Source organism: Mytilus edulis, chromosome 4 (genome assembly GCF_963676685.1).
Source record: "Mytilus edulis chromosome 4, xbMytEdul2.2, whole genome shotgun sequence".
NCBI lineage: Eukaryota > Metazoa > Mollusca > Bivalvia > Mytilida > Mytilidae > Mytilus > Mytilus edulis.
In genome coordinates, this window is record NC_092347.1 from 83,149,059 (window position 1) to 83,293,237 (window position 144,179).

The 144,179-nt window shown below is 31.9% G+C and overlaps 5 protein-coding genes across 9 annotated transcripts in view; 3 read left to right on the forward strand and 2 right to left on the reverse strand.

Annotated features, from left to right (window-relative positions):
* Positions 1–15,182: 15,182 nt before the first annotated feature.
* Positions 15,183–29,359, forward strand: LOC139521572 (uncharacterized). The gene is made up of 6 exons (XM_071315048.1): positions 15,183–15,270; positions 16,408–16,458; positions 17,398–17,732; positions 24,536–24,722; positions 26,680–26,730; positions 28,930–29,359. The coding sequence occupies exons 1-6, from the start codon at positions 15,183–15,185 to the stop codon at positions 29,340–29,342; spliced, it is 1,125 nt and encodes a 374-aa protein (XP_071171149.1). The 3' UTR covers positions 29,343–29,359.
* A 1,677-nt stretch (positions 29,360–31,036) lies between these two features.
* Positions 31,037–48,211, reverse strand: LOC139520771 (uncharacterized). The gene is made up of 14 exons (XM_071313702.1): positions 48,077–48,211; positions 44,566–44,691; positions 44,182–44,259; positions 42,450–42,621; positions 41,612–41,688; positions 39,694–39,844; positions 36,738–36,796; positions 35,264–35,386; positions 34,891–34,962; positions 34,501–34,530; positions 33,847–34,046; positions 33,195–33,434; positions 32,700–32,763; positions 31,037–31,912 (listed from the first exon to the last, which is right to left on the reverse strand). Exons 1-14 carry the CDS (start codon positions 48,122–48,124, stop codon positions 31,079–31,081), a joined length of 2,274 nt encoding a protein of 757 aa, XP_071169803.1. The 5' UTR covers positions 48,125–48,211; the 3' UTR covers positions 31,037–31,078.
* Positions 48,212–48,290: 79 nt separating this feature from the next.
* On the forward strand, positions 48,291–86,669 carry LOC139520770 (helicase POLQ-like). Of its 4 annotated transcripts, none has more exons than XM_071313701.1 (20): positions 48,291–48,401; positions 55,566–56,108; positions 64,519–64,624; positions 64,969–65,292; positions 65,846–66,024; positions 67,868–68,068; positions 68,375–68,450; positions 70,646–70,743; positions 74,397–74,498; positions 74,848–75,002; positions 75,542–75,781; positions 77,295–77,436; positions 79,314–79,418; positions 79,989–80,205; positions 80,916–81,073; positions 83,085–83,183; positions 84,002–84,175; positions 85,129–85,242; positions 85,586–85,720; positions 86,355–86,669. In XM_071313701.1, exons 2-20 carry the CDS (start codon positions 55,623–55,625, stop codon positions 86,514–86,516), a joined length of 3,273 nt encoding a protein of 1,090 aa, XP_071169802.1. In that variant the 5' UTR covers positions 48,291–48,401; positions 55,566–55,622; the 3' UTR covers positions 86,517–86,669. The 4 variants fall into 4 exon arrangements, with proteins under 4 accessions (XP_071169802.1, XP_071169801.1, XP_071169799.1 ...); XM_071313700.1 differs by having other exon boundaries at positions 48,293–48,418; XM_071313698.1 differs by having other exon boundaries at positions 48,297–48,401; positions 55,566–56,120.
* A 4,129-nt stretch (positions 86,670–90,798) lies between these two features.
* LOC139518550 (complement C1q-like protein 3) lies at positions 90,799–94,611 on the reverse strand. Its single transcript, XM_071310042.1, has 3 exons — positions 94,507–94,611; positions 93,769–93,819; positions 90,799–91,244 (listed from the first exon to the last, which is right to left on the reverse strand). Exons 1-3 carry the CDS (start codon positions 94,577–94,579, stop codon positions 90,814–90,816), a joined length of 555 nt encoding a protein of 184 aa, XP_071166143.1. The 5' UTR covers positions 94,580–94,611; the 3' UTR covers positions 90,799–90,813.
* An 8,121-nt stretch (positions 94,612–102,732) lies between these two features.
* LOC139520773 (ankyrin repeat domain-containing protein 55-like) overlaps positions 102,733–144,179 on the forward strand; it is a 42,224-nt gene continuing 777 nt past the window's right edge. The window contains exons 1-12 of one of the 2 annotated variants that reach the window (XM_071313705.1): positions 102,733–102,823; positions 107,732–107,863; positions 112,134–112,264; positions 113,156–113,265; positions 115,484–115,544; positions 118,277–118,405; positions 119,899–120,083; positions 121,493–121,629; positions 123,455–123,759; positions 124,286–124,460; positions 140,106–140,208; positions 143,060–144,179. The exon at positions 143,060–144,179 is cut by the window's right edge and continues 777 nt beyond it. In XM_071313705.1, the coding sequence (XP_071169806.1) occupies positions 102,787–102,823; positions 107,732–107,863; positions 112,134–112,264; positions 113,156–113,265; positions 115,484–115,544; positions 118,277–118,405; positions 119,899–120,083; positions 121,493–121,629; positions 123,455–123,759; positions 124,286–124,460; positions 140,106–140,208; positions 143,060–143,294 (1,740 nt within the window). In that variant the 5' untranslated portion in view covers positions 102,733–102,786 and the 3' untranslated portion in view covers positions 143,295–144,179. Of the gene's footprint in view, positions 102,824–106,722; positions 106,791–107,731; positions 107,864–112,133; positions 112,265–113,155; positions 113,266–115,483; positions 115,545–118,276; positions 118,406–119,898; positions 120,084–121,492; positions 121,630–123,454; positions 123,760–124,285; positions 124,461–140,105; positions 140,209–143,059 lie in introns of those variants that run through there. The other variant, XM_071313706.1, reaches the window with a different exon arrangement.

The window sequence follows — 144,179 nt, forward strand, 5'->3', positions numbered from 1 at the left end:
AACCAAAAGCTAAATAACAAAAATACCGAACTCCGAGGAAAATTCAAAACGTAAAGTCCATAACCAAATTCAAAATAAAAAGCTTAAACACTTCAAATGAAAAGAAAACAATTGTCAGATTCCTCATGTTTTTCGTGTGTGAGGGGTTTTTGTTGTTGTCTTTTTAAGTGTGTTTTAATTTGAAGCACAAGCTCGTCGTCTGACAGTCGTCAAAGGGACCGCAAACTGTCAACAAAGACTATACAAATAGTTATCAAAAGTACCAGGATTATAATTTTATACGCCAGACGCGCGTTTCGTCTACATAAGACTCATCAGTGACGCTCAGATCAAAATAGTTAAAGAGCTAAACAAATACAAAGTTGAAGAGCATTGAGGACCCAAAATTCCTAAAAGTTGTGCCAAATACGGCTAAGGTAATCTACTCCTGGGGTAAGAAAATCCTTAGTTTTTCGAAAACTTCAAAGTTTTGTAAACAGCAAATTTATAAAAATGACCATATAATTGATATTCATGTCAACACCGAAGTGCTGACTACTGGGCTGGTGATACCCTCGGGGACGAAACGTCCACATACAAAGAACGTCGAAAATTCACTGTGATATGTGTCGGGTATTGAGATAGTTTCTAGATAGAAATAGTAGTTAGTTCAAAGAATATTAGATAAACGTTTTGTTTTACTTCAATAGGATGACGCCAGAGTCTATCATTACAAAGTGTAATAGCTATACATACAAAAAAAATAATTATCAAAAATATACTTGAAATTAAATACATGATTCTACAAATTTGTAAATCAATATAGTTTACCATTTACCCGTCAGCTGTCCTGCCACTTGAACAATCATGCACTCTTACAAGAGTGTAAGTATTAAAGATGATCAAACAGCAATAAATCATAAGCTTAAATTAGTGTATACATACAACCTAAACATTGTTGTATTATATATGACCTTGTATTTAAATGATTAAATGTAAAATATGAAACACGCATTATCATTATAGTAGGACATACTTGTAGACAGCAACCCAGCGACAAAGAACACTACCTATATCTAAACAGCAGTGCCAAGGATATTTTTTTAATTCTGGTTTCCAATGAAGATGCTATAGATTTGGGACGTTGACAAGGGAATACAAAGGGACATAATATATAGGTAGTCATGATTTTCATTGTACAAGAAAATATTAATCATATTAAGTCTAGATTGATTCAACGAGATCGATATACTTACTAACGAAAAGAATAAAAAAAATAGGACAAAATGAGAACTTGAATTATTTTAATAACCACTGGCAACTTGGTGACATCTACCGTAAGAAGAAACTAAGAAACTCAGGAAAAGAAAAAAATATAACTTGTAATCAGATGGTTATTAATGAAATTGCTTATAAATTAATGGTTTATAAAAACAACAGACAAAGTGTGGACAGTTCCTGGAACAAGATTCCCCCCTCCCTTAAAATATAAGGTACAGACTGCTGGTAAGGGAAACAAACTGTCAAATCAATTATCAGAAATGTAGATCTACATGTATTTGAATATAAGGAGTTAGAATGTATATCAATGAGACAACTATCTGAGGATAAAAACGAAACCAAATAGATATGATATCAACATACAGTATTCAGCAATATATATATATATAAAATTAATGCCTTTACAATATGCCAAGCTCTAAATATCTACTAGTTTAGAAATGGTAGAAATGGCACGATTAGATTTAACGGAGCCTTCACTTTAGTGCGAGTTATGTAATGAACGCATTGAAACGCACATAAAAAATAAGAAAAGAAATATAAGTCCTTTATCTTACCTCATATACATTTCTAGGAATATGATTGGTTAAAAGCGTCCGCGTGGAGACCGTGTATATTCAATATTAGGTTAGTAGGGAGGCGGGGCTTAATTCAATACACGGTTAGTATGGATTTACGACTTTGGCACTGTTTGATTATTGAAAAGTATTGCAAGTTCTGTTTAATATTGTTATATCAAGGTTGTTGATAATATATAGTTATTGTTTGCATTATTTTTTTTTAGTGCAGACCAATTGAAAAAGGTTCTTAAAATTGAACACTCGAACACTTTAATATAGAAATAAGAAGGTGAGACAACTCTTAGTGTAGTCTAAATTCAACAAATTAAGATAGTCGGTAAGATTAATTCGTTACATAGTGTGCTAGAGACCTAATATGATATATACTGGGTCAGTAAATATCATATTAGGTCACTAACACACTATGTAACTTACAATATCCTAGCCAATGTTGAAAAAAACAAAAACACATCAATACGCACAATAAAACTCAGTAATAAGAAGACCGAGTGCAATGTCAGAATAGGTAACAAAAGAAATTTCAGCAAAATGACAATGATATATAAATTAACAAATGACTACTAGTAGGTCCTGACATGCCAGTTCCAGACCAAACGGATTGAAATATTATGTCTTCATCATAAATACAACCACTAACAAGGTTCATAATTTCAGATGTACACACAAACATTTGACGGTGTTCGACTAGTGTTTAAACCCTCGCCGTTTTATCGTGATCAGTGAAACAACAAAGGTTACACATACAGAAACAAATGTACTTTCATAATCAGTGAAGGTTAAACACTTAGCTATGTATTATTCTTCATAATAACGATGTTTTTGTCCCAGGCGGATAACCCTGGCCTCACAATTTTTTGGAATGTTTGGTCCTCGGCGATCTTCAACTTTGTAGTTGTTATGGCTTTCAAACTTTTTACATCTACAGGGTAGGGGGGAAAAAAATTTGGGCGAGTGTAAAAATTACTTCACAGGCCCAAAATGCATATTGGTAGACCATTTATTTTACTCAATTTTTTTTTACTTGTTGAGCCATACAAAATGACATCAAAAAAGCAATATAAATACGGAAGATGTTCTCAATTCCTCAATCAAACCTTCCTGATACGCACATTTGGCGACCAGGCGACTGACTGTCCAACACTGCATCTATACATAGTGTTGTGTGGACTTTGCCCGCGTCTGGCGTATACAAATGTTTGTTAACCTGTTACCTTTTGATGGCTATTTTTCGTTTGTTTCTCTGTCCTATATTTCCCCCCATTTATCTGTTTATTTATTGTAATTCTTTCGTGTATTGTCATTTTAAAGGGAAACTTCGCAAAAAAATCAAAAATTGATAGTATGTTCATTCTGTATAAAAATGCTCAAATTCATGAATATTAAAGTTTTATTCTGCTTGATAAGAGATCACCATCGATTTTAAATTTAGAGTATCAATTCTCTCCGGTCGGCCATTTTGTTACCTTCTCCGAATTGCTCCCAAGATATGTCTAAGGACCAAAACTACAGTAACCCGATGTAGTCGTAATTGCGTGTTGATATCTTGTCAATCGTACGGTTGTTTTATCCGACTAGTTAACTATAACTAAGTTGATACAGAAAATTTTCTTATCTTTTTTTTTAATAACCATGATCTGTTATTTTTAACAATAATGATAATATTGGAATTAGTTAAAAAGTAAAAGTTTCAAATCATAAATAAATGTTCCGTGAAACTTGAATTGTTTTCGGAAATCTAATTAGTTCATAATTCTTTTATGTAATAAACTTTATTCAAATAAATTAGGATCTTCGCTCCACTGATCACCTGCATGGCTAAAGGTATTACTCCCAAAGGTTTTGCAGGGGGGGGTGACACGTCCAGGTATTCAAGCGATTTCCTGTCGAGCTTGCAAATTCATGCATCGTTTCACTTCTTAGGGTATTGGTCAGTGTACACGGCCGATAACTTATAACTTTCCATTTTGAACTATTAGGTGTGTAATATGCATCTCTATCTTGCGTGTCCGAAAGTGATATTATATACTAGACATTACTAAACTCATACCAAGGATTTGTATAGTTAGTCTAACTATACAAATCCTTGCTCATACGCTTGTTTATGAATAAAATTTCTGATGTAAAGAAAATTATTTATAAAAATATAGATAATAACTAAAAATAAACAACAGATTTGATGAAATAAAAATCTATATACATATTTTTTGTCAATGGTGAAGGACAGATCGGACCATACCAGAAATTTTGATTTAAAAAAATGTACGCACTTGTCGACCATCGTATATACGCCAGGATAAAACGTTACGGAACTACACAGGCAAATTTTGTTCACGTGAAATTAACGTTAAATTAACGTAAATTTCACGTGAATTTCACGTTAATCGAGCTTATACGCGTAATTCACGTGAAATTTTTACGTGAAATTCATGTGAAATAATTTCACATGAAATTCACGTGAAAATTTAATGTGAATTTCACGTGAAATCTCTTCACGTGAAATTAACGTGAAAAGTTAACGTGAATTTCAGGTGAAATCGCTTCACGTGAAATTCATGTGAAATTTACGTGAAATTAACGTGAAATTCACGTGAAATGAGATTCACGTGAAATTCACGTGAGCAAAATTTGGCTGTGTATAGCGCAAATTCAAATATATACATGTATACATTGTACATAAGAAAGAAACATACATTTTGTGTAAATTGTGGTAAAAGTTTTGTTAGTGGACTAGTCCACGTATGCCAACAGTATGTAATCATCAAATGTCGAAAGACTATTGTATACCAAAAGAAGAAGAAGAAGAGATTTAAATACAGGTCGATATATAACTTTCTTTATGGACATTTATATATCAATTAGATTGTTCTCGAATAAAAGAAGAAATTGGTCATCATCACAATTGTTCCGACATGCATGTTATATGTACGCAACTGGACGTACACTAATAATCCCTAAAGGATGTGAATATTTTCCAGGAAAACTATAGAGTATCAAAGTTTCAAATCAATTTCGGGATTTATTTTCTTTCTTGATATTCAATGACAGCAATTTAAAGAACAAACTGCTTGTCCGCTTTATAGGTATTCTTGCCAGTTGAAACAGACTTATAATAACATTAAACAATAGGGAAAGATGACATTAAATTCGTTCTGGTTTTTTTTATACATTGTTGGTCAAATAGCTAAAGTATTATATATAATTGGGCCCGATATAGTTACGGTGTGAGACGAAGACTATTTTGTTAAGGACATTCCCGATTATGTAAAACAAAATGTTTTTGTTTTTCACACTTGAAAAGCATATATGTTCGTAAATTTCGATTCCATTCCAAAAAGATTCTTAAATTTTCTGTCAATTTTTAAAAAAAAATATCAAATATCTGAAGTATTCGTGCTTTGTGAGATTTGAAATATTTTGATGAAAACATTAATTCCTAAATAGGTAATTAAAGATAACTTTGGATGGACTAAATTATATAATTGCAATTGTTAATGATCTGTTTGAAATATTTAAGGCTGCCGATCCTAATCTAAAATAGTACAATTTTTGGTTCATACACTCGTAATTAGAAGGCTATTTTTATTATAAATTTATACTTCAATTAAAATAATAAAGTATTTTATTGTTACTGAATTAATCAAAAGTCATAACTCATTTAAAAGTGATCTTATCATGCTTATGCAAAATATAAAAATATACAACAGCTATCCAGTTATTGTGCGACCTTATTATTCCCGTTAATTAATTAACTTTTTTTTACATTTCTGCAGGGACGTCTATATAAGTCCTTGATTTCTGTGTCTAAAACTTTGACTGACTCCCGTTTTCAATTCATACAAAATGTTGTTCACACCTTCAAGCCAGTAAACCGTGACGCCTAGATTTCACTGAATGAGGATCAAAGGATTAAAATTACATAATGCTAATCCTTTAATTACCTTGAGTTAACCGACGCACTCAACATTCTTTAGGTGTCACAAAACAATACACATTTTATTTCCTCCGTACAAGCAAGTGAAAATGTTTGCTGGAATGAAGCAAAAAGGTCAAAATACAAACGTGTATTTTTATTACACTATTGATCATGTCAATTTCATATGTTTGTTTAAAGTATTTGTAGAAAAAATCATAAAAATGTTCTCTTGTATGAATTAATTTTATTATTAAAATTCGATTTAAAATATCCACACGATCTAATTTTAAAAGTTGCATGGCTATCACTTATTTTTCGTTGGTTAATAGCTACACCAAAAGTCGTCGATGCGCTTTAAATGGCGTTATTAGATGAATAACGAACAAGACTTAAATGAGATATTTTCACTCCCGGCATGCATCAAAGACTTAAACTACGTCACATAAGTCAGGAAGTTTCAAGAAATAAAATTAATAATTCCCAATTTTCTCCTTTATTAGATTTCATATCAAAATAAAACTTGTCGAATATGTTTTTTATGGTATTATGAACAAAATAAGATGAAAAGTGAAAATTCGCGAATTATCCCTTTAATGTTAAAATTAACAATGTCATTACAGTGGACGGTTTGGCATGCCACAAAACCAGATTCAACCCACCATTTTTTCAAAAAATGCCCGGTACCAAGTCAGAAAAATGGCCATTGTTACATTATAGTTCGTTTCTGTGTGTGTTACATTTCGGTGTTGTGTCTCTGTTGTGTCGTGGTTCTCTTATATTTGATACGTTTCCCTCAGTTTTAGTTTGTAACCGGGATTTGTTTTTTCTCTCTCGATTTATAAATTTTGAACAGCGGTATACTACTGTTGCCTTTATTTAGCCCTATAAATATTGCACAAGTAACGAATAAAAAAATATTATTAACACAACATAATAAACCATTATACACCATATTTAAGAATGATCGCAAGCTCTGTTTTGAGCACACAGTATTTAATCTGATAGAATTGAATTGGTCTGTCGACTCTTTAATCAAAGGCGACGGAACCACCTATAGTTAGGACGTTTCATACAAAAACGTTATAAAACGGAAAAACACAGGCAATATTCTGAGTGAATCTGTACAAAGATTCAGTGCAGAAAAAAAAGATATCTATAAAAAAAAATATGCTTTGTTTGCGTGCATCCGATGTATATACTTTACATATATTTAACATGCTGACATAGAAAATAGATACAGCACGATAAAGTATACATCATTTACAAAAATCATTTTATCATTATATTTGACAGACAGTGATTGTTGTAGCAGAGTAGGAGGTCAGCATCAATTGATTATTCTTCTATAACCAATGCTTCATGACAAGTAGAGTACTTTACCTACACAGTTAATTACTTTGTTGATCTATTTCAGTCAAGCATCTTAACAAATGTTACAATTTCTAATCAACTCATGTTGTGGTTGTATCAATAGTGTAATTCATAACCTCCTTTCAAATATAAGATATTCGGGGTCAATGATGCTGCTTTCACGTTTTTGTTTTGTGCACCTCTTTGCAGCACTGTGTTGTATTCTAAGTAACATAGGAGCGAATGGGTTAAAGAAAGATTCAACGAGTCATTTAAAGGAGACAGAATTCTTTAGTTGTGAGCATGGTTTATGAGTCTACACTTTTAAAAATGGTTGCCCGCAATTGCTCCTCATTTTCGATTGGTCGACCCAGGTCGAGCCAGGTAGCTTTGAAAGGAAATGAGAGTGAATTAAGAATAGAAAACCAAACGTATGCAAACAATGAAAAGTAAGATTCGAACAAAGACAATTACATACACATGGCACCAGAACTGTCGCTCCTGAAAAGTAAAAGTTAATTGACGATGAAAAGACTACTAGGTATTCGAATGAAACATATATTTTGTCCTTTGCGAAACAGAATTACAGAATGGCCAATCCTTTTTGTAGTAGGTGCTATGTAAGAGGTGAGTCAGACCCTCTCTTAATGTAATCCTGATAGGAAACATAAGTTCTTGGAAGTCCTATCCGGAAGGCGATATCTACTTCATTTGTGAATGAAGCTTAAAATTATTAAATGAAATTGATTATCTGTTAACAAACATTTGACGCGTTCGTCTAACTGAAGCTATGTTCACATTGCCGATCAGATCAACTCGATGATCCCGATTGTCCAAATTTCTACGACCAAGCTCAACCAAATTCTTGATCGGGCCTGTTAACGACTTCTTCCCGACCGCCATCCGACTTTACACGACCTTAACTCGACCATTCACGACTCCTTAATGACTCCATCCCGACAACAAACAGAATACTTATTCGATAATTCCGATCTATTTACGATCTTTACACGATCTTTATTCGACAGCTAGACCAAATCAACTATTCACGATCTCAGCCTAATCTCAACCAGACCACATCGACCTGATTGTATATGGGTCGTAGGCATTGGTCAAGTATGCACATTTTTAGTATACAAACGTCCGAATTTTTCATTCACTGCCGCTTCGGAGTTGGCATTAAGTGTTACCCTTGTCCGTCCGTACGCACGTACGTCCCAACATTACCCTTTATAATGTTATATATGATAGCTGGGACATTAATGGTGTCCCATGAAGACATTCTCAGTTTATTTGGTTATATTTAGTAGAAGGTCCGAGTAAAATCATACATTTAAAATATCTGCATAGAAATAAAGCAGTTGGATTTGTGGGCAAGGTAGTTAAGGCTCAGAGAGACAGGTTAATAGCTGTGACGAAGCTTGTAGAGTGCATAGAAGACGAAGAAGATGGTGCAGACATCAACAGGCGATGAGAAAGCTAGGTGAGGCAGTGGCTGACACGACGACCACTGTGTGAGTAGTTTGAGAGGCTTGCACTAACCCAATAAAGAGGAACCCAATGCTTATAAAAACTTCCTTATAGTGGACACTGATATGTTTTATTGCTCTTTTTTGGAAATGACATCACAAAATGAGATTTGTCACTGGATTAGTACTTATGTTAGATAGCAATATACATAAACTTTACCATCCCCATTTACTTGCTTTCTTACCAAAAAAAGCGTATTGTTTGTCAAATATATGTGCATAAGTATGTAATCAGAATTTTTCATAGATTTGATATCCAGTAGTTGAATGGTTAAAGATATTTATTTTCTTGTTGCTGTATGGAAACAATCTGTATGTATTTGCCAAAAAAATATTGCAAAAAGAAGGCAAAGATGCTACATATTTCCCCAAAATTTGACCCAAACTAGAATTTCAATCCCCTGGAGTGATACCTTTTCTATATCAATTTACAACTTCACATATATCTATCAAGAGATCAAGAGTGCATTTCTTTCTAACCAAAATTTGGTAAACGTTGTGTGCCGTTTGTTATAGTTTGTTAAACGTAACAGAAGTAGAAATAAATGCATCGTTTGGTTAGAGGGAATTGAAATCTTGAGTAATTTTAGATAATGTTTTGAGTTGGGACAAGCAAGAACACGTTTAAATAATTGATTTAATGATAAAGTTGGAAAGAAATGCATCGTTTGAACTAACAAACGACGAACTGTAAACGCATTTGCAGCGAGTGTATAGTTTGTCAAAGTTTATACAAACTTGAAAAAGTATTTTTGAAACAAATGATCCAAAATTGTGCTCGCTGAACAGTTTGTATCGTTACTGTTAGAAAGAATTCGCACCAAATAAAAAATATGTGTCTTTCGTCTCATTTTTGGTTGAAATTACGTCAAAAGTTCGAATGAATTTTTTTTGTAAGTTGTTATTGATAATTTCTGTGTCATTTGGTGTTCTGTGAAAATCTGTCTCAGTGGCAATTGTACCACATTTCCTTTTTTATGCTACAAACATTTCTGGACAAACTTTTTACTAGTTATTAGATCTGCACACACTTTTAGATAATCGTGTAGCAGTCATGTGTTATCGTTAATGGCCGAGTAGAGATCGAAGAGTGGTCGAATGTGGTCACGAAGGGATCAGGTATTGGTCAAGTTAGTCTGAGATAATATAAATATACAAGTCACAGTGATCTGGAAGTGATCGGGCATTGGCCGAGTTAATCTGGAAATGATCGGACATTAGACGAGCAACGGTCGAAATGATCGAGTACTGATTGGTAAAATTCTTGTATTCTGACCAAACTCAATCTCTACACGATCCTTTCCAGATCAATTTGACCGCTACTCGACGAATTATCGATCTCTTCTCGAGTGACTTGCTCTTCGATCCTTACTCGAATGTTTTTGACATGTCAAAAACTCTCGGGTAGAAAGGCAGATCAATTACGAGCAAAGTAGACTATCCCGAACATTCTTGTCGATTGAGTCAGACCAGTCTCCAGAACACGTAATTTGTCTTTATCGGGCTTGATCGAGTTAATCTGATCGGCAGTGTGAACCTAGCTTAAAATACATTACTCATTGTGTTAAACCGACGGATTGATATAGTGAAGAACAAGACGACCGTACGACGATCTCTCTGAGGACACTTGAAACAGAAAGATTGTGTAGTATGTGCACAACCCTTTCAACAACTGTGTGTACATCCGTAGGTGACCTATTATATTACCATTACTAACGTTCAGCCGATCACTTTGTAATACCTATTTTCTTGGTGTTGTTTAATTTGTTTTTGCACTGAACATGCATAGTTTTATTGTTGATATTCACCCCAACATGTACCAAGTTTTAGAATAGTGTTATTGATAAACAAGAATTGTTTTTGTATTCCTAAACGGAAGATTACATAGAAAGAAGAAGTATACTTAACAACAGAACTATTATCATTTACCTGTGTATAATATGACATATTTTTTTCAAATTTGATGTTTTTTCTGAAATTGTTAAGCATTTTATAGCGGTATAATACTTTTACTTTAAGAATTCATCCCTTATTTTTATAAACTTGTATTTTCATTGTATCATAGATCAAATTTATTCGTTTAGTGTATGTTCATTTGCTTTACTACGTTTTTTAATTGAGATAAGCCATTTGAATTGATATTTTATAGTGTGTCTTTCTATGTTGTGATGTTACACTATTGTTTCAGATAAAGGAGAATGTTTGGTACAATTACAACGTGTAATCCCGCTGCACATGTCTTAAGTCATAATCTGATGTACAGTAGTTGTCGTTTGTTGATGTGGTTCATAAGTGCTTATTGTTTCTCGTTTTTTATATAAAATTGACCTTTGTTTTTCCCGTTTGAATGGTTTTACACTAGTAATGTTTGGGGATCCTTTAATCATAGCTTGCTATTCGGTGTGAGCCAATGCTCCGTGATGAAGTCTGTACCTTGACATAAATGGTTTACTTTTATAAATTAAGACTTGGATGGAGAGTTGTCTCATTGGCACTCATACTACATCTTCCAATATCTACGAAATAATTAAAATTTTGGCAAACGACAATATTTTTACACATGAGCTCAATGTTCATTCAACTTTTAATTGACGAAAAAGGGTAGAGTAAGGACACTGATAATTAATTCCGGAACATAAAACTTTTAAGTATAGGGAAGGTACAAACGTGCAATTATTTTCTATCCGCCTGAACTAGAAGTAGGTACATAATTTCTTTTTATCGGCTTTAATTTAAACTGAAATGAGACTTTCACACTAACATGTCTGAACGTGATCTCTAGTTGCTTATTACTTTTTTTCTTTTTTTTTAACAACATAATTTTATTTATTCATCTAATCTTGCTTGTTACAAATTTCATCAAGAGTCCAAGCTGCTCTTGATTTACCCTGTTACACTCCACTGATTATCCAGGGAAATAAACAGCTGATCAAACTTATTAACTTATAAACAATAATATAAAGGATGAATAATTGTCTATTGCAGAGATTTATCAATGCTCAAAATTCTTTCTAATTGACAATAACATTGGACATCTTAATTTATATGCATATATTCTTTTATTAAATTCATTTGCAAAAATACTATAAAGACATCAACAGTTTTTGTTCTCTGCTCGGATACATAGTATGACTTATAAATAGAAAAACTTAATACTGTTAGTATATAGTTCAAAAAATAACATTTACTATCTGTGATTTTATATCCAAATACCAAATCTTGCAATTTAATATCATAATCTATTTTATTTCTTTTAAAGAGTTCATAGATTTTTTGCCAACATTTATCCAAATATCCACTTCAGAAAATAGTGAGCATAATCTTCTTCTTGCTTACAAAAATTACACTTATCTGTCTAAAGCCTCGGTCACACCTTACCGGATAACTCGAACGGACGCCTAACGGATAACTTTTTTTCAATCCGTTCATGTCCGTTAGACGTCCGTACTTATCCGTTAGACGTACGTCCATATCCGTTGCTTGTCCGGTTTTTTTTTTTGGTTTTTTTTTAAACATATTTATTTATAGTGGATTGGGAAACAAGTTTTTGCAACTTATATTAATCCCTTTCCATTTTGTGGGTGCGAGTGCTGCCTTGTAGCGGCATTAGCCTGCTCTTTTTCGAAATCTACAAGTACGTTTTATCCGTCGACGTCCGTTCTGTCCGGTGGAAAATTTTGAGCATGTTCAAAACTTTGAACGGACGTCCAACGGATAAAATGTCCGTTGAACGTCCGTTAGGCGTCCGTTTTGTACGGTACTCGTCCGTTTCGTTTCCGTTTTGTATCCGTTACGTGTCCGTTATACATCCGTTGGAGGTCTGGAAAAAAAATTCATCAACGGACTTCTACCGGACGTTTAACGGATAAAATGGATGTTGAACGGAAGAGAAACGGACTTCTACCGGACGTATAACGGATAAAACGGATCTGAAACGGATAAATGCGTCAGAAATGCCAATTATTGGTATGTCAGATTTTTTAAGGTTCATGAATTCTTATTATTCATAATCGATCTTAGAGTATAGGAACGTCTTCACAATCCAGCAGTTCTTATTCAGGCCAGACACTGCCCTTTGGTGGAATTTTGAAGAACAAACCAAAACCAGTTACACAGCAACATTTTGAATATTTATGCGATTTACAGGTATTATTATTGTCGCTTTTGATTTTTCCGTTTATCTTGTTCATCCGTTTTATCCGGTACGCTTCCGTTAGGTGTCCGTTTTATGCGGTACTCGTCCGTTGGATGTACGTTCGACATCCGTTCTGTCCGGTACATGTCCGTTTCTCGTACGTTGCATATCCGGTGTGTAACCGTTATGCATCCGTTACACGTCCGTTTTATTCGGTCAGTACATCAACGGACTCCCAACGGATAACAATTTTGTCAACAGACAACTTTTATTTTCATCCGTTAGGCGTCCGTTCGTGCTATCCGGTAAGGTGTGACCGAGGCTTAGTTACTTTCCACTGCAATAACAGTTTTTTATTTGGAACAATGTAATAATTTCCATCTAAACATTTTTAATTTATTTTCAGTCATATATTCAAAAATAAATTTGTACAATGAATTCATATTAAGAGTTTCTTGTATTGGTAGGATTCTAAGCCATCTGTTTATCCCTATTGACAACTCTAGTTTTATACTTATCAAAGAGTTATATAAAAGTTATCAAAGGTACAAGGATTATAATTTAGTACGCCAGACGTGCGTTTCTATCATTTTTTTTGTTAATAATGTAGTCTCGATTAAATTATTTTTCCATATGATTTTATTTCTCTGAATATTAACTGTAGTTTTGACAGAATTGTTGCTTATTACTTATGGTGGAGAGTTGTAGAACTTTTCTCTTTGATAATTATACCATTTCTTCTTATATTAATAATATTCTGAGTTTTCGTATAGTTGCCTCATAACAAACTGCAAAAATAAGTAATTAAGCGTAGAACAAAGTCAAATGTGATAATTCTTTGGTGCAACCTTATACATATTGTAGTCGTTGTCAAAATAGTTTACTGTTTAAATCTGGTGTATAACAAAGTTTGTTTTTTTGTTTTTGATTTTTGATTTGTATGTTAAAATGTAGACTAGTTGCTATTTTGGTGAGAGGAGGTATGATTGTAATACTAAACCATATGATACAGTTCTATGGAAATTTTGTAATGAAACCGATATGTTAATTTACCTCTGAATGTCTTTTTGTTAATTGTTGCTATTGGATTGTTGTCTCTTCTTTATTCTATGTTAGTACATATAGATCTATGCTTAATTCTAAATAAGTAATGCATTTTTTGTACAAATGAAAATCACAAGTTGCTTTTTAAAGTTAAATTGCAGTAAAGGTAAATGAATTAGATTGAATAAAGAAGTAAAATAAATAGATGAGGTTTAAGAATGGGGAGTTGCAATGTCTTAATGGGAACCCTCATCCTACTTTAAATGTATTAAATATAAATCATGGTAGCTGACTTACCTTGCTCAAACCAATGTTCCTTGTCACTGAAATATCATTAATGTGAATGTATCACAGTATCACGCTCCTAATAATAAAATCTATCATTTATCATTATTTATCACAGGCAGATATAACCTTAGCCGTATTTTGCACAACTTTTTGGAATGTGGGGTCCTCGTTGCTCTTCAAATTTGTACTTGTTTGGCTTGATAAATATTTTGATCTGAGCGTCACTAATGAGTCTTATGTAGACGAAACGCGCATTTGGCGTATTAAACTATAATATTCCTGGTACCTTTGATAACTATTTAAACCACTGCCTCTGTTGGTGGACGTTTCGTCCACGAAGTTATCACCAGCCTAGTAGTCAGCACTTCGGTGTTAACATGAGTATCAATTATATGGTCATTTTTCATACATTTCATGCGTACAAAACTATGATATTTTTGAAAAACTAAGGATTTTCTTATCCCAAGCAACGATTACCTTAGCCGTATTTGGCACAACTTTTTGGAATTTTGGGTCCTCATTGCTCTTCAACTTTGTACTTATTTGGCTTAATAAATATTTTGATCTGAGCGTCACTAATGAGTCTTATATAGATGAAACGCGCGTCTGGCGTATTAAATTATAATCCTGGGACCTTTGATAACTATATAATTACAATTTTAATAGTGATTTTGCTTAACAGTTGATATTTTTACATTTAGAGTGGCAGTGAGGATTATCAAATTCTTCTTACTGTATTTCTAGTTTTACATGTTGGTTTTAAAGTCTATCAGATAGAAATAGTGGAAAGCCTTTTGAACCTCCATTATAACAAATCTGCAATTAGTTAAGGGTTTTAGGACCATCTGCATTTGCATACAGGTATACACAGTACACAATTTTGAAAAATTCCAAGAATTGAATTGATTCATTTGTTGTGTGAAATGTTGACATGACAAGGACTCATTAAATATATCAAATGTCAGTCAGTTTTCTATTTCCACTGGCCTTTTAATGTCATATTACAAAGCACAAGTATATAAATGAATGCAGAAAAATAGAAATATCTCAGGTATTCAGAGTTATTTCCCTTTGAATACACCATGAATCTAACAATAATGTACAGTATCTCTGTTCTAACATTGGTGTTATGTGGAGAGATGATAATGGGATCCTGTGATGTTAAACTAGGTAAATAAAAGTGACTTTTGTTAGGAATATATACAACTTTTGAATTAACAAACAAAGTGAAATATCGGTGATACGTTATCTTTTACTGGTTTTTAAGTTAGGAATATGAGAGTTTTTATCCATTCGTTTGATGTGATCTTTTGATTGTGCCATTTGGTTAGGAATTTCCCAATTAAAACTTTTTCTCGGAGTAGGTATTTTTGTCATTCTACTTTTTATCAATATGCCTTAATCTCAATAAGCAAAGCCAACTAGAAAAAAAACATTAATGTGGAAAAATAATGTATCATTTCGGATGTCGAGTGTTCCAACTTGTTACACTTAAATTACCTATTTGTGAATTACACACATACATTTCGACAAAAAAAGATCAGTAGATAAGTAAAGAAAACTTGAATAGTAAACTCACCATATATAATCGTTAAATCCAGTGGATAATATTTATATAATTTAGACGACAAACTATACCCGCTAACGCACATGCGAAAAACAACACGGTGCCCAATACTAATGGAAACACGGATCATACCGATAACGGAGTTGATTCCGGAAAAAAATTACTATGAAAAAGAGAAAAAGAAGCAAAATGTAATGTATGTGTATAATCACAATAATTTATCAAATATATTTTGTGAAATATTTTATGTTATGAATACTAATATTATAAATAAATAATACCTTACCAAATAGTGCTTCCCTTAACTATTAGGTAAGCTAACATGAGGGATACTAAGTTTAAGCTGTAAACTTAGTAAATTGTTACAGCAAATATGCAATAAAGATATTGTTACGTTGGAAAAAAAAAGAAGAAAAAAAACATTTCAAGCATATACGGCAGAGTTCTCAAAAAGTGGTGGTACAAAGATTTTGACCACAAAATTTGCAAATGACTGACACAATTTTGCTATTTTGCAATAGAAATGGAGGATCATCATAAATTCTTCAAGGGTCATTTGAAAAAAAAACCAGTTGGAGAACGTGAAAAAAACGGGAACAAAATATTTGTGTGTGAATGAAAAATAAAAAAAGTTGCTTGCATTCAAATTAACAATACTTGACCAAACTTGAAAACTTGGCGCTGAACTTGTAGATAAAGACTGAAGTATGATACACATTATTACATTTATTTGATTTCAGAGGGTTCACTTCTCAAGGATCTAGTTGAAATGCTCATTAAAAAAGAATCAGGTAAGTTTTAAATATTTAGTTTATCAAACCAGTAAATATATAAGAAGCCTGAATCCTTCAACTGATAGGAAATGCGTAACTGTTATCAATTTACACATTTTAAGTGATTACATCCAATTTTAAACACAAACATTAATGTATTTCTAAATTTATGCTGCTTTTCAAGTGCTATGAGTATGAAGATGACAGAAGATGAGTTTTTCAGTAGATCTATACATTTTGATTTGTGTTGGCCCCGTCAGATCTTCCCTATGGGCTACAGTGTTCAATTTTTTTGACAATCATTTTTGTTCAAGTCTATGGTTTGTGCTGACAGCTACATTGGTAAATAGACTGCTACACAATTTGTAAAATAAGAACGCATAAAGGAATCAAGTATGTTTGTTTGAGCAGTTTCAAATATGAATATCTTTGAAACAAGATTGATATTAAGGAAAAAATGTACTGCCATTAAGGGCAATAACTCCAATAGCTTATTGTGAGTGGCAGTTTCAGTATGTGCCTTTGTAGTTTGTCCTACCTGGATAAAGTTATATTATGAAAATCAGCATTTTCACATTACAAGATTTCCGGTATATATAATGGTTTTCTAGTTATTAGATATACGCTGACATTTTACTCATGACATACATGTATTCAAATGTAATCAGAAGTTACAAATATACTGGTAGACATTTTTTTTTTAAATCTAAGAGTCTCATTTTCAGCTGGAAACTGAAGGAATTCGAATGCTGCGACAACCAAAGTAAAAGTTCTTTGTCACAATATTTTTTGTAAAAACCTACCAATAACCATTTAAACATGCGAAAATACAAATATTTTTTCAATTTTTACTATGACATGTGATCATTCTATATTACATACTTTTACTGTATTTAGAGTTATTGTGTAATTACCCAAATCCAAATTTTACTATTTTATTCTTTATTATTTTTGTAGATAAAGGCTGTAATTTGTTAAATAGGAAGAGAATTCCAGCCTTTTCAGCTGTCTTAACAAAGTCAAAATCCTTTTCAGAAAATGAGATAATAAAATTCGACAAAGTTTATACTAACAACCTAAACGGCTACAATCCAAGCACTGGTATATTTACCGCACCTTTTGCAGGAGTATATCAATTTTTTTCAATGGTTATGAATGAAAAAGGAAAACCCTTGGTTGTCAGTCTTTGGTACAATAACACCAGAGTAACTAGTGTGTCCATGAAAGTATCAGACCATACAACAGGAACACTCAGTATACTATTGGATTTGAACAAAGGAGATCACATAGCTGTAAAGTCTTATTACAATTACATTATTTATAGCAGCAACATGAATTACAGCACATTTTCTGGAAATCTTATTGCTCAATAAATGATAATAAAATTTTCATTGATTTATGGTTTATATAATAAGATTAGGATCTGAAAATCTGATTTTGGTTTCTGTTGTCTTGTCCTTTTTTTGTTTTTGGTTATCTATTAATGATTATTTTGTCATCATAATCATAGATTACATACAATTCCATAAATGAGGGCACAAGTAAGAAATTAAGGTAAAGTCAAAATAACAGATGTTTCCTTAAACAATGTGGCATAGTTATGATACATATTTGTACATATAAAGGAACATCTGAATTTGAAATGATATTAAGGTACTGTGTCCAATATACACAACTACATATGGTTTTACATATATGTATTGCCAATCTTCCTCGGCGTATGCCTCTATATCTTAACATTTGGTTTATTATCTTGGTAATTTTACGTTCTTTTGCATTTTTAGGCAATAGTTTAAAGAGAATAGCTGACACTAGCTTTTGATAAATAATAACTATTAGTAAATAGGCAACTAATGTATATTACCTGAAAGAAAAACTCTAGTTCATTATCAATATCAGATCAACTTTCTAGATAATAATATGCCTGTACCAAGTCAGGAATATGACAGTTTCTTATTCGTTTGATATGTTTGATATTTTGATTTTGCGATTTGATAAGGGACTTTCCTTTTTGCATGCTCCTTGTCGTTCGGTATATTTGTGATTTTACTTTTTATAGTGTGTATTATACATGTTTGTATAATGTAAATGCTTCTTAACCTACCTGATTGCAGATTCTTTTTTTAATAGAAGCTCAAAAAGTTTCTCCATTACAAATGTCTCTTATATAATATCAGTAGCTAAAACCCATTTACGGAATTGTCGAGACTTTTTTCATATTTGAATATTTTTTGTTTGTTTAAATGCATAAATAACACAGTTTTAATGTTCAGACCACAAAAAAATATGATATCGACCCTTTGGAAGAGACATCAGAAAACTGTGTATGATCTATTGAGTTTTCATCCATATATATCCTGTGTGGAAACATAGTGGACAACCAGGAAGCAACAACATAACTTTGAAGAAGTTAATACAATTTCACAAAATAAAAAGTTGTTTCCTGGGTGGTCACATCCTTATCCAATCTAAATTATATGATAAAAAACTTCATCTCCCGGTAAGTTTCAATATAGGATCAATATTTAAGATGATTCATTTCTACTTGAGTTAGATTCATTCATATACGGTCACTTTTACATCTATACTATTAAATTCCTTCCATGTGAAATTAATCATCATGCCTCTGTGTCCTATAGGTATCATGCATAGTCGCATGTGTTATCCGCTCTTATGCTTATTACGTTTCTGATATTTTAGGAGAAAAACGAAAATTAAATTGTGCGGATATTGTTTCCGTCATCGGATGGACTTTTAAGTCAAAGACAACACTTACTTTATATGGTTTAGAAATGTTTAAGATTACACATTATTTTATAATAATAGATAAAGATAAATAAATAAATAAGTTTTATTTAGAGTCGGAAAAGTGTAGAAACAATGACATAGCATATGCTTTAATGAACATTTAACCGATATGGGTACTTGGGGAAAGGACAATTATTTTCGCGTTTTTCTTTATCCTATGAACATACATACCTATACTATAAATAAAGTGTATTTTATTATATACATTACTTTTTTACTATTTTCTCAATTGCAAGTTTACTATCCACGGTGGTCAATGATCAGTGGAGGATCCAGAAATTTTCATAAACGGATTTTTTTTGGTATACATTTTTGTTCGGTTATCACTGTGACAATAGTTCAAAAGAAGGACGCAATGTATATATATACAACTGTAATGTTGTCGTGTGCTGCTGTTTATTATATCAATGTTTCGGTTATTGTTTGTTCATAAATCAGGCCGGTATATATATCGCTTGAATTATCGTGAATTAAATTAAGTGCTATGTCGGAGCTTGTTTTCACGTGCTATGCGTTACAAAGTTGTTCATTGTTGAAGGCCTCTGGCTGATCTACAATAGTTGTTTACTATGCTACAGTAGTTTAGTTTTTTTAGTAAATGTTGATGAGCCAAATTATATTCTGTTTCACTGTTTTATTTTTAGATATTTTTGACAGAACTCGAGATATATATAAACATATTAGTATCAGCTTCTGATTTCTCTCTCTCCAAAATTGATTTCTACATTTGTGTTTTAAGATTTCTATTTAAATGTAAAGAATTCAGGCTAAAACTCACATATACTGCTTACTATATAAATTTTCTCTACATATAAATAAGTAAATTTATAAATATAACTATATCAATGACAATTCATATCAGCATAAAAAATGCTGACTACTGGGCTGGTAATACCCTCGGGGAAATATATCTCCACCAGCAGTGGCATCGACCCAGTGGTTGTAAATAAACTCATCATAGATACCAGGACTAAATTTAGTATATACGCCAGAAGCGCGTTTCGTCTACAAAAGACTCATCAGTGACGCTCAAATCCAAAAAAGTTAAAAAGGTCAAATAAAGTACGAAGAGCAATGAGGACCAAAATTCCTAAAAGTTTTGCCAAATACAGCTAAGGTAATCTATGCCTGAGGTAGAAAAGCCTTAGATTTTCAAAAAATTCACAAATTTATTAACAGTAAATTTATAAATATAACCATATCAATGACAATTCATGTCAGCACAAAAAGTGCTGACTACTGGGATTGTGATACCCTCGGGGAAATAAATCTCCACCAGCAGTGGCATCGACCCAGTGGTTGTAAATAAACTCATCATAGATACCAGGACTACATTTAGTATATACGCCAGACGCGCGTTTCGTCTACAAAAGATTCATCAGTGACGCTCGAATTCAAAAAAGTTAAAAAGGCCAAATAAAGTACGAAGTTGAACAGCATTGAGGACCAAAATTCCTAAAAGTTTGGCCAAATACAGCTAAGGTAATCTATGCCTGAGGTAGAAAAGCGTTAGATTTTCAAAAAATTCACAAATTTATTAACAGTAAATTTATAAATATAACCATATCAATGACAATTCATGTCAGCACAAAAAGTGCTGACTACTGGGCTTGTGATACCCTCGGGGAAATAAATCTCCACCAGCAGTGGCATCGACCCAGTGGTTGTAAATAAACTCATCATAGATACCAGGACTACATTTAGTATATACGCCAGACGCGCGTTTCGTCTACAAAAGATTCATCAGTGACGCTCGAATTCAAAAAAGTTAAAAAGGCCAAATAAAGTACGAAGTTGAACAGCATTGAGAACCAAAATTCCTAAACATTTTGCCAAATACAGCTAAGGTTTTCTATGTCTGAGGTAGATAATGTTCGATCATTTCACTGCAATCTGCTATAAATAGATATAAGAATATGTGGTATGAGTGCCAATGAGACAACTCTTCATCCAAATTGCAATTTAAACTATGTTACTATAGATACGTATATGTCTCTAGTTACTTAAATCTACTTAGCAGATTGACACTGTATAAAATTCTTTGTCTCATTTTAACGCCATACAGCTGTATATATATTTTTAGTTTTATTTTCTTTCCGTTTCAATTTAATTTAACCTAATAATTCTTCTACTTCTGATTTTCAATAATTTATTACTCATATTTTTTATCTTATAATTTCTGTCTAAATGGAAAACTGTACCCTGGTTGCAAAATTTGTTGCATCAATTTCCGAATACTAAAAGTACGATGTGGTATGATTACCAATGAGGTATATCTCAACCAGAGACCAAATGACGTAGATGTTGTCGACAACTACAGGTCATCGTTCGCCCGTCAACAGAAGGCAAAATCCATGCCGTATAGAAAACTATAAAAAAAAAAGACCACACAATTGTAAAACAACTCAAACCAGATAACTAATTTATGTACATAACAATTAAAACCAAAAACGAAGTATTAATTGCAGAAACAAACGATAACCACTGAACTACAGGCTCATGACTTGGAACAGGCACTGGTGGGATTAAACATGAAAGCTGGTGCTTAGTACCTGGGACGGTGTTAACAGCAAACCATATAATCAAACTTCTAGTATAAAGATCTATAAAAGAAGTTGAAAACGGGTTGACTCATAAGATTGCTACACAGATCTTTGCCAACGTACAAATACACTAGACACTTATGGCCATCGCAAATATTTCATGCAATTGAGAATTGAGATGGATTAGTCATGTAGTACATAGAGCATTTGAGGACATGACCAGAAGTGGCCTAAAATGGACACCCAAGGGAAAAGGGAAATAGGATTCCCAAAAAAACTTGACAAAGAAGGTAACATATAAATAAGAAAGGAGTAAATTCAGTAAGACCTTTTTTGGCCCAAAAATATAGGAGTTTTAGAAAATTGTGAAAATGTAATCTTTAAGCTATATTTTGAAAAGTTAAATGCTTCTGCTACATAAATATGATCTGTTTTTGACAATACAATGCACAAATATCGCGTTCAAGCATAATTAAGTCATGCTAAATTACTGAAATCTTCAAAATTTTAGCATTTTGGTTAATTTTTAGACGGTTTCCGTCTAAAATGACAGTGGCCGCATTCGTGTTTATTCATAATATTGAAATGTAAGTTGTATTTGATGATAATACAAAACATATATAAAGGTTGATGATGAACACGGATGCGGCCACTTTCATTTTTGACAAAAACCATTTGAAAAGTGACGTTTTTTGGCATATTTGATAGATTTTTAATATTTAAGCTTGAATCAGAGCATTTTTAATGTCTAAATCAGTTAAAATCTTTCACATAAACTAATCGAATCAATTGAAATAGAGAGTTAAGGATGTTTGCTCCTCTACTTTTTGAATTTCTGCCAGATTTTTGGAATCCTCTGGTTTTATCAATGTATTTACATTAAAAAAAAATTGCCCTCTAACCCCTACTTTTCTTTTCATATTTTTATTACATTTTATTTAAAAAGCCATATTTCAAAATCTTATGAAATCCTTATTATTTTTTTATAGTTTTTGAAACAAAAAAGGTGTCAATGTTAAGTGAAAGAAAAATCTAGAGAGAATTATTTCCCGCCAAATTTTCAACGGCTTATATTTCGAAAGCAAACACACGGACCCTCCATTTTTTTCTGCTTTTTTGGTTTCTTTATTTATATACTTTCAATTTATAACAGTCTTTGAAAAAGCTTGTTATTTTTAAACAGAGAAGCGAACATCCTTAAGTGTTTAAAAAGTGTCCAAAAACTTTCGTTAGATGAACCTGAAATTTGAGGCCAAAATCGGCCCTTACCGGCCCTACTCCTTTGTATTCTTGTATATGCGAAAATGCAACACAATTGTATCTTCATTATTGATTTCACATCACATGGGACAGTTGAGATAAAAAGGAATAGCTTAAAGATCAATAGAATCAAGTTATGATATATTAAACTTGATGTATTGCCTTTTTCGAAATAGTTCTATTGTAGTGTAGTTAAATTTCTAATAAGTGTTAGAGAAACCTTCTCTTTTTTTTTATTCTAATCTAATAGCAGACTTAGTAATCAACCACAAACCTGAAAGGGGAGTAAAGGTATATGCGTTTGTTTTCGATGCACTTCAGTGTTCCTGTTGTTTCCATAGGTTTTAATTTGTAACCCGAATGGATAAATAACCTGACTTACAATATACGTAGCCCCTATTTTTCCGGGATCCATGTTTCTTGTATATTTTAAGTTTTTAGTGCTATTTGTCTAGTCGTTTTGAGCTTTCAATTACCTGTTGCCAGGTTTGTCTTTTGTTCATTGATGGCACTCCTGTATATTTCGTAATATAGTAATTTTGTTTTAAACTCAATCTTTTTATAAGACTGTTAAGCTTATTTTACAACTTAACTACTTTAAATTGTATCCCAGTTAGGAGCCACATCAAGTTGTAATTGAAATGTGTTATAAAAAAAAACTTACAGTGACATAGTTATATCACTGATAATTAGCCCCCTCTTAACTTAATTAGCAAAAATCCCAAATAATTTACAGGTATAAAGATTAAAAAGGTCTGCAATCCGAAACACCACAAAAACAAACACAAAAACAAAAAATAAAAAAAAAACGGCAGCCACATAATATGTGAATTATATTTTTGCTTTATCCTACATATTGGTCTTTTGATGTTGTCCATAAAAACTAAAGTCTTACATTGAATCTATAAAGTTTTCTTCTTTGAGACCAAAATATTGCGTTTTTTAAAATTAAGAAAGGGTCTGGGAAACGCTGAGAAAGCACGATTTTGCATCTTTTGTTCTAAAGCTTCTTTGGACCTTCAGCGGCTCCCAAACACTTCGTTATTTTTTAAGCCTCTCTCCGCTCGGCGAAAATGTTTTGCAATACTTTTAAAAGAGGCTAGTAACGACCCAACTATAATACCGTATGTATGAAATACATGTATAAACAGGTTAGAATTCAGATAAAAAAAATAACCGATCCAAAATAAATCCTGCTGTCCATTCAAACCCCCTCCCCTGCCCCTTATATCAATTGGTCGTCCCCTTAAAGTTGCAAAATCTATAATACTGATATTGGAGGAAAACATTTTAAGCTTCCATTTTAAAACAAAATCTGAAATCAGCTTAAAGTGCCCGGGACCATTTACAATGGCATATATATATATACGGGTATACACTGAGGGAATTCCGAGAATTGAATCGATTTCTTTATACTCAGAAAAGTTGGCATGACGAAAACTCATTAAACATATCGAATTTCATTTAGTTTCCTATTTCAACAGGACTTGAAATGTTATATTATAAAACACAAGTATATAAAAGAATACAGAAAAATTGAAGTATTACACAAGAATTCAGAGTTACTTCTCTTTGCATACATCATAAATCTAACAACAATGTACAGCATATCTGTTCTGACGATAGTTTTGTGCGGAGAGATGATAATGGGATCCTGTGATGTTAAACTAGGTAAATGATGTTATGACTTTTGTTAAGATGATATACAAGTTTTGAAATAACAAGCAAAGTAAAACTTGTTGATAAATATTCCGTATAAATTTCACATATAATAGACGATGATCTCGAATTAGGCAGCAACCATTTGATTTTCTGGGGGGGGGGGGGGGGGGGGGGGGGGGGGGGGGTTTGGAGAACAAAATAATTTGTTTTTGATTCTGAGAAAAAAAATTGTTTGTTTCACCCTCAGCTGCCACTATATGTAATGCTAAAATTGAAAGAAAAAAATTGCTTTCGACTTGTCGCGAAAAAAATAGATTGTTTTTCGGCGCAGGCGAAAAAAAAAATTTGTCTAGAAAAAAAACCCATGTGAATTTTTAAAAAATTGTTTGTATGTACATTGAACGATAAATATATGTGACGTATAAAATTTTCTGACGTCAGACACGCGAATTAATGAATGTGTTTGTAGATAGATGTTTTTGTGTTCTGTTAAATTGTCCCTTTTAAAATTGTTACACGATGATGACTGCTGTATCCATATTTTGACTATTTTATTTATTGTGTCTATTTAGTTCACGCATCATTGTAAATATATCGGAATTTGATGAGACTGTCATCAAAGTGAGAGGGTTAGCGCTTTAAAACCAGGTTTAATCCACCATTTTCTACATTTTAAAATGCCTATACCAAGTCAAGAATGTGACAGTTCTTGTCCAATCGTTTTTTATGTGTTTTGTTATTTGATTTTGCCATGTGATTATGGAATTTTCGAATTGATTTTAATTCAGTATTTTTGTGATTTTACTTTTTTATATAGGTACTGCCGTTGTTTATCATTTTAATACCGTATCATAGTATTCTTTTATTTGTGTTATTTCTACTGTTTAGTCTATTTAAATATGTTTTTTGTAATACCGGTATGCAATGGACGTGGCTCTGTACTAATTCATCCCGTCATTGTGTTGTCGTGCTATGGTCTCGAGGCTATGGTAAAAAAAAATGTATTCTTGTTTTTCATTTTTGCTAATGTGCTTGGTCAGTATATGCCTTTTTGTGTTTTTTTTTTTGCTACACATTACTCAACTCTGTACTTATACATCCCATCATTGTGTTATTGTGCTATGGTAAATTATTGTATTCTTGTCTTTGTCTATATACCTTTTTTGTGTTTCTATGTTACATATTGTTTTGTTTATATAGTGATTAAGATTATTTCACATACTGACTGCTGTACCCCAATTTTTTTACCTTTTTACCTCTTATGTCTGTGTTTTGTTCACACATTGTTGTCAATATAATAGAATTTGATGCGGCTTTCATACAAGTGAGAGGTTTAGCTAGCTGTATAACCAGGTTTAATCCACTATTTTCTACATACTAAAATGCCTGTACCAAATCAGGAATAAGACAGTTGTTGTCAATTCGTTTGATTTTGCCATTTGATTAGGGACTTTCCGTTTTCAATTTCAGTTATATTTTATCTTTCATTGTTTTCATCAATATGTCATAATATAAATTAGCAAAACAAACTAGTTAAAAAAAAACATTTAAATTTACAATTTCTAACGACAATAACACATCTAATCCAAGGCTAAAGATTTATCTTTTTTTGTTTCATGTTTCCAATTTTAACATAAGTACAAATGTAATGAAGGATCATAAGGCAATGTAAGCTCAAAAAGATTTCGACACCCCAAAATTTTACAAAGGTCTGGTACAATTTTTGTATTGTGCAACAGAAGTGGAGGACCATCATATTTTCTTTAAGGTTCACTAGGCTCAAAAGATTTGGAGAACAATCATAAATAGTTTAAACAATGTTTTTGTGTATGAAAATATGAAAGTTGCTTGCATTAAAATCTATAAGCATTAGTGTTCAATGCTTTTCAAAACTTTAATATATAATGCTTAACTTGTAGACATAGACTGATTAATAATACACATAGTTACATCTGCTTTATTTCAGAAAGTTCCCTCATCACAGATCTAGTTGAAAAAAAATTAAAGAAAGATCTAGGTACGTTTCAAATATGTGTTTCTGTTTCAGTGTTAAATTTATTATATAATTAATTTCATTTACACCAAAATTTTATGTTTAGTTATGACAGCAACTCTGGTTAAAAGACTGCTCAATAATATCTTGTAAGCTAAAATAAGAATTTACCAAAGAACATTCAAATCAAGTTTGATTTAAATTGGTTGAGCAGTTTCAGAAATGTAGATCTTAGAAAAAAAACCTACAACTAATGAATAAAGTCGACAACAGTTCCTAATAACAGTCTAGTGGCAGTTTCAGTTATGTATCTTACCTTGATGACCATCGTGTTTTACGCCATTATAAACCATATGTACAAAGACCATAACGTCATCGGGATTTTTACTCAAACTTTAACTTGATACCGGATGGACAGATGAACAGAATGACACACACGACTAAATTACGTAATACATCGTACTATCATGTCAAAAAAATTACTGCCCAACCTTATCCCAGGCACATATTACCTTACCTTAAACGTGCATCTGTCGTATCATATTATAAGCCTGGTACCTTTGATACCTATTCCACTTCTGTGATTGTCAAAATTTGCCTTGCATTTTGCAACACATACTTACATTAAAATTGAATCCAATAAGTTTAAAATCTGATAGTCCTTTTCAAGAAATGTAAATTCTATCTTGTAAAAAATCTAACATTTAGCTTAAACCGAAGGAATACTAATGCAACAGAAAACCAAATATCGCTGTTCAAGTAAAAGTTCTTTGTCACAACTACCAGTAAACATTAAAACATACAAACATAGCCTGTTCAAAGATGTTCATAACCCGCAACAAAACGTCGAAGGGACATATCAATTTACCCCTGTACGTCCGTCCATTCAGCTATCTCCAAAGTAGTTAGCTTGGTCATTTTTGGGTACAAGCTGTATACAGAGATCAAATTTCCCTACAGTTTTGGAGATACAGATTTAATTTGTTGTAGGATGTTCATACACATAATGGAGGTGTACATTGCCGGATTTTGATTTCTTTTAAATATTCTTAAATATAGTTTAGTTTGGCTTAGTCGGGGTTATTTTTTACTGGCTGCATAAAGAGATAATTGTTTATCCGGTTATTTCCTCCTACAGTTTTGGAGCTACACCATTAATGTAGGATAATCACACAAATAATGGAGGTGTGCTTTCCTATGGTCAGGCGGGGCATTATGTGTGTCTTACAGACAACATAACAATTTCAAGTTGTACGCCCACATCAATGTTTCTCAAATCTAAATGTGTGGAACTATACTGATGCATATGGCAGAGAAGAAAACTAGAGGCTCTAAAGAGCCTGTGTCGCTCACCTTGGTCTATGTGAATATTAAACAATGGACACAGATGGATTCATGACAAAATTGTGTTTTGATGATTGGTATGTGTTTGTAGATCTTACTTTACTAAACATTTTTGCTGCTTACAATTATCTCTATCTATAACAGTTCTTTCTGTGGAAAATGTTATTGAAAATCTTCAAATTTTAAGAAAATTGTTAAAAATTGACTACGAAGGGCAATAACTTCTTAGGGGTCAATTGACTATTTTGGTCATAGTGACTTATTTTTAGTTCTTACTTTGCTGTACATTATTGCTGTTTACAGTTTATCTCTATCTATAATAATATTCAAGATAACAAAAAAAACAGCAAAATTTCCTCAAAATTACCAATTCAGGGGCAGCAACCTAACAACCGATTATCCGATTCATCTGAAAATTCCAGGGCAGATAGATCGTGACCTGATCAACAATGTTACTTCCTGTCAGATTTCCTCTTAATGCTTTGGTTTTTGAGTTATAAGCCAAAAACTGCATTTTACCCCCATGTTCTATTTTTAGCCATGGCAGCCATCTTGGTTTGTTGGCCGAGTTACCGGACACATTTTTTTAACTAGATACCCCAATGATGATTATGGCTATGTTTGGTTAAATTTGGCCCAGCAGTTTCAGAGAAGATTTTTGTAAAAGTTAACGCAGGACGACGACGACGGACGACGACGGACGCCGGACGCCAAGTGATGAGAAAAGTGAGTTAAAAAGGGGTGCATTGCTCATATCTAGATATCAATTACTGTAAAATGTGATAAGTTTAGATAACATATTTGTATTGGATTTTGAGTTAGTGTGTACGTATTACTCGAACTAATATTTAATGTATATAATATGTATTGTTTTTGTAGATAAAGGCTGTTCACCGTTCAATATGAAGAAGATTCCTGCCTTTTCAGCTGCATTAACAAAGTGGAAATTCCTTTCCACAAATGAAATAATAAAGTTCGACCAAGTTTTAACTAACAAACTAAACGGTTATAACCCCAGCACTGGTATATTTACTGCCCCTATTGCAGGAGTATATCAATTTTCTTCATTACTTATGAATGATAGGGGAAAAACATTGGTTGCCAGTCTTTGGCACAATAATAACCGAGTATCCAGTGTGTACATACAAGGTTCGGCGCACCAGACAGGAACACTCAGTCTAATATTGGATTTGCAGAAAGGTGATCAAATAGCTGTAAAGTCTGTAAACAATTACACTATTTATAGCAATAAAATGAATTACTGCACATTTTCGGGTAATCTTATTGCTTAATAAATGATAATAAAATGTTCATTGTGTTATCATTATTATCAGATTAATATCTGATTCATGTTGTGTTCTCTTGTTTTTCCTGGTTATTGAGTCATCAATTTTCACATAATTTTATAAATGAGTGCTCAATTTAACAATAAAGGTCAGTCAGAGTAACAGAAGTTTCGTTAGAAATTCTATGTTTTGGCATAATCATGTAACAGAAGTTTCGTTAGAAATTCTATGTTTTGGCATAATCATGGTACACACAGCAAACCAACAACCAGATGTCCAATACATCTGAAAATTTCAGGGCAGATAGATATTTACTAGATAAACAAGTTAACCCCTGTAAGATTTGCTTTAAATGCTTTGGTTTCAGAGTTATATGCCAAAATCTACATTTTACCCCTATGTTCTATTTTTAGCTATGGCGGCCATCTTGGTTGTTTGGCGAGGTCACCGCACACAATTTAAAAACTAGATACCATAATAATGATTGTTGCTCAGTTTGGTTATATTTGGCCCAGTAGTTTCAGAGGAGAAGATTTTTGTAATAGTTAACGACGACGGACGACAACGACGAATGCCAACGGACGCCAAGTGAGGAGAAAAGCTCACTTGGCCCTTTGGGCCAGGTGAGCTAAAAAGGTTATTCTCAATTTGAAACTATATTTAGGTACTATTATATTATTATATATATGAATTACTGGTACCCATGTTGTTCAGCTTTTGTCAACATAAATTAACATTAGGTTTAATTTAATGTTCTTCTGCATTTTAAAGGGGACATAACAGTTTTAAAGAAAAAAGCTGGCTTGCTTTGATAGAGGTCAATTACTTTTTGTCAATAGACAACTAATATTCATTACCTGGGGAGAGAACAGTGACTCTATGTAGCCTTTGATAGAAACAAATGTATCTTATATAGTATCAGTAGCTAACAAACATTGAAGAAAGGAGTAAGGGCATTTAGGCCAATTTTCGGGCATTGAATCACAACTCCACACTTTCTTGGAAAATGTATTAGGTCAAGAAATATAAATAAAGTATGCAAGAGTTTTTATGTTTGGACAACAAAATTAGGTATGATATAGTCCCTTTTGAAGAAAAAGAAGAAAATTGCAGCATTTATGAGTATTGCATCCTTATATATCCTGTAAGAATGCAATGTGTGCAGCCAGGAGACAGCAAAGTAACTTTACAGACGTTATACGATAGCTATGTATATCTCACCAAATATAAAGTTATTTTTTAGATGGCACATACTTTTAAAATCTAAATTTTACTTGAAAAATTATTAAAACATGGAAAATTAAAATTCTTTTACAAAATATACATATTGCATCATGGATTGTTGCCATTAAGCTAGATAAATAGTTTAAACATATTTATTTATAGTGGATTGGGAAACAAGTTTTGCAACTTATATTAATCTCTTTCCTCTTGCAGGTGTGAGTGCTGCATTGTAGCCGATGTAGCGGCATTAGCCTGCTCTTTTTGAAATCTACAAAGGTGTCTTTTAGGTACAAGAGATAAAGCTCGCTCTCTTAACACAAGTCAGCCATTTATCGTCCCCTTTCAACGGACTATCATCGTTTTCTCAAGACCATACTCGCAAATGGTGTCAAGGGACAGATGAAAATTCAGTCCCTGCATTTAAGTATGGTTAAAAATAAATGTAAGCAAATAACAAGTAATAAAAAAAATCATGATTGTATCTTATTATTTATTAACAAATACTTAATGAAAGTATTTTATCCAAATATATCATCTAAGAAAGACAAATCAGGTTTCTTTGGTTTAGCACTGGCAATGGCAGACTTAACATTATTGTTGTTATGATTATCATTTAGCTGGTGATCATGATGTGTTTCTACAGTCTTTAGTTTCTTCCTTGGTTTAAATGTTACACTCTGTCTTTGTGAATCGTCTTCTGGTAAGTTTTGAAACAATTCAGTAGGGTCAATATTTAAAGAGTTTTCATCTCTACTTGAGTTAGATTCATTTATATGGTCACTATTACATTTATTTTTTGTTAGTTTAGTAAACAGGTAACTATTTGAAGTTTTAGTTGAGTCTTGATTATTTTCTTCCCTTAAAATGCAAGTGTCATCACTAATCCTTTTCTTTGATTTCATCACAACGTCCTTCTCCTCTTCACAAATGGGAACTGTGTCAAATAAATCACTAGAGAAATTTGTTTTTGACTGTCGACTCTGATTAATTTCCATAATTTTCAAATGTTGAGGGACAATATTGTCTTTTTTAACAGATGCACAACCTGAATTTTCCACATTTATTTCATCTTTTATATCTTCTGAGTCCATAAAATCTAAATCCAGTATGTCCTTTGTTTTGTTACCAGTAGAAGTAGTTTTCTTTTTTGATAATGTTTTTCTCTTTTTACTGGAGGCACTTATACATGAGGGATCCACTCCATTTTCTTCAACTACTTCCACCATGGCTGTTGAATTAGATTCTGTTTTAGGTTTTATAATTCTTGTTTCCTTGTTGTCTTCTTTTTTTGAACTAGTGATTATTGGTAGTTCTCTTTCTTGAATTCTATGAAGAATGTCTTCTCTTCCTGCCTTAAATTTTAAGATAAAATTGATAGTAAAAGATGACATTCGTATTAATCAACAAAAGCTTCAAATAGGCCAACTTGCTTTGAATGAGTAAATAAATAGTAGCCACAAGTTAAGCAGAACTAGTTACCTGAGACTAACCCTGTTTTGGTGGTATTCATGTTGCTCTAACAGCTTCTTTTGTCTTTTGTATACTGTTGTTTGCATTTTGGGTTTTTCTTGCTTTTAGCCATTGTCATTTGTTTTCAACTTATGAGTTTGAGTATTTCTTTGGTATCTTTTGCCTCTCTTTTAAAAACTTTAATTAAACAATGAAATTCACTATTTCTTATATTTCTTATATCTTTCAAATCTAACATGAGAAACTCTGATTATGACTGTGACTGAAAAATAAATCTACCTGTACATTTAGTCACTGATGGTATCTTTTAATTATGTTTAAGTATTTGTTTAAATCATTATCTAAAATTCAGACTTATATGTTCATGTGAGGTTTTGAAACTTATCCAATTAAGCTATAAACAATGATAAAGCCATTTATCTATTATTATTTTTTTTAAATTGGTCATATAGCTGTTGTACTAGTCAACTTTGAAGAGCAATCTCATAATTAATAGAAAAAGATTAAATTTCTTATTTCTTTGAAAAAAAAATAAAAATTGAAAATCGATGTCAGACATAAATTTACCACACGGTTAACAAATCCACCAAACAAACTCCTATAATTTATCAAATAATAAATTGTGTTATTTATTCTGATTGGTCAACTCTAGTACTAATTAATATATACCTGTTTGAGGATTTCTGTAGCTACCTCTACAAGTTCCTTCTCTGACATCACATAAACTGTAGATCTGGGAAAATATTTATAACTACTTACAGCTTTGAAAATATAAACATTTTAGACAACATTAGCATATTTTGCATGAAGGACAAGAAATTTGAAAACATTTTATTGTCAGGTTAATTTTGGTCACTACAAAAGAAATAATTGGTTTATTTTCAGTAATATCAACATATTCTAATTTTTTTGTAATAAACTGCTAGGTGTTATATGTTTCATTTCACAAATTTGATTACAAATTACAATATGTATACAATTTTTCTCTTTTAAAAAGAGCACAACTATCAAGAAAAGAAAGCAATAATAATTTAACTTCAAACTAGATGTATATCCGTATAACTGTCAATACTACTACAATTCAACTTGCTAAATGTCCATAACTTTAAAAATAACATTTTCAAGATTTAACTTAAACATTTTTTCATGAAATTTTTCTCTTACCTTGCTTTCTTCTGATCTGCTGAAGCAGTACTATTGACACTGTCAGAACGATGACTTGACAGGGATGAAGATGAAGCAGATTTACTGGTACCCAACATCCACTTAGGTAGCTCTCTTGTGAAAGATTTGTTTTGAGTTATGACTTCATCCTCACTAGATACATGTGTACTGTCATCAGGATTTAACTGGGTAGAGGGATCTTCTTTTTTCATAAGATAGGCTTCAAAACTTTTCTGGAACCTGAGATGAATGAAAATATTCACTGGATAAGCTATAAATCTAAATTTATGCATATTATCAAATCAAGCCAATTTGTGTTTGTGAGCAAGAATTTAAAGGTATTCTGCCTGTTTTGTATACTGGCACATGTACTTATATTTTTGCTTATCAATACTTTAATAAATCACAATAATGTTATTTTAATTACATTACTGGAATACTTGATATATCAGATTTTGTAAAATACTTGTAACATATCAAGATGGTAATGGTGAGGTTTCATTATTAGTTCATATGCACTTCAAGTAAGTCTTAGATTGGAAATTGAATAAACTGAATAAATTAAATAGAATCTGATTTCAAACAAACACTGAGAAAGTTTAATAAACGATTTATATAAAGCAATTAAAAAATGTACCAAAAAATAGCTTACTTTTCAATGGAATGCATATTTGATCCATACAGGGATGCTTTAATTCCCTGGCTTACTTCCCCTGATAAAGAATTTCCATGGAAACTATCTTTGAGGTTATATAAAGGTAAATAAGGTGATTGGTCCTCTTCAACTCTAAACTCCATATCTTGAAGAAAATTTGGCTGACGTGGTGATGTGAAAATCAGTTTATTCAAAATCTGGAATATTACGGTATAAGTGATGAATTTTTCAATATATGTAATGTGTATGGTTGTATTATTTATTCAAAATTGTGAAGAATTGGATATCAGTTAAAAGAGAAACTGGGTGAAGGTGACATAAGATAGCTATTGAATGTGATACAAAATAACCAATAGCTCAAAGTAATTCCAGTAATGTTTTATTACTATTCTTAATCTTAAAAAGTTCTGAAATATTATAACAAAGAAGTTAAAAGGAAATTATCTGATGAATATGACATACAACAATTCTCAAACATTTCTCAATTTAAAAAAAAATATAATATTTCCAACAAATCCAAGAACAGGCAATCTTTAAATCAATCAAGCTTTTGCAGCATTTTTATAACTATTAATCTTAATAAATGGACATCTCTTATTAAGGTATATCGGAAGAGAATGAAATAAACAGATTAAAAGATATAACACTTACTAATGTAGGCTTCTGTAACACTTTTGAAGCCTAAAAAAATCAAATCATCAGCATTAACTCAGATTTTATTAACAAATTTGGATATTTTCTCTCAAGTCATGTATAGCAGTAATATTGCAGTAATGAATGGACAGATGTAATATCACCAGATTAAGTACTATCTGAGCATGCTTTCAATAAAGAAGTATTCTTTAATAGTGTTTAGTGTAGCATTGTGTTGCTTGTGTATATCACTAAAACTTTAGTAAATAGTGGGTATTTCATGTTATTTTTGTTTTTCCAATCCATAATGAAACTGGGGTGGGTGGGGGGTCTTCTTTATTCTTTACTAGAGTATACTATTCTTGTGTGGATAAAACTAATTTTATATTTAATGCTTCGGATACTCACATTTACATGTTTAACACCTGCCAAATCTGCCATTTTAGAAAATGTATGATCTTGAAACAGCATGAAAGAGTTCTAAAGGAAAAAAAAAGATTACCCATTATATCATAATATTTATATAAAGTGGCCAGTTACATTAACGATTACAATTCTTCTTTCTATGGAACATGAATGATCAGAATTAGTGAGATTCTGGATTTTTTTAGGAACAAAATTATGAAACAATAGTTACCTTCATGGACAAATGACTTGATCATATTTTTATCATTATTCATTACTCATGTAAAAAAAAACAATGATTTTTGGTCGGGGTGTTGTCTTTTTGAAATATTCCCCATATCCATTCTCAATTTTTTTATTTTTGCAGTATCTTTACCTTATTAAACAAATCAATACCATGTGACCCTTGAATTGTTGCCAGTAACCCAGGATCAGGTGGCAATGTATATTTTACTGCTTCTTTATCAACACTGTATAAATACACAGGAACAACTTCTAGCTACAATGACATTATAAATATCAATAGTGACTGTATTTAAATATATAAGCAATGCATTAATTTTGCCAAAATGTCATAGTCTTACATACCTTAAATGTAAGGCACAAATGTGATTGAAATAATAAACCCTTTCTTGGCTGCATGAAGCCATAAAATATAAGTACTGGAAAGCATATTTGATATTTTTATTTTCGTGAAAAATTAGCCCCTTCCCATTTTTACTCCTTTACAAAAGTCTATTGTTAACTCCACTGTTTTTTAATTTAATCATTTTTAAAAGTAAACACAACTCATATGTCATGGGTCTCTGGAGTAGAGTTGTCACTTTTGCAATCATACCACATCTTCCTCTTCTTATATCAGCATGAATTATTTCCTACTTGCCCAATTTGGATAATTCTTTGGAAGGTTCTGTATTAGTTTAAACAGTATTTATTAATGAAAAAATACAAGACAATATATTACAATGTTACATAAAGTTCAAATATGTGTTGATATGATGAGGAAAAATTATTACAATGTTACATAAAGTTCAAATATGTGTTGATATGATGAGGAAAAATTATTACAATGTTACATAAAGTTCAAATATGTGTTGATATGATGAGGAAAAATTATTACAATGTTACATAAAGTTCAAATATGTGTTGATATGATGAGAAAAAATTATTTGTATTGTTGAACATATACTTGATAATTACTGTCACTGGAATGAAAATAAAGTTATAAAGAAAATAATGTGAAAATTAAAGGTTTGATGGAAAGGCAATTTTTTATGATAATTCAATAGACCACTTTCGAGTTCATCCGTCACCGGAAAAAAATGGTCAATTATACACGCCTTTATGACGTCATTTACCAGATAGAGGGGGTCGCCTGTATACCTGCACTATTTACGTTCATCAAGCGTCTTAGTGGTCGTCATTGTGCAGGATAAACTAGAAATAATGGTTGTTCTGTAGGTACTTAATGACAATTCCCTAATGGCAGCAATGCTGATTGTCAATTTTGAGAATTCAATTTGCCGATTAATTCTTACAATATAGAATTATAGTTTTCCAACCACTCGCTCAACATTGGAATGGAAGTGACGACGCCCCTAAACACACAAATGACGTTCACTAAAACCAGAGTTTTTGACAGAAATGCATCGAACTCGAAAGTTGTCTATTCATACAGATATTGGGTTTTTTTCAAAGTCAGAGAATAACAAGATTATATTTGATTGTATGTAATTAAATTAAATCAATTTGAAACCACAGAAATAGAAATTTTGACCACCTTGAAGCCTATCTCTTTGTTTGTTCTCTTTATTACAGATGTAAAAACCTGTTAACAGTGTTGCAATTACCTTTTTGACAAGTCCTTTCATACAATTCTTTACCTCTTCTTGAAAACTGGAATCCATATCTTAAAAAAATAATTGAAATTATGAACAAAACAAAGCAATCTCTGATGTACCTTGCAAAACCTAAATCTGGATAGATATAAATTAACTGAAAAGTGACTAATGGTAGTACTTTAAGAGACAATTTTGAACTTTCTAAGGGGTCTAGGTGTCTTCACAGAAGACATTGCTGTTGTTTTTGGATGATTATTATTTCTCATGCACTTTCATTTTCAATTTATAAAAACTTCATTTAAGAGAAGTCTCCTAAGCATCTAATCAATTCAAATCTTATTATTACATATATAGCATGAACTCAGCCAATAACAATTAGGTATGACTTAAAAAAATTATTAAGAATGCATTAGTTTCCCTTATAAAATCAAAGAGCTGATAGCTCTGAAGTGGAAGAAGGTGAATAAACGGTAACTTGAATTACCATAAAAGCAGCCCCACTTACCGAGGCTGCTTTGTTCCATTATCGTTAAAATGTATTTTTTTTCTTCAAACAAGAAAAGGTCATAAGTACATGGATTTCCCATCCGTACAATCATTTTCTATGTTCAGTTGACTATGAAAATTAGGTAAAATCTTTAATTTGGCAGTAATTAAGAAGATCATATCAAGAGGAACACATGTGTACTAAGTTTCAAGTTGATTGGATTTCAACTTCATCAAAAACTACCTCGACCATAAACTTTATAACCAGAAGCAGGACGGACGGACAGACTAGAAAACATATTGCCCATAAATGGAGCATAAAAATAGTAAGACTTGTTACATACCTGCCAACTTTTGAAAGTTCCCATATGGGTTTTTACTGCACAACAATTTTAAAGGTTACAATTTTTAGCGACGTATTTTGCAAGATCTGGATTGTCTAGAAAAAGTGTCATATTTGTATAATGAACTTACATGCCTTTTCCTTAAGTCTGTTTGCATGATTCTAGTTATATATTAAATCGGTAGAAAAAATATACATGAAGCTAGCAGACCAGGGTTTATTTTCCAGATTAAGAATATTAGATGCTTGTTGAAATTTCCAATTTTGAATTATGCACAAAGATGGACCTTTAACAGGTTGGGAACAACACTCCAAATGAGGGTAACCTAACTGGAAGATCATCACAACCCACTGTAAAAATGAACACAAAATAGAATTTTTCAATAAAATGCTGAAAATAGGCTTTAAAGTATTAAAATGCATTGCAAAAAACAAATATTTCATTAAATAAATTTAAGTAGAATATTCCTATGATATTCCTTTTCATATTGGAAACAAATTTTATTGAGTCTACTGCAGACACTTTGTAGTCAAAGTGTTTCAACTGAGGTACTACACAGGCGTCAAAAGGCGTCATTATGGAGTAAAGGGGGTGGCGTCAAAAAGCGTCATTATGGAGGAAAGGGTTAAGTACTGAATGGTCAAAACATCATGTTTTTTTATCGACATAAATTTTGTCATAAATGTAACCAAATGATGTAGAAATTGTGTTTTTTCTTCAAATTTCCATCAAATTGTAATGTTTATAGTTCCATTATTGCCTCTCTATTTGAATAAAATAAAATAATAAGAAGAATCTGTTTCTTGTTTTGTTTTGGTTTGTTTTTGACAAATGATTGTTCACTGCTAGCAAATGAATCATTATATTTATATATCTTATCTGTATATATTTTTGTTCATGTCTTCATCACCTTATCGTTTGTAAATGTATAGACAAATAAGAAAGAAATAAGCTCCACATGTATATTTGCAACATCGTAAATTAATTAAAATTAAAAATCTATAGTAAACAAAATTCTGATATAAACTTCAATTTAATCCTTGAAAGGAGGTCTAGATTGCTAAAATAATTTATAAATTTTAATTTTTTTATTTGTCCAAAATCATTTAAATTCATTTAATCAACATCCTTTTATGATTATTTGATTAAAATATTAATCATTTATAGTCTTTTTACAATTTACATTTTTAAAAGCAAAATAACTGAAAACAGGATAAAACAAAGGGAAGTAACAAAAAAGTATTTCAATATTCCCAATACACATCGTTTTGATAACACAACGGCAGTTAGCTCGAGGTAAACATCGTTGATTACCAGTATGTTTGACACACAAGCTGTCAAGTGAAGCCATATAATTATACATCTTCTTTGATGTTCAGGTAAAATTTAACACAGGTGTCAATTACACCCGTACAGAAGTAAGAAATGATCATAAATTTCATACACGGGAGTTTTTTCTCCTAAACGGGAGGTTCACATGTATGTTACGAAGGGCATCTAATTCACATGACAAAGGAAAACCATGAATAAAGACAACACTTTATATATCCTTTTTATTTATATAAAAACAAAATCTTCTTGTCTGCAGGATTGCAAATTCGTAACTTCAAGGGCGAACTTGTAAACAGGGCGAGTTGTACCGATACCAAATTCACGCATGCGTAATACAAATATCTACAGTTAAAACGGCCTGTTACAAGTAAACAAATAACGTTCATGTGGATGAGATGAAATCTAATAATTTACATAAATAAAAGGGTCATATTTACGATAGTGATTGTTTTACAATCATAATTTACAAATTAAATGATTCAGATGCCTAATCATGTGTAAAAATCGGTGTCAGGAATCTAAGTTGTTTTGAAATTGTAATACACGAAATGAATGCGGCATACAGAGACTCAATGCCAATGGTCAGCCCCTTAAGTCTTCAGAAGACTTGACGTCTTCTTCCACTAAAAATAGAAGTTATTACTATAGATAAAATAAAAATTTAAAAATAATTTACAAAAACATATAGTGTGTTTCCATTATAAAAAGTAAAAATATTTTACAATAAATTACTTTCTATAATAAAAGGTTGATTCACTAAAATATCAGACGACATTTAAAGATTATATAGTATATAAACCTACAGCTGGCATGTTTGGTCAGATCTAACAATATAAATATCCTTCCATGCTGGCATTTCTGGAACCATAGCTGACAAGTCTTCACAATCCCTGCTTTTATTGACTCCTCACAGAACACAGCCTCCCATTGGAAAAACAGTCCTGGGATATCTGGCTATAAAATAATAAAGTTACAGTCCTGTGATATCTGGCTATAAAATAATAAAGTTACAGTCCTGGGATATCTGGCTATAAAATAATAAAGTTACAGTCCTGGGATATCTGGCTATAAAATAATAAAGTTACAGTCCTGGGATATCTGGCTATAAAATAATAAAGTTACAGTCCTGGGATATCTGGCTATAAAATAATAAAGTTACAGTCCTGGGATATCTGGCTATAAAATAATAAAGTTACAGTCCTGGGATATCTGGCTATAAAATAATAAAGTTACAGTCCTGTGATATCTGGCTATAAAATAATAAAGTTACAGTCCTGTGATATCTAGCTATAAAATAATAAAGTTACAGTCCTGGGATATCTGGCTATAAAATAATAAAGTTACAGTCCTGGGATATCTGGCTATAAAATAATAAAGTTACAGTCCTGGGATATCTGGCTATAAAATAATAAAGTTACAGTCCTGGGATATCTGGCTATAAAATAATAAAGTTACAGTCCTGGGATATCTGGCTATAAAATAATAAAGTTAACTAATAAGTTTGAATTTTTCTCATTGTTAAAAAACCTAAAACTGAATTTTAGATTTGCACTACCTTTTATCTGCCTAATTTTCCTATATTTTTCTATACATACACATTTCTCAAATTTTTTTTAATCCCAAGTATGGCTAAATTTGTTCTTTTGGAATATACGAAACAAATATAATAAATAGGATACATATCCATGAAACACAGATGATGCCCCACTTGCTTATATATATACAACTCAAAGGTTATGTCATAAACGGACATAGCTCAAAGGTTATTAGAGTGACACTACCCAAATTTGTACTGGATCTGCATTTAGTGGTAATAAATATTGTGTATTAGTTTCATATAGGGTAAAGACAAACTTAAGTTAGAGAACAGAAACGAAAATTCATTTGTAAATGTGCATAACTATAGAAATTGAATCCACCCAATTTCAAACTTGATCTGTTTTTTGTCGAATCAGTATTGTGTATAAGTTACACAACATTTTGCTGAGACAAACAAACAAGCAGAAATCAATTTCAGGACATACAAAGAGACAAGGGTATTACTTACTGCCACCTCCGCTATCATGGGGCATAAAAAAACACATTCAAAATTTATTTAATTGACAAAATCAAAATTTTCAGAACTCCAAATAAATATTAAAATATAAGATAAGATAATGCTGGATGCAAAAATCTCAAAGGGATTCATTTATTAATGCAAAATTACAAGTTATATTTTTAGTAATTTAACTAATAAAAAGTCCAGTTTAAAATATTCAATTAGTGTTATATGGTGTCAACATTTGACACATTTTTGAAAGTTGGTATTTCATTGATTCAATATTTTAAGTGTTTGGATATTTACCCTTGTTATTAATGAGGTTATATCCTAATGATCCAAATATTTTCTCTACCCAAAATAATGCTTTTGCTGAATTAAACTATAAAATGCCATAAACCAAGTTAACAGATATTACATGAATCCTTTATCATATGCTTTTTTATTTTAGTTCATCTGTATTGAAATTATGAGTGGAAAACAAATAGCATTTAAAACATGCATTGTAAAATCCTGTGATGAATATTAAATGGCAATAGATGATAATCTAATATTACCTTTTTACTTTGTATAATAGCGCATTATTTATTCTATTGTACAATATGAACCAGAAACATGCGTATCTGCGTACAGCCTGATAAATTATACTTTTATTTTCACACTTGATAAGTCCTATACATTACCTGAATATGTGTTTGTAGAATGATAGGATGTTCCAGGACAATAACTTTGAGATCTTCAACTGATGTTGGGTCATCAACTGTAAACAACAATAACATTTCAAAAGGAGAACAAGGATAAATAAGGCTAAATATTTGGCCTTTGAACATCAAAATCAAAAATCATCATAAATCCAATCGAATGTATTTATATCATTTGTATATTATATATCTTTTGTGTTTATTGTTTTGTAGAAAGTCCAGATGAGAACATGTTCATGTAATACAAATATAACTCTGCTTTGTATGACACCATCATGCTGAGCTGGATTTTCAATATGATTTGATTTTTGGTGTTATAACGTCACTTTTAAGCACCGCATTTAGGCTTTTTCATGGCTTCCAATTTTTATTGGTGGAGGAAGCCGAAGTGCCCGGGGAAAACCATGACCTTTCGATAGAAAAACTGACATTCCTAGTCGGTCAAGATTGGAGTCAATTGCACCAGCACGAGTGGAGTTCAAACTCACAACCTCAGTGTTGACTGGCTAGTGATTACAGTAGTAACTTCTTAGACCACTCCACAACCAAGGCCCTGATTTTCAATATGATACATGTACATGTAGTTCAGGCAACAGTTTGCAGGAGTGCATTTCTTCTTACTTATTCTGACTCCCAGACTGCCTGCCTGATTTTAAAATGTGTGTACTCAGCAGAAAAGTAAAAAGTACCAGTTTTAAAGTCTTTATTTGACCTGATCTGGGATCAAAACAATGCCTTAACCTCTTTAGGCTGAGCGCTCCACAACAAAACCACCATATCTGTTATGTTTTTCTAAATGCTTAGCATATGTACAACTTACCTACATGATAAGACGGTTCCCCTGTGGAACTATCAAACCATTTAGTTAAATTACTGTCCAGTAATGGTTCCCATCCATCATTATCCAGCATGTAATACTGGCGGGACCAGTACAGTTGTTTCAATCCATGTTTGGGTTTAACTGATACAACAGCTATTGTTTTTGATGGAGTCTATAGTAAAAAAAAAAATATAATTCAAACTTTATAAACAATATCATATGACAAAACTAACACTTAAAATTCTTTAAAATGTTTTATTATAATAGAAAGAAACTTGCACAAAAGAGCTAAGTATTTTCCTACCTGTTTAGCTTTAATTTCCATTATTAGTGTTAAGAATTTAAGCATACCTGATAAAGGATATTTCAGAAACATGTGTTGTGATAGATAGATAGATACTTTATTCTCTAAAAACTAAATACAAGTTTACAGAGAAACATACAATATAATTACAGATACAATAGTTGAGGTAAACAAATACAGAATTACTAAGATATTTTAAAAGTACAAAAATTATGATGGCATACATGTTTAGTAACATGTATAATTAAAGGTTGAACTTAATAGAAAGGGGAAAAAAAGATTAGTAAGATGCTTATGCGATTACATTTACATGGAGAGACAAACCTTTTTATTAACACACTTTATAAATAAACACAGTTTTCTTAAGACAGATTGTTTTTTACTATTAAATAGTGAGCAAAATTAAACTATATTTGGGCTATTTGAAAATTTAGTTTGTAGAAATAATTGTCTTTCGTTCTTCAAATGCAAACAGCAAAACAAATAATGAAATTCGTCCCCTATCTCACCGGAACTACACAACAAAACCACCATATCTTAAAAGCATATAATTTTCAAATTAATGTAGTATGGAAATTTATACACCCTTCATTACCTGGAAAACATGATGCTTTTGACATACATGTGTTTTATTATTATTTAGGATATGACAGGATCAAATAGCATTTCAGCAAAATGAAACAAACATTTGGCACTTTTTTGTTTAAACTCGCATAAGATTGGCCTTACATTTAATTTGTTTGTTTCACAATAATAGATTAAAACTATAGTATTCCTTAACATACCTCTTTTAACAAAGAGCATGTCCTCTCATTTCAGGCTATAATTTGCCATCTTCCCTTTTCTATAGGAAATATTTCTAATCACTGGTAGAAGTGATTTTTAAAAAGTAATGAAACGGAATTAACTCTAGTTTTGTTGAAAAAATCACTTGAGAAAGTGATTAAAACTATAGTATTCCTTAACATACCTATTTTAACAAAGAGCATGTCCTCTCATTTCAGGCTATAATTTGCCATCTTCCCTTTTCTATAGGAAATATTTTTAATCACTGGTAGAAGTGATTTTTAAAAAGTAATGAAAGGGAATTAACTCTAGTTTTGTTGAAAAAATCACTTGAGAAAGTGATTAAAAAAATCACTTGTACAAGTAACTCCCCTGACTGATAGGTAACGTATGGTAACTTGCTCTGAATTTACATAATGTAAACAAACGTTTGTCTTCAAGAATATTCAGGTAGTTCTCAAACTCCAATGTTTTTCACATTAAAATTAGGTATAATGTGCACCTGTGCACATTATACCTAATTTTTTCTTTCAAGCAAATCTGATGTAGGTTATTCTTTAAACATTTACACACATGGAAATCATGTAAATAAGTTTTAAACTATTACTGACTAAGTTCAATGTACAAATGTACAATGAGTACCTTTTTCTTCACCATATTTATATACGACTCCCAGGTTGATTTATTGCAGTTTTCATCATTGACCAAAACTTTTTTGTTCTACAATATAAATTAAAATCATTCAAACAAAAATACACAATATCCAACCAATATACTCTTAAAAGTATATAATTTTCAAATTAATGTAGTATGGAAATTTATACACCCTTCATTACCTGGAAAACATGATGCTTTTGACATACATGTGTTTTATTATTATTTAGGATATGACAGGATCAAATAGCATTTCAGCAAAATGAAACAAACATTTGGCACTTTTTTGTTTAAACTCGCATAAGATTGGCCTTACATTTAATTTGTTTGTTTCACAATAATAGATTAAAACTATAGTATTCCTTAACATACCTCTTTTAACAAAGTAATCACTTCCATAATAATATCCCTCAGTCCAAGAGTGTTATCTGATAAAAACATTTTCTTTGGAACAATTTCACTGTGTGATTTCAAGAGAGAACTGTAAAATCTCCTGCCCTAAAACAGATAAAATAAACTTAATTTATGAGCCTTTCATGCATGTCATATATATTAATCATGAAATTTATTTTCAATGTGATTCACTCAAGAAGAGGCTACACATTTTATTTTTTATTATTTTACTAATTGGTGTATATCATGAAGTGGGTACATATGTATCTATTCTTTACATATTACTTGATCTTGATCATAGCAAATTTACTCCTTTCCATAAATAGGGCGAGTTTGTGGTCCTTCGTTCAGTAAGATTTGACTATTTCTATTAGCATGATAAGTGTGGAGAGTTTGCAGAATTTTTTAGGGTTAACTCCTTTTCATGTAAATGGAGCGAGTTGGTAGTAAAAAAGCAGGATGGCATAATTTGTATTTCCATTACTGAGGAGAGGTACATGTAGCACTACAGGCCTTTATTCACTGAGATTTCACTCTTTTTATTACTGAGCAAGGTGAGTTGGTCACTAAGGACTAAAACTATTCATCAGGATTTTATTGTTTTTCATAAGTGAAGCAAGATGTCAGACCCTAGTTAGTTGGATTTTTATTCTTTAAATAAGTGGGGCTAGTTGGCAGGATCAGAGACATACATATTGTATATCATGTATATCACGCACATGTCTCTGGCAGGACTAAATTCAACAGGTTTTGCCAATTTTCATAAGTTGGTGAGATGGCAGGAATAAAGTCAATGGTATTTCACCATGTTTTATAACTGTGGCGAGTTAGTAAACCAGAGTTTGGCGAGTAAATATAGGTACTATGTACAATGTAGGGTGGTTGGTAAAAAAGTGTGGCAAATCGGCAGTGGGGTAATTTTTCATGGATTTTCTACAACCTTGTAAGGTTCATCATAACAAATGGACAAATATGGCTGTGTTTTCACCTCAAAAACTACTCTGTGTACAGACTTACATTTGTACAGGTCTGTGAAGTTTGGAAAGTTTTAAGGCCAGCTGGCTTCCACTAGATAATTAAAAGTTAAATTTATTTTGCATATCAGAAAGATAAAATTGTTTTTGGATTTTGATTGGCATTTTTTTTCCTTCCTGCAGAAGGTGCAGTAAGTGTAAAAATAAACAAACACCTGAATTGCATTAATGATTTGATACTGTCCATTTAGTTATTACCTTTAACTCACCTATAGATGTGTAGATATCTAATGTCCATGCCAATCAAGGACAATCAATACAATACAAACTAGTCGTTACCTGAGAGGAAACATCGCAAAGTTGTATCTCATCTTAGTGTATTTTTACACCTTCTGCAGGAACGAAAAATATATATATACAAATTAAAAATTAACTTTTATATATCTAGTGGATGCCAGGCCTTAAAACTTTCCAAACTGCACAGGTAAGTCTATACACAAGAGTAGTTTTTGAGGTGAAAATACAGACATGATATATAATTTTGTCCGAATTGGGGTCCGTTCGCCCTTATTCATGTTCGCCCTATAGCTAGTACCTGTTCGCCCAGGGTCCATTCGCCCTGATATTTATTTTTTTCCAATTGTTGTCCAGTCACATTTTTTAAGTATTTGGACAAAATATGTTAAAGTTTGCTGAAAAATTGACAGAATATTTATATTGCCGCAATCAATTTATCATTTTCCCTTTGATTTGCAGAGTTGAATACTGGAATACAATGTATTTATCTTTATTGATTTTTGTTAACAAAATAATTGTATTCAGTCAATCACGAATGCATGCAGTATGACTAGTCTTAGAGTATAAATAAATGAACTTGTAAGTCTGTTTCATAATTTACAGTTCGTACATCATTGTTTTTATTGATTTCAAGCTGAATATTTTATCTAAACAAAACGTTTGTTTTTATTATTAATCCATCAAAAGACAAGTATCACAATAATCAGTGAATTATTTTGTCATTGAAGGTATCCGGTCGTTCCGGCCCCAAACCGATCCGGCCCCAAGTCAATCCGGCCCAAAGTCGATCCGGCCCAAGTTGATCCGGCCCACGTCGATCCTGCCCCAAGTCGATCCGGCCCCATAATAAAATAAGAAATAACTATATTGATCTTGGAGGATTTGTGACACAGTATAAATGGAATTTGCAAAAAGTGTCCGATGATGGATGACAACAACTAAGTGAAGTATTGGAGTACCAGTTAAAGAACTATTTTAAATCGATACGAAAATGATTGTTATTGTGTCGTTGGTTGTATAGCAGCTTCAACATATTTTAAAATATGAAGTTATTTTCCATGATAACTTTAACTTTAACTCATGGCGATTTCATTTTCTTTTTGTTCATACACAGAATATCTAAATAAATATTTACAGTCCCCTGGAACCTATTAAATTTAACTCATCATATCATTAGTCTATAATTGGTTTGTTTATTCAATAATTGTCTGATGATTGTGAACTAAGGTAATGCCACGGCATGAAGGAAGAAGGAGGTGGTAATGGTACCGTATTAAAAACAATCGCATTCTGTCTTCTCTTTTATAGACAGGATTCGGCAAATCAAACAAAATTTGAGAAATTTTAAGAACTTAAAAGAAAAGCAAAGTTTGTGTGTATCAGCTTGGGGATCGGCTTGTACCGTTGTGTATGTAACTATTTGTTATTACACAAGATGAAAGACTTGTTAGGATCACAGTCAATTGAAAGAAAACACTAATTACTGCTGATTAATGTTGATGTCTGAATTGTTTTAATATAATTATACCAAATAATCTTGAAAACTTGTAATAAAAACATAATCAACCTAGTTGTTTTATACTCATCTGAAGAAAATATTTTTTTTTATTTTTTTTTTACCGTACACCTTTAACATTATAATAAAAATCATAAACATTTATGAATTACTTTTATATATATCTTTATTTTTATTCCTTATAAATATATTGTTTTATTGGGGCCGGATCGACTTTACATTTGGGCCGGATCGACGTGGGGCCGGATCGACGTGGGACGGATCGACTTGGGCCGGATAGACGTGGGGCCGGATCGACGCGAAAGCGTCATTGAACAATTAATGATCCTAAACAAGCCATAAACTTTTAAATATTTCAATGTTTCCATAAATTTCAAGAATATACATGATATATATACCATAGAAATATCTGAATAAGTTTATTCAACTTCAATGCCCTGAATATTAATATTTTTATACTAGGGCGAACGGACTCTATGGGCCAACGAACTCAGAGCGAACGGACCTAGGGCGAACAGTCCCGATACCATTTTGTCCATTTGATGATGATGAAGTTCATGATCATGAACCGTAAGTTTTGTGCATCGTTTTGTTGTTTTATACAGAAAATAATCAAAGGGCGTAACAAATGAAGTGTATGATATGATGATGCATTTCATTCAAAGTATCAAATTCACATCTGATTAACATTGATGGTAATTACAGAAAATGATGGGCCATTCATCAACAACAAATCAAACTTTTCCGCCATACTTATCGCTTATATCATCAAATGTAAACAAAAATATAATAATGTTAAATAGCATTATAAATGGTTTTTTTTATACAAATCCCTAATGAAATTTTGATGCATAAAAAATTTAAATAATTTTCTAAATAAATGACAATTTGGAGAAAGTCAAATAGTTTTGTAGAGCGTAAGCGGTTGATTTTTAATTTGGAACTCTTTCTTTGAAATGGCACGAAATTTAAATTGCGTAAGTCTGAAAATACGCAGCTGCATACACAGAAGAAGTCATTTCAAATTGGTAAATATGTACATGATGTATGATCTAAGTGTTGGCAACTTTTTTACTCGGGACACGTTTCAAACCAAAAGTTTAGACTTTTCTGGTTAAAATACTGAAATAGATGAAAATGAATCATGATTTATGTGTATTCATCACATATATTTGTAGAACCCCAAATATGAAATACACATCATCCCATACATATACTAATACTACTGATGAAGTTATATCAAATCAATGATGACAAGGACCTTTTTCGGGACGTCAGAATCAGGTGTTTTTAAGTTCGGGATTTCGGTTTTGACACTTTCGGGATCCAGGAATTCTTTTTTCGGGATGTCAGGATTTTATTTTTTTTTCAAATTCGGGACTTCGGGATTTCATGTTTTTAATTTAAGCCTGGGATTTCGAGATAAGAACCCCTCTACCCCTTTTTGTTGACATCTATTGAATGCTTTTGTATGCGGACACATGGTTGGAACCCCCTTTTGAAAATAGCTGGAACAGCCCTGGTCCAAATAATTATGACGCCTTGAAAGGCTTCTATATCTGTCAGGGATATAACTCTGTGAGGGTCTGGATGCCAGGGGGGGTCTGTTATTCTGTAAACATTTAATTTTCACCCCTTTTTTCTCTAATCTTCAAAAAATAAGTCTATTCTTTAAAAGTGATTTTTTACGCATTATTCTCTAATTTTTTCCCCAGTTTTCTTTAATCTTTAAAAAAAAAAGTAAAAACATTCTTTTAAATAAACATGATAAATGAAAACAGTGATTTCCAAACAACAGCAAGGTTTTCATTTGTTTCTGAACAATGATGTGTTGATGTGTATTGTTCTGCATGATTTAAGTGCTAGTTCGAGCTTGAAGTAACAAGTCCAAGTTCTCATCAGTTTTTTCCAGTGATTTTGACTACATATATACAAAAGAAGATGTGGTGTAATAGACAACTTTCGAGTTTGATGCATTTCCGTCAAAAACTCTGGTTTTAGTGAACGTCATTTCACATTTGTGCGTTTAGGGGCGTCGTCACTTCCATTCCAATGTTGAGCGAGTGGTTGGAAAACTATAATTCTATATTGTATGAATTATACGACAAATTGAATTCTCAAAATTGACAATCAGCATTGATGTCATTAGGGAATTGTCATTAAGTACCTACAGAACAACCATTATTTCTAGTTTATCCTGCACAATGACGATCACCAAGACGCTTGATGAACGTAAATAGTGCAGGGATACAGTCGACCCCCTCTATCTGGTAAATGACGTCATGAAGGCACGTATAATTGACGAGTTTTTTCCTGTGACGGATGAACTCGAAAGTGGTCTATTGCCAATGAGACAACTCTTTGAAAGAGACCAAATGACACAGAAATTACCAACTACATGTATAGGTCACTGTAGAGCATTCAACAATGTTTTAAAACACCGGCTGTCTTCACCTTTACTGCTACGTTAGAAAGTTTCTGTTGTAGGAATATTGTTTTAAACCATGTCACCGTAGAGTGACATTATATTCGGCATATGGGCTTCGCTCACTGTTGAAGGCCGTACGGTGACCTATAGCTATAGCTGTTAAGTTTCTTTGTCGTTTGGTCTCTTGTGAAGAGTTGTCTCATTGGCAATTACACCACATCTTCTTTTTATGCCCCACCTACGATAGTAGAGGGGCATTATGTTTTCTGGTCTGTGCCTCCGTCCGTTCGTTCGTTCGTCTGTTCGTTCGTTTGTCCGACTTCAGGTTAAAGTTTTTGGTCAAGGTAGTTTTTGATGAAGTTGAAGTCCAATCCACTTGAAACTTAGTACACATGTTCCCCATGATATGATCTGTCTAATTTTAATGCCAAATTATAGTTTTGACCCCAATTTCATGGTCAACTGAACATACAAAATGAAAGTGCGAAGTTCAGGTTAAAGTTTTTGGTCAACAATGGTCAAGGTAGTTTTTGATGAAGTTAGAGTCACAACTACTTGAAACTTAGTACACATGTTCCCTATGATATGATCTTTCTAATTTTAATTCCAAATTAAAGTTTTGACCACAATTTCACGGTCCACTGAACATGGAAAATTATAGTGCGAGTGGGGCATCCGTGTACTATGGACACATTCTTGTTTATATATGCAGTTGTCCCATTGGGTCGATTCAACAGACTGTCATGTGCCTATTTGGGTGTCTCAGTAGCGGATCCAGGAGGGGTCCCAGGTTTGAAACCCTCCCTTTTTGTTTGACAACTGATGCTTTTGTATGGGACATATGGTTGGAACCCCCTTTTTAATAATGATTGGATCCGACCCTGTGTCCGCTGGTTATGCTGCCTTGAATGGACCCTAGTGCTTCCATTGATGGATGTTCACGGTTATTGTTATTTGATAACCAAAACTTAACCAAATTCACTTGATACAGTTGTTTCCGCACATTTATTTTTTGTTAGCAATCATCGTGTCTTTTAAAAAAATATGATCAAATATAAGGTATATATGATGTATAACCATGATAACACGCACTGCATATATTGCTGTCTCTTTTAATTATCCTTGTTTTCAAAATTCCAATAGGGAACATACCTTTTATAATTGAAAAAAGAAATGGCAGCCATGTAGTTTAGAGGAATAATAAACAACTAAAGAAGGCCAATGGCCGAAATGTCTTGAACAATTGGATCTTTTAATTATCATATTGACGGCTTGACAACAAGATGATTTAATAAAATAAACTTTTAACAGGTCAAGAGCATTGTTTGATCTTAGCCTACTTGACAGGCCCGTAGAAAAACATGCAATAATCCTTGAATTTGTTTATATTTCAATTTACAATAGCCTTTCATCATCAAGATGTCATAATAATTTGGATTAGAACAGCCCCTGATGAATTAATAGAACATTGTGTCTGAAGACATACCGGTAATTGAAATGGTCATTAGGCAATTACCATGATTACTATTTACTGGATTTTTACTGTTCCCTAATGGGGCTAAAATGTTGGGGTTCAATGAAGAGAAAAAATAGCTGTTCTGTCCAATCCAATGCCAATGGGAGTCAAGTCAGTTAGTTCAACCTGTTGAATCTAACACTAACAGGCATTTAAAAAAGCTCAAAGTTCTCCAATCAGCATGATCACATCTTTTATATTGGAATTGGTTACAAGGTATCAAAAAGTAAAAACTGCTAAAGACAAAATTAAAATAACCTTAAATATGTTAAAGATATATAAAACTTCAATTTAAAAACAATTGTATGCATATTTTTTTTTTTAACAAAATATTTTTATCATAAAACTACCCGGTAATGTACGTATTTTTTTTCTCAAAAAATTCTATAATTTGTCAAAATTTAGAAGAAATTTACTGGTTTTTTATTTGTTTGCTTCCAGTCTGTTTTCCCTATGCAGTGAACTCAGCATTACCTTTCTAATAAAAATCGGGTGATAGCAATACCCATGGATCTGTCATTGAAATAAACTATTATCTTATTATACATGTACATGTTATACTCATGCTCTACATGTATGTATGCATACATTTTTGTTGATTGTTAACTAAGGTGTCAATCCGTAAACTACGGCTTCAAAACACAACAATTTATTAGCTGCCATACTTTTACATCATAACAGACAGACATACATAAAAAATAATTGACAATAATACGATGTGGATGTGTAAACATATGATAAAATGTAGAGAGGACTAAGTTTATGTACATGTATGTGTATATATACATTGTACATTGTACATGCATTGCTTTAAGAATAGGATATATATAATAAACACTATTTTTCATATTCACCTGTTTCATATTACTTCAAGTACTATAAAAAACATATATCATGTACATATACTCAATCATAGGATTTTCAGTACAATGTCAAATAAAATGCTTCGCAGAGCACAGCCTGATACGACTGCAGAGGTTGAACCCTGAATAGTTGGGGCAAATTTGGACAAAATATTCAAGCTTGATACTGTCTGAATTTGGATTGTGATAAAAATTTTGACATAATATAGGTTTCTGACACAACACAATTGTCAAGATCTTACAAATCTATCACGCAATACTGTGCAATTAAAGATTTCTTCTAGAAAATTTTTGAAATTTGGAGAGAGAAAAAAATGGACCCTCCCCCAAAAAAACTTTTTTAATCCCTCCTTGGAGAAATAACCCCAAAACTCAATCACAGCATTTCCATTGTTGTATGGAACTTTGTAGTACAATTTCAGAGAGATCAATGCACTTAAACACAAGTTTTTGTCTGGAAACTAGAAAAATGCTTGTTTTTAGCCCTTTTTGGACCCTAATTCCTGCATGAATGGGACAATAACCCCCTAACTCAATCCCAGCCTTCCTTTTGTGATTTGGAACATTGTGGTAAAATGTCAGATAACTCCATAGACTTACACACAAGTTACTGTCTAGAAACTTCCAAAATGCTTTTGGCCCCTTTTTGGCCCCTATTTCCTAAACAGTTGGGACCATCATCCGCAAAATCAATCCCAACCTTTCCTTTTGTGGTATTGAACCTTCTTATTAAATTTCAAAGAGATCCATTCACGTAAAACCAAATTCGGTCGTATAAAAATTATTAACAAAAAATTATTAAATGAATGGTATTCCATAAACATAATATTTTTTTTGAACTAAAACGGGGGACACTTCTGAAAGCAAAAAAAAAAGAAATTTAAGAGGGCCATATATATCTATATAGGCCAAATACTTACACGAAAAGTGGATTGGATTCTAAAAAATATATTTACCTTGCTAAAATGCCTGAAAAACACAATTTTGTATTAAAAGATAATTCAAAAGCATTTCTGTGCTATTACTTCAAATAATCAAATCATCACAGAAATCAAAATCAAATGGTTGGAACATATCAAAATATACATATAATAATATAAAAATAACATAACTTACAGTATTACATTGCATTTATGAATTATGTTCATAATAACAGCTAGTGTCTTTTTACTCTGTACACTGTTCTTCACAAATGGTTTCCCAATGCATATCTCCTACATTCAAATAGGAACAGAACAAAACTTTTATTTGAGCAAAATTTGTTGGATGCAGAATCTTTCTGTTACCTACATTGTACATTGAATGCATTAAAACTGGACAAATTTGCTTTGTGTTATGTCTAGTTTAGCTTTATACAAAATTCAATTTTTTTTGTGTGTGCCATTAACTGTCATGACTGTACAAATATGTGTACAGTTGAAATAACACAAAATGGCTAAGTATTCAGTAAAGTGCTGTTTCACTGGGTGTCCCAGAAAAATGCATTTTTTTCATATTTTAAATCATTTTGAGTTTTAATGCAGGTAGCTAATCAATTCACTGCATGATGAAGAGATAATATAAACAGTCTCATATGAAAAGTTTATTGTTGAATAAAGTATTTTATAAATGAAGTGTTGAATTCCCTATTTTTTGCATGCTTATTTTGTGACATGGTCGAATGACCCAAAATCAAAATTGTTTTATTAACCTTTTTGTATGAATGGCAACTAGGTAAAAAAGATTTTCAGGTAAAACAATAGGGTTGGCAAGGTTAAGGACACTAAAACATGAAAAATCATCGAAAAATAAGGATTAAAAACAATTTTAAATGGTCATGTTGTTGGACTAACATTTTCTGTCTTCTTCCTATGTGAAAATGAAATATAAGTTATGTAACAATAGAGGGCAATTAAATGCACAAAATATCTTGAGGCTTGAGCTTATTAACTAAAATGTGATAATTCATCATGAAGTTACAGCAGAAAGTTTTATTTTTTTCAGGAATTGTCATTAAAGTTTACTCTTGAAAAATCTGTCCAACCGTTACGGGCGAACGTTTCAATTTTCATTTGCAAGTTGCCAACTCAGTTTAAGTTTTTTTTAAATGTTTATGACAACAAATTTTACTACAATCGCGATGTGCATACGGTATTGCTGTCAACTGTTCCTTTTTACTTGAGGTCAACGACATTGAAGGGGTGAACACTCTTTCTGTCCAACCAAGAGATGGAAGTTACATCCAACATTTGTCCAAAAAAATGTTACGTCCAACATCCAAGATATTCTCTAAAATGGCTACCACAAGTCACAGAATCAATTTCGCTTCTACTTTGACAATTACTTAACCTTAAATACTACATATAAATGAAAAATAAAGAGGTTTTAAACTGTTGACAGTCTAAATTTGACATAATTTTGAAAATTAGGACGTAACAAGAGTCCATTAATTTTCTGTTGGACGAACCGTAGGACAAAATCTTCTAATATCGGACGTAACAGCTTTTTAAAAGTAAAAAGAACCTTGTTAACAACTAACAAGTCCACATAAACTAAAAAATAGTTCTCAGACCCTTCCTAGTCTCTTCTTAAGAGGTGCCCATTTTTAAATTCCCATTAGGATCAGTAAATTAATGAATTCTGTCCTATGTTTGTCCGACAGGGAATATAATCTGTCCTATGTTTGTCCTACAGTTTTTTATGGTTTTGTTTTATCCATTTATTTAATAATGAACCATTTTACCTCTTGCTGAGGAACACCAGCTGTAGATATTAGTATAAACAGCATAGTTTTGATTTTGTTTTTGACTTTCAATGATGCAAATGGAACAAATTCTCATCCAAAAATGTCCCCGTTTGTCCGACATATTTTAAGATTTTTCCAACTTATAAGTTAGTTTTTGAAAAATTTAACAAAATGATATACTTTAATTGAAGATCTTATGAACTGTCAGAGAAAAATTGATATATTTATTAACTAGGCCTTCATATAAAAGGAAAATATTCAATTTTTCAATGTCCTGTTACGTCCAACATAACCTCTGTCCAACATGCTATTTAGGTCTAATTTTATGTTTTCTGACTAAATAACAATCTTTTTACATGTAAAACCCTAAACTAGAATCATTCTCCTTTCAGAAAATCATGTTATTAAGATTGAAACAGCTACTTTTAAAATCATACATGTTGTCGTTTTTACATTATTCAATGTGATGCGTGTATTATTATTAAGAATCCTGTACAGTTTATGCTGGTTAGGACTTAGGAGCAAATATTGAGACACTTGCTTCATTTATTTTTTGCTGTGTTTTTGTGTTAATTTGATGACAAAATAAAGGGTGAGATACATGTATGTCTTTCTGTGTGTAAGAAACAAAGTTTTAATTCTAATATTTCTTTTCAACAGGGAACCTGAAATGTAAAACTTGCCAAATACCTCAATATTGTATATGTATGTACCTTGATGTCAGCTGAGGTGGAAAAGGGACCATGTCGAAGAGTTGGTAAAACCAGACACAAAAGTAGTAGAGACTTGAAAGATGAAAAAAATCGACAGAGTAAATATTTCAAAAGTGAACCAAATGTAAAAAGTAATTATGATATAAATAACTGTCAATTGAATGATACCATATCACCAAATGACAATTCTTCATGGTTTGCAAATTCTTTTAATAATGAGAGAAAGACTCTGGAGTATGATTATGTTAAACAGTCACATGTCAAAGGCAACACAAGATTAAAAAATTCATCAGTTGTAAATCCACATGATGTTACTGATCCTGGTGGTGATGCTAACTCATTAACAATAGGTTGTGATACTAAAATCATTGACCAGAGTCATCATCATATTAAAATCGATACATGTAACAGCATTCCTGAACCAAACTCAGCGATGGGAAAGGTGTTAAGAAATTCAGATACAGCTACAGAGCCTAAAGATTTAAAGCAGGTAACAGTAATGGTTTGTATTATTTGACAGAACACAAATTTTATTTAATTTTTCCAAAGTCATTCTAGTAGTCTTATATCATGTATATACTATGCAAAAGAAGAATTTCTTTGCAATAAATGATATTGGACAAAGTTATTTTTTTTCAATAAAACTATCTTAGCAGTTACTGGGGTTAATCTTTATAGTTCATGTATTTTTTTTATCCCATTTCCAACAATTGAGGAAAAGACCTAAAATTATATACAGATGAACTTGTGAATAACTGTACAACTATAAAACGATTTTGATTGCCAATGGGACAACTCTCAACAAGAGACTAAATGACACAAAAAGTAACAACTATGGGTCATCATGCATATGGTCATAATCATGATGATGGTCATATTTTTTGTTGTTATTTTTAAAATCAGTTTTTGAATGAATAAAAAAACATAGATCTATATACATGATGATATAAGCGTTATTCAATATATATATTTAAATTACAATAGTACACAATGTATTTCTTTATAAAACAGTACCAAAATATAGTTTATTACAATCTTTGTTAAAATCGTGTACTGTGGATTCATTATTATTCGTTGGATACCAATTTTCGTGGCTTTCGTGGGTACTGTTGAACCAGGAAATTAAAAGTTCAACGAATAACAAATTTTCTATAGGCTTGTATACAGACTTCAGCAAAACATCGAAATTTAATATCCACGATCTTGCAAGTTTTCCCTAATCCACGAAAATTGGTACCCACGAAATTAAATGAATCCACAGTAAATAAGATATTTTAATTGAATTAATTTTATACATGTACATCTCATAGAATGCTAATTTGAATGTTATGAAGTCAATAACATGTAATGCATGTAATAATTAGTTATTTATAAAAAAAAAAAGGAAACATTATTTTTTTTTATCATTTACTAGAAGTTATGTATACATTTCCACATTGAGGGAAGAAAGGCCTCTAGGGTTGCTCAATGTAAACAATTGTTACTTCAAAAGTTATATATATATGTTGTGTACATTTTATTATTTTGTACAGGTTATTACTTGTACAAACATTTTATACAAGTAATTACTTGTATGAAGCCATCATACAGGTTATTACTTGTACAAATATAATTGTACAGGTAATTACCTGTACAATTTTTGTGGAGAAAAAGATAATAACTTGTACAACTCACTATTTTTTAGTGATATTTGTTTCTTCTTATTTAAAACTCTTATCTTTGAGTTTGTTAGTCTGGATTTTTTTCAATTGTTTATTAGTATTGATTTTGAAGTGTACAGACGAACGACTGACGCAAAGAAATAACATAAGCTAACATGACACCTTGAGCAAATTTAGCTAAACAGCTTGATGCCACTTACGAACTTCTGGGGAAAGTGACAACGCCGTTAAAAGCAAAAATAAATTTTAACCCTTCTACCATTTATTTTCAAATATAAATCATTACAAAAAGAAGCACAAATAAATTGTAACCCTTCTACCATTTATTTTCAAACATAAACCATTACAAAAAGTTGCATACATAATATCATATATTGGAAACAAAAGTCAAGCCTAGTAGATTATATATCTTATTTGTTTGCACACGACAAGGAAGCATGATATCTGGAGTTACACAACAAGTTCAATCTTTAATCTTTACATTCGCCTGTCTTACAGCCACCACGACAGCTGCAGTAAACATGGCCTTGACCACAACTTAAAGAAAGCAATTGTGCAGCTTTCCTGACGTTAACCTCAGCGTTTGCTCTTTCGACGGATCCCTGACTTTGAGGGTAACGTGCTCTACCATGCACCAATTTTAGCTCTTGCCAAAGAAGTTTAAGTTCTGTAACTACATAAGACGTACATTTACTTTACTTTGCAGAATATGTGGAGCTCCCAATGGTAAAAAAACGTCAGTGAGTTTGTAAGCCACTCCAGCTGCTCTTTTTTGTCTTTTAATTGTGCAGTACACTATATTTGGTGATCCTGGTAGTGCATGATCCACTTTTTTTTCAAAACACACTGTTCACACATCTGAATGAAAAGTCTGATAATTTCTCTGCTGATATTGGATTTTTTTTTAACTCCTTATATAGCCTCGCTCCTTGCTCAACTCCAGAATGTGCAGGTCTAATCAAAGGGTAAAGTTTATCTACTGTACAATAATAAATTATTTCGTCTCCTTTGCGAATAACTTTTTCAAGTCCTGCTACACTTAAAGCATCATACTGCCTTTAGAAATATCTTTGAATTCAGTCTTTTTGAACCTCAAGTTTGCTTCTTTTACATAACTAAAAGTCTCTCTATCTTTCACATGTAAATATTGAATTATTAGAAGAGTTATTATCATCACACAATTAAGTTATTTCATCAGGATATTTCTTTTCTATACTGTTTTCCAATTACACTTTAGTTTTGACTACTAAACTGAGCAGTTTTGCTCATATATTTGATATATAAAAAGTACTCACACATTGAAAGTTTGTACCTTTTTGCTAATTTATAAATTATTTGTTAATAGAAAAACAATGTGTGGTCAATTTGAATTAGACCAAGGTAAAATAACGATTTGTACAAGTTACATGTATTATCTTTTTCTCAGTAAAAATTGTACTAGTAATTACTTAATTGTACAATTTTATTTGTACAAGTAATAACCTGTATGATGGGTCCATACAAGTAATTACTTGTATAAAATGTTTGTACAGGTAATAACCTGTACAAAATAATAACATGTACACGACATATATACAGAACAAGGTATTTGATAATAACTTATTTGTACATTAATTACATTTTATTTTACAGTTGTAAATAATGACATTCATCATGCCAATGCTAATTCTAATTTTGTAAATTTGATTATGTAATAGTACAGAGACTTTAAAAGCAGTTTTATTGTTTAATTCATTTGATTTTTACAATTGTTAATGTGGACCAGGGTTCATTGTATATAAAATAATCACCACTATTGTATACCCACACACTATCATTAGGATGTAACTGTAGTGCTAGAACAACAGTACCAGTATTTATCATAGTAGTACCCTGGTTGTTATATTCAATCTTTGTGTTTGATATAGCATTACCATTGAGGTAAATTTTGTACTGAGCAGCATTAGTATAGGACATGATTGAGGCAGAAATTAGATACAATCCACCACTTTCACAAATAAATTTCCCACTACTTCTATACTCAGACAGATTATTTATGCCAATACTGAATTTGACATTGTCAAACTTAATTAATCCAGCTTTTTCTTTGATAGATACTGGTTGTGCAGTCATGGCCACTGAAAAATAAATTCTTGAAAACTGAAATTTATAATGTTACTTTCATACTTAAAAAAGAAAAAAAGTTTAATTATGTACATGATTATTGAAGTTTGGTTTACTACAGATTTGATTTTAAAATACATGAGGGGGTGGACAGGGTAAAGGGAGACAGGGAGAACGGAGAGAGGGGACGGGAGAAGGGCAGGAGAAAGGGGGTAAAAAAGGAGACAAAAATGTGTATTAAAATCATTAAAATTTAGCAGGAAAACAATTTTTTAATAAATGAGTAAATCAAAAGATTCATGAACACAAAAAACTCCGAGGAAATTAAAAACTCAGGCATTTTCTTATGTAGAAAATGGTTGATTGGACCTGGTTTTATGACTAGCCAAACATCTTACATGTATGACAGTTGCAAAATGTCCAGTGGCAAATATTTCAGGCATGTTCAGGACGTATAATACAATTTGAAATTGTTGTGTCTTAAAGACACATTTTCACATTTAATGCAGCCATTAAAAGAGGTTACTTAGAAAAACATTGCATCAGTTGTAAAAGTGAATGATATAATAATACATGTTTTTAATATAATAGTACATTCTCTGTATGATGTAAACATTTAGGTAGTGTGCATAGTTGCGGACAAACCTTGCAAACTGTATTCAATGTTAGTCCAACATTCTGTCATTCGTGAAAAATGATACAATAAAAAAAATCTGAGAACATACATGCATCCTCTATAAGTAAAACACTTGGTGCATTATAAAATTTCCACCTTGAAATTGTACACTGTAGAAGGAGGAAGTTGGACTATGTGCTCTGCGTGCCTTTATATATTTCCAATATACCATGCAAATTAGCAACCTGTCATTTAAAAAAAAGTCTTTACTGAATATGCGCACTTTTGGTGTATATATTTATACTAAAGTTGACATAAAAAAAAATATAGCACATTGATATAAGTTGTATAAACCCTTAGCTACATCCTATATACCGATCAATTGAGGGACGGGTGGCCAAATGGACACAGGTAAAACAGTATACTAAGCGTTTATGATTTTTGTCGAGCCTGCAACTTTTGTTGCAGAAAGCTCGACATAGGGATAGTGATCCGGCGGCGGCGGCTACGGCGGCAGCGTTAGTGCACTTCTTAAAAGCTTTATATTTTAGAAGGTGGAAGACCTGGATGCTTCATACTTTGTATATAGATGCTTCATGTTACGAAGTTTCCGTCAGTCACATGTCCAATGTCCTTGACCTCATTTTCATGGTTCAGTGACCACTTGAAAAAAAAGTTCAAATTTTTTGTAATGTTGAATTCTCTCTTATTATAAGTACAAATGTAATAGGATATCTATATTTGATATGTGCGTACCTTGCAAGGTCTTCGTGTCTGTCAGACAGTTTTCACTTGACCTCGACCTCATTTCATGGATCAGTGAACAAGGTTAAGTTTTGGTGGTCAAGTCCATATCTCAGATACTATAAGCAATAGGGCTAGTATATTCGGTGTATGGAAGGACTGTAAGGTGTACATGTCCAACTGGCAGGTGTCATCTGACCTTGACCTCATTTTCATGGTTCAGTGGTTATAGTTAAATTTTTGTGTTTTGGTCTGTTTTTCTCATACCATATGCAATAGGTCTACTATATTTGTTGTATGGAATGATTGTTAAGTGTACATGTCTAGCGGGCAGATGTCATGTGACCTTGACCTCATTTTCATGGTTCAGTGGTCAAAGTTAAGTTTTTGAGTTTTGGTCTTTTTATCTAATGCTATATGCCATAGGTCAACTATATTTGGTGTATGGAAATATTATATGATCTTTATGTCAGTCGAGCAGGTTTTATTTATTCGTGACTTCATTTTCACGGTTCATTGCACAGTGTTAAGTTTTTGTGTTTTGGTCTATTTTTCTTAAACTATAAGTAATGTGTCAACTATATATGTTGTATAGAAGCATTGTTAGCTGTACCTGTCTGCCTGGCATGGTTCATCTGACCTGGACCTCTTTTTCAAGATTCATTGGTCTTTGTTTAGTTATCTTGGTTAATGTTAAGTTTATGTGACAGTTGTAATAAAGCTTAGCTTTATACTTAGGACTATCAACATAATATCAATGATTAGTATAGAAGGCGAGACATTTCAGCGTGTGCACTCTTGTGTTCTATTTTACAAAGCATTTGGTGACATCATTTCTTTTTGAATAAGCAGTTCATAGTAGAATACAGTTGGGAAATCTCAATTGTTCATCATGTCCAACTCAACAACAAAACACACCTATCCCTGTACACCCAAGTGTAAATTAACATGAACCAAAATGATATTAAAATGTAAGTTTTTTTCAGTTTGTATCTGTATTTGAAGAAATATAGGCTAAGAAACATAACTCTTTAATTTTTTGGGGGGTTTGGAGCTCTTTTCTGGGTTTACCTTCATCAAAACACCGATTACTCATTTATTGTTGGTCACTGGGTTTTATTTAATGAATTGTGTGATTGTAAATTTCAAGAAATAATTTGTTTTGAAATATGAAATTGAAAGAAAAAGTATGTAACACTGGGTCTGAATGATCTAATTTTATTTCGTCCCAACGGGTGCGCATTAAGTGTTGACATCCCAAAATGACAAGTCTTTGTTAAATTATAACTGATTCCGATGTTGCTGTCCTGTGTAAACTGCTTATACGATAACAGTATTGGGAATCTATATTTTACAAGCTTCTGGAACCATATTTTCTGTACAGTCCAATAATATTCCAAAACTGGTTACACTTGGAACATATAGGGAAAGTTGTGCACCAAAATAACCAAGTTCAAGAACAATTTTGTTATTCTTTGTTTTTTCCATTCCAAAATTCATTTTCTGCCTAATTTTCAACGACTGCTTGTTCTATGTATTTTTGATTAATTATATCTCGTATTATTTTCTAAAAGAATCTTATTTTTCTATTCTTCAAGCTGTGTTTTTTAGCAAACATTTTAAAACGAATTGATTTCTTTACGAAATTGACATTGTACTAATAATGTCACAAAAACTCCCCATATTTTCACACATTATCTTGCGTTTCTGTAGTTTGGATGTAATGTATACTTTTAAAAAAATCATCGGGAAAAGGTGTGCATCAGAGTTACAAATTCAATGCTAACAGACAGCTTAACAGTCAGTGAGAAAGTTATTGTGGTTCTTGGAAGCAGAAGAAACAACACTGCTATCTTGTGAAAGGACTAGACGGGAACAAGCCATAAAAAACAAGATATTTGATCGATTTCTTTTAAAACTAGCATTATATACACTAGTTTTTCATGTTTTCAGGGTGGGAGACAGAGAAAGGGGGAGGGAGAAAGGAGAAGAGGGGTTGGAGAAAGGAGAAGAGGGACGGGAGAAAGGAGAGAAGGGGTGGGAGAAAGGAGAAAGGTGCCCCCTGTCCTATCTTAAAATACAAGAACTAATATAAATACCTAGCTCCATGTTTTTGTCTATCTGTTGCTGTAAATGAGTAAATGTTCGGTTTCCAGTTAAGGTTGCCTCATGCACTTTTGACTCTATATTGGCCAAAGCAGTGGTCATGGTGGTTTGATTACTCTGGACAAATTTCAACTGGGTGACTAAATCTGTGATGGATGTATTATGATTTGTCTGTAATATCATAATCTGTGTACCCAAATCCATAATTGAAGTGTTAGAATTCATCTGTAAAGTCTTCATCTGTGTAGATAAATTTGTGGTTGACCTAGTACTATTCGCTCTTAGTTCCTGTACCTGATTGTATAATGCAAGAACGTCTTGGCTACGCGCTTGTTCCTTCATATTTAATGAACTAGTTTGAACAGAAATTGATTTAACTTCTTGCTGTAAAGTTTTGAGTTCTTGAAGTGGTTTGATACTCCTCAAAGTCTTAAGCTCCTCAATGTTCTGCTCAAGAAAGCTTGATTTATTTTTCAACATTGCTAATTCTTGTCCTTGATGAATCGTTTCGTTACGTAGCAAGAATAGTTCATTTTCCATCTGATCTTTCTTGCTCTGCAACAAATTATTTTCAAGCTGTAAGGAGTGATAATTCTGTTCCAATTTCAAATACTTTTGTTCTAAATTATGAAAATCTGGAGTGGTTTGGTTTTGTCCTTCAATTTCAGCCAATTTCTTATCCAAAAGATCAAATTTCTGTTGCAGTTGAGTAGTAAGCAAGGCAAGCGAGTTATCTGTATCATGGCGGAGTTTTGTTGTATCCCTGTGGACCTCTTCTTGTTGGAATTTTATCTCCTCATAGAACTTTGATAATGTAAGATACTGATTGGTAGTAGAGGCTTCTCCGTTCCCTTGAGAAGTATCTAGCAGGAAACCATTAACTGCAGGCAACAAAAGAAAATACAACATCAACATTTTGAGTAAATTAAATCGTTTAGTTTTGCTTGTTTGTCATGTTTGTGAACCTTGAAACAAAGATAAGATAAGGATGAATGAGGACACAATAGATTATATACATGTTCTGAATGTATCAGTGATATTTAAATGAAGATAACATTATTACTATTATCACTTTGTAAATAATATAATATGCAGACATAAACATTTTGTTGTGAATAAATAAGTTCTACCGAAGATTTTTTAGTTCTTTTGTTGATGTTGCAAAATAGTTTTCTGATTTTGAAATACAAACTCTACTCCCACAAAAATAACCCCTTCCCATATATAGAAAAAAAAAACATATTTAAAAATCAAGAAAACTAAAAAGCTAAGTAAGTTAAACTAATGCTCTTTTTTTTGCATCTCCATTGAAAATTGTATAAATTGGACTACTATATATGTACTATGATACTGCAGCTGTTTGTCCAGATAAGATGTGTTTTTATAATATTGACTTGTCTACAGTTAGATTTATAATAAAGGTTAAGTTTTTTGTATGATTTTAGTTTGTGCTCCGGATCCATCATGGTCACAGTACAGGGGAAAAACAGTGTGGTTATCAGCTACTAGCTAGAAGCTTTGAATTTCACACTTTTACTTACATACATTTAATGAACCTAGTCATCAAAAATAATGTGTATATGTCAATTTATATATTGATATTGCATGTATTAGTAGTTTAGAAATGAATAAATGAGAACAATATCTTTTTTCATATTCTTTTTTAAAAGGAACAAAAACAGAAAGTGCATGAAGATGAAGCAGAAGATAGTATCCTTGACAGCAGTGACTTCCTGTTGGCAGACATGGACATAAACTGGTGTGAAGGTCATGAAGGTATATAATTTTATTTTAGAAGGAAGAATAATCAAATGAAATAGACTTCAATAGAAAACCAGAATACACAGTATACTTTTAAACATAGTATGTGCTCTTATGTAACTTTTATCAAGCATTCAGATGTCAGTCAAAAGCTATTGTTGTGAATACATCAAGGTGTTAAAGCTTTCATGGTTTCATTGTTCATATTGTTTAAAGTGAATTGGTATATATAAATTTTCCGTTGAGTAACAATTTTCAAGATTTTCCAAAACCAGTAATAAAAACAATATTCATGATATAACTAATAGAATTCTTTGACCTCCATGTGTATTATTTATTTTTTTATTTTTATATTTTAGAAAAATCTGAAATGAAATTAAAACCAGACAAGAAAGATATTAACAAAGAGCATGTTAAAACAGAGAAAATGGTTCCTGTTACACCTGTAAACACTCTTAGAGACAGAATCAAACAGAGACTACATAATAATGCAGGCGTAAAAACACCTCAGGGACCAGGATCAGTCATACAACAACAACAAGAGAAACAACTACAGAAAGTCCAGGAAGAAATGGAAAGACTGAAAACTAAAGGAAGTACTTCAGATATTGGTCCATTTTATGGACTTCCTTCTAAAGTTCAACAGCTTCTACAAGCACATAGAGGAATCTCAAAACTTTATGGTTGGTTTACAAATGAATACAGTGTTAGTTCATTTTCATTTAATTATAATCATAGTAATGTGTATACAAAAAAAAATGTTTTATAAACAACTAAGTCATCATTTATTTTTACGTTTTTTCATCCCAGGTATATAAATAATGTTTGAATATTATACAGTTAATGTTGCATCATATAATATACTACGTCACTATAATATGTATTTTTATGCCCCACCTACGATAGTAGAGGGGCATTATGTTTTCTGGTCTGTGTGTCCGTCCATCCGTTCGTTCTTCCGTCCGTCCGTCTGTTCGTTCGTCCGTCCGTCTGTCCCGCCTCAGGTTAAAGTTTTTGGTCAAGGTAGTTTTTGATGAAGTTGAAGTCTAATCGACTTCAAACTTAGTATACATGTTCCCTATGATATGATCTTTTTAATTTTAATGCCAAATTAGAGGGTTTACCCCAACTTCACGGTCCACTGAACATAGAAAATGATAGTGCGAGTGGGGCATTCGTGTACTGGGGACACATTCTTGTTCATGTTTATTTAATAAGCTTCATTTCTTTATGCAGATTGGCAAGATGAATGTTTGAATCTACCAGGTGTGAGAGAAGGAAGAAATCTAATATATTCGTTACCTACAAGTGGTGGGAAAACATTAGTAGCAGAGATACTAATACTTAAACAGATATTGTGTCAACAAAAAGATGCTATTATTATACTACCATTTGTTTCTATAGTACAGGAAAAGGTATGTTCAATTACTTACAGATTCTGCATGTCTGTCAAGATTGTACTACTTAAAAGAAAGAGTAAGACTTTTAATCAGCTCAGAATTTGAATGATACATGCAGATGGGGAGACATCAAAAATGTAGATTTCAATGCAAGCCTGAGCTTATTCTAAGAGTTCTCTTGTAATTACTAAAGATGTGTTTGTTAAAGTAGATAATATTTGACCATTTGTTTCAGGACTACAGGAATGACTCTTCAGACATTGATATCGGTTTAACTAAGTCTTAAATTAATAATAGTATTTTATAAGTAGAGATGTCTAATACAATTTTTTTTTTTCATAGTATATTATGTTTGACAACAGTTGAATTGGACTTTGCAATCAGTGTTAGTTCTACTAATGCTTGAATTTGATAAACGTAAGGCCGTTTTTATTTAATAAGTTGGTTTACGGACATCAGCCCAAAAAACTTCGGGTAGGAGGAGGGGAAAAAAACAAATTTAAACTAGATCTTTCCAGTTTTTGTTTTTTCACTTGGTTTACGGATATCAGCCACAAAAAATAGGGTAGGAGGGAAAAAAAAAAATTAAACTTGATTGAAAAGACTTATTTATAGTTCTGTAAAACTTGAAAAGCCTTTGATAATACCTTTTATTCAGCATCTTTTGTAGGTTTTGTGGAATTAATAAATGCGACAACAAAAACACATCACATAGAACAAGTCAATATTAAAAGACAAAGGCAAATCTAAGAGCATATTGCATGTCAACACCTATAAGGACAGAGCATATCAGACAGTATTTAAAAGTATAAACAGAAATTTACTGTCAGGAGCCTGTAATTCAGTGGTTTAATATTGTTTGTTGGTGTGTTACATATTTGTTAATTTTTTTTAGTACATTTTTTTACATTTAATTAGGCTGTTTGTTTATTAAAGTTGATAAGAACGTCCACCGGTGTAGTTTCAGGTGTAACGGTTCCATTGTCATTTATTTTGCCGTGGTCACTACTGCCGGCCCTTATTTCTTCAATCACAACATTAAAGTTTTCTAATTGTTCATTAATGACTTGACCTATGGTTTCATGACGAAGGCATTTCACAAATTTTTTGTCTGATAATATTGAATTGTTTAGGACGTCCATATCCAGATGGATGTACACTGGTTCATTCATAGTAAACAAACCATGCCCTGATATCGTCTGGTTCCTAAACGGAAGTCAGGATTTAAGGATGCGCAAACACGTGAACAGCTAACCAGTCACGTTTCCGGTGCACTGGTTCACGATTTTTTAATGCATTAATAGGAACCAGAATTACGAAATGTAAACACAAAAATACCGTTTAAAATTTTCTTAGTAAATCGATAAATATGAGGTCGGCAGAAATAATTTTTAAGGGCAAATGTGCGTTTATTTTTATTTGAATTAGCGAAAATTTGGGTCGGCGGATCCGTAAACCAACTTATTTAATAAAAACGGCCTAAAGTAAGAAAGAAAGAAAAGTTCTAAGGACTAACAATATCATTTTACAATTGGGGATGTGTTGTTTACAATGTTATTGGTCAAATTTTTGAGTACCATGAAGACCTACGTATACTGATCAGTCATTTAACAAAACAAAATATTCCTTGTTGAAGGTGTTGGATATTGTACAGTATCCAACATTTTCATAAAATCATAGAATTTTTTTAATGGATTTTGGTTCATCTTCTTAGGTTAAGATATTTATAAGACTAAGACATATTTTCACAAACATTTTCTTAGTTTTCCTTATAAATACATAAAAAGTCTAGATTGAGAGATCAAACATTGCTTTGATAGTTAAATAATTAAAACTGTTTTGTTTTTGTTTGTCTTAGGTTAGAAGTATATCCACATTTGCTTTAGAATTAGATTTCTTAGTAGAGGAATATGCAGGCAGTAAAGGCAGATTTCCTCCAATGAAAAGACGGAACAAACGATCATTATATATAGCTACAATAGAGAAAGCTCACTCACTTATTAACAGCTTGATAGAGAACAACAGATTAGATAGTCTAGGATTAGTTGTTGTGGACGAAGTTAGTGTCTTTAACCTTGTACTGATGACTTGTGTCAAGTTATGTCTATCATTATTATCAGTATTTAAAATAAATGAACTCTGGTGGATAATTGTCTTATTGGCTATCATACCACATCTTCTTATTTTGATAAGGTTTTTTTTGTTTAAGAACAAATGGATCACTGTTATATAGTTTCTAAAATGGTCACATTGGACATTCGTTAGCTTTATTTTTATTTAATCCGATATTTGAATCAGGCGTCGTAATATGGTTAATTTTACCCTTGATATGGAGTAGAGGTATATATATCATTTAATTTTTCAGCTCCACATGATTGGAGAAGGTGGGAGTCGTGGTGCCACTTTAGAGTCAACATTGCTGAAAATTATTCACAAGCAGAGTAAGTTATTTGAACTGGGATAATTTTTTTTTAACTTTTGATTTTTTTATTTCCAACAATTACAACAGATACATTACATACATACAATATAATACATATAAGATAAATACAATGTCATTTTTATAAATAAATCTTTAATAATTGAAAATATTTTACATTTTCTATTGAAAAGATAAAGAAATGAAAAAAAATAATTAAAAATTAAAAAATTAAAAATAAAGAAATAAAGAAGGAAAACAAAAAAACAAAACACAAAAAGATTACCCAGTTACATCCCTATCTATATTTTAAATATCAAATAATTTTGTTGAAAAAAAATTGAAAATTTACGAGACATATTTCTTTCGTAGCAGCCATCAACACCGATCAAGTACATAACATGACAATAATATTTTCTTTAAAAAAGATTATAATTAAGTAGTCGTAAGTAATTGTAACAACAACAAAAAGACATTAGCTGGTATTCATTAACAGTTTTTCAAAAACATTCCATACATTGTCAAATTCAGTTATCTTTTTATTTTTTACAGCTATCATATTCTCTAATTTATACATATCTTTCAGTTTTATTATAATTGCTTGCAATGAGAGATTCTTTTTAAAGCATCTAGAATTATACACATATTGTTTAATATAAAGAAAAATCATGTTATATGGGTTGTTGGGAAATATCTTGGATAAGTCTCCAAAAAGAAAGTTTAATTTATTCATTGGGAGACTTATTCCACCGGAAAGGAACCAGTTATCAACATCCTGTAGAAAATCTTGTACAGTATTGCAATTCCAAAATAGGTGTTCTATAGACTCATTATCTGAGTTACAAAATGTACATAAAGGATCATCAGTCAATTTTATTTTAACTAAATACTGATTTGTGGCAATAATGCAGTGGTTAATCCTATATTGCAACCACTGTAATTTACTATTTTTAGTAACAGCAAAAGGCAGTCTGAAAATCTTTTTCCAGTTCAGATTCTGTTCACCTAAAATTTTAACCCACTTAAGCTGTCCAGTAGGAATAACATTATTTCTTGTCAGTACAGAATACATATCTTTTGATCCTTTACAATGTTTTAAAAATATTTGTAGACATGATGGTATAAAAGGACAAACTAATTTGTAAGATCCTTTAGGGAAAGATTTTGATGCCTCTTTCACTGCTGAAATAACACTGTAAAATTTAAGAAAATCTGTGTTAATGTTATATTTTTGCTTAAATTGGTCAAATGAAATATACGATCCATTTTTGTCAACTATATCATTTACAAAACTTATACCACTTTTGAACCATTCTTGATAAATTTCTGATTTATGACCAATCTTAATATTATTATTCAGCCATAGTGGATTTGATAAAAATGAATCATAAGTAAAATTTCTTTCTTTTTGAATAATCATTTCCCAGGATCTTAGTACATCTTTCCAAAAATGGTTGATAACTGTCATATACAGTTGTCTAATATAATCAACACCACAACTAAACAACTTTCTTTTATCTATATTTGACATGAAAATATTTTGCCATTTACTATCTCTCTGCAAAATCCTCCTAATCCATGTTGATTTAAGTGCTGTAATATGAACTGGGATATTAATTGGTTGGTTCATTTTGACTTTTTCAATTATAGATGAATAAAAACACTGCCTACAATTATTGTAAACCAACTTATTTCTGCAGATACTTTATTTTATGTTTAGCACTATTGAGTCCAATTTCATTAGAAAATAAGATGATTTACAGTTATCTCTTGTAATTTATCTAGTACATGTATTTCACAAAATATTTCCATAAGAAAACATGAATTCACTAAAGAAACTTTCAGAAAACTGTTAGCCAGCATACATAAACAACAAACATGCATCCTTCAGTTGGATTTTATGAAAATTTCCAAATGAAGTTTAAGTTATATACCAACAATTAAGATGGCATCTGTAAGGTAGATTTAGAAGTTAACGGTATTATTGAAATCGTTATTAGAGAGTCTAACTTGTGAAAAGATAAACAATGTAAATGATTTGAAATAAGTAACTTCAAAAATGTACATTATTCTTTAAATGATCATTGATAAGGAAAGGATTTTTGGTTAAAATTAATTCCTGTATAAACATGATAAATGATAAATTAGTTGACAAAAGTTTGTTCAGGCTATTTTATGTATGTTGTGAATGTTATCATTTAGATTTTTCTATTCCAGGTAATACACAGATTATAGGAATGAGTGCTACTTTGAACAATATAGAAGATTTACAGAACTTTCTTAAGGCTGATGTCTACCATAATGACTTTAGACCTGTAAGATTTTAAATAACAATGCACTACATTGGCCATATTAGATAAATTATCCTGTAAAATGAAAATAATTAGGGCCCTGCCATTTAGGCGGGTCTCCCTATAGTGATCGGTCTGTCCGTCCGTCCGAATCTAGAGAACCATTATGATTTCATACTTTATACTTTACATGTTTATTAACCACCACCAGAGGGCGTGTCATGATGTATGTACAACTTCCTAGGTCAAAGGCGGGTTGCCCTATAGTGATCAGTCTGTCCGTCCGTCCGTCCGTCCGATTCTAGAGAACCATTATGATTTCATACTTTATACTTTACATGTTCATTAACCACCACCAGAGGGCGTGTCATGATGTATGTACAACTTCCTAGGTCAAAGGCGGGTCGCCCTATAGTGATCGGTCTGTCCGTCCGTTCATCCGAATCTAGAGAACCATTATGATTTCATACTTTATACTTTACATGTTTATTAACCACCACCAGAGGGCGTGTCATGATGTATGTACAACTTCCTAGGTCAAAGGCAGGTCCCCCTATAGTGATCAGTCTGTCCGTCCGTCCGTCCGATTCTAGAGAACCATTATGATTTCATACTTTATACTTTACATGTTTATTAACCACCACCAGAGGGCGTGTCATGATGTATGTACAACTTCCTAGGTCAAAGGCGGGTCGCCCTATAGTGATCAGTCTGTCCGTCCGTCCGTCCGTAACACTTTAACTTTGTGTCCGCTCCATATCTAGAGAACCATTATGATTTCATACTTTATACTTTACATGTTTATTAACCACCACCAGAGGGCGTGTCATGATGTATGTACAACTTCCTAGGTCAAAGGTCAAGGTAAAAAAACTTTGGTTTCAGTTGACAACCCTGTGTCCTGTGGTGAAGATCGTGTCCGCTCTATATCTTGAGAACCGTTATGATTTCAAAGTTTATACTTGACATGTATATGAATCAATACCAGAGGGTGTGTCATAATTTATGAACGACTGCCTAGGGCACAGTTAAAGGTCAAAAACTTTGGTTTCAGTTGACAACCCCATGTCCTATGGTAAAGATCGTGTCCGCTCTATATCTTGAGAACCGTTATCATTTCAAAGTTTATACTTTACATGTTTATTAACCACCACCAGAGGGCGTGTCATGATGTATGTACAACTTCCTAGGTCAAAGGTCAAGGTAAAAAAACTTTGGTTTCAGTTGACAACCCCATGTCCTATGGTAAAGATCATGTCCGCTCTATATCTTGAGAACCGTTATCATTTCAAAGTTTATACTTTACATGTTTATTAACCACCACCAGAGGGCGTGTCATGATGTATGTACAACTTCCTAGGTCAAAGGTCAAGGTAAAAAAACTTTGGTTTCAGTTGACAACCCTGTGTCCTGTGGTGAAGATTTTTATTCATGGTTTTCCTTTGTCATGTGAATTAGATGCCCTTCGTAACATACATGTGAACCTCCCGTTTAGGAGAAAAAACTCCCGTGTATGAAATTTTTCAGACGCCATATTTGATCATTTCTTACTACTGTACGGGTGTAATTGACACCTGTGTTAAATTTTACCTGAACATCAAAGAAGATGTATAATTATATGGCTTCACTTGACAGCTTGGGTGTCAAACATACTGGTAATCAACGATGTTTACCTCCGGCTAACTGCCGTTGTGTTATCAAAACGATGTGTATTGGGAATATTGAAATACTTTTTTGTTACTTCCCTTTGTTTTATCCTGTTTTCAGTTATATTGCTTTTAAAAATGTAAATTGTAAAAAGACTATAAATGATTAATATTTTAATCAAATAATCATAAAAGGATGTTGATTAAATGAATTTAAATGATTTTGGACAAATAAAAAAAATAAAATTTATAAATTATTTTAGCAATCTAGACCTCCTTTCAAGGATTAAATTGAAGTTTATATCATAATTTTGTTTACAACACAATGTGTTTTTAATTAATTTACGATGTTGCAAATATACATGTGGAGCTTATTTCTTTCTTATTTGTCTATACATTTACAAATGATAAGGGATGAAGACATGAACAAAAATATATACAGATAAGATATATAAATATAATGATTCATTTGCTAGCAGTGAACAATCATTTGTCAAAAACAAAACAAAACAAAACAAGAAACAGATTCTTCTTATTATTTTATTTTATTCAAATAGAGAGGCAATAATGGAACTATAAACATTACATTTTGATGGAAATTTGAAGAAAAAACACAATTTCTACATCATTTGGTTACATTTATGACAAAATTTATGTCGATAAAAAAACATGATGTTTTGACCATTCAGTACTTAATAACCCTTTCCTCCATAATGACGCTTTTTGACGCCACCCCCTTTACTCCATAATGACGCCTTTTGACGCCTGTGTAGTACCTCAGTTGAAACACTTTGACTACAAAGTGTCTGCAGTAGACTCAATAAAATTTGTATCCAATATGAAAAGGAATATCATAGGAATATTCTACTTAAATTTATTTAATGAAATATTTGTTTTTTGCAATGCATTTTAATACTTTAAAGCCTATTTTCAGCATTTTATTGAAAAATTCTATTTTGTTTTCATTTTTTACAGTGGGTTGTGATGATCTTCCAGTTAGGTTACCCTCATTTGGAGTGTTGTTCCCAACCTGTTAAAAGTCCATCTTTGTGCATAATTCAAAATTGGAAATTTCAACAAGCATCTAATATTCTTAATCTGGAAAATAAACCCTGGTCTGCTAGCTTCATGTATATTTTTTCTACCGATTTAATATATAACTAGAATCATGCAAACAGACTTAAGGAAAAGGCATGTAAGTTCATCATACAAATATGACACTTTTTCTAGACAATCCAGATCTTGCAAAATACGTCGCTAAAAATTGTAACCTTTAAAATTGTTGTGCAGTAAAAACCCATATGGGAACTTTCAAAAGTTGGCAGGTATGTAACAAGTCTTACTATTTTTATGCTCCATTTATGGGCAATATGTTTTCTAGTCTGTCCGTCCGTCCTGCTTCTGGTTATCAAGTTTATGGTCGAGGTAGTTTTTGATGAAGTTGAAATCCAATCAACTTGAAACTTAGTACACATGTGTTCCTCTTGATATGATCTTCTTAACTACTGCCAAATTAAAGATTTTACCTAATTTTCATAGTCAACTGAACATAGAAAATGATTGTATGGATGGGAAATCCATGTACTTATGACCTTTTCTTGTTTGAAGAAAAAAAATACATTTTAACGATAATGGAACAAAGCAGCCTGGGTAAGTGGGGCTGCTTTTATGGTAATTCAAGTTACCTTTTATTCACCTTCTTCCACTTCAGAGCTATCAGCTCTTTGATTAATGCACATTATTCACAGCGGGGCCCACAGAGATGGCTCCCATCTCAATGATATCTAGTTCATTTTAATCGTGAGATAAAATAGTCATGTGTTTTAATATAGATGGAGGAATTCAAATACACAGTTCTATATTAAACTTTTATTTGATAAAACTGCTAGTGATTTTTTTTATCAATTATAAAGTATCCCCTTTAAAAGTGATATCAGCTTGGAGGCTGTTTCTATCAAATTAAATAATTTACTTTTACATTGTTTGCTTTTGTTTCAACTGAATGCTTATAGTTATACATTGATTTTGTAGGTGAAATTGACAGAGTACATAAAGTTGCAGGACAACATTTATGAGGTGACATGTAAAACAACAGAAGATTTGGTATCTCACAGCCGGGTTGTGACATTTCCAGTAAGTTACTCATTAATGATATCGTTAGTAATCCAAGTAAAACCAAAAGAAAGCAAATTTTAATATCTATTGTTGACTATTCGTATGTTTCTGTTGTTTATTTTCCTTTTATGAGCCTGATATCACATCTGCCATACAGCTTTATGACATATTAAAAAAAACTTAAAATCACAAGGCTAGTTTGAAATGACAAACAGGGCAGCTGTAAATTACAAAGAACAGATGAAGAAGATTACCTGGTTAAGTTCTAAGTGGCACGTGCACTGACTTCAGAAAGTCTTGTTTTTCTCCATGTATAGACTGAAAATATTTTTAGGTGTATAAAAGTTTGTTTTTAATATAATTACAGTATTCTTCTGATCAAACCAAAACAGATCCCGACCATTTAATGGGATTGGTATTAGAGGTTATACCAAAGAATTCATGTCTGGTATTCTGTCCTACAAAGAAAAACTGTGAAAATGTGGCCATGATGTTATGTAAAATGTTTGTTAATAAAAACAGGTAAAATATTGTTTTTGTAGTACTGTCATATATAGATAACTAAATATGTGACCATAGTTTTATCAAAACATGAAGAAAAATGCATTTAAAGTTGTAGATATGATACTGTGGTCTAACCTGATATAAAGGTTGCACTAAGCAAACTTTGTGGCTTTAATTTTAAAATTTAAAGTTATGGTGATACTATGTTACCATTAAATGTTTCAGTTTATGAAAATCAGCAAAGATCATAAAGTTAAATGTATTAATATGTCATATTTTTTTCAATATATGATTTTGCTGTAAAACGTGAAAGTTAAAATGGGGCAATTTGGATTTCGTGTTACTTTATTTTTTCATATGACTAGATTTAAGTATAATCTGTTTAGTTGTTATGGTTATATGAAATGTGTGAAATCATTATTTTATCATTTTAATGATTAATGAAATTTAATGACTTTCACATTATTCTTGAAAAAAAAAAAAAAAAAAAAAACTTACATCAATAGTCGGGAGTTTTAGTTGTCCAATGAATTAATGCTTACAACTATTTGTTTTAGAGAGTTATGTGATATAAAGAAAGCTGAAAAGAAGGCATTATTAAAAGAACTATACAGTGATGGAGAACAAAGAATTTGTCCTGTACTGCAATACACAGTACACTTTGGAATAGCCTATCATCATAGTGGACTTACAATGGACGAAAGACGACTGATAGAGGATGCTTACTCAGAGGGAACACTGTGTTTACTGGCCTGTACAAGTACACTGGCAGCTGGTGTTAATCTACCTGCTAAGAGGTAATGTTTCCTGGCCTGTATAAGTACACTGGCAGCTGGTGTAAATCTACCTGCTAAAAGGTAATGTTTACTGGCATGTACAAGTACACTGGCAGCTGGTGTTAATCTACCTGCTAAGAGGTAATGTTTCCTGGCCTGTACAAGTACACTGGCAGCTGGTGTTAATCTACCTGCTAAAAGGTAATGTTTACTGGCATGTACAAGTACACTGGCAGCTGGTGTTAATCTACCTGCTAAGAGGTAATGTTTGCTGGCCTGTACAAGTACACTGGCAGCTGGTGTTAATCTACCTGCTAAGAGGTAATGTTTCCTGGCCTGTACAAGTACACTGGCAGCTGGTGTTAATCTACCTGCTAAAAGGTAATGTTTACTGGCATGTACAAGTACACTGGCAGCTGGTGTTAATCTACCTGCTAAGAGGTAATGTTTGCTGGCCTGTACAAGTACACTGGCAGCTGGTGTTAATCTACCTGCTAAGAGGTAATGTTTACTGGCCTGTACAAGTACACTGGCAGCTGGTGTTAATCTACCTGCTAAGAGGTAATGTTTACTGGCCTGTACAAGTACACTGGCAGCTGGTGTTAATCGACCTGCTAAGAGGTAATGTTTACTGGCCTGTACAAGTACACTGGCAGCTAGTGTTAACCTACCTGCTAAGAGGTAATGCTTACTGGCCTGTACAAGTGCACTGGCAGCTGGTGTTAATCGACCTGCTAAGAGGTAATGTTTACTGGCCTGTACAAGTGCACTGGCAGCTGGTGTTAATCTACCTGCTAAGAGGTAATGTTTACTGGCCTGTACAAAGTACACTGGCAGCTGGTGTTAATCTACCTGCTAAGAGGTAATGTTTACTGGCCTGTAAAGTACACTGGCAGCTGGTGTTAATCGACCTGCTAAGAGGTTATGTTTACTGGCCTGTACAAGTACACTGGCAGCTGGTGTTAATCTACCTGCTAAGAGGTAATGTTTACTGGCCTGTACAAGTACACTGGCAGCTGGTGTTAATCTACCTGCTGCCAGTGTACTTGCTAAAAGGTGATGTTAAACGACCAGTACAAGTGAACTAAAAGGTAGTGTTTTCTGGCTTGTACAAGTACACTGGCAGCTGGTGTTAATCTACCTGTTTAAGCTTGTGTTATTCTTTTTGCCTAGAGGTAATGTTGATTGACTTGTACAAATATACTTGCAATAACTTGGAATGCAGGTTTTGGTAGCCTGCACAGAGATAACATGCAAAAGTTTGATGAAAGTAAAATTAGATGCTCAGATTTAACTGTCTTTCAAAAGATATAAAAATTTAAATTGCAATCAGATGAGAAAAAGCTACACTTTGAAATATTGCCTTACAGCAGACCACCAACAGACCCCTTACACAAGCTGTTGTCCTCATTGTTATATATTGTAAATGCCTGTTCTCTACAAACACTGTCCTTTATGGAAATCTGTATGTAAAGGGTCAATGCATAGATATGGGCAGATTAAATGTATTTATATAGTATTTCTTTGTTTCCAGAGTAATTTTACGAAGTCCCTATGTAGGAAGTACATTTCTGAGCAGGACCCAGTATAAACAGATGACAGGAAGAGCTGGCAGAGCTGGTATTGATTCTTCAGGGGAGAGCATCCTTATTACTAAATCTACAGACAGGGATAAGGTAGAAATAACTTTTAAAACAAGACATGATTAAATCAGCTGTAAAAGAATGTTTTATGTTTTAGATAAATATTTTTTGACTATAGTAAATAAATCTCTGTTTAAAAAAATAGAGTTTTACTACAGTCAATATTGTTGTTGAGCCTGCAACTTTTGTTGCAGAAAGCTCGACATAGGGATAGTGATCCGGCGGCGGCTACGGCGGCGGCGGCGGTGTTAGCTCACTTCTTAAAAGCTTTATATTTCAGAAGGTGGAAGACCTGGATGCTTCATACTTTTTATATAGATGCTTCATGTTACGAAGTTTCCGTCAGTCACATGTCCAATGTCCTTGACCTCATTTTCATGGTTCAGTGACCACTTGAAAAAAAAGTTCAAATTTTTTGTAATGTTGAATTCTCTCTTATTATAAGTAATAGAATAACTATATTTGGTATGTGCTTACCTTGCAAGGTCCTCATGTCTGTCAGACAGTTTTCACTTGACCTCAACCTCATTTCATGGATCAGTGATCAAGGTTAAGTTTTGGTGGTCAAGTCCATATCTCAGATACTATAAGCAATAGGGCTAGTATATTCGGTGTATGGAAGGACTGTAAGGTGTACATGTCCAACTGGCAGGTGTCATCTGACCTTGACCTCATTTTCATGGTTCAGTGGTTATAGTTAAATTTTTGTGTTTTGGTTTGTTTTTCTCATACTATATGCAATAGGTCTACTATATTTGTTGTATGGAATGATGGTAAGGTGTACATGTCTAGCGGGCAGATGTCATGTGACCTTGACCTCATTTTCATGGTTCAGTGGTCAAAGTTAAGTTTTTGAGTTTTGGTCTTTTTATCTAATACTGTATGCCATAGGTCAACTATATTTGGTGTATGGAAATATTTTATGATCTTTATGTCAGTCGCGCAGGTTTTATTTGACAGTGACCTCATTTTCATGGTTCATTGCACAGTGTTAAGGTTTTGTGTTTTGGTCTATTTTTCTTAAACTATAAGTAATGGGTCAACTATATATGTTGTATAGAAGCATTGTTAGCTGTACATGTCTGCCTGGCATGGTTCATCTGACCTTGACCTCATTTTCAAGGTTCATTGGTCTTTGTTTAGTTATCTTGGTTAATGTTAAGTTTATGAGACAGTTGTAATAAAACTAAGCTTTATACTTAGGACTATCAACATAATATCAATGATTAGTATAGAAGGCGAGACATTTCAGGGTGTGCACTCTTGTCTTACTAGAAAAATTGTGTAGATTTATAAACTATATATCAGTGAAAGTCTGTCCTCCTGGTTAAATTACATTTATTTATGTATATTTCACACATGCAAAATATGTTGTATTGTATATATTATCATCTCTGTAACTATATTATTTAGTTAATGAGAATAAAGATCTATCTATCTAGTATATAGATCTATTTTAATGGATTTTTGGTGATAGCATTTTGCTTTCGATTGTAGAAGGCACATGGTTGGTTGTCACAAGAACCCTTAGTTTTGTGCACATCATTGTAACCAATGTTTATTATCTGTATGCAGCTTATTCAATTTAATTGCAAAAGCTAGTTTGTTTCTGAAAATGAGGATGAATAATTCATTTTTATATACATGATTACATCACATGAATGTTTCATTATAATACGTTATTTTGATTGCCAAATAGCAATCTCGCATCATTCTGAAATCAACATTCATTTCAAAATGAAATGTAACATGTATAATGATGTGTTCTTCTACGATAAAGTAAAACAGGTAAATAAAAGAAAAACTTGATGGAAATCATGCACTCATTTTAATACTTTGGTCAACGCATTAACAATATATAAAAAAAGAAGCATTCAATTCTTAAATTAATTTACATTTTTGTTATTAAGGTACAAGAATTGATATCTGGACCAAATGAGATGTGTTACAGTAGTCTGATGTATGATGGAGGAAAGGGAATCCGTAGTCTCATACTATCTGTGATAGGCTTACAGGTATGTCATTAAGTTCATAGCCAATAGAATAAGGTTAATCTGATGTACGTCTGAAATTAACCTTCATTTCAAAATGAAATGTAACATGCATAATAATGCATTCTTCCAAGATAAAGTGCACAGGTAAATTAAAGAAAAACTTGATGGAAATCTGTTAGGTACGTTGGTCATAATTGTAAGCAATATGATAAGGTTTATGAAGTGAATGACTTCATACTTGCTCATCAGCTCTTTCTGAATCATGTGTAACACCATCTCCCTCTTGTCAAATACTTGGGTATTTCAACATGCTGAATTGAACAAATATTTTTTTGCCACACTTTAGTCAGAACTATTCAAAGTTGATAAGCAACATGACCGATGTAATTTGTGGTAGCTGTTTGGATATGTAGGACAACTAACATTCCTACTATATACAATAATTATTATTTTAAATGAAAAAGAAAAGAAATAAAAGCCAATCTAATGTTAACTCACAATTATTATTAGAAATATTCTTAACTGATTTAACCTGAATAAAATGAAGACGTAATCATCTGGTTTAACATGTTTCTACATTTATTCTTCCAGGTTACTAAGACCACTTCTGATGTGTATGAATTTATGAGAAAAACTCTGTTATCCACTCAAGGAACAACATGTGATGTTACTATTGTAACCAAAGATTCACTTCAGAAGTTAATTGAACTTGGTTTAGTTCTCCAGAAAAGATCACTGTCTCAAGCAGATGAAGATTGTGATGATTTTCATTTGGATGTAACACCTCTAGGAAGAGCTACTTTCAAAGGTATATTATAACATTATTTCTCTCTGTCTTATAAAGGAAAAAGCAAAAAATAATTGTAAAAATGCTATGAAGTCTATTAATATTATTGCTGTCTATTTTCATTCATCACCTTTAAAATGTTTATATAGACAATAACCGTTTCGTGTCTTTAAACATGTTAAAAAATATCAGCTGTATTTGTACGACACTGAGAAACAGGTGTAATGCAAGCTTCTACCCCTGTTTCGAGCAGAGTTGAGGCAGCAAATGTAAATCCAGCGTGCTGCAGAAGTAACTTTATTCTTCAACAATTTATTTTTCTATAACTTTTTTAAAAAGATGTGTTGTTTGGTCTGAAAACGTAAAATTAGTAGCATTGAATAAATGCTTTGTTTATAAATAGACTTAAAAGAAAGGGAGAAAGATACCTGAGGAACAGTCAAACTCATAAATTGAAAATAAACAGACGACGCCAAAACTTTGTCAATACTTTCAAAATAGCCTGTAAATATATAATAGTAAGTAAACTATTATTATTGTAACATGCATATGTGTAAATAGATACAGATTATAAACATATAATATATGTTATATATGAATACACCTGGCCCAATAGATGTGTAAGTCACCTCAAATGATATTAAATAATTATATAACACTTATTATAAGTTCCTGAAAATAACAAATTATTCATTAAATTATCTTTATGTATGTATATATTTTTCTTGCAGGCTCTGTAGATATTGACAATGCCTCACAACTTTATAATGATTTGAAGAAAGGCGAGGAGTCCCTGGTACTGGCTACCTATATACACCTCTTGTTTCTAGTCACTCCTTATGATATGGTAGATATGGTCAAACCATCATGGATTATTTATTTCCAGCAGGTATATAATTGTCGAGCCTTCGACTTTAGTCGAAAAAGCGAGACTAAGCGATCCTACATTCCGTCGGCGGCGGTGGCGGCGGCGGCCACAAATATTCAGTCTGTGGTTAAAGTTTTTGAAATTTTAAAAACTTTCTTAAACTATACTGAATTTCTACCAAACTTGGACAGAAGCTTGTTTATGGTCATAAGAAAGTATCCAGAAGTAAATTTTGTAAAAATAAAATTCCATTTTTTCCGTATTTTACTTATAAATGGACTTAGTTTTTCTGCGAGGAAATATTACATTCACTCTGTGGTTAAAGTTTTTAAAATTTTAATAACTTTCATAAACTATCCTTGATTTGTACCAAACTTGGACAGAAGCTTGTTTATGATCATAAGATAGTATCAAGAAGAAAATTTTGTAAAAATAAATTTCCACTTTTCCGTATTTTACTTATAAATGGACTTAGTTTTTTTGCCAGAAACAAAACATTCACTCTGTGGTTTAAGTTTTGAAAATTTTTATAATGTTCTTAAACTATCCTGGATTTCTACCAAACTTAGACAAAAGCTTGTTTCTGATCATAAGATATTATTCAGCAGTAAATTTTGTAAAACAAAAATTCACTTTTTCCGTATTTTACTTATAAATGGACTTAGTTTTTCTTCCAGTTAACATTACATACAGTCTGCATTTATTAGATTCATAAACTATCCTGGATTTTTTTACCAAACTTGGAAGCTTCTTTCAATCAAAAGACAGTATCGAGAGGGAAATTTTTATTGATGTTTTTCCTCATTTTGTTGAGTCTGCGATTAACAGCAAAAGTAGGCGAGACACTGGGTTCCGTGGAACCCTTACGAATTTTATATGAATTATACAGAAATTAGTGGTGTATTTGCTTCATAGTTTGAATGTTCAGGGGTCAACTTATGTTGGTTGAGTATATCAGCAACTCAATTTGGAACTTTTATATTAAAAAAGGTTGTCAGGGGCAGAGGGATGTGCCATTGTAACAGGACTATGCTGGTATATTATTTGAAGGGTACACCATTTTGTATCCACAACTCTTCTATAACCACTTTTTGAATTTTATTGAAATTGATAATTTAATCTTAGAATATTTATGTGTACTATCTTTTTTTATGCCCCACCTATGATAGTAATGGGGCATTATGTTTTCTGATCTGTCTGTTCATCTGTTCGTCTGTTCGTCCCGCTTCAGGTTAAAGTTTTTGGTCAAGGTAGTTTTTGATGAAGTTGAAGTCCAATCAACTTTAAACTTAGTACACATGTTCCCCATGATATGATCTTTCTAATTTTAATGCCAAATTGTAGTTTTGACCCCAATTTCGTGGTCCACTGAACATAGAAAATGATTGAACAAAGTTCATATTAAATAGGTACTATTTTTCAGTGATAAAATTTCCCTAAATTCTGTTATGATTAATTTTAATGATTATTATTTTAAATTACGAGTTTTGATTTAAATATATTGGTGATATCAGATCAAGCAGTAGTGAGTTGTACTGTTTGTTTAAGCCTCACCATACAGTAATTATGTATTTTGTTTTCATGTCCATAAGCAATACAAGTTGCTTGTGTTGATTTAAAACAAAATAGACACAATACTTTAGGATAAACCTCTTTACCCGTAACTGTGCTAATGAAGAATTGAAACTTTATATCATTCATTTAAATACCTGACAAAGTTTTGCAATTTACTGTATTTGTTAGTGAGAAGTTTGTTTGTAAGAGAAACAATTTTACTGAACATATTCTGTTGAAATTTAGCTACCAGAATCTATCCAATATATTTAAAAGCCCAAATAGCAGCTTTTGTCCCCTGAGAGTTCACAGTTTTACAATAAGGATTGACTCTGATATTTGAATTTTCTTGAAAATACAGAACAGTTGAAATAAAACCTTTTTAAAAAAACAAATTAAGCATTACTTTAGCTTCATCATGTTCATGTTAGCTGTCAGGATTTTACAAGCTACTTTCTAAATATTTTCTTATTTTTAGCTGTCAGCTTTAGATACCATAGAATTGAAAGCAGCATCATTAATAGGTGTGCCTGAGAGTTACATAGCCATGAGAGCTTCTGGACAATGTTCTAGACAGGTAAGATAGGAAATCTATGCAGTCTAAGGAAAATATTTTCATGCCCCATTTATGGGAATTATGTTTTCTGGTCTGTCTGTCATTCCATCTATCTTTTCGTCTGTTCATCCCTTTGTCTGTCTGTCTGTTCCACTTCAGGTTAAAGTTTTTGGTCAAGGTAGTGTTTGATGAAGCTGAAGTCCAATCAACTTGAAACTTAGTACACGTGTTCCTTATGATATGATTTTATTATTTTTAATGCCAAATTAGAGATTTTCCCCCATTTTCACGGTCCACTGAACATAGAGAATGGTAGTGTGGATGGGGCATCCATGTACTAGGGCCACATTCTTGTTGTGGATGTTTTTTTAAATGTTATCAAAATATTTGAATTCTTTATTCTCAATCCACTTATTTAAAATCCTCTTTTAATGGGAAAATAAGCTTTAAATGCTTATTGGTTGGTTTTCAAATATGTATTTGTACAATAGTTTACTGTTATCAGGAATTCATAAGCACTTATGTTTTTTAAAAAACATGACTGTATTAGTTAGCATGGTTTTAGGATTGAAAGTATTATCATGAATAATTACTCTAACTTATTGAAATGTGAATATTGAAATAATGCTTCTAGCTTTAATTTAGAAAAAGACCTGAAGCATTATTTTCTTTGAATTGCAAAGTATTGTTAAAATATACGCTCAAAGCTTTAATGGTAGATTTCATTATTTTTGATAAAATCTTAACAAAATCAGATTAGTCTACTCCTTTTCATTTATAAGTCTATTCTTGACGTGATAATACAGACTTATTATCAAATGCTTATTTTAATATTTCAGAAAGTAAATGATTTTGTATTAAATCGCTTCTACCTCACCCTGATGTTGTACGAGTTATGGAAACAGAAAAGTTTATGGGAAGTTGCCGACAAGTTTCAGCAGCCAAGAGGATTCATACAGAATCTGTTGTCTAGTGCAGCAGGTTTTGCATCCTGTGTTTATCATTTTTGTCAGGTAACAGTCATGCCTGTGATAGACTGAACCTCAGATCAGATGATTGGGAAAGTTTGGTCAAGATTGTTTAAGTTTTTGAAAGATATCTTTTCAGTAATTTGAAACATAATTTCGTGTGCTATTTCATGAATCTATACACCATCAGGAAGTTTTCTGCAGTAGACGAGTCCTATCATCATTAAATTAAAACGATCCTTCAGCTGTCAAAACGAATCAGAAATTGTGCTTTATATGAAATTCTTTATAATCAGATAAATGTATTGACTTTCATTTTCAATCATTAATTTGGCAAAAATAAAATAGGAGAGGGCAAATGGTAAATAATAAATTATGCATTCATAATCATGTGATTGCTGAAACTCAAGGAAAAGAAATTTATTAACAAAAAACAGTCTATTATTTGAACTTGGAATTATTATCAATTATGGAATTTAAATAATTTCTTAGTTTGATTTTTTTTTAATAAATTCCATGTTTATTCTATACTTTAATGTTCTGTGCTGAGCACAACACGTTCTATTACAAAGAAGATACATGTAGTACATTTTCAATAGACTGTACTGTGCCGCTCACAACACTATCTATACAAAATACATTGTATGGAAAGTGTTATGATCAGCTCAAAAAATTATGATACCAAATAAACATGGAATGTATTAAAAATTTCAAGCACAAGAAATTATGCAAATTCCATAATTAAAAATAATTCCAAGTTCAAATAATAGACTGTTAAAAGCAGTTTTACTCTTTAAGGCAATAAAAGGATACAATTGAGAATGGAAAATTGGGAATGTGTCATAGAGCCAACAACCCGACTAAAGAGCAGAAAACATAATAAATGAAAATAAATATGAATCAATATTTACATTATGTAAAATTGAAAACTATAAATTCACTTTTTTGTACTATGTAAAAAAGTAACTTATATTGAAACAAACACATGTATTTTATAGGAATTAGAAGAGTTTTGGGCATACCAGGATTTGCTAGGAAATTTTGTTAAAAGACTGTCATATTGTGTCACGACAGAATTAATTCCCTTGATGGAAATTCCAGGTGTCAAACTGGTAAGTTCTCGTCTATATATTGTTTTTAGAGAGAAGAATAGATGTTTGATTCTGAAAAAGTTTAAACGGGTTGAATGCATAAGATTGATTTGCAATCTGAAATACAATTTTTTCTATGTGATGGAACTCCAATGATTAGATAGTAAGATTGATTAAAACAATTTTTGTTTAATAGGATGATGCGGCTAAGCACCATATGGTTATATCACATTAATAGATATAATGGCAGTAAGATGTGTAAAATATAAACATATTATTTTAATTTATATGTTGTGAACTACTTTTTAAGAACATTGTTTCGAATGATTCAATATAAGATGATATATTAATGAAACTTTTGTAGGGAAGAGCCAAACAGCTTCATTCCAGTGGATATAAAACATTAACCCATGTGGCACATGCTGATCCAGTGGACATTGTTAAACATATTAAACAGATATCTAAAAAGGCTGCTATACAGATTGTCACTTCTGCAAAGGTAAATGGTGCTGGAGAAAAGCTCCATATAGAGTTGAGCTACAAGTTTTAATACATTGAAATCTAAGCTTATATAATGAATTAACTTTAGATGAACATTTTGAAGAGAGGTGGTTTTTGTAGAAAATAATGCCTGACACTTTTTAAAAACAGTTTAAAGATCTTAAAGTGTTCGTTTGAATCTTACCGTTCTTGTTAATCACATTAACCTCATGTTTTATACACATACCGGTAAATGCATATTTTTTATTTGGGTATTTCATGGTCCCATGTAAAATATAATGAAACAATGATAATTTATTACACATTGCTTTCTTGCAGTATGAAATCAACATCACACTTCTAACTTTTCTACCTTATTTGTAGACAAATAACTGAGATGTCATCTTATGTATTTATATCTCATGTGAAATGTAATATGATATATTCCTGAAATACTTCATACTACTGCGTTGAACTAGACATAAACAATAAGTTTGATTTTCAAACCAGAAGTGACATTCTTCTTGGTTCACAGAGTGTTAATTTGTACTTTTAAATATATAGTGGTCATTGTACATGTATCAGTAAATTATGTGTGCCACGTAGGATGAAATCAAATTTTATTTTAACCAGATTTTCATATTTTGTTTTAGGTTCTTTTAAATGAAAAAGCAGAAGCATTGAGGGAAGAAGTTGAAGAACTTATAAATGTACCTGAAGGAAGTGTTTCCATGACAATGATTAGTTCTCAGGAATCTGACATTCTACCTCCTACCCCTGATGGTGCAAACTTCTCACAGGAATCAGTTACATGACATAACAGTGATTAAATGAAAAACTGTGCCATTTTAATTGGAGAAAAGAACTTCTTCTATATATATAAATGTGTTCATAAATATAGTGAAGTTTAAAGTGCAATCAGAAGTTGATAAATGTTAATATTAAAATTTTAATTTAACATCTATAAAGTTTTCCATATTGGTTGCCTTCTGTCAAGTGTTATTACTTGATAATTCTGTATTTGCTCAGTTAAGATGCTGGCTCATAATTCTATTTGTCCTGTTATTTTTATGCCCCACCTACGATAGTAGAGGGGCATTATGTTTTCTGGTCTGTGCGTCCGTTCGTCCGTCCGTCTGTTCGTACATTTTTATGCCCCACCTACGATAGTAGAGGGGCATTATGTTTTCTGGTCTGTGCGTCCGTTCGTCCGTCCGTCTGTTCGTTCGTTCGTTCGTTCGTCTGTTCGTTCGTCCGTCTGTCCCGCTTCAGGTTAAAGTTTTTGGTCAAGGTAGTTTTTGAAGAAGTTGAAGTCCAATCAACTTGAAACTTAGTACACATGTTCCTTATGATATGATCTTTCTAATTTTAAAGCCAAATTAAACTTTTGACCCCAATTTCACGGTCCACTGAACATAGAAAATGAAAGTGCATGTTTCAGGTTAAAGTTTTTGGTCAAGGTAGTTTTTGATGAAGTTGAAGTCCAATCAACTTGAAACTTAGTACAAATGTTCCCTATGATATTATCTTTCTAATTTTAAAGCCAAATTAAACTTTTGACCCCAATTTCACGGTCCACTGAACATAGAAAATGAAAGTGCATGTTTCAGGTTAAAGTTTTTGGTCAAGGTAGTTTTTGATGAAGTTGAAGTCCAATCAACTTGAAACTTAGTACACATGTTCCCTAGGATATTATCTTTCTAATTTTAATGCCTAATTATATTTTTTATCCAATTTCACGGTCCATTGAACATGGAAAATGATAGTGGGAGTGGGGCATCCGTGTACTTTGGACACATTCTTGTTTTAATTTATCTTTTGGTTAACAACTTGAACAAAATCACAAGACTTGACAGTGTATATGTTGAAAGCTGACTCAGAACAACTGTAGATAGATCAATACAAAAATAACTTTTTATGTCCCCACAACTGAAAATTGGAGGGTCATATTGTTTTATCCCTGTCCATCCATCCATTCACCTGTCCTTCCTTCTCTCTCCCTGTCAGTCCATCCCATTGTAGTATGAAGCTTCTCCATACAACTCTTGAATACTAGGATGTTTTCAGTTTGCTCGTGGTTTGTACATATATAGAAGGTGGGCATGTATTCAGAGTTAGATTTTGATTTATATTTGTTCTTTTGGGAGATAATTGAGCTTTGTCAGTTTTTGAGTACCTGGTAAATACATGCATAAGGGGTGCTTAGTTTGTCCGGATAACCACCTCCTGAAGGGAATCATAGACTAAGTGCTCCTATGCTCATCTATGTGTATTTTAAAATAATACTTTTCATCTGCTGGGGCATCATTTGTGTCAGTCATACATTGTTTTTTTTTATGATACAGTTACATCAGAGTGGATCACATAATCTAGTTGAAACTTTTCTAGAAGGGTAAGTATTATGTGCTCCATTTGGTAATGCCATTTTTAGAACAAATCTGGTAAAAATTCTAAATTAAGGCGAAGCTATGTCATATTTCATTTTTGATAACATTTGTCTTCATTCCTTTTGTGTTTCTTTCTTACATATGACCTACATATGATCTGTACTTAAACATCCCGTCATTTTGTTATTGTGCTGTGGTTAAATTGTTTTTTTTTTATATATATTTTTATTTTAAAAGTGATTAAGATAATGACACAAAGTTGACTGCTGCACCCCAATTTTTTACATTTTTACCTATTATGGCGGTTTGTTTTGTTCACACATTATTGTAACTATAATGGGATTTTATGCGACTGTCATACAAGTGAGTTGTTAAGCTAGTTATAAAACCAGTTTTTTTCTACCATTTTCTACAAAAGAAAATGCCTGTACCATGTCAGGAATATGACAGTTGTTGTCCATTCGTTTGATGTGTTTAATCATTTGTTTTTGCCATTTGATTAGGGACTTGCCATTTTAAAATTTCCTCAGAGTTCAATACTCTGGTGATTTTACTTTTTACTGCAAACTGAATAAACCACTGACTGACTGGATAACTACATTTCTAAGGAAACATATTTCAGATATGACAATTTGCAATTAAAATTACTAGAAGAAGAAATTCAAGTTACTGTTGTATGCAGTTGACGACTGTTAAAATAAATGCTTAAGGGCGAGTTGGATATGCGAAGACAAGATATTTTACCGGAATTTATCAAAACTGTGAACGACAAACACAGGTTTCTAAACCATTCAAGAAGCCTGCAGATGTTTATGTTTTAGACTTCCTTCATGGCAAGTTTATTGTTATTCCAGCACACCGCCTTATGTAATGTTGATCTGATAGTCAAACATTATCATGTAGAATATTGTCAAACTAAAGAATTTGGAATTCATTGCAAATTTGAATAACACATATACCCTCGCATGGTTCACGAGAGAATTTTAGAAATTCACAAAAGAAAGATATATAGGAGGTCGTCTAGATGTTTGACCATGTTGACAAAACACATTTCATAACCTGTTACTACCATTCTTTTTACAGGAAAAGACAGCCATCAAAATAAGTTTATTATATATATTTTCCAAGTGGCGTCAATCAGATTGTGATTCTTATAATAAACTAGGAAGATGATTCTCAGCACAAATGTTATAATAAAACTTAATTTTTCTACGCTCTAGGCGTAACTTTCCATCGTGCTCAATTAAAAGAGTGATAGTTTCAAAAACAGATTTTCTATAGAGATGGAAATGGTACATATAAGTTCTTTATTTCAAAGAATCAAACATCTTAAATTGTTAAGAACCGTAAATATTCTATCATCAAATACACCACAGGTGATATTAAAATGCTGGACTTTTTAATCAATATCATATTTGTTGAGTGTGTTTGATTGGTATTTGAACAGGTAGTCGGTATTCCATAAGGTTTTAATTCTGCACCTCTAGTGACCGACTTATTGTTTACTCGCATGAAGCAGTAATCACAGAACACCAAAGACAAATAAAAAACATCTAGCTAAGTTCGTTTTCCCTTTATTTCTGCTATATTGAAGATGTCCTGTCACGAAGTAGCCCATACTTCAATGAGTGCTTGCATCTTGTATGTCCCATGGTGCCTGAGATTAACGACGCTACCGAAACTATAAAATATTTTTTATCTTATAATGGTGTTGAATTGACTTATGTATTCACTGTAGCTATTAAGTTAAAAGATGTTGATTTAGCGGTCCATGCATATCTTTGCATGTATTTTTGGCAACAATCAAATTATTTACATGTGTTCATCTAACCAATATGCTTGGGGAACAAAATAGTCTATTTCAACAAATAGACAATAACAAAATGAAAGACTAAACAGCACACACATCAAAAATTATCTTACCTCCTATATATTTCTAGGAATATGATTGGTTAAAAGCGTCCGCCTGGAGTCTGAGTATATTTCATATTAGGTTAGTAGGGAGGCGGGGCTTATTTCATACACGGTTAGTAGTGGTGAAGATGATTTTGATAATACCATTTTAACTCCAGATTTTCTCTCCCTACCAACACCAAAGAAAAATTCCACGCTAAAATTGCATTCTACAAATCTAGATTCGTCGTTTGCCAAAATGGAAAACTTGACAACTGATCAGTATTTTTGGTTTATTCCAAGACCGCGTAAAGGATTTTTTATCGGAATATTTTTAGTCACATATGACCTTTTGCACGATCTTCGTGATTTTGATGGAGAATAGTAGCAGCGTTTCACTTCCATTCAAATGTTTCAGCTTTCACGTGATTTAATATCCTGCTTGAAAGATCAAAAGAATCCTGGAACGCCATCAAAGTTTTCTTTGATAAAAAAATCACAGCGCTATGACCATGATAGAGGGTAAATTTTTTAACACCCTTAAATTAGGAAAATCTCAACATCTTGAATATTTCCAAACTAAAATGATTGAAACGAAAACCCTTTTACACAAACCTGATCATAAGATTTTATCATGATTCATAGAGGGCCTACTGTAGAAAATTGTATTTTTCGTACGAGCTGGCCAGCCATATTTAATTTTTATAATCCGAGCGAGTAGTAACCCGGATTTATCATATGGCAATATAGACTTCAGCAATAACCAAACCAGATACCAAGAGGTCTTCTTCTGATAATAAAAAGAAAAAAAATCAACTGAATTTAAATTTATTTATTTAGCAATCAGATAGCCTGAAAATGTGCTGTAATGATTGGGGTCACTATAAAATATGTTACTGGAATATTGGCTATTGCTATAAGACTTTACAACTACTTGATCCTTTTTCTTTAAATCCAATACCATGCTGAGTGACCCTGTTTGGTAAGTGGAAGACGTTGTGTACATACTGGCAATTTTAATAGTATTGTGCCAAAGACTCGCAATCAAGGTTTTTCCATTTTGACTCATAATCACTGATGTAAATTGATAAACTCCAGCAAGAGGTGCAGTGAAAATACCTGTGCTGGGGCTGTAGCCATTTTGTATGTTTGTAAAGACTTTGTCGAACTTGACAACCTTATTTGTGGAGAGTGATATTTGCTTTGTTAAAACAGCTGAAAAGGCAGGAATCGTCTTCCTGTTTAACAGTTCGCAGGTTTTATCTACAAAAATAATGCATATTATTGTTAAATGTTAATAAGATCTCGGACAAAAATCATAAAATAAAAGTACCAAAAAGTAAATACAAAAATCTGTGAAGGCTTCTCTGATTTTTTTCTAATAGTTCTAGTTGGCATTATTAAGAGGATGGTCTTTCACTTTACCATCAGGTTTCAGTTGCACTTCGGTGTTTCTGCTGTTTCGTTGTTTTTCTCTTATAGTTGATGTGTTCCCCTTGGTTTCAGTTTGTAACCGGTATTTGGTTTCTCTCAATCGATTCATGACTTTCTAACAGCTGTATACTACTGTTGCCTTTATTTGATATTGATTTACATTGTTTTAACGTTTGATTTTATTGTGAGGAATGTTTTCGGGTTGTTCCAAAAGTTATTTGTTAAGTGGAAGACGACTGATTAAAATTATATCATTCTATAGTTGGAGATATTATGGAAATAATTGTACAAATCGTTATAATGATGCTTTGAACTAATTTTCAGGCATGTATCATCATTTGCACAATTCCCTCGATTTTGCTTGCTAATATCTTCCACTACTAGATTTAAGTTATTAAATTATCATAATTCTAGTCATTTAAACAAAATTGCAGTTACCATTATGACGTCTATTAAAGTTAAATATAAATATAGGAAGATGTGGTGTGAGTGCCAATGAGACAACTCTCCTTCCAAATAACAATTTATAAAAGTAAACCATTATAGGTCAATGCACGGCCTTCAACACGGAACCTTGGCTCACACTGAACAACAAGCTATAAAGGGCCCCAAAATTAAAAAAGTGTAAAACCATTCAAATATGCATATTTAGATAATAATAGACTTACGAAAATATTTATTAAATGCTATTCCTTCTAAACACTCTTAAAAGCTGCATATTAAAAAATTGAATAAGGGTCTATATAAACTTTGACAGAAAAAAGATTAGATTAAAAGTATACATCACTTGTTATACGCCCGTCAAAAATTTTGACGGGACGTATTATGGTATACAAATGTCCGGTGTCCGTCCGTCTGTCTGTCCGTCTGTCCTGCGTAAACATGTCGCACCGTAACTTGAGAACGACTTATCCAAATTTCATGAAACTTAATATAGTTGTTTCTTATGATGGTCAAATGATCTGATACTTTTTGGTGAAAATAAGATTTAAACTTTTTGAGTTACGACACTTTATAACTAAAACAGGGGTGTGGTTTTTTCTCATGTCGCACTGTATCTCAAAAACGATTCTTGATTATGACTTAAAACTTTAAACACTTCTTAGTTATATTAATCTCAATATCTGTATACTTTTTGGTGATGATTCAAAATTTCATTTTTGAGTTATTGAGTATTTTGTAAAAAAAGGGGGAGGTTTTTTTTACATGTCGCGCCATATCTCAAAAACTATTTATGATTATTGCTTAAAACTTTACACATGTCTTTTTTATATTAATCTAAAGATCTGTATACTTTTTGGTGATGATTCAAAATTTTATTTTTGAGTTATTAGTATTTTGTAAAAAAGGGGGATGGTTTTTTACATGTTGTGCCGTATCTCAAAAATGATTTATGATTATTGCTTAAAACTTTACACACTTCTTTGTTTTATTAATCTAAAGATCTGTATACTCTTTGGTGATTATTCAAAATTTTATTTTTGAGTTACTGAGTATTTTGTAAAACAGGGGAGGGTTTTTTACATGTCGCGCCGTATCTCAAAAATAATTTATGATTATTGCATAAAACTTTACACACTTCTTTGTTATATTAATCTAAAGATCTGTATACTTTTTGGTTTTGATTCAAAATTTTATTTTGGTAATATTTAGCTTTTTGTAAAAAAAAAAAAAAAAAAACAGGGTGGGGGGTTTCACATGTCCCGCCGTGTCTCTAAAACAATATATGGTTATTGCTTAAAACTTTCTCAGAAACTATTCATGATTATTGCATAAGACTTCCACATAAGACGTCGGGCGTATCATGCGCTCATGGCGCAGCTGTTTATTATGTGATACGGGCCTCAATGAACTCAATTTTGTTTTAATTCATAATTGAGGGTTGAAAAAGAATATCGGTTTTTGTCAGTCATAGTAAATAAACATACAATGATACAAATGCCCGACAATCCGCAAGTTTTTAGAGTTTGTCGTCCGTCAAAGTTTAGTTTTAGATAAATAAGGTACAACTCATTTTGTTATGAATTCAAACATAATGGCATGGATGGATCACAAAATACATGTCGAGTTTGATTTTCATGTTTATATAACAATTTTTTTTTCATCTTGTATATCTTAAAACTTGAATTCATTTCCATGTGTTGACTAAAGCATTATTTTACTTTTTTTTACCTTATACATGTTATAAGAATTTAACTGTAAGAAGGATGTAGGGTAGCTTTTCAGTGCTTAAATTCAGGTCGTTTTGACTCCGGTGAGAACCTTATTCTTTTGCAATCCACCTCATATTTTAATATAATGTACATTGCTACTGTTTATGAAACTATTTTAAATACTATTACTTAAAACTTACATGAATCTTTCTTTAAAAACATTTCAACTAGATCCTTCAGAAGGGAACTCTCTGAAATAATATGTAAGAAAGAAAGTAAATATCTATTATAGTGGCATGTCTAATAATAGTATACCAAAATACAAATATATTACATAAACAATAGAATACCGCCGAACCAGTGGGTCTATCAGTCACCTTCAAAATATTTAAACGTCTTTCGTATATTACGGATTTCAAAAAAAAATAATGAAAATGATTTGGGTATATCTAAAATGATAAATTCATAATGATGAACTAAAAGTTGAATAAAAATGAAATAATTAAAAGAATTAATGAACTAAAAGTTGAATAAAAATGAAATAATTAAAAGAATTAATCAATGTCCTGTTGAATAGATAATCATTTGATATTTATTATAAAGAAATGAAGGTATTTAGATTGACTTTGAAGTAACCTTTTTACATTTTGATATATCAAACAAATATACTTGTTACTGTCAACTACACGATCAAAATTGAAATGGCAATACACTGTTTATTAAGTTTTCATGTGTATAACCGTAGACATTTTAAACAATTTGTCATGTTGAAAACTAATTAAATTTACTCTTTGTTTTACTATTTTAACCTTAAAAAAATGCAAATTAAGCATTAGTATCAACAATTGTATAATTTTAACTGTCTAAATCTTGATATCAAATGTAAGACTTGTTGTAAAATTGCATGTTATATAAATTAGTGCCATACAATTATTTACCTAGTTTAACATCACAGGATCCCAGTATCATCTCTCCATACATAACCAATGTAAGAACAATGATGCTGTACATTATTGTTAGATTTGTAATATATTCCAAGGCAGTAATTCTTGATATATGAAATGATTCAATATCTTAGTAAACTGTTATATACAGAGCAAGGCTAGAGGAAACTTGATTTCTAAATGAAACTTGATGCAGTTAATGAGTTTGAGCATGCAACAGTTTTTGGAACCAAACCAATTAATGTGATTCCTGGAATATTCCTGAATATTTGCAGGGTAAGCCTACATGTAGTTGTAATTGTAGCATATAAAGTAAATAAAATGACAAAAAAAACTAGAGTACAGATTTTGACTTGTTTGTAGCAAAACTAGCTTTGAACTTTTGTCATTCATAATAGGCAAACGTTATAAGAAGAAAACCAACATATAAATTAAAACATGTATATAGAAAGACTAGATCGATAGTTCCAATACCGATCAAACTTTGCTACCGACTCTGTAGAAAATTTGACCAAAAAATTATAACATTTCAAACAGTGAGCATAATACTCCTATGATTCACTTTTAGGGTTAGTATTGATTACCCCTACAACTATCAAATAGAGAAAAGAACCAATTAAACATATATCGATACACAATTTGTTTGTGAAGTGTCATTTGGAAGAACAGTATTTTTTCTGGGTGGCTAAGTTGCATCAAAACTATCACCTTGCTTTTAGAATTTCATAATAACTCGTCTAAACATCAGCCCAACAATGTCATTTCTGTTAATATATTGAATCGATATATGGATCTGAAGTACAAAAAAAAAATATATTGACACCTTATGATTGTGGCATACCATCTTGGCCACAACTTTATTGTTTTTCGTTTAGAATTAAATTTATATTAAGATCCATTTTGTTACCTCTTGTGATCAATTTTATTTGGCAATCGCCAATGGCAGTCAGCAGGGTTAAAGAACATCATTTGTTCGATCTGTTGGTCAAATGCGTTTTGTTTAAATATACTTTTTCACTTTTTTTGGTCTTTTGGAAAATGTTGTTTGTGCAGTTTTTAGACCGTTCTTCAACGAAATTTGTTTACATGCACACGTATACAAATTGCGGTTTTTATCCAACGCAATCATAGGTTTGAACGTAGTTTTCAATTTAGACTTGTATATAACATTGTCGGGTTGATGTTAAGACGAGTTGTATATACATAATGTACAGAGCCATGTATCACCATCGCTGCTGGTGATCCGATGGATAAATCTGTTGTAGAGTTGTCACTGGCTCAGACGTACTTATAAATATAATTATTTTCTGTGACTGTATCTTACCTTAATTTGTAGGATCCTTTACCATAGATAATTTAGCTGATCTGTAAAAAATAACATCTTCATGCCTTATATATCATGTACTATAGTACGCCGCTAGATAAAAACTGACGTGGAAAGGTAACACCCGGCCACCGAAAGCTTAATTTTTAAAGCCCAGGTAGTCGTGTGGTATAGCGGGACGGCTACCGTGCAGGCGATTTGGTGTCACGATATCTCAGTAGCATGGGTTCGAATCCCGACGAGGGAAGAACCGAACATTTGCGAAAGCAAATTTACAGATCTAACATTGCTGGGTTGATGTTTAGACGAGTTGTATCTATATATTATATATATATATATATATCAGTCTAAAGATTTGCACAACGGTACTGATATAAGATGTTATAATACGAAAATGTTGTTATTAAATCGTGCTGACAAATATTTCGGCTCAACAAATGGCCTTCTTCAAGTGTCACAAGTTTTAACATCAGTATTGTTAAAACTTGTGACACTTGAAGAAGGCCATTTGTTGAGCCGAAATATTTGTCAGCACGATTTAATAACAACATTTTCGTATTATAACATCTTATATCAGTACCGTTGTGCAAATCTTTAGACTGATATAATTTTTTCCTTATCTGCATAGTATCGCCTATTCTAGACGATCCGGTACATAGTAAATTTGCTGGTTGGTCGTTTTTATAGACTTTTATAGACTTATATATATATATATTGAATCGCTTATAGAAATTGAAAGAGTGATGTTAAGACTGTCATATTTTGTACAGCAGAGCCTGACATCCGAATTTCAGGAGTCAAACTGTTCTGTTCTTTATTTGTAAAAAAAAAAGAGGAATGAATATGTTCTTGTCTTATTTATATTTGAAAAAGAAATTCAGTGATAGAAATGCTAAAATTTGTTGATAATCTGGGGTTGGTTTTTTTATGCGTCAGAACCTTGATGATAAAACAGTGGCTGAGAGTGGTCTAAGGAGTCCATCTACTGCGACTGCTATCCTGTTTACATTGACATGGTGAGTTCGAACCTTACGTGTTGCAGGTGTGTTCTACTTATATCATAATTGAATAATTTAATTTTGGATGTAACGCGTCTTCTGATTGGCTGACGTTATTTTGTTATGAGCCCATAGACATAATTTAGTCATGTGACCGTGACATCATCAACGTTTTTTCATGGTTTTTTACGGTTTAAAATGGAATTTAGAATTAAATTATAAGAAATGACTGTAATAACATAAAAAAAAATGTGGTGCACACTGTTAAATAACCCGCTACGCGCGTTTTTCAGTGTGCACCAAATTTTTTTGTTATTTCTTCATAGACAGCAAAAATATTACAGTCATTCCTTAAATAGAAATGACGAGTTTCCTCCTGCAGGTCGTTGGTTATCATTAGTTACTCCGGTTTTCTCCAGCTGCTGCAATATAGCCAAGAGGATTGAAAGTTGCGAAAAACACCAACAGTCAACCAATTGAATGAATATTGCTTATTGTCATGTTAACATAATATTGCATTTTACCAAAATTATCGAAAAAATGAGTAACTGCATTTTAAATCCCCTATAAAAATAAGTATGATTCCTAACCACATATAGCATTCTTGTCGATTTTCAGAATGGATACGTTTGGACGTTTATGAAATGACGAGCTTTCGTGCCTTTCACAACTAGACCTGTTTTGGAGTTCGGTGACTTTATATGGACACCTTTGGGTGTATCGGACACGTTTGGGGGGATGGACACGTTTCTGAGTGTTACATACATGTATTTATCGAGTTAAAGCAAATATTAAATTTATGTACCTAGTTAAAACAAATATGTGAAAATTAGATTGAAAGTGCTCTCATGCCTTTTCTTGATGAACTCAATTTAAACATAATTCTGAAATGTTTAGACATGTACATGTATAATCAATACAGAGATTAAGTTTAAAAGACATTACACTTCGTAAAGTCATCGTTTTTTATTCCTGTTTGAAAAATTGTTATGCAAAACAGCGTTGTAAGAGCTGTCATTTGCATTTCGTGGTAGACTTTCAAACGTTTATACGAAACGTTTATACGAAAGGTTTCATTCCACCTAACATTGATTGTATTTAAAAACCATCGCCAATTCGAAGTGTTTAAGGAAGTTTGAGATATATTTCCTATGGATTGATTTATTTTCGTGGGTACCAATAGTTATCAAATGTACCAGGATTATGATTTAGTACGCCATTTGTTGTGGATTGAAGGAAACAAGCATTTTCGTCAAACATTTATATGAGAGGTCTTAATCAACAATTGAAAGACCGTGCCATAAAGCACATGCTGTCTGATAAGGTATAGGCATAAAGACCATCAGAAATTTGAATTTGGGGAAAAGTTTCTTTTCAAGCACTTTTAACTGATCTTTTATTTTTCTATAAGTAATTTTGTTGATGTCTATAAAACCTTGTAAATCCACAAAAAATAGGTGAATATTTGTTTATCCCTGGCTTTTGTGGCGTACTATACATCATGGTTTTCAGTGGTGATTAAACGCTGTATTGTAAACTTTTAGGCGCTTTTATCCTTGTTCTCTCGTCTTTGACAACCATTCCTCATATTTTTATGTTTTATATTCATTGAGACTCCACATTACAATTCTTGATTCATCATAAGATGTTAAATGCGCTATCATATATATTATCCTAGACTGATGGATTGAACTTGTAGTAGAAGTAGTAAACTGTATGAAGATCTGACTGAAACATTCTCGCTCTAAAGGAGGGAGATGATCGTATTTTGAAAATTCTGGCGAACAAATTTATACGCCTGTTATCTTTGATACAGTTTTATCTATCACTGGGTTGATGCCTCTGTTCATGGAAATTTCCTTCTCATTGGTATTGTGTTGACATATGGACATTTTTATTATTGATCACAAAACTGTATTCTTCGAAACGCTAAGGCTTTTGTACCCACAAGAAACGTATTGCCTGAGCTGTATGGGACAAAAACATTGCGGAAGTTTGAGTCTTCGTTGCTCTTCTTGGTCAACTGCATACTTTATATTGCCTTTCAACCTTTTTTTTTCGAGCGTGTCTAGCGAATCTTTTGAGGAAGAGATGCACGTCTGGCGTAAAAAGATATACCAGTAAGCGTCATTCGAAATACCAATAATGTTCTATCCAAAGATAAGTTACCGGTACCTGAGCTGTAGTTCCTCAATGCTCTTTAACTTCGTTCTTGATTTGTTTGGCCTATTAACATTTATATTCTATCTTCACTGCTGAGTCTTCTTTAGACAAATTGCGCGTCTGTTTTACAAAATTATAAGCCTGACATCATTGATATTTTTTCATCCCCGATGGCAACACCAGTTCAGTAGTAAACACCTCTGGGTTGACATGAAATATCCCTTTTATGGTCATATTTATAAACTAACTGTTAACGGAAATTTGAATCTTTAAAATACTGATGATTTTAACTTAATTTGATCTCATAGTGACTCATATGCAACGAAACGCGATTTCAATATTATAAACCTGTTGTAAAGATGTTTTTGACCTTTTTTAAAGAAATATGCACATTAATTAGAAGATAACTTTTACTTTTTTGGTGTAATTTAAATTGACAAAATTTTGTATATTTTCAATAAAGGTTACACGATTTATCCATTAAAATCACTTACATTGCACCAAGATAAAACCTTTATGTTTGAACATGAGGAAGATTTATAGATCAAGTTAAAGATTCAAAGATGTATTATTAAATAATTTTCTGAGAGAATATTTTATGCATCGTAGTCCTGATTTAAAATATAATGTCCATGTATAAAAGAAATTTTTATTAACAGTGCAAGGATGACTTTTCGGTTTGGAAAATAATCATTTTTATAATTTAGCAATTCAACTTGTTTTGTTTGTGTGAATTACATCTCTGTAAGCGTTTCCTTATATATGATATATGATCAGTTACCATTTAATATATGCTGATTATTAAATTTCTAAAGTATTTTCCTTCAGAAAGAAAAATTATAAAGACTAATATTTTTCAATAAAAGACGTATACATACTATATGCTCTCATTTAAAGGTAACCAAACAATTAATAGGTTGTAATAAAATCATAAATTAAATGAACAAAATAACCAATAGTGGAAATTTGTAAAAATCATTGATTGTATGAGATTATATTCCAAATATGCTCATTCCATTCTTTTATTCTTCTATGCATATCTAAAATCTATATGAAGGGTTTTTATTTAGAATTTTACTTTGTTGAAATATAAAAGAGAAAAAAATATTGAATATTCATTATCAATATTGACAATATTTACTCCAGCACTGTAAGTTCATATTTAGTTTATGATCATAGATAGTTATATTACTGTTCTGCATAATCAACCATTACTGTTCTGTCTCAGATTTATGAATATTTTGTATCAACCGTAGCTTTATTTGTTAATGGTAAGATATTGATTTTCTTGTCTTATACAGCTAGGACATTCCTGAATGGTTTTTTGCAGTGGTATTTTATTATACAAAAAAATCTTGTACCCTTTGGTACTTTTCTTCAGTTGTGTAATGGTAATCACATTAAAAAAGAGGGACGAAAGATACCAGAGGGACAGTCAAACTCACAAATCGAAAACAAACAGACTACACCATTGCCAAAAACGAAAAAAGACAAACAGACAAACAATAGTACACATGACACAACATAGAAAACTAAAGAATAAGCAACACGAACCCCACCAAAAACTAGGGGTGATCTTAGGTGCTCCGGAAAGGTAAGAAGATCCTGCTCCACATGTGGCACCCGTCGTATTGGTCATATTATAGCCAATCCGGTAAATAGTCTAATTTGGTATGTCACATTCATGAAAGGGAGGGGGATTGTAGTTACGATGTAAGGAACATATCTGATATCATTTGTGAAACGGTGAATCATCAATTGTGTTGGTACTTTTTGGATATCATACGATCAAATATTCAATGTGAAATTATGAAAAAACAAGACAAGACAAGACACATGTTTATTAGAACATGCCATAATTTACTAATGCATTTTTGAAAGATTTTCCCATTTGTTTGGGTGAATTTGGTGAATGTCTTGGAAAACATTTTAGGGGTATTATGTGTGACTTTCTAACACAACATGCATGAAATATTTTCCACTATAAATAAAGAAACACTAAATCAATCACAACGAATTAACAAAAGGCAAGATGAGTGGTTGTTGACACTGCACACATTTTTTTAACGTATGTGTTCTGATCACTTGATCAATAATCAATAAAGATAGGTTGATGGTATTTAGTATGCATTTACCCATGTTTCAATACCTAGCTCTTTCCATTTATTGTCCGTTAACTTATATACTAGGACAGCTTTTGCATGTTTTGGTTTCTGAGTCAGGAATATGGCCATTGTTATATTATAGTTCGTTTCTGTATGTGTTACATTTTAACGTTGCGTCGTTTGTTTTCTCTTACTTTTGAGTGTAAATTCACATTGCGATAAGACGTGTCACGGTACTTGTCTATCCCAAATTCATGTATTTGGTTTTTATGTTATATTTGTTATTCTCGTGGTATTTTGTCTGTTGCTTGGTCCGTTTCTGTGTGTGTTACATTGTAGTGTTGTGTCGTTGTTCTCCTGTTATATTTAATGCGTTTCCCTCAGTTTTAGTTTGTTACCCCGATTTTGTTTTTTGTCCATCGATTTATGAGTTTTAACAGCGGTATACTACTGTTGCTTTTATTTAGCCATTTTGGTATTGGGGACCTCCTATCAAAATCTAGCATACCTGGTTTGAAAGTGTTTTAAAGTTTGTATATCAAAACTGAAAAAATGGAACTTTCATGCTTCATTTTATTTTTGAAGTCTTTTCTTAATTTAATCTACTCTTTGCTACGTTTTATTGTGAATGGTATTTTAATTGCCCGAGGCTTGAGATTCGTGTCTCACCTGATTTGTCCATATATTTAAGGTTTCAGCTGAAGCCCGCATCTTTCTTTCTGCTCTTTGCTCGATTTGTTGTCTCTCTGACACATTCCCCATTGACATTCTCTATTTTATTGTAACTTTTTCATCCTACGATTTCGTGGACTCCAACTAAATTGCACGCACTTAAAGTTCTTGATTCATCTTCCCAAAAGTTTTTTGCTTCCTTTACACCCTTTCTGTTTGTAGAATTATAAAATTTGTACTAAATAGTAATGCCACTCAAATAGTGATAAGTTGAGAAATACAGACTCTTAAAACCTTTTTTTTAGTTTGATCATTAAAAGTACGTTTCACGATGAAATAAACTCATCATAGATATCAGGACTAAATTTTGTATATACGCCAGACGTATAAGACTGAATTTTCATACAAATATTCAGTAAATGAAAAAAGGTTAAAATTTCACCTCCACTAGCCAGAAATGTTTCCCAATTATCTTTGTTATCAGCTTTTATCTACATCATAAAAAGTATTGTTTTTGTATATTTTGTATATTTAACATTCTTTTTATATTCTATTGATCTTTAATATCGTTTTGTTACTAAACGAAACACTATTTTAAGTGATAATATTGATTTTGTATTTTTAATTTTCTAATTATCCTTTAAACATGTATTTATATAGTATCATTATTCTGATGATATGAATATCATTTTGAAAATGATTATTTCTGAAATGTTGTTGATCTTATTAGGTCAGATATAGACTGATAGAAGGTCCCTTTGTTGGCTGTGTTTATCAGGTTCAGCACCTATTTAAGTATGTTAATACTATATTAAGTACCGTTTTAATTACATGTCATATTTATTAAGTATAATTCATACATAAGCATCGTACTATATACGAATAACTGAGAAATCTATGAATAATTGTCGATATGGAGGTATGATGTTTACGGTTATAATTACCTGGAATCTGTTTATATCTGATATTGATTCATTTTACCTGTCACAGTACCACGATGTCATGAAAACTCATGGACTTCCCGTCGGATTCCGTAGAACATGATACGGGTAAGATTAAGATTATTTATTTGCTAATCTCTTTTATTTGTTGACATTATTGCTATTTGCTGCACTTGTTAATCTTTATTTCATAGTACTATAATAACTGTCACTCGTTTCTATCTCGATTCTACCATGGAAGTTCAATCTTTTGATCTGTTTGTTTACGTGAATAGCAAGTGAAATGTGATTTTGAATTGATTAAATATGGAAATCAGTGTGTTGGAATATAAAGCTGTACACGCATTTGTGTTGTTAATACGTAGCTTGCTGGTAAGAATAGATAAAAATTTGTCCTCGTTAACCTTTTGTAATGAAAAAACTGCAGTTATAATTTGATAATAGACTATAAATGAGATCAAAAACATTTAATCGAGTAATTGACATCCTAATAGTAAAATACTGCATTGTCTTTGTACGGATTTGTATACTAATTTACTATAAAAATCTTCAGTCCTCATTTTATGTAAGAAGTTGTAATTTTTTGTATTACATGATAATATAATAAAAGTTAGAAGATACGGAGAGTCATCCATACGCCGTAATATTAAAACAAGATGTGCCAGTGGTATTATATCTAGTATTATACAGCAATCGGTAACAGAAAAACTAGTAAGGTAGAGGTAAGCAGCTGTTGGTAAAACAAGCAAAACAACGACAAAACAACAAAAGACATCTAGTCTTATATAATTTTACTTTCTTGGGTATTTTGCTTTTTATTAACTTAGTAATGCGTAAATATGTGTGTTTTTCATTCTTGCTTATAGTTTGCTCTACATCCAAGTGGCAAATATTTCATGCATGTTCAGGAAGATGGCCACATTTAAAGACCTGTAATTGTTTACATCTTTGTCCTAAGGTCTGTGGCTAATTCTCTCATGGACAATCAAACTACATCTTCTGTAATTTTAAACATGACATTCTTCCTTAATGTTCTTCTTTGCTTGCTTTGTTTTTAGGATCAATAGCTAATTTCAATATATTTTTTTCTAATATTTTCCTGCTGTATTTTACTTTAATCTCTTAGTTGAAGTTAGTTTATTGATTATTCTCATTCGCATACTTTTGATTGTCTGAACATATCCACTTCTTTGGCATGGCATATGTCTTAGAAATGTTCGTGACATTTATAAGTAAAATTTTTCCCTTGGTTCTATTTTCATGATGTTAATATTTTATTGTCAACCTGCTTTGATGTTAGTCCATTTAGATTATGGAAAATAATAAACCTATTGCAAAAGAAAAATCTATTGTCCTATTTTCTATATTCAGCCTAGTATTAATACGTGAAAGGATATCAAAGCAGAACTTAGTAAAATAATAGTTATCAAAGGTACCAGGATTATAATTTTAGTACGCCAGACGCGCGTTTCGGTTTCGTCTACATAAGACTCATAAGACACAAAAGTGTAAAACTGACAGACAAAAACGTTGTTAAATGTTAAAAATTACAGAACGTAAAACACTTAAAATTGAGCATCACGAGGTCTTCTTTAAATCAGATGTGCACCCGAAGAGTTCTACATCTTTAGAATGAAATTCATAACAGTGTAGCTATGGCCATTCATTGACTGGGGAAAATTAGGTGAACGTTCGTCTGTAATGCCCACTGCTCACGACGTACTTATCATAGAAATTTAAACTGTGAGGTCACCAAAGGTTCTAAACGCCTAAATAAAATAATTAAAAATACTAATCAGGAATAACCTTTGTAATTTGAAAATAAATAAAAATGGCCTTCAACACGGAGTCTTGGCTCACACCGAACAGCAAGCTATAAAGGTTGAATACTTAAAATTCTTTACTTGATTTTTTGTTATGGTTTGACCATCAATTTTCCTAATATGATATCGCACGTTCTTTCAGATTATTTTTTTTACTTAATTGGCTAGGAGTCGAGAACAATGCATGATGTCGTCTGTTTATGTAGTTCATATGTGTTTTTCGTTTCTCGTTGGTTTTCCCGTTTGAATGGTTTTACACTAGTAGTTTTGGGGCCCTCTATAACCTGCTGTTCGGTGTGAGCCAAGGCTCCGTGTTGCAGGTCGTACCTTGACCTATAATGGTTTACTTTTATGAATTATTACTTGGGAGGAGAGTTGTTTCATTGGCACTCATACCACATCTTCCTATATCTATCTATATCAATACATTTTTTTTCCAACAAAAGAATACATCACAAGAATATAAGTTTTGTAAGAAACGTGAGAAATTGTGTTGGACTTGAAGATAAGGCAAAGTGACAAATATCTGAAAGAATGAATCGTTTTATGGTATTAAACAAAGAAATCAAATGATTTTTTAATTATCCAGAACTCTTCACAAACAAAACCCACATGTATACGCATTGAATAAATAGTAGGCCATTCTTAAATGTTCACACCGTAGAAGTAGTTGTGCTCTTAATCAATGAGATATTTTGTGAATTAACCCCATCAACTTAATAGTTTTTTTTACAATGGATAGACCTATTTTTTATTATTATTAAATAATATCATCTCTGAACATTATTATTCTTATAAATGACACGGTAGTATGTGATGATTATAATAAATATTTAAAACAAATTCCTTTCAAGCTTTGTAAAAAGAAAGTTTCATTTTATGAATCGGAATGTATAACAAGTAATTATTTCAATCCCCACTGGAAGGCCTCTGACAGACTGGGTGAGCATAAAATCATAGCCGTTGACAAACAAGTTACAACCTACAAACGTTTTACTGTCGACCACACTGTTATGCAATTAATTCTATTAGCAATTGACAACTGTTAAGTCGTTCATGTTGAATTTATCCGGCAATAAGTTACATTCGATGATGATGAGGGAATGAGGACGAGATTCGAACAACCAGAAGTATAATCATACAACCGTATCACCAAATCATTATTGATTCCTTTATTCTTTATAAATGTATGACTCTTTTTTTACCTTTATGAAGCCCTGGTTCAAACACTTCTCTGTATAAGTACCAACTCTCAAAGAAGAAAACCATGATAGGAAAATTATGCCATTGCTTATTATGTTAAGCTTGAAATATATGCTATTTGAATTTTGCTACAAAGAAATGGCAGGTTCAGTATGAAAAAAATTAAATCGTCTTATTTGTCGTAAAAATTCTACTTCTAAACCGACCCTATTATAAAAGTGTATACGTAATAAACGATATGAGACAGGCCGCACTGTACATTTAGTAACCTTTTTGTGTAAAGCTCTGTTGAAAAGATACGATCATCAAAGTAATTAAGCTTTGCATTATTCAATGAGGACATCAGCAATATGTTAGAAAAAGTGCGATTGAAATATTTGTTGGACGAACGGACTGGCAGGCGGGTATGGTAAATGTTATTTTGAAACAAATCCCAACTCCATAAGTGCAAGTACAATTAATTTAGGCATATACATTGTAAGCAGACAAATCTGACAATGAGGCAGAGAAATTTTAAATCTCTTTCTCCTTCTCCATTCACGAAATCATAACTCGCTTAATGATTATTGTAATTTTGATGTTTAAATATATTGTCTTCTCTCTCTCCATACACAAAATATTGTCATGCGCTATTTACGGATTTTTAAACTTCACCAAAACTAGAAACAATGGTAAGGGTTATTTGATTTCTTGTCATGATATCATTGTCCTTGTTCCGTTTTCAAATTAAAAAAAATCTAATTTAAAAAGAAGTTCAATTTCATGATAAAGGAGGCTCTTGTACGCCTTGAAGTCTAACATGTCCTAAATGTAAATACAAATCCTGACTAATTGAATAGATATGAACATACTTGTGTGTATTGAGTGGAGTAACACAATATCGGGACATCTTTACGACTTATAGAATAATGAACAATTGTTAAATGATTCAAATATAAATACAAAAAAGATCAGCTGACCGACCCTCGTCTAATTTATATCGTTTATAATTACTGAACCTAGCTACACGTTTATTTATTTAAAATAACGGATGTAGTTAATAATGGCAGGTAAATTAGAATTGTTTCGGGATAGAAATGTAACCTTATAAGTTTGTACATAGATCCTAAGACATTTTATCATTTTTGTAATGATATATTTTGTAATACTAAGTTTCCTAAAGGAAATTTCATTGCCATTTCACCCTGCATTTGTTTGAGTTAGATATTCTACTTGGACAAGGATGACGAAACCCTGTTGATTGAAATATTAACGAGTCGAAATTGAAATACTAGACAGATTTTTTTTCAAAATCTACAATATAAAAATGCTATTCAGTCTGACAACTTGCTGTGGAAAACAATCTTGATAATATATTGCAAACTTTATTTATTCTACATGTTCTAAGCACCAAAGATGTACACATATCTGAGAGATACACCTGTTAAACCTTCTTTTGTTATAATTAAAATGATTTCAGTTGTATTTATTTTCATCAAGATAGCCATTTTAAAACGTGTATTCCATCTGAAATAATATTCAACAATATAACATCTTTCTGTATGCACTTTGAAGTTTGGACAACAATATATGAACGATCTTCTCATTCAAACAAGTCAGAAATTCAAATTAATGGCAAACAACTTTTGGTTAATTTCGGCAAAATTTTAGCATTGAAAGGGAATGATACTCTGAACAGACGCCAAAACCCAACCAAGGGTCAAGCTTTGTGCTGTTTTTCAGATACAAAAAAAAAACCATTTGTTACGGGTAGTGTGAATAATTTTAGTTTTTTTTCTAATTTCCAGGTCATTATGATAAAAAAAATTAGCTTAACCCGAATCTATGTTTGCTTTCAATTTCAATACTTCAATTCTGTTGTCATCTTTCTTTTTTGTCTAACGCTGAAGAAGTGTTAAATATACTGCCTACACATGTTAAAATGAGCACAGAGCATGACATGAAAGATTTATTTCTTAATTAAATTTAACGTTTAAACATTTTTTTACAGATGGGTCGTCTGAATGTGATATAGATGCAGAAAGATGTCTTGCACATAGGGCTGCTGCGCAGGGAAATATAGAACTATTGGTTCATGTTGTCAAGAGTGATCCAGGGGTACTTGAACAAGATGACGGTGATGGTACGTTTCAAATCTATCCTAACAATGGTAACATTTCAAATGAAAATTTAAAAAAAAAACACAGAATTAATTGATGATTGAAGGCGCTGAGTTCTACCACATGTACAATATAAATGAATCCAAGTACATTATTAAGGGTTGAAAAATTTTTGAAACTACCATCATACAAAAAAAAATCTGAATTTTCTATGATACGATTATTTAGGGTGTTAATAGTCTAAGAACGGTATATGGAATATGTCACAAACTTTTCTTAAAGATTGAAAACAAAATGGACATGTTTAGCTGACAAAATTATTTCGTACGCTAATAATTGCCATATAGTGAATGGAAATCCTTAAATGAGTAAATTTTTGTATAGAACACACGTGAAAACTGCAAAAAAAAAAACCCATCATAGGATCACTTACTTCTTTTCTGTGGTAAAATCAGTCAAATTTGTGATTTTTTCATAATCAAAAGACGTCAAACGTCACTAACTTCTTTTTTGTGGTAAAAATCAGTCAAAGTTGTGATTTGTTGATTATTAAAAGACCCCAAAACGTTGAAGAATGACACAACGTAGTTTCGAGGCCTGAATTATGCAAATAAAACATCGCAAATACACTGGTAATGTTCGCATGTTTTTAATTTTGATTGATGCGCTGTTCATGATTAATCTTCAAACACAAAGCTAAACGTTTTGAAAAAGATGGAATCAACAAAAGCAAATAAAACAAAACAAAAGTACAGCGAAAACCTCCATATGTCAAGAATAATTGAGGGAATATACCCTTAGTTTTAAACTTTTAAAGAGGATTTTGATAATTATGATATTAGAATTGTTCATAATTCATATTTGAAAAGATGTAAGGGCTGAAACTAGACAGGTGAGAGGATGAAACGCCAGGCGACAACAATAACCCCTTATACATCTGTGGCCAAGTTTTGAAAAGTATGACAAATTGTAAGCGAGCATTCTAACAAATAATAATAACTTAATGGAAGTTGTTAATCAAGTTTAATGATTTTAAGGTTAATTAAAAGTATTTCAACATGAATTTTATCGACGACGCATAGGGTGGTCATTAGAGTTAAAAGTTTGTAATAAGCATAGTCTTAATTACTAATGGATATCACAAAGGCATATCTGAAGGAAAATTCAATTGGAATATAAAATAGAGAGATAGTAATTATTGAATGTCAATTTAAGAGGGTTTTGTCAAGGGGTCTTCATTTTCAAGACCATATTCATTAAAACAAATGTTCAATTTCTTTACATTTTTCCTATTCTTCATTTAGTGACCTAATTTTCTCTTTCTTAATTTGTATTGCCATTATTCACTATTCTGTACATCATGTGGCAGTGCAGATGAGATTGGGTTAGGGATCAAGGCAAAATATATCTCGAGATTGAGATAGAAAAAAAGCTTTTAAGAAGTTGAAGATAGTAAGTAAGTAAGTAAGTAAGTAAGTAAGTAAGTAAGTAAGTATAAGTAAGTAAGTAAGTAAGTAAGTAAGTAAGTAAGTAAGTAAGTAAGTAAGTAAGTAAGTAAGTAAGTAAGTAAGTAAGAAAGTTAGTAAAGTAAGTAAGTAGGTAATTTTTATTGGTTTGAAATCCAAAATTATATATATAACGCAATCATAGGTTTGAACGTAGTTTTCAATTTAGACTCGTTTACATTTTTTCGTTTGGGCTTTTGTCATATTTTCTCTCCAGTTTATATGATCTGTTCATCCTATATTGACTCTTAAAATTCAAGAGTATCTAAAAATGAGAGTACATTTTATATGGCCTTCCAAATACTGTTTCGATCCCTAACATCACTGAAGAGACATTTATTGTCGAAATCCGGATCTGGTGTACAAAAAAATATTAACACCTTATGTTTGTGGCATAACATCGTTGCCACAAGTTAATTGTTTTCTGTTTAGTATTAAATTTATATTAAGATCCATTTCGTTACATCTTGTGGTCAATTTTATTTGGCAATCGCCAAGGGCAGTCAGCAGGGTTAAAGAACATCAGTTGTTCGACCTGTTAGTCAAATGCGTTTTGTTTAAATATACTTCTTCACTTTTTTTGGTCTTTTGAAAAAAAATTTTGTGCTGTATTTAGACCCTCTAACGAAATTTGTTTTACATGCACACGTATAAAAATTACGGTTTTCATCCAACGCAATCATAGGTTTGAACGTAGTTTATAATTTAGACTCGTTTATATATATACAATATATATATATATGAGGAGGTGGTACCTCAAAGTTATTAAGTACTTAATAAATAAACTCATCATAGATACCAGGACTAAATTTTGTATATACTCCAAACGCGCGTATTATAAGCATTTAGAGAAATGTACATGTCGCTTATAAATTTAACAATAATTCTAATTATATCAGTCTCACCACAAGTATACAAAAATTTAAATCTTGCTTCATTAGTCATATTTGAAAAAGATGGAACTATTTCACTAATTTTGGAAACAATTGGTCTCTAATTATATTTAGTTTTGTACATTTTAAAGTAAAATGAAATTCATTTTCTACTTCTAAGAGGCACAACGGACAAATTCTTTTTTCTACAGGAGTTTTAGTGTGACGCCCTTGTTCAATTCTAAGAACACTATTACTAATGCGAATTTTAGAAAAATGCCCTATTCATTTTCTGTCTATATTTAACATTAAATAGGTTTCCATTTTATAATTTTCTTTAATCTGTCTATTATTACCTCAGCTTATTACCGTGTACTGATTTATTATCACAAAAAATATTTTCTTTCCAATAATTAAGTTATCTATCATTAAGTTTGGGATGAATTGCATATAATAAACGCCTTTTTGAAATAGTATCATGATTTTTCCAAACATGTGAAAAATTTAATGTAGAAGTAACTGTTCAATCTTTTTAGCAAATCCATTGGTTAATTGCAGGTTTGAACAATATACATCTTTAAGTAAACAACTGTTATTGGATTTTATTACATGCAACCAAAAGCCAATTGACAGTTTTATATGAAATCATAAAAAAAAACATTTTTATCAAAATCGATTTGTTGCCACCTAAAGAGCTAGTTAGCCGGAACTAATCAGCCGGAAATGACAGCTTTCTATACAAAAACTCCTAATTAGAAGTTACACAAATAACTAGCAACAACAAAAATTGGAACATGCGTCTTTATGAAAGCATAAAACGCTAAATGTATATATGTAAATCACTTTTCAGTATAGGTAACTTAGATAAGATAATACGGTCAATTTGCCAACAGCCCTCTGAAAACAATATATGAGGTCTTGAATTTTGTTTTACTTTAAAAAAGGGGAAAAAAGAGAATAATTAAGTGTAAAGAAAATAAATGTTAACAAAAATGATTTATAAGAAATTTGGATTTAACAAATTTAGAAAATGACAGCTAACATTTGTTTCTTTATATTGTCGTCTAGGTAATAATGCGATCTAGTTCTATACTAAACCCTCGAGTGCTGGAAGTCGTGAGTTAGAACCGCAGAATATAATCTGTTTGATTTGGATAACGAGTGTTGCTTTGATTGTCCATAGGAGCTAGCATATGAAATCCATTTCAGCGTGTCGGTCTAATGATCAAAGCAATAATCTTGATATATAAGTTTAAGATATTATTGGCCCAAATTTGCATTAAATATATGTTGTGAACGTAACAAGCATTACTGTATATACACTTGAAGGGGCATTGGCTGTCAAATTCATGTTCTCCGATTTCACTCAGATTTATAACATACTAAAACGTATATCCAAATTATCAAAAAGTCTAAAATAAACAACTTACAAGGTATTGGGTCAATAGTTATCAAAGGTACTAGGATTATAATTTAATACGCCAGACGCGCGTTTTGTCTACATAAGACTCATTAGTGACGATCAGATCAAAATAGTTATGGAGCCAAACAAGTACAAAGTTGAAGAGCATTTAGGACCAGAATTCCAAAAAAATGTGTATCATAATTTCGTGAAACACAGGAACTTGTCTCAGAAAAGTAATATATCTTTGTACGTTAACCTAATTTTGAGGTAGAGAGATATGATTTTTTTCTGAAACAAGTGCATGTGACCATCCACTAGAACTTGTGGTCATCCGATGCTTAGTTCTTCAGAACTTTGATTTAAGAATCATAACATGCCTACACATTTTCGTTGTTTGAATTGAATTCTAATGGTCTTGCATTGAAAATAGCTGTAAAGGCGCAAATAGTTTTAATATGTCAACATAGTTCTATGGGACTGATGAAACAAAATGTATTTTTCTGTAACACAGGTTACAAACCTTTAGCTCATGCTGTAATGATGCAGCAACTTCCAGCAGTGAAACGACTGGTTAAAATGGGAGCAAACATCAATGCACAAGACAGTAAAGGAAGAACTGGTTTGGCTGTGGCTGCTTATCAGGTAACTTTCAAAAATTAAAAATATTTCAATACATTACAAGAACTTGGTAAATGTCAGTCCTCCTACTTTTTAACACAAGTAAGTAAAAGAGAAGATTATAAAAGTTCATGGACTTTTTAAAAATGCGATTTTGTATCGTTTAAATTCAAATCCGTTTAACGGAAAGAAAAAGGCGACTGGTGTCTCTCTGTCCTTTAACTTTTTGTGGCTCCTAAACGTTAAGGAAGTTTCGATATTTTTTTTTAGATATAGTTCCAGTATAGAAATGTTCGATATCAAAATATTCTTTGAATAACTTAATTATCGTAGGACCAATGTCCAATATAATGATAAATCAAATATTTATTTATAATCATTGAAATAGGAAAATAACAATATACTTCATTAACATGGGAGGAGGGTTCATGCATTAGCATGTTAGCAAACTTTGACAAATGTCAAACATAATCTTGTTTATAAATGTATTGATATGTCTGCACGATAAAATAATTTCGTGCTGGTTTTTTTTCATCAACTTTCAGAATAGTTTAACAAAGAATTATAAGTATCTCTAATTATCCAGCAGGACAATTTAAGTCGCTAGCAGCAGATGCTTGGTCGTTCCTTTCGCTAAGCCGCTTCCGATTAAGAATGAGCATGTACTGTAATCTCAGCTATTTAATACATGATGTATCGATGACATATCGTGCCAAATAGAATAAACATTCTGAATTAACGGAAGGAAATTATATTTTTATGAAAACAGGTTTGGCTCCAGATAATGATAGACATGAACTACTCGCGCTAACGTAAAAACCTTGTCAATAGTTGTTTCTAAATTTTATTTACGTGATTATGAATTTAATCGGCAAGGCAATGGTTTCTAACAGTGTGTTATATGTTTATTTGAAGGGCTGGTACGAGGGAGTAGTGTACCTACTTCGTAAAGGTGCTAAACAGAATGTTGCAGATAAATCAGGACGATTACCTTTGCATGCCTCTACGTATAATAAAGATACAAGGTAGGAGAATGCATGCATACTAGATTGTAACCAGGTTGAAACCAGGTTCAATCCATCATTTTGTACCTTAAAAATGCGTGTACCAAGTCGGGAATATACGAGTTTTACCCATTCGTTTAATGTATTTAGCCTTAGATTTTGCCATTTGATTAGGGACTTTCCGTTTTAAACTTTTCCTCGGAGGTCGGTACTTTTGTTATTTGACTTTTTATACAAATAGTTAAAAAATACTAGGTAGTGATGTTAATAAATATAGACAAGAAAGGGAAACAATTAAAGCACTATAAGACAGTTCCGGCGTTCCATACAAGATATGAACACCACTACATGCAGGTACAATAACGGTATACATAATGATGCAATTTGCAAATATAAAAATAAAGACACAAACTGCGAATATAAATAACGATACAATGCAGAGGTATAATTATAGATGCAAGATATGAATATCAATAGAAGTAACAAGGTATGAATGGTATGTATATGAATAGAAATACAAGGAAGGCAGGTATTTGCCTTAAAGATGGAGTAAATATTATATATATGGATTTTTCTTCTGTTTTTGGAACCTATATGATGACGAAACATAAACAGGTGAAGAAAACACGCCTTTTATAGATCTTCAGAAACCACATGATAACACATAAGCAGAGGAAAAGTACGTTTTGCGTATGTCTAAATAAGATTGGAGCACTTGCGATTTGATTGTGAAAAAATAAAATATTACATAAGATCATGACGGATTTTAGTGGGGTTCGTGTATCTCAGTCTAACTTTTTTATGTACGGTTTTTGATTTTTTGATTTTTTTTTCAATATTCGGTCGGTTTTTTCCGCCTTTTTTGTGCACCTTTAAATGTTTTGTCACCAAAGGTGTACCAAGGACATTTGTAAGCAAATGCGTAGGTCAAATGGTCATTGCGTGGGCGCCATTATGATTAGTTGTATTTCATTGGTTTCCTTAAACGACATCTAGGATTCTTTAACATAACATACTTTGACAAGTAAAGAAATAATAGATTATAAATTAAACGATCACATATTCAAAGTTATTTGACAAAGTATAACATCTGGCATCTAATAAAATATGATAAAATGATTGATCCCATCGTTTTTGTGGATTTTAGTTGGGCGAACTAGATCTAATTGCTTCGCTTTCTGAATTTAATCATTAAGGCAGAGATTTGCGTTTTTTGTAAGAGTGACAAATGACGTGTTCCTACGTCATTTAAAATGACAGAAGCCAGATCATAGGTGAAAAGTAAAATTACAAAAATACTGAACACCGAGGAAAAGTGAAAACGGAAAAAACCTAATCAAATGGCAAAATCCAAAACTCAAACACATAAAACGAAAGGATAATCACTGACTTAGTACAGGCATTTTTTTCTTATGTAGAAAATGTTGGATTTTAATAGCTAGCTAAACCTTTCACTTGTATGACAGTTGTATAAAATTGCATACTATTGACAACGATGTGCGTATATCATAATTTGGTATGCGTGTTTTTTTTTTCATTCCCTCGTTGTGTTTGTGTTTTTATTTTTTTATTTGATAAATAACTTTTCGTTTTGAATTGTCAAAGGAGCTCGGTATTTTGGTTATTTATACTTTTTTGTCAAAGGAAATGAAGGGTTTAACCTGGTTTTATAGCTAACTTAACCTCCAACTCGTATGACAGTTATTTATAGTTCTGTTATTTTGACAAAATTGGAGGAGCAAACACTAAACTACCATGGGTTTGTTATGCTGGCTATTGTTATAGACTGTATGTGGCTTTCATTATGATTACAATTTTTTGCTAGGATTATGAAAACACGATTTGAATTTTCTATCAATGTTTCGTTTATTTACGTGTGCACTTTATTGTGGAAGCGTGTAACCACGAATGTTATATTTCATTTTGAAATGAAGGTAAATTTCAGAATGACGCGAGATCGCTGTTAGCCAATTGAAATAATATACTATAATGAAACTTGCAAGTTTTTTAATTATTTTTAAATGAAAAAAGTATATAACCAACCTATGTAACAACAGAGCTAGAAAGCTTCTATTGACTTTGATAGTTTCTGAACATCATTTAAAGATGAACTTGATTACACCACACAAGATATTTTATTATAAATTCATAGAGGAAATTACATCCTAAACATAGATTCAAGCTACGTGTTGATTGTTATACTCTATATATTTCATTTATCTTTGTTTTCTCATTGCAGAATTGTTGCTGCTCTTTTGAAAAATTTGTCACATGACGCTGTTAATTACTCCGACAATGAGGTCAGTTACATATTATGTTATTAACAGGTGAAATTGATATCTGATTGAGTATTTGTAGTAACCCTTAAAAATGCATATGCACCCACAAATTAAAAACGAAATACGTATCAATGTTTGATTGTTCTCAGTGTGAAAGTAATTAGTTGAAATGTATATCAATAAAGAGTTGTGGCTGATTTCTTTGAATTTATTATGCTCTCAGAACCAACATTAAAAAGGAAACGATTATGAATCTTTGAGTAGGAAATCACTAGAAGAGCAAGAACTGAACCAAAAGCAATTCTGTCGATCTTAATTATATATTATTCTTCACGTTTGGATTTACGTCGACTAAGATCAAATTTGTCTTTCGGATTTAATTTTTTAGAATACAAAGCACTCATAGGTTACTGATATTCGAAAAGAGAATTTAAAATATACAAATAAAGAGAAATCTAACTAAGTTAATAGCATAAACTTCGTCACTTGTGCTGGTAGACTTTTCGTCTCCGAGGGTATCACCAGCCCAGTAGTCAGCACTTCGGTGTTGACATGAATATCAATTATACGTTCATTTTTATAAACTTCCTGTTTACAAAAGTATGAATTTTCTTATTCAAGGCATAAGTTACCATAGCCGTATTTGACACAACCATTTGGAATTATTGGTCCTCAATGCTCTTCAACTTTGTACTTGTTTTGCTCCATAACTATTTTGATCTGAACGCCACTGATGAGTCTTATGTAGACAAAACGACCGTCTGGCGTATGAACTTATAAACCTGATACCTTTGATAACTATTGTCACAAATAAAAATGGTCTATTTCAAAGTCCTCTATCTGTGTTTATTTTGAAAAAAAAGAGATGCGCATAATATGCACATGTATATGATATATGACGCAGACTTCAATACTCGGTATTTGAAACTGTAAATAAATAAGTAAATAATTATTAAACATCACGAATAAAGAAATGTATGTTGTCGTTGATGTTTTAACAATGGTATTGTTTGTCAAGTGTTTTATTGTGTATACTGATGTTTTCTAGAGAAACAATTATTAACGCTCAGGTAGAACATTATATATATTTGGGTGTGTTTATGACTACCTGTTTTCGCTGTACGTTGGTATTGTATAGGTTAAGTTTTACAGTGTTAATATCACTGCTGGTCGATGTCTTTCGCTCCTTTATGTTTTATTGTGTTTTATCATGTTAATACCGTATTCAATATTTTAATTACTCTCATAATACTGAAGATGAAGTGGTAGTCACGTAGGTTTTCATATCTTTATTACTGGTGTTCTTTTTTATGTTAACACTACCAGTGAAGTTTGAGTCCCGTAGATTATCATCGGCTGAATAAGTAAAGCCTCGGTCACACCTTACCGGATAGCACGAACGGACGCCTAACGGATGAACATAAAAGTTGTCCGTTGACAAAATTGTTATCCGTTGGGAGTCCGTTGATGTACTGACCGAATAAAACGGACGTGTAACGAATGCATAACGGACACACACCGGATATGCAACGTACCAGAAACGGAGACGTACCGGACAGAACGGATGTCGTTCGTACATCCAACAGACGAGTACCGCATACAACGGACACCTAACGTAAGCGTACCGGATAAAACGGATGAACAAGATATACGGAAAGATTAAAGGCGACAATAATAATACATGTAAATCGCATAAATATTCGAAATGTTTCTGTGTAACTGGTTTTGGTTTGTTCTTCAAAATGCCGCAAAAGGGCAGTGTCTGGCCTGAATAAGAGCTGCTTGATTGTGAAGACGTGTCCTTACTCTTAGATTGATTATGAATACTAAGAATTCATGAACCTTAAGAAATCTGACATACCAATAATTGGCATTTCTGAAGTGAAATTTTCAATTGGCATTTATCCGTTTCAGATCCGTTCATCGTCCGTTTTATCCGTTATACGTCCGGTAGAAGTCCGTTTCTCGTTCGTTCAACATCCGTTTTATCCGTTAAACGTCCAGTAGAAGTCTGTGAGTGAATTTATCTTCCAGACCTCCAACGGATGTATAACGGACACGTAACGGATAAAAAACGGAAACGAAACGGACGAGTACCGTACAAAACGGACGCCTAACGAACGTTCAACGGACATTTCATCCGTTGGACGTCCGTTCAAAGTTTTGAACATGCTCAAAATTTTCCACCGGACAGAACGGAGGTTAACGGATAAAACGTATGCTAAAAGGGCATGCAACGGATATGGACGGACTTCTAACGGATAAGAACGGACGTCTCACGGACATGAACGGATTGAAAAAAAGTTATCAGTTAGGCGTTCGTTCGAGCTATCCGTTAAGGTGTGACCGAGGCTTAAACAATCATTGAAGAAAACTTTTTAATGATGCCGAAAACCATGTAATAACATTTTAAACAAAAACGAGGGTAGATAGTTTATAATCAAGTGTTTTATATGTCTTCACAGAGAAGCGTATCCTGCTCAATAATAAGAGCTACTTGAACGTTTGTGTTTCTGTTTCATGAAATCATTTCATACTAGTACTCAATGTGTATAAAATTTGTTCTTAATAGTATGTCAAAGAATACAATCTTCTGTTGACGCATGGAATGTATACAGTGTTATATCATATTTTTTAAAATGGGTGTATGTGTTTGTGATTTATGCTTTTTTGAAGTATCACTTTTCTATATTGCTTTAAATTCTTATTTGGATTGATGTAAGATTTTCAGCTATCCTTCTTTTTCATGACAGAGAATGACTGCAGTCCAGTGGTCGTGCTTTCACAATAGACCACAACACGTCCAGTTACTTCTTGATCATGGTGCTGATATCTCGGTTCAGGATGTGGACGGCAAAACACCGCTTCATTGGGCTGCACAGGTAAATGGCAGAAAATATTGTTTTCTATAGAAAAGAAAGATTACAGGAGTTTCAAATAATTTAAGACACACAAACAATTTCACAAGCTGCCGACTTGTGAAACTAATAAAACATAGATACATTTCAACAAAAACGAATAACACCAGAGCGTTGTAGACTCACTTGGTACAACTACATCTGATTTCAAGTTCAATGATCACGAAAATCATGTTTCTGAAATAGTCATGTTCTAGTTTAACGATGTCTTGGGTAAAATTACTTTCTGGAGTCAATGAGTTTCCCATTCCTTACCTACCAATACCGTATATAGTAGAAGTAAAAACTTTAGATAAGTAATACCGAACTCAAAGTCAAATTCAAAAAGGGAAGTAGATAAAAACTGACGAAATCAAAAGTTATCAATTATTAGAACAAGCGAAAAACAGCTGTCAAAACTCATGAGCTGGTACAGGAATTTTCCGGAGGTAACGTAGGATTAACACGAAGAAAAAACCCCGAAAAAGTTGAACTGGAAATTTTAATTCGTTTGAAAGTCTTATATTTTTTGGAATTTGAAATCCTCAATGCTCTTCAAATCCATACTTGTTTGGCTTTCTAACTATTTTGATCTGGGAGGCACTAATGATTCTTATGAAGACGAAACGCGCGTTTGGCGTATCAAATTGAAAGCCTGATACCTTTGGTAACTATTTATACCCCGTTTACATTATACCGTTTCAATTCCTGTTTTACATAAATGTGTTCTCTGGGTAGATGTAGGTAGAGAAAACGACTCAAGTAACCCATCGTTTGGGTAGACTTAGGTTGGGTGAACTAGGGTTAAATGTTTCGCTTTCTGAATATGGTCATAAAGGAAGTTAGTGTGAGGTTAAATGGCAAATGCCGTTGTCTTGCGTTATTGAAATGACAGAAGCCAGATCATAGGCGAAACACCATAAACAGTTGTATGTTATACCATTTTCACACTGAGCAGATTTCACATTGCGAACACGGTATAACTATCTACATTGAGTGAGCCCATGAGTAGCTTTAATTTTTTGCACGAAGTATCAATGCACTCGACAACACTGCCGTGAAGATGCATGGTGGATGGATGATGCTTGTTTACTTTGAACTGATCAGAAATGCTTCAAAATGATACAAAGTAAAATCACAAAAATACTGAACTTAGAGGAAAATCAATTCGGAAAGTCCATAATCACATGGCAAAATCAAATTACAAAATGCATCAAAAACAATTTTGATGTAAATAATGCAAAATAACTCCAGTAGTCATATTCGAAATAAATTATAGCGCATACGTGTCTTTTGTGCTGAGAATATCCTAAAGCGGGAATATCTTTTAATAATTATGAAGCAGAGTTATTAAGTTGGGTTAACTGTACCGCGCTCGACCCAGGTAAGATTTAATAGTGAAAATAACGTACTAAAGCAATGTTCTTTGTTTGTTTTGAAATTTTGAAAAAAATATCTTTTATTTTTCTATTCACCAGAATGGCAGTAGTGAATGTTGTCGGATTATTCTACAAGACATTACTGGTGTTACACTTGTTAATTATAAGGACTTTTCAGGAAAATGTGCATTACATTATGCAGCAGCTGCTGGGAACGTTGACGTCATAAAACTGCTGTCAGATATTGAAAATATTAGCATAGAACCTGAAGATCCAGATGATAGGTTAGATTTCATTCCCATGTAATAAAATCAATAATACCTAAAGAATATTACAATATTATTTTCTTTTAAAAAAATACAGAAACGGAAATCAATTTTCTTTTTGAATTTCACAAAAGAATCCGGAAAGTTATTAAAAGTAAAAACTATGTTCAAAACTATAAGATTATTGAATTGAAAGCAAGCACGGTTTTAAATTTAACGAGATGTTTTCGTTGTGTTGGTACAAGTAGAGTTGGTTCATTTAGGTAAATGGAATTAATAATAAAGTACATCGACCTTTTTTTTTATAAACATTGTTTCGTTGTAAAATAAATCAAATAAAATATGTATAATTTTCTATGGTACTTTGCAACACAAGATTCGCCTTGAAAAGTAATTTTGGTATATTTGTAAATTTTATTCAAGGTCTTGGTGATAACGTGGTAAATATCACTACAACACACATTCATTATAAACATTGATTCCATTAATCGAGATAGTAGGAGAAGTGTGACCATTTTCGTGTTGCGATTAAAACGGAAAGGGTCGAATGCTACAAAACTTGCTAATTTCTGCCACATCTTTAAGTCAACAATATCTTTGGTGCCCTCAAAAGCAAGATTTGTTAAATAACTTAAAACATTAAGATGTGATAATTGACAATCATCGACGCCGCTATTGGTTTGGAATGGTTATATGACTATCCATTGAGGTTCAACTAGTCTTTTGAGATCTCAATTATCCTCAATCCCGATCAATGGATAACTTTATGATTAAACAAACAAAAATTAAGCACACAGAAAGCACTCAACATTCAACGTTCAATAGATATCTAAAAGACACGTACTAAAGCTGATACCAAACTGAAATCACATACCTGTCGGCATGAAATGTTTCCGTCAATGCCTCTAATATCCGGTGGTATATTTCGCAGAAGATGAATCGCAGCAACATAATAAACATATAGAAAGACACGATAACGTGCAATACCAAAAACTTATAATACTAAAGTTTGGCGAAGGAAAACAGTGCAATAACAGTGAATTTCTTAAATTTGGCAAAACTAGCTATAACCGTTTACTGTAAATGAAATGTTTACATTTTTGAATAGAAAAATATTACGTACGTTGATATCTAGAACGTTATTGCATCACCAATCATATCAACCATTTGAAAAAATATAGACATATCTGTATTAATAAAATTATTTAACTTGTGGTGAAAAGGGCATTTATCCAAAAACATGTTATCTAGCAAACATTTGTATAGTGACATACAGATTCATCGACATAACAATATTCTAAAATGGAGGTAGATTTTGCTGGTAACCTTATATATGATTAAGAGATGAGCTCCTTGACTTATTGAAATATAAGGATGTAGTCAAAGCATTTAATCGAACGAATAATTATTTTAAATGAAATTCACAGAACGCCTCTACATTGGGCTGCTGCTATGGGCCATCAGGATTGTGTTTCATTACTACTGAGGTTAGGGGTAAAACCAAACTCAATAGACATTGACGGAAACACGCCAATCGATTATACAAGACAAACTGGACATAAAGGTGAGATTTAAAGGAATTTTTAACTCACATAGAACTGTTGTTTGACAACAAGATGCCCTTTCAATACGTTACTTAAGTTACAGAGTATTTGATAATATCATTCTAACTTTATTATATAATTACAAAACTCAGCTTTACTCTTGATGTCTTGTACATGAAAGAATTGAAACGCGTTCTGTCGAGCCACGTGACATTTCATATTTACCATAATTATAATGCATTCAAATACGAAAAATTTTAAATCATGCAATTTAAGAGTGACAAAAAAGGTTAACTTTGACTTCATGTTCTCCTTCATGTTAAAAATACCTAGTATAAAACATAATACATTTATCGAAAAATGTTTTTCGAGACAAGAAAAACATTGTTTCCCAAATAAAAAAACAATTGAGAGTTGAATCTCATTCATTAGTTGACAACACATATTAAACATGCTGTTGCTAAGTTCTACTGTATATGAATAACTTGTGTCGTCTTATTTATGTTTTCTGTTATACTTTGTTAGTTCTAAACATTTTAACAGAATTATATAAAAGTTTGGTCTTGGCATCTGTATATTTATTCGGAAATACATGTCTCAAACTAGAAATATGTTGTTTTTCACGTTGATTGATAGTGTTTGATTCTGTCAATTTTTACGCACTTCCCATGTTTGAATTGCCTTAGAGTCCAGTTATATTGTTGATTTGTGTACATGATATAAAGTAATGATCCAGCTACTTTGATTTGTTTGTTTTTATTATCTGAGTGATTTTGGAGGGTTTTCCATACCAAATATGGACTTTGCTGTTGTTGTTATTATTGCGTTAATTTTTATCCCCTGGCAAACAGCATTCTAACAAACTTACACATATTCTTACACAAAAAAAAGTTTCTATACTTTTGCATTTTTTTCATTTGAAAGATCATTGGGGTTTCCCATATTAAAAGCGGAAACTTGCTTATAAAATTTTAAGACCGCATGCAACACGTTCCTTCTTTACAAGACAAATATAGTTTTATAAGTAATGTTAAATGACAAAATATGTATTATTAATATATAATATATATATGTGTGTGTGTGTACATATGTTCCAATATAAAGATATCGTCTAATTGATCTGAGTTCATTAATTAGGAATGGTAGAGATCAGATTATTGCTTTTATTAACGCAGTTAATTAAACCTGTCAGGAAATGATCTACACTACGGAGTGCAGACAAAATAATAAAAGATGATTTGTTTGTTTTTTCAGTAAAGGAAGCAATGAGTTAGAAAAATATCAGCAATATACATTTAATCTATGAATGCAATTTTCATACATAGTATGACTTTTGTGTGTAAAATAAAATTGATCGATATCCGTGTAATCTGAAAGATAATGACAATAACTGGAGAATGCAAAAATAGCAAGCATGTCACTTTGTATTAAAAACCTTCACTTCTGTAATCATTAGACTAACTCGTTCATGAATGAATTTGTTTCTGCGAAAAGTAATTGCTTCGAATATTTCAAATGGTACATCAGGAAAGAAAGTTATAAATAAGTTGAACAGGAAATTTAAGGCCTATGGGATCGAAAATTTAATTTTGCTAAGTACTAAAATTGTAGTTTATAATAACAAAATGAAGATATTTGGATGGTCACCATCGAATCTATAAAAACAAAATAAATTATTCATACCCAAGAAAGTGACATAAATCAATTTTGGAAATAAATCCTTTTAGCAATACAGATGGGGATACTATGGAAATATATACTCGTACGTGTAATTTCTTTCCATATAATTGGGTCGCTCGACTTAACAGCAGAGGAAATTACTTTATTTAAGTATATTTTTTGTAGCATGTCAGAAACTCCTTGAGGAAAGACTTGGAATTAAAAGTTCTCCTGCTCATAAGAAGGAAAAACGAAAGAAAAGTAAAGACCAACCCCATTCTTTAAATCCATTTGAAAAATTAAAAGGACTATTTAAAAAAAGATCAAATGATGTTAAACATGACGATAAATTATTAGAAATGAAAACAGTGGAGAAAAGAGCATCAGTGACCTCGATGACATTAGTGCCAAAAATTGTTTTATTTGACCATGATGATATTGACGGAAAGGAAAATTCTGGGAAACGTAAAAAGTCTAAAAAGCCTCAAAAGGTAAGATCTGTGGTGTTTAACAGTTTTTCATTTACATTGCCTATCTTATTTCAAATTTTCTTCCCATTTTATTACATGAATTCTAAAATGCCCTTTCTATGAATGCTATCATATTCAAAGAAACAAAATGTTGCATTTTTTCTCAATAAAGTTGCACTGCACTACATTATATCATTGGTTCAAATATGTTCGATGACAAAACGTATATCTGTCATTATAAAAACAAAATTGAAATCCACTTTTAGCATAAAACAATAACTTTGTACCTTTGTACCTATACAACTTCATGATGTAATATCCAAACAGGCATCGACCTCTTCTGCAAAACATATAAGTAAAACAAGTATATGCTTGTCCGTTTCTGTGTTTATGTATATGCAATCCTCTGTCTTACATTAATGTTCCAAAAATTCTTGGGGTCTTTTTTTTCAAATAATCAACAACAAAGGTTTTCCATTGCATTTACCATAAGCTATTTATGTAAGATATACTTATATCCTTGTTAAAATTTACATTTCAATTACAGGCACAAACAAATTTTAAATCACCTGGGTACTTCATTCCCTCAGTATCTCCGTCAGTTCCTCTTCCTCCAGTAGGATCGCCCCTCCTTCCAATGTCACCAAGACTTCCAGTGCAACCACCAGAAAGTAAAAGAGAAGATGAGCTCGCACCACTTAGAGTCCCAAAACATGCCATAGGTAAGAAACATGAAGCTAGATTGATAATGAAGATATGTTCAGAATAACTATGATCATGTGAAATATGGTATCATATTTTACCCTGTAATATTTAAGTATTCTGTATGACTAGGTACTAGCCCAAAATTATTTGTCTTTCATCGGACATTAAGATTTATGCTTTACATGGTTCGTAATAAAAGCTACGTACTATCAATCGCAAGGCCGTTTGTGAAAGTTTAAATTCATATTTAAAAGCGTACATGTTTTCGTTCGGTATGGGGTCTATTTTTTGTTGAAGGCCGTTTGGTTATTTACAGTTGATCATTTCTGTGTATTTGGGTCCCTTGCGGAAAGTTGTCTTATTGACAATCATGACACTTCTTTTTTTTTACATTTACCTTCAATTGTGATGTGTTTACAATATTACATATGTAAACAAATACCTGTTACTATAAGACATGCAATGCCAAAATAAGATGTTATCATAACAGGGTGGTCATTTGCCTTTGTTGTGTTCCTCTTTTTCAAAGGTGTTACGGTATCAGTTATTCTTAGTATTGATATTTCTTGCAAATATCCAATTGTTGAGTATAAATGCCGGTAGTTTTTTGGATATCCTTACATTATAAAAAACATTTTTAGGTTAAAGATTCACGTGGGAGTCATGCAGTCTTGTCAACTATATTGAGTTTGTTTTGTTTAATGCATTGATTCATATGTACTCTATGGTGTTTTCTGTGAACAACTAGCTTTGATGACGACTAATCTTTTTCAAATACAGGTTTTTAAAGTTTTGGGCGAACCAAATCTATAAAACATACAAAGGTTTGAACTCCCTCTTGCAAAGTTGCCCTGATATGAATGTTTATTTTGATCACATATAGCTCAGAACGTTTCTACACATTCATGCATCCCTGGATTTTAAATGTATAGGTATAAGCTTTCAAGATGAACTTAAATCCAGAACATTTCAGTATACATATATGACGAATGTGTTCATGGAGTATCAAATAGATGAAAGGATATGTTGATTAGATGGTTTGCTAAGGAACTGATTAAGACATAATTGAAAAGAGATCCTTATATTGTTTGACAGATAAATGATTTGATCCGTTATGCCATAATATGAGAGTAATATATCAAGGAAAGCATCTTCTACTTGTTTTCTTGCTGAACAGCCCTTGGAATTCTGGTATAGTTAGCAATGACCACCCGTATGGTGTCCTCTTTAGGATAGTTCAAAGGTTAAAACATCCAAGCACACTAGTAACATGTGCTTTAAGGTTGATTAGAGTTTTCCTTCGAGTGCATTTACCACATTCCTCAATATAAATATAGATGCATGAATACATATCACGGCAGTAGTATATGTTTCTTATCCACAAAAATGTTTTGTCCTTTCCTCGCTTATCCACTCCTTTTCAGAGTGGTTTCAGAACTGATGATGCATGTGTTATGGTTAGGATTAACAAGTTTCTTGTTTTCCTCTTCGATAGATGTTATACGATGTTTAAACTTCAAATACTAGTAGTCAAAAGGTTGGAGTAGAGGATTAATTCCAAAGTTTTTCCTATGTGGCTTTTTGCAGTCTGTAACGTAGTCTGTGATGTGTATATCAAGATTGAAATAGATGGTCTTTCCTATTACATGATATTCCCAACGTTGATGCCTTTCAAATCAGAGTCATTTGATCCGACATCTGGGGATACAGACGACTCTTGTACACTAGAATATAATTTTGAATAACAGATGGCTTTTGTTGACTCTATGATGATAGGTTCTCGAGTACTTCAACACCTGCATTTTTCATTTCTTACCAATCATAATTTAATCTCAGAGATAAAGAGCAAATAACAAGTGCTGTCCGGTTGCATCCAGCTTAGCAGTGGTCAAAATAAATATGTAGCAGGGTCGATGTCACCGAGGAATACTAACTGCTAGCTGTTTAAGTAGTCATTGAGTTGATGCAACCAGTCCATAGAGAAGCAATCAATTCCCTTTTGTTTACCTGATAGTAATTTTCTGCTTTATTAAGTCTTGTATTAACATAGATAACGCTCTCTTTACACCTTTTGTTCTTGATATAGGAATATTGTCCGATGGCTTCTATAGAAGTCTAAATGTGAAGCTCATAATGTAACGAACTACTTGCGTATTTTGGTATCTGTACTGCCACGCATTGTTGCTTCATGTCCTTGAATACTGAGTTTTGCTGTCTTCAAATTTTTTATTCTTTTAGTTTCTCCCAGTTAGCTCTTAAAGTGTTCTCTTCGGTATCAGATATGATTACGATCAACTAGTTTCACTTAAATTCTTTATGAAGTATCAAACATTTCAAAGGAATCTAAGGACAACTTCAGTGGAAATTAAGTCGGTTTTGGCCAGTTGATCTCATACATATGAGTATATTTTCTAGATTAGTGTTTTATCATTTAAAACTGTCTTAAGTTGTAATCTGATCCCAACGATACGTGTTGTGTGTACGAATTAGTATAATTTTGAATCCGGATATGAAGAAAAAAGAAGTGAAATAACAAAAATACCGAACTCCAAGGAAAATTCAAATCGTAAAGTCCCTTATCAAATGGGAAAATAAAAACTCAAGCTTATCAAACGAATGGAAAACAACTGTCATATTCCTGACTTGGTACAGGCATTTCCTTATGTCGAAAATAATGGATCAAACCTGGTTCTATAGCTAACTGTAAAGTATAGTTATTGCTAGCTGAATGTATAGTCAGGTTATGTATTTATTGAGGTTACTTCTAACATTCTTGACCTTGATACCTACAGAAAAATCTCGGCATGACTCTAAAGGTGTTACATTAATTGTAGCATTTATATTTTCTTTGTTTACGTATTAAGATAGTTTTTGAATGACTTTAAATTAGATAAATTATCATTAGTTTAGTTAAATGTCTTATATGGGTCATTATCAAAAAATTTCGACGAGGTAATATTTTGAAAAATGATGTCATTGTTTAAAACATTTGAATGTGGCCCTCTATTCTATGGTATAGTAGCAACGATATTCAGAAGTATGCAATGGGGAAAAATGAAGAGTTCCTTCAATTTTAACAATTGTATGTCATCCTTTGATAGAATCGTGTCAATGGTGTTACCAAATTAAAACATACATTTAGGTACTAAATATTATTGTTAAACATCAAACAACTGTTCCAATTTGTTGTTTAAGTTTAAATTACGACTTATTGACATTATTCATATAGCTGTGCATTATATTCAAACATGAATTTCAGAATACATTGTCGTAAAAAAGTTGGCTGTCCTAATTATGGCCGTTGTAAATATTAAAAAATACACTTCATCTGAATATATGTAAATGTATAAGATTAAATGATAATAATATATCTAATCCTTCGTATACGACCTAAAAAACATTTTCATTTATGAATAGAAATAAATTTTTAAAAAATCGCATTTTTATGCACCGAGCAAAAAGAAAAAGATGAACAATTCTTTTTAGGCTAAAAAATCTCAAATTATATAACATAACAGCAATTACTAAAAATGTCAATAGTGTTACTAAATAGTGTCATTGGTGTTACCAGCATACATCAGTTTGTGAAAACTTTGTATATATAATACATGATATTGTTAAAACAGTGTTAAATAAGTATTGTTTTTCATAAATAATATGATGTTTCGCTTGTTAAACATGAAAGAAACACAAAACAATGCTGATTGTTATGATATATTCAGTGGTATTACTAAACTGGTCAATGGTGTTATTTTATCAAAATGGTCTCACCATTGACAGTAACACCAATGATTTAAGGTGTATTTTAAAATTCAGTTACGAAATAAGTGCTCCATTCCCCTATTATATATGTTGTTACTAGTGCATGTTTCTATAATCAATATATTTCATAATTCAAAGTTAAGGAAATGTTTCCAAAAAATGATTTTTACAAGGGTACACCATGGACACTATTTTCATTTATGATATAGCTTTTACTTACTTTTAAGATTTTTTCACTAAATTTTCAACAAAATTGTTTGTTTTCTTTTTCATAACATGCTTACAGGTAACATTGCTAAGGGAGAAACTGTTGTAAATGCCCAAATCTTGCGAAAGATAACTCTTATCCTGCTAATTTGTCCTTTGTTGACACCATTGACTTAAAAAAATGTAACATTTCCTTTTGGTGAAAATTTTTATTATAAAACCAACATACACCTCTTAAATCATTAAAAAATGTTTGTATTTATAAAAATGCAATAAAAAGTGATAAATCATAATAACATATGATATGAATAATAGTCCTATTTCAAGTCTGAAAAGATTTATAGTAAAAAATAACAATTAATTCTGGCTATCTCCAAGGGTTAAAGAAAACATTAAGGATGTTTTTATAACATTTCATAATATAAACTGTTAGTCTGTATATTGTGTATCACAAAACATTCATATCTAACATATGCAAGTGTTATTTGATATATTTTAATGTCTGTGACTTAAAAAGACCCAATAACATAGTTTTGCATGGTTTTTTTTATAATGACCCATATATGTTAATCATATAAGTCCAGTAAACACATAGATATGAACTAGTGTAATTTATTTGGTTGGTAATGTAAAAGAGAGAAAAATCCATAAAAAGCGCTTCGGACTTCTTCAAAATGTATTTTTGAAATAGTAAAGTGTTATTTTATTTAGTTGTGACAGTTTTATAATTTTGATATTCAAATGTACAATATTACGATACAAAATTAAATTAAACCCAATTCTTCAGAGAACAATTGAAGGTCTTTCCACCTCGATAATAAGAATGAAATTTAAAAAACGATGTTAGAAAATGTCACTCCTTTTTTATGTTATTTGGTACTTCAAACTGAAAAAAAAGATAAAAAGGTATATGCAGAAGACTTAATTGTTTTATAATGTACAAGAAAGAATTTTTAGCAAAGGTCAAAATCTAGAACGTCAAATTGACCTGTGACCTTGACGTCAATTACAAGTTCATAGGTCAGTGATCTCAAATCAAAAGAGCCCAGGTCAATCACTTGTATGGTTGTGGAGAAATACCGATCTCAAATACAATATGGGAGAAAACTCCTATAAAGGTTGACCAAAACACTTCGACTTGAATGGGTTGAAGTTACCCTTATCGTAAATAGTTATTTGGAAAACACATCATATCATTAACTGTTACGATTTCTTTTGAATAAAGAAAATAAGCAAAGTTCAAAATAAATTTAAAACATAACCTTGACCTTTGACCTTGACCTCAATTTCCGCCAAATGGACCAAGGACTCCATATCAAAATTATTTAAACCTCTACGACTTAAAATGTGTGAATTTATCCAACATATCGCCTATCTTAAATTTTCAAGGGGAAATAACTCCCATAAGATATCATCCGATCACTCCAGTCAAAATTAACTAAATCATTCTTAAGAGAAGACAATCAAGTTGGTGAAAACAGTTTATTAAAATATTTTACGGTTTTAGAAATATAGCGATAACAAGAAAAAGGCGACGCGGGGAGATAACTCCAATAACAATAAGTGTTCGGTCACACAGGGTGAGTTTTGAAAACTGCATTTCTGTACAACATCATTGGTCAAAATCCATTCGATATGTTGTAAACCGAAAAAGCATCTCAGACGACAGAAGAAAAAAAAATAATCAGAAGAAAAACAATAGGGCTTTCCACGAAAAGTGGAAAGACCTAATAATAAAGGACTATATGTTTATGACCGGTTAATTTATAAGCCCAATATTTTCAATACCTTTATTGTTAATATTTATGTGAAACTTTTTGTGTGAATAGAAGTTTGTTTTTATATTTTCTGTCCTTGAATGAGTTTTTGAGTCATATGTGATTAATAAAATTGAGAATGGAAATGGGGAATGTGTCAAAGAGACAACAACCCGACCAAATAAAAAACAACAGCAGAGGGTCACCAACAGGTCTTCAATGTAGCGAGAAATTCCTGCACCCGGAGGCGTCCCTCAGCTGGCCCCTAAACAAATATATACTAGTCCAGTGATAATGAACGCCATACTAATTTCCAAATTGTACACAAGAAACTAAAATTAAAATAATACAAGACTAACAAAGGCCAGAGGCTCCTGACTTGGGACAGGCGCAAAAATGACTAGTACTATAAATCTATAAATTATATCCATGTTTTATTTCATATATTATAGCTATTAATAACAAAGATAATTTTAGCAAATAACGATGGGTCTTTGTTGTTTATTTATTTTTTTAATTTGTGTCAAACGTAAGTTGAAGTTTTTTTCTTGGTTCCAAACGTCTGTTGATATATAAAAACAGCAGTAAAAGTTCAGTAACTGCATTGAATATTTGGTACATTCAAAACATATTCTACTTGTTTTTCAAATTTATCAAAATTACAAATTGAATTAAGTTCAACTTGGCTCTTTAGTTTAAAAGTTCAAAAGTTAAATCTTTTGACATCTCGGTCAATTTGAACACACGAAACTTTTTATACTTATAGTCGTGTTACTCAATTTGTCGACTTTGCTTGCCTATACATTTACGTAGACTAATTATCCTTTAAGTACCTGCAAACTGCTAAATATTATTAACCACAATATATTAACCAGTTTAAACACCCCTGGATCGCAGTGTAATGTTTTAATCCATTATTATAGCATGTGATTTAGAAATACATTGTAGTTGTTTAAAATCAGTTGGTGACATTGTGTATATCACACTCAGGTATCGTGATGAAATGTAGAGGAATAAAAACTGATGAATATTAACGATAACATTATCAAGCAGAGAAAAAAATCAATTGTGATAATTTATCTACAAGATATTACTTTGGTCTAATGACATGGAACTTCTTTCTCCATTGATTATCTGTTATATGTAATATTAAACATGGCAGAAAGCGGAGCTAATATCCACCTTGATAAGTCAGGTAAGTTTTGATATCAAAACACAAATTAACATATTTAAATTTGTTTAAAAGATTACAAGAGAATTCATGCAGTCTTTAAGTGGGATTAGACTAGCACTGTATCGTTGTTTTTATTGAATTAGAAAACAACTGATGAATACAATTGATTTATTATACCTAATATCGAAGATACATGTATGTAAGCAGACCAAATATGATTGTATACTGTACCTGTATAAGGCAGTGGAAATGTTATAATAAAAAATCATAACAGCTTAGTCTATCTGATATAACGATTTTTTTTTAACTTAGAAACAGAAAAAAGGTTTCTTTAAGCTATTTTTTTCATGATTTTTTTCCTTGTTAGTTCTTTGGTTCTATGAGTACCATAAATTCAGAAATTATTGTGTCTATTGTTTATTGTGATTTTTACAGAATGCACGAAAATGCGAGAATAATTATAGCGATTTCGGGGGAAAGATGCTTACAGACATGCATGTATCATATACCATAATGCAAACTTATTATTGCTATACCCACTCAGTCGCATTATGAAAACATTTTAATTTAATCAAAACCTCGCAATGATTTTTGAATTTACAGTACCGTTAACAGCATGAAGTAAAAATTCAATTAGTTAGAACTCCTTTGATGAAGTTTATCCCCGATTTTAATTAAGATTTAGTTCCCTGTGTATTCTGTTCAGAACCATGATAAAAATATAGTGATAATGGTAGTTTTATATAATGAAAAAGAAATGATATGGGCAAACAATACATAACACACAATCACAAAATCACATACGACGCTTTTATGAGGGGGTCTTTTATTGCTACTCTTCGTTCTGTAATTGCCGTTCTTCATTCATATGTTTGGTCATAATGTTACCTGTTCTTCTTCGACACATTTTTAGTGATCCTTCATATTAAATTTTACGTATTGTGATTATCCGTTAATCATATTATGAGGAGTAATGTTTTTTTGTCTGTCGTTCATTCGTAGGCACGTCCGTCCGTTCGTCTGTAATTTGTCAAAATAAGGGTTTTGGGCACGATTTTAAGATATAAATACAGTGCGATCAGGGCGTGGTGTCGTATGGATGCAGATTCTTGGTTAATTTTATCTTGGGTGAATCTGATAAAAATCAGAAAGAAAGAAAAATTACACAAAGAACATCACGATAATAAAAATACACAAAGAACATCACGATAATAAAAATTACACAAAGAACATCACGATAATAAAAATACACAAAGAACATCACGATAATAAAAATTACACAAAGAACATCACGATAATAAAAATTACACAAAGAACATCACGATAATAAAAATACACAAAGAACATCACGATAATAAAAATTACACAAAGAACATCACGATAATAAAAATACACAAAGAACATCACGATAATAAAAATTACACAAAGAACATCACGATAATAAAAATAATAAAGGACACCAATATATATGATCTGTAATAAAATACAAATTAAAGGGAACGCGCCCCATTAAAAAAACAAGAGGCTGTCACAACGACAGCAAACCGGATTTATTAATATTTATTTGTGTCCTGGCAATATCACAAGAACCATTACTGATGAATGGTGAAAGTGAAAATCGTCAATATCAAATTTGACCTCCATTTTGTCATCAGTATCAACATATTAAAATTTGAAAAGCTTAGATTGAATGGTTCATGATTAAATGCAACAACGTGAATGGAAACGCCATTTTACAATCTTTCAAGAACCATAACGCCTTCAGGAACGGTAAAAGTCAAAATCGTCATTATTGAACATGACCTCTATTTTGTCATCAGTAACAACATATAAAAATTTCAAAAGCTTTGGTTGAATGGTTCATGAGAAAATGCACGGACTCGACTGGAAACACATTTTTTAATCTTTCAAGAACCATAACTCCTGAACGGTAAACGTCAAAATCGTCATTATTTAACTTGACCTCTATTTTGTCATCAGTAACAACATATTAAAATTTGGGAAGCTTTGGTAGAACAGTTCATGCATAAATGCACGGACACAACTGGAAACTCCATTTTTCAATCTTTCAAAAACCATAACTCCTGAACGGTAAAAGTCAAAATCGTCATTATTGAACTTGACCTCCATTTTGTCATCAGTAACAACATATTAAAATTTGGGAAGCTTTGGTAGAACAGTTCATGCGTAAATGCACGGACACGACTGGAAACTCCATTTTTCAATCTTTCAAGAACCATAACTCCTGAACTTGACCTTCATTTAGTTGTCAGTAACAACATATTAAAATTTTAAAAGCTTTGGTTGAACGGTTCATGAGTTAATGCATGGACAACATTTGATTGCCGCCCGCCCGACCGCCCGGCCGCCCGACTGCCCGACCGCCCGACTGCCCGACTGCCCGACTGCCCGGACGCCCGCCGTACATCCCCAAATCAATAACCGACATTTTTGTCACAAAAATCCGGTTAAAAAAGAACAGAAATAAAAGCGAACAAAAATTGCACCGAGCAACAAGCATTCGTCTATTGTCGAGCATGGACTCGAATAGTAAAGTTGAAAAACGCGATTTATTTTTCGTACTTATTCTGCTGAAGGAAGTCGATACAGTACAAAACGGATTAATATTTATTTTTATTTATCTCAGTTTATTTAATGAAAGCCAGTCAAAATAAATTACTCTATAAATTGTCTTAAATCTTATCAGACAAGATTAAACGGTATAATGTTAAACATTATTTGATAACATTGTCAAATCGAGTGATATCTATTATATTAATGTTTTCATTTTATGCTATAACAAAAGACATATTTATTTTTGATTTACGATTAGACGAGATTATTAAAAGGTTTTTGAGTTCAAGTAAATATTCCTTTGCCAAACATTTATGTCAATATAAACACTACAACAAAGCCATAATGGTCTCACACTAAATGCATTTCATTGGTGCATGACGAGGAACAAGATTCTCGGAACACATTGGCGGATCCAGAACTTTTCCTAAGGGCGGGGTGGGGGCGCTGACTGACCTAAGGGTGGGCCGCTCCATTCATGCTTCAGCCCCCCCCCCCCCCCCCCCCCTGGATCCGCCTATGGAACATCTTTGGTTTAATGCTGTTATAACGCCAATCTCCTTTCATGAAGCTGTGTGTCCATACTAGAATTACTGTGTATACAGAAATAATTATCTGAAACTGATGACAAACCTTTTAACATTCAATCGTTCTTTCTATTCTTTAAGCTATTAATTGGACGTACAACAGGAACCGGTAATAATATAGTACAAAGAAATGCAAAATAGGCGAATAAAGGAAAGATTAACCTGGTTTATAACCTGGATAGTAAGTTAATTGATTGTTGTTTACTTAATGTTCAGTGGCAAATATACGGATAGTATATGCAGGTTGCAGCATTTTCACATTTTCGTGATGGTTTTCACTTGCAAGTATGAATTCATGTGACAAGGGACAAAAAAAATTATAATGTCTTTATAATCAGGTGTGTGCATTTAGGGTTGAGTAGTAGTATAATATTATCATGGTCCTGTCGGGGTACCTGAACACGAATGAAATATTTGTCATCTAAAGTTTCTAAGCAAATAAGCAATCAATAAATATTCGATAGTTTCAATTTGTGTTACGACACATTGACACTGCTTTTTTGTCATTGATATGGTCATATTTTTAAATTGACAGTTTACAAAACTATGTGTGAATTTTTGAAATACTAAGGCTTTTCTACCTCAGGAATATAGAATGAAATTCAAAACAGTGTGGCTGTGGCCATTGATTGACACATTAAATTCATCCATTGACTGGGACAATTTAGGTGAACGTTTACAAGTATGTAACGACCACTGCTCACTATGTACTTTTAAAAGACACTTAAACTATGGGGTCACCAAAGGTTCTCAACACCTTAATAAAGTAATTCGAAAAATTAATCAGAAATAACACAATGTTTTGATTTATATCAATTATATAAATCAAAACATAAAGGTTATTCCTGATTTATTTTTCGAATTATTTTATAATTAAAGGCGTTAAGAAACCTTTGGTGACCCCACAGTTTAAATGTCTATCGTAGGTACGTCGTGAACAGTTGCCGTTACAGACAAACGTTCACGTAAATTGTCCCAGCCAATGGATGAATTTAATGTGTCAATCAATGGTCACAGCCACACTGTTTTGAATTTCATTCTATTACCTATAAGCTTCGTATTTTATTTTGCCTTTTTTATTCGTGCGTCACTGATGCGTCTTTTGTAGACGAAACGCGCGTCTGGCGTAAAAACAAATGTCACTTTTGATATCTATGATGAGTTTATTTATCCCTGAAACGTATGTTGTAGTTCTCCTGATAACAAGGTGATTTTTGTTGTGTATTCGTCCTTCTAGAGGCTTGTTGCGTAGCTCTGGAATTACTGCTTATGTTTTCAGTCGGGAATATTTTAGAGTGTAACTGTTGGTCTCCTACTTTTCGTTTCGCACGTATGCATTCTAGTCTTGAAAGAGCTGTACTGTTTATGCATAAATTTCAAATAAAGAATTTGATAAAGAAATTGCTTTACCTTTTTTTTTAATTAATTATTATAAATGTTTATATTTAACAGCGAACTAAACCTTTTCTTTATTCTACAACAAAAGATATAGATTGGATTTTTTAAAAATTTCATTCAATTAACATTTATTAAAATTCCTAGTCGAAACATGACTTGCTACATGTATGTCGGTATAATCATTTCAATAGAAAGTGTGTTTAATTTATTGAATTGTGTTGTACCCTGTTGAGTCTTATTACATAATAGTGAAAAGTTTAGATCAAGTTTTATTTTCAATACATCTATTATAACTTTGTGCCATTAATGAGTATTTTGTTTCGCCTTGAAAAGTTGACGGTCACAGTTGATACAAAGTAATAAGTTTGGCGAATAAATTTAGTGTTATGTAGAATTAATTATCGGGATAGGAGTTAGCCATTTACAAGATTAAATAAATGAATAATTCCCGACAGATATATGAGGAAAATGCCTGTATTATTTGTTTCCTACGCCTGGAATGCAAACGAAAAGGTTCACTGAGCTATAGATACTGCATTTGCGCTTAAAAGAATAAAAACTCCTAACTGAATTTTCAGTCTCGTTGAAATGTCTTCAAATTGAATTGTAATCTGCATAATGCATTTTGCGGTAAATTGTTATCTCCTAGAAACCCTCAAATCTCAATCAAATTAAGGGTATTATTATTTTAATGCATTTGAAGTTGAACTAAATGAAATAACAGAATGACAACTATTGTTTATACACATGTTCTTTCGATATTTAAAGCTATGTTTTTATTCATATGCGACTTCTAATATTTATTAAAAACTTATTCTAGCTTTTATTATTTTGGCTGGGTAGACCTGGAAAACGGTTGATATTATTTCTAAAGTAGCTTAAAAGGTATCTGAATAATTATTTCTTGATAAGAAATGTCAAGTCGGAGAACATTGATAACACTTCATGGCCATGACATTTTATCACTTGCACAAACTCATGATATACATGATTAACACTTACAAATAAACAGTGGACACAAAAATTATCGCCTTTTTAAGTATCAAAGTCTTCAATGTTTAGACATCCTCTGCACGTATGCAATTACAATGTATGTTGAAAACAATTTGTAATAGAGCGTCCGGATAATAATATTGATAATAAAAAATACCATTCTAATATGACGTCCTTATTACGCTTTGTAAACAAAGTCGTGTTCTAATGAGCACAAAATATGTTTGACACATGCGCACGAACTTACTGTTTGTATTTACTTTATTTCCATCGTTATCCTTAAAATATATACGTTTAAGCAGCTAACATAAACTCTTCTATAATACTAAAATAACGAGGTCCAATTTATCAGCCGTCATCGGGTAAAAACGACAAATCAAAGAATTCAACTTTATATATAGCTGTATATAGGACAATGGTGTTGATTAAAAATTACACCACTCCAGACCCTTTTGTTTTCCATTTAATTAATATTGCCAATAATTAACAAGTTCCGGGTCGAATCCGATACCGTTACCAATAGTTTATTCACCTGTTACCTATTACCTTATCTGTACGTTCCGCATTTGACAGGCGCACCACCAAACGATGTATTTAGAATTTTGCTATAATATACACGGATCATAATCAAAGGGTTGACACTACTAAATTCAATCATTGTCACATTTCTCCCTATTGTAGTATTTTAATCAGTATGACTTTCTAAGATGACAATACGAATACTAAAAATCTGGACTTAAAATAAGGCGTATATAGTATAAAAAAAGAAGATGTACAATTTTCAATTATTTGTTAGCCGGCATGACGTAAAACAGCGAATCAAAGAATTCAACTTTATTTATAACTTATATTGAACAATGCTATTGATTGAAAAATATTCCATCCCAAGCCCTTTTGTTTTCAATTAATATTACCAATAACTGATGGGTTCCAGGTTGTCGGGTTCAAGATTCTGAAAGCAGAGAAAACTGGGCATCTTATAATCGGCATGACTTTATCAGATGACAATACCAATACTAAAATAAGGCATACCCATAGTTGTATACTTGAATTCAGTCAAAAACGGACCCGCGATATCACGGGTGTGTTCTAGTATTATATATTTTTATGAAACAACACATATTTACCCTGCTCGTAGTTTTTAAACTCATCAAATATGAACTGCAATGCACAGACTCCTTGAGGAGGAAACGGGAACAGCCAAACATTTGTACGGTAATTTCGCACGCTTCGACCTATAAAAATACTGTATTTGTCCTATTAGAATCGAAATAATTCCTTCATGAAGGAATTATTTCTTAAATAATGTTAAAAGAAAGGTCATATAATGTTATCATTTTTCTTTCTTAAAATAACAAACAAAAATAACAACAGGCTTGAGTCGTGTTGGTTTGAAAAAAAAATAACCAATGCTTTTGGGGAGGTAAACAACTCATTGGCTTTGGTTCCTTGATACGGTGGAAGTGTTACTTTTTTAATGTCGCGGCTCGTCTATGATCATGTTTGGTCCAGGAATTGATTACTTATATATTATTTTAACTTCAACTCTGCTAAATAGCTCGCTCCATTTCTGACATTACAATAATGAAAATCTTTTGTCACATATAAATGTTTTATCTCTCGAAAATATGCAAACAATCAATCGCAATATTAAGTTAAGAGAAAAACAGGGGATGATTATAAAGCAATTCATGGCTTTAGACCTCATAGAAAATTTCTAAAACTCGAACATTTAACAATAATGATGACGACCCTCCAAAACCGATGAAAAAATCACTTCTGTCGATTTTTTGTTAGGGAGTCGCATACGTGAACTTATAAATATTTCTTAAATTGTATACAGGAATCCTAGTATATTTAGAAAAACAATTCAGTCCCTTGAAAATGCTAATTATAAATTTGTGATTTTCAGCATCATTGTTCAGCTTATGATTTTTTTTTTCATCTTTATATACTATTTTATGTAGTTATAATTTGGAGATGAGCAAATTTCTTGGAGGTTAATCAAAATTATAAGTAATCATTACGTTTGGTAAAAAAAAAATCATAACGCATTCAATACCAAAAGGCAATACTTGTATTTAAATCATTAAATGGTATGGTTCCTAACTATTTACAAGAAAATTTTCATTTTACTGATAATCAAAATTATAACTTACGTTCAGCTGAATATGAAAAAGTATTGAATCTTCCAAAACCAAAAACAAATTTTTTAAAGAAAACATTTACATATTCAGGTTCTCAAATATGGAACAGTTTACCAAATGAAATAAAAATGAGTAATACACTTGTATCTTTTAAAACAAAATGTTACAAATTTTTCATCAATTGTGCAAATTAATATGCTTTTTCATTATTATTTAAATACAATTGTATATCGTGTATAATATAACTTTATAATACTCTATATGTACTTATAAATATGTTATTATTATTTTGAGGACTCTCAGGAAGATTAGTTTTAACTAATGGGATCATCCTCTTGAAATAAAGATTATTTGTTTATTTATTTTTATTTAACATAAAATATGTTGATGATTGTCCTTGAGAGAAACACGACGTCACTCACGTAACTTGCACGATATCTATAGTGAATTGTATTTATGATTAGACATCAATTGTGAAAGATGTTGTTGTTTGCCGCGCAATATAAGACATTAAACTAAGTTTATTAGAGTGCAGTTGCATTCTTTTATTGTATGCTGCCATCACATAGGTAGATGTAAATACTTAAGTGCTTAACAATGGCACATATAAGTGATCATAAGTGCTTTACAATGATCCATGAAGTTTATTTCAAATTCGTGTTATTGAAACTATTAAAACAACAACCTTGTGGTTTTTCTCGTATGCCTTGCTATGAGTAAAAAAAACATAAAATCTGATGGAAATGCATAAGTATATATTGAGCTAAATCTGAAGCCGAAACGTATACGAGCTCAATCTGAAACTGTAAACGTATACGAGCTCAATCTGAAACTGTAAACGCATACAAAAATATCAAAATGGAGAACGAATAACTTTTGTGTCAGAGACAAAAGCCCGACCAAAGAGCAGAAAACAGTCGAAGGCCACCGATGGGTCTTTAATACAGCGGGGAAATCCCGCACCGGGAGACTTGCTTCAACTGGCCCCTAAACAAAAATGCATACTAGTTCAGTGATAATGGACGTAATACTAAACCCCAACACTTTTTTTTTGTCTTTTTAGGTAAACCAATTGCTCTACACGACAAGGTTGCAGCGTTAAGGTCTGAAAAAGAAGGAGAAGCAAGAACTCCCACCCCTCCGCCACATCTAAAGGCAGAATTAGGGTAAGTATAGACAAACCCTTCTACTTTATCAGGAGACTGTAAACTCCGATTCCTCCGCCACATCTAAAGGCAGCATTAGGGTAAGTATAGACAAAACATTTGTACTTCATCAGGGGACTGTAAACTCCTACTCCTCCGCCACATCTAAAGGCAGAATTAGGGTAAGTATAGACAAACCCTTCTGCTTTATCAGGAGACTGTAAACTCCGACTCCTCCGCCACATCTAAAGGCAGCATTAGGGTAAGTATAGACAAAACATTTGTACTTCATCAGGGGACTGTAAACTCCTACTCCTCCGACACATCTAAAGGCAGCATTAGGGTAAGTATAGACAAACCCTTCTACTTTATCAGGAGACTGTAAACTCCGATTCCTCCGCCACATCTCAAGGCAGCATTAGGGTAAGTATAGACAAAACATTTGTACTTCATCAGGGGACTGTAAACTCCTACTCCTCCGCCACATCTAAAGGCAGAATTAGGGTAAGTATAGACAAACCCTTCTACTTTATCAGGAGACTGTAAACTCCGACTCCTCCGCCACATCTTAAGGCAGCATTAGGGTAAGTATAGACAAAACATTTGTACTTCATCAGGGGACTGTAAACTCCTACTCCTCCGACACATCTAAAGGCAGCATTAGGGTAAGTATAGACAAACCATTCTACTTTATCAGGAAACTGTAACGGTACTTATGAACTCCTTATCATTATCAGGTTAAAAGTAAATATGATATACTTTTATGAATAAAGTTCAGCTATTACTGGTTGTTTTTAAAAAAGGGAATGAGATGAAGAAATCGCTATTGCTTTACTTTTTGTGTGATTTTGTTGTTGTGCATGTACTGATTTTGTGTGATGGATAAATATACAGGCACTTGTCTAAGATTTTCTTTCCTTATATACCTTATTATAGCATTAAGGTATATAGGTGTGTTTTTTTCTGAGACAAGTGCTTGTGGATAAATACCCCATATCTTTTGTTTTTTCTATTATTATCCTTTTGTATCGTAAGTAAGCATTGAAGTTTTTATGCATGTCAGTAGCACGAAGTGACTATTCTTTATAAAGAGGGTCTCCAAATAGCATTCGTATGGGACTATGAAACTTGAAAAGATTTGCTCTCTCAGATTCAGAATAGATGAAATCCGAAAATGGACCAACTTAAGAATCCAAAAATGTTTTTTTCGCTTCTTAGTGTTTAAATGACCTTAGAACAAATCGCTTCCAATATTGTACATGTATGTATGCATTTTTAAAGACAAAAAAAATACTATCTTTCAGAGGACAGAAAACTGCATATATGTCACACTATTTGTCATAACCAGATGAAGCTTTATACCAAAGAATCGATACTATATTAAACTTCTAGTTTCTGAGAACCCAAAATGCAGTAGATATGTGTTACGGACTGATGTCAACCAATATACACCTACTTTGAATCCATATTATCATTCTTTCCCTTCAGATGATATGGCATCAATTTTAAATAGAAAGGAAATACGGAATTAATCAACATCAGTTATTGCTTATGACAGCCATATTAGTTTTTATGATCTTTTATCTAATTGGAACAGATTGAGAAAAGTTCATAAAAGGGTCTTTCATGCACGATAATTTCAGTCCAGTTTTATTGAAGGATCGTGAAAGCTTACGAAAATATGAAAACGAATACTAAGTAGGTCAAGGACATCATGGGATTAAATCACATTGTCAAATAGAACAAAGAGCAACAATCCATATTTTACAGTACACAAAAAGCCAGGAGTATTTAAAGGGGCACTAGCTTCGGGATATATAAAAAATCTAATATATTATTGTTTGGGCGCAATCATTAATGAAATGCAAATAGTGAAATAATAATTCGCTTTTAGCCGCCAGTATACTTCAGTTTTGTCAAAATAAGCTAAAAAAAAACCCATTGATTATGAATTATTCACTTGCAAGTGAATAATTCGACCTGATTGAATCCTTATTCATGTGAACTTCAATTTAACCCCTTAGCTTGAGATGGATAATATGTGAACTGTATGTGTAAAGTTATTTAAAGGGAAAGAATGTTAACATTGAAAGTGAAACAAAGGTAAATCATTTGATTGACTGATTCGATCCACAAAAAATAATTCTTTTACATGTAAAAACGATGACAAACATTTATTTTTCATCAGAGGCAGATTTAGGAGGGGGGGGGGGGGGGGGGGGGGGGGGCTTAGGCCCCGCCCCCTTTCAGTTTGGGAAAAAATTTGGTTGCTTATATATGGAATCACTGAAGCATGACTGGAGCAGGCCCCTCTTAGGCAGTCAGTGGGGCCCCACTTATGAAAATTTCTAGATCCGCCAGTGTTCATCTAAAATATGAAATTAAATAGATCTAGAAAAATCACTTTTTGCTTAATCTATTTATATCTATATTTGTGTTTACATCGCTTATATGGTCATCGGATGACTTTAGAGGTCAACTCGATAGTTAATTATATTGCGTCTAGACTAAAATACACACGAAACTAGAAACGAAGCTACGTATTTTCATGCCAGTGCCCTGTTAATTGTTTATTTTAGACTTTTAATACTTTGAATAAATGTTTTACATTGTCATAAATCAAATATGAGAATTTGATTAAAATCGGTGAACATGAATTTGACAGCTAGTGCCCCTGTAAAGAAAGAAGCATTAATAACTGTTTTGAAAAGTTCTACAATGGACCAGATAAAACTGAATGACAGACATAATGATCTCTTTTATTCATCATTGAATTTGTTGAAAAAATATCTTAAATTAAACACTTCATTTAAAAGTAGTGTCTGTCTGTGAAATATGAAAAAAAACAAAAAACTTTTTGTTTATGTTTCAGATCTGGCAGGAATCAAAGCTCAAGTCCATCAGACTTTCTCCATAAAAAGACCAAGAAAAGACTGGAGGCAACAGTTTGGTCCCAACCAAATGACATTGCACCTTCATCAAGGTCTAAAGGTTTACAAAGTGGTGCTGGGAAATCTCAATTATCCCCCTTAGCTAATCAATATGGACAAATGACGACCATGGAAAAGAAGACTTTGGACAAGACGATACATAGTTTGTTACATTGATTCAAATTGGAAGATCTTGTGTTAAAAAAAACTGTGTTCAAATATTGTGTTGTACCTAAGTTTCCTGGTACAAAAAGCTATTAATAAACTTTCCCATTCATTCATTCTTTTTCAACCATTTATTTTAGAAATGAAAAATGCCAATGAAATTAATGACATTTTATCTTTTTTTTTAAATTGTACAAATACACATATAACAAATAGAATTGTTGCATTGAAACCTGTCTCATTCTTAACAGAATCAGTATCAGAAAGTTGTTACATTAAAACTTAAAATTCAAATAAATATGAAGGTTGTGTAAAGAAATGCAATGGTCACAATTTCAAATACCCATTATTAGAATTCATAAAAAAGAAATCATTTAATTACAAATTGAAACTTCGTTCTGTTTCAGTCATCAAACTGCAGGTAATGAATTATAAATCTCTTGTAAAATATGGCTTATAATCAAAAATACAACTTTTTCCCAGTTTTGTGGATGCTGTAAAATGCTTCAGTATATAAAAGAAGAGGTTGTAGGAGAATAGTGGTACTGAAGATAGTAAGATGCAAACAATTGGTGAAGTTAAAGATTTTACTTTTTGTACAATCTGCAAGAATCCCTAAGTCAAAAATGTCAACACCTTAAAAATCTAATAATATATTCTAAGGTGTTTAATTTTACTTTACAAGTTTGAAAGGCATCTATTATAGTGTGTAGAACTTAAGGTTGAAACAGACAAAATCAAAGAGGTGCCAATATATTCAAGGGTGGATGGCTTCTACTCCTGAAAGGGTTGTGGTGATCCCTGAAATTTTGCTAGTCCAATAAAAAAAAAGCATTTGAATTTTTAAATTTGAATAAAATTGATATGTGCCTTGCAATTTGCATAAACAATTTTTTT

Excerpts from the sequence above, each read along its gene's own strand:
- LOC139521572 (XM_071315048.1), top strand. The coding sequence starts at position 15,183 with ATGAATCTAACAATAATGTACAGTATCTCTGTTCTAACATTGGTGTTA. Across the intron at positions 15,271-16,407 it reads ATCCTGTGATGTTAAACTAG|AGGGTTCACTTCTCAAGGAT; the intron begins GTAAATAAAAGT and ends ATTTGATTTCAG. Across the intron at positions 16,459-17,397 it reads GCTCATTAAAAAAGAATCAG|ATAAAGGCTGTAATTTGTTA; the intron begins GTAAGTTTTAAA and ends TTATTTTTGTAG.
- LOC139520771 (XM_071313702.1), bottom strand. The coding sequence starts at position 48,124 with ATGGCGGAAAAGTTTGATTTGTTGTTGATGAATGGCCCATCATTTTCT. Across the intron at positions 34,963-35,263 it reads GTATTGATTTGTTTAATAAG|AACTCTTTCATGCTGTTTCA; the intron begins GTAAAGATACTG and ends TTTTTCCTTTAG. Across the intron at positions 31,913-32,699 it reads CTACAGAAATCCTCAAACAG|GCAGGAAGAGAAGACATTCT; the intron begins GTATATATTAAT and ends TTAAAATTTAAG.
- LOC139520770 (XM_071313698.1), top strand. The coding sequence starts at position 55,623 with ATGTCAGCTGAGGTGGAAAAGGGACCATGTCGAAGAGTTGGTAAAACC. Across the intron at positions 70,744-74,396 it reads ACCATAATGACTTTAGACCT|GTGAAATTGACAGAGTACAT; the intron begins GTAAGATTTTAA and ends TTGATTTTGTAG. Across the intron at positions 79,419-79,988 it reads TATCTGTGATAGGCTTACAG|GTTACTAAGACCACTTCTGA; the intron begins GTATGTCATTAA and ends TTATTCTTCCAG.
- LOC139518550 (XM_071310042.1), bottom strand. The coding sequence starts at position 94,579 with ATGTACAGCATCATTGTTCTTACATTGGTTATGTATGGAGAGATGATA. Across the intron at positions 93,820-94,506 it reads ATCCTGTGATGTTAAACTAG|AGAGTTCCCTTCTGAAGGAT; the intron begins GTAAATAATTGT and ends ATATTATTTCAG. Across the intron at positions 91,245-93,768 it reads GTTTTTAAAGAAAGATTCAT|ATAAAACCTGCGAACTGTTA; the intron begins GTAAGTTTTAAG and ends TTATTTTTGTAG.